Source organism: Rhinoderma darwinii, chromosome 5, assembly GCF_050947455.1.
Source record: "Rhinoderma darwinii isolate aRhiDar2 chromosome 5, aRhiDar2.hap1, whole genome shotgun sequence".
In the NCBI taxonomy this organism is placed as follows: Eukaryota; Metazoa; Chordata; class Amphibia; order Anura; family Rhinodermatidae; genus Rhinoderma; species Rhinoderma darwinii.
This window is the reverse complement of record NC_134691.1, coordinates 25072142-25216320: the sequence shown is the minus strand read 5'-3', so window position 1 is coordinate 25216320 and position 144179 is coordinate 25072142. Positions and strand designations below refer to the sequence as shown.

Sequence of the window (144179 nt, the reverse complement as noted above, 5' to 3'; positions counted from 1 at the left end):
CTCTTTACCTCTGCCTCTTTCCGAAAGGGCGGATTTTAACAGAAGGCCTTTGAGCTTCTATGGACTGTTTTACGATAATTTACACTGGAAACGAGTAAATTATGGCGTAGTAGGTGTAGATTTGGATTTCCGTCGAATGGCAAGCTAAAGAATCGCCAAATTTATTAAGAGGTTATAATATTAATCTTCATAAACTTGGCGTATTTCCCGCCAACGTAGTTTCGTTTGAAACGCCAGTCTTAGGCCTAATTCACACGACTTTAGTGGATTCTTGGGGTGCAAAACCACCGATCCGTTACGATCCATTTGTCTGCAAAATAACGTTTGTTGCGCGTCCGTGTGTCGTCAGGATTTACGGAGCCGCAATCCAAATTAACGTCACCAGTTTAGTCAAGCCGCAAATCAGGACTGTAAAATGACTTTTCGAGTATTTGCAGCCCCAGTATGGATCCGTGAAGACCACGGTCGTGTGCACGGGGCCGTAGAAATGAAAGGGTCCGGAATACTGCGGACACAAAAGCACGGTTGTGCGCATGAGGCCTAAGGCTGGTTTCACGTGGCAGCATTTGAGCATCTATATTAGGCCTCATGCACACTACCATAGCCATGTGCACGCCCGTTATATTCGGATCGTCCGGCAGCGGATTGTCAGCTGCAAATCGCGGGCTGTGCACATTGCCGCAACCATTATTTTCAATGAGCCCAGGCCATGCAAGGACCGTAAAAACTAAGGTCGTGTGCATGGCCCCATAGAAATGAATGGGGCCGCAATTCTCCCGCAGATTTTCGGGTGAATTGCGGCCGCAAAAGCATGTTTGTGTGCATGGGGCCTTACCCGTTTGGTTCTTCTGACCCGAAATGTACATCACTGTAGGGTTCTTTGGGAATCTCATTTGTTTCCGTAGAACCACAAGGGGTCTGGGTTTTGCCACCGTATCCGGCCTTAGTCTTCCAAAATGGCGGTTAGGCGTGATATCAATTTGAGACGTTTTTAAGTTGCATCAAAACTTCTACTCCGTCGTCGTATGACCTAAGCAGGAAGCTTTGAGACATTTTCAGTTTGTATTCCTTGTACATTGTCAAACATTTTATGTCACAGCGCCGACTCATTTGATATCACGACCCCCATCGTCTTTATTGCACCATCCTTCCGCTTTCACGTCATTCTTAATAACCCGCAGCCCCCTCACCCCTATAATAATGTATCCAAACTTGTCAGACAACGCAAGGTGCTTGAGAAAATTTAGAGCAACTTACGAGATGCCGCTGCCTGTAATCGTGCCCCCCCCCCCCTTTAATCTCTTATAAATCGCATTGTTGGCTCTTCCTGGAAGCCCGAGCAGCCCCTCTCTGAGCACCCGGCCCACTTGCGGTTCTATTGTTACCCCTTTCTGACCTGTTTGATCAGCAGTTGGACCCATGCTGGGAGCACTAGGGTTAAATGTATTTTGATTCCCCCCTCAACGATGGATGAATGAGATGTGAGTGGAGTTGTGTTTGTGAAGAGCGGACTTGTGATTTGTTGTAATGCTGCTCCACCTGATTACTTTACTTCAAAGTTGTAAAGGAGGAGGGGGGGGGGGGTTGTAGTGAAGTGTTTCCTGTTGGCTTTTGTTTTGTGCGCTGAGCTGTGGGAATCTTGGACTTGTCACGGTTTAGATTGTTATAAATGTGTGTATATTATAACTGGAGTCCCCCTTTAAACATGCCGTTCTTATGTGATTGGTTCGTAATGAGGTTACGTCTTCTGTGAGGTTATTAGAATTCTATTCGGTCTTTTTGGGGGTTGTTTTTTCTTTATTATGGAGTTGCGATACGTTTAAAGGAGGATGTATCGCTGCGCCGCTAGGCAGATTTACCATTCAGGACTTCTGAAAAGCTGAGGGCCAACCCCTGTTGACGTTGTAATGGCTGCCATTTATGTTGTCGTTTTAGTTTTCTTAGAAATAGACAGACATAATTATGAAATGGCTAAAAAAAATAAAAAATATATAAGGCCCAGTTCTGCAGGCAGAAAAAAATTGCCTCAGAATTTTTCATGGCGTTTTTCGCCTGCGGCCATTGAAGCTAATGCAGGGACCAAGGGCAAAAAAGGTACAGAAACGAGCGCCACAGGCTTTTTCTGCCTTCCAGTCACTTCAATGGAGGTCAGAGGCAGAAACCGTGGCAAGATATTACATGGCACTTTTTTTTTTTTTCCTGTGAGCTGACAAAAGCCACCCGGGAAAAAAAATGTCTCTGCCTCTCATTGAAGTCAATGGGGGGGGGAGATTTCGGCCATGTTTTGGCGCTGATACCAACGCGGTTTCCATGTCAAAATCAGCGCCAAGAGAACTCGGTGTGATCTGACCCTAAGGCCGGATTTACACGAGCGTGTGCGTTTTGCGCACGCAAAAAATGCGGCGTTTTGCGTGGGCAAAAGGCACTTAACAGCTCCGTGTGTTATGATCATATGGTGCGCGGCTGCGTGATTTTCGCACAGCCGCCATCATTATGACACTATGTTTGTAAACAGAAAAGCACGTGGTGCTTTTCTGTTTTCATTCATACTTTTGACTGTTACGCGAATCACACGCGTCCCACGGAAGTGCTTCCGTGTGGTGCGCGTGATTTTCACGCACCCATTGACTTCAATGGGTGCGTAATGCGTGAAAAAACGCACAAATATAGGACATGTCGTGAGTTTTACGCAGCGGACTCACGCTGCGTAAAAATCACGGACTGTCTGCACGGCCCCATAGTGTAATATAGATCCGTGCGCGGACGTTTATCACGTTGGTCTGAATAAGCCCTAAAGCTCATTTCTCCCTTATAATACATGGGGGGGGGGAATATTCACCTTGGCTGTATATTAGGAAAATTACATATAATTCCTTTATGAACTTTATTATTACTATTGCCCCTTTTAACGGCAGCAGCATCTCTGGTAAATCACGATTGCGTGCGACTTAAAGGGGTTGTTCAGTATAGCAAACCTATATTCGTGTTCAACCCATTCGGCCATTGTACGTTAATAGAGGGGGGTCCTCCTGTTTTGTATCTTCATCCATTAGCCGCAGTGTGAAGTGTCGTTTGCGACTTTTCTACGGCAGAAAACTAGTGCACAACTAGTAATAATCTCGCATCCCCTTGTGATCTGCTTATTGATCTTCCTAACAAGTACGTATTGTCCAAAGTGGAGGAACCCTTTAAGTTCTCTACGCGCCAGATGATAGTCGCAGAACCCCTTGCATATATTCATCCCATAGGGAACAATTTGCGTACGATTTTATGCTGCCGTTGAGCCACAGCCTAAGGCCATGTTCACACAGGACAATAAGCTATGTAAAAATACACCGCGCATCCGCCCAGGAACCGGCAGGGAATTCCGTCCGAATAACCGCACCAAAATGTGGTGCTGTTTTCGGGCGGAATGCTCCCTGCGGAAAATCGCGGTTTAAAAAAAAAAAAAAAAAAAAGCTTACTCCCGCTGTCCGTAGTCATGGCGACACGTCCCTCTGTTGTCCATGCAGCCTGACCTCCTGGGGTGATGTTTCATCCCATGTGATCGCTGCAGCAGTCACATGGGATAAAACGTCATCACAGGAGGCCGGCCTGGACAGAGGAGTAAAGAGAACGTGGTAAGTATAACTTTTTTTTTTTTCTGAGTTGCGATTTTCGTGGCAGAATCACAGCTTACCTGCTGCAAAAATTCTTAACGTTTGGGTTTTACCCGCAACCGAATATTAGCGATTCCGAAGCATAAACTGACATTAAAAACCCGCATCACAGATCAATTTATGGACTGTTTTTCATTTGATTTTTTTTTACCCAGTGACTGGATGAGATGAAATTTGTAGCCGAGAATCCTGCAGTATTTACGCTACTTGTGGACATACCCTAACAGGGAAGAGCAGGAGCAGAGAATCCTCTTCCCGCTGCTGCTCCGCCCAGTGCCATTTACTCTATTCTATCAACAGATAAATCAGACATCACAACAAGCGTCTCTTTATTGATGGATGCCGCCTGCAGTCTGATGTCTATTGGGACGTCTTCCATCAGAGGAAACGAGAATCGGACTGGTTGTTTTTTTTTGTTTTTTTTTTGTTTTTTTACCTGCTCAATCCTATTTATTCCGGAGATAAACTGTGCCAGAAATGTCTAGCAGTTGCTTATCTCCTACCTGTTCCGGTGCGGTCGAAGTTGGCCGAGCAATGACCGCCCCATGTCTGTGGCCTACTTCACAGTTACACTTTGTACAAGACCGAGATGTATGGAAAAAATAAAAAGTTTTTATTATTCCTCCTGTTGAAATGTCCCCGCAGCCGGTCTGTCCCCATCTGGCGTGTAAACTTGGCTGGAGTGACGTAACGTCACGTGACCTTGTCGTGCAATACTGCTGTGGGCTGTTACTTCGCTGTGGACTCGTCGTCCTCTCGCTAGATGGAGGGAGACCGGAAGAGGGGATATGGAAGAATTTTTCCAGCAATATATATATATATATAATGACCCCAATATATTCTCAGCTGGGGGAACCTATTTACTCGGTTGTAGTTGTAGGTTTTTGTAGTCCCATCTATATAGGAGGTTTTTTGTGTAAACTGTTACCTCACTAATGTCCGCCATCCCAACCCCCCACCCCGCAATGGAGCCTAAAACAGTCCATACACATAAGATCGCTGTCTCCCAAATACTAGTTCGGCTGACAGCGATCTCCCCTGACCTCCCCATAAGGCTGGGTTCACACATCACGTATTTGTTATTGAATTTCAGTTGCGAAATTCTGCAACAAAGTGCAGTACAACCATCATTCTCATGCTGTGGAAAAGATGTCCATGTCCCATCTGTTGCGGATTTCTGCTGCATGTTTAATCCAAGGCAATGGTTGAAATCCTCGGCAAAATCCATACCCGGACCTCCCGTGGTTCTGCTGAACCCTTCTAAAAAAAATCAGCGTAAACCCTATAAAGATTTGGTCACCAAGCACTGATCATCGGGACTACGACTACATGTGGGTGGTACTACTTTACATACCTGTTTCCATATAGGGGCAATCTATAAATTGATGTTTGTTTTTTTTTGGAGTGTCCCTTCAAAGCTGCCCATACAGATTAGATAGGTTTCTGGCAGCGGCTTATTCCCCCGCTACCTATTTTTTCTTTCGTTACGATAAGGGTATGTTCACACAGTGTTTTCTGGCCGTAAACGTCGAAAAAATCGGAAGCAGAACGCCTCCAAACATCTGCCCATTGAAATCAATGGGAAAAACGGCCTTCTGTTCCGATGGGCCCTTTTTTTACGAGGCCGTTTTGAAAAACAGCCGCGTAAAAAAATGGCCGCGAAAAAGAAGTGCAGGGCACTTGGGACATTTTTGGAGCTGTTTTTCATATACCCTATTGAAAAAAGCTCCAAAAATAGCGAAAAACGCCGCAAAAATCGCGGCTTAAAAAAGTCTGAAAATCAGGAGCCGGTTTCCCTTGAAAACCGCTCCCGTATTTTCAGACGTTTTTAATCTAGGGTGCGAACATACCCTTAGATTACAGATATTTGCTGTGATAAAACGGTTAGTCATTCCCTCATCGCGAAACTATTTTTGTGGTTAGCAAAGTGAGTTTTGGTTCGTAGCAGACAGACCTTACCTCATGTGAAAGTCTTCCTGGCCTGAGTCACCTACTAAAAAAATAAAACTCCTTACAATAGTGGCGGGAATTGGATTGGTCTCCGCTGGTTTTTGGGACCATTCAGATTCCATGTGGGTTTCCCTTCAGTTTTGTCAACCGGCTCAACCAAGTTACAAGAGCCTGGATCTCCTTTGTGGATGGGAGTAAGTGGCCGCAAACGTGGAGCCCCACTTCGAGTTTGGACAAAGTTCTAATGAAGGGTTGTGGAATCATGGGCCGTTGTATTAGAAATTCTGCGATACCTAATGTTAGTCATACCAAAGTAGGTTCTGCTGCGCAATCCGAGAGCTGAGCAAACGGATACGGCCGCAACCATACCACCGTATTTTATTGTCAAAAACTTTTTTAATTTTTTTTACATTGATCTCTGGGTTACGTTGCTAGCAGAATAATAAGGGGAGAGCCAAGGCTACCTCTGAAAGATGCTCCGCTATGAACATTTCACTTTTTTTTAGGTCTATTTTGGTTTCTTCTGAGGTGATCCTGTGCATTTTTAGTTCTATGGGCCTTCAAAGCCTGTTTGGTCATCCTCTTCAAGACCTATAGGCCATGTTTAAAGACTTCAAGGTCAAGTTGGTTCCTATTGAACTGCTGCTCATTTTTGGAAGGTGTCATAGGCAGTGGTTATGTCCCCTTTAAATTTGCCATTGGTTTTAAATGGTTCTTCTGATGTCCCTTGATCTTGTGACTTCCTTTGTCAACTTCGCGTGTGGTGTACATTCACGTATGCCACTAACCTACCAAAAGTGAATAATGAGCCACCTATGTGATTTACGGGGGGTGGGACTTTAACCCTCTCAGTCCTATGTTTAGACCCTATAACACCTGTTCAGTTTCTATTCTCTTCAATTACGGGGCTCCACCACTGCAGTGACTTATTAGATTCTGGGCACATTGCAGAGTTGGAGCCGTGGGAAGTTGATGCTGCAGTGTATTTCGGCGAATAGACAGTACAGGTCGTGGATTTAAAGGGATATTAAAGAGAAGCCTGTTTGTATCGTTGATACTTTCCCATAAGGCTTTGAAGCACGGTATCCTGCGATTAAACCTAGATCACGTTTCGTCTTTAATTACGTTGCGCCAAGCTGTGTTTTAAATTTTGCAGAAGTATTGGCTTTTCTCTTTGGGCATGTCCTTACAGATTGACAAACAGATTACCCGCAGTGCTACGTTCACCGAGGGTTAGGTCTGTCAGCCACCTGCATAAAGCAGCTGTCAATGAGATCACTGATCCGGTCACAATCCGGCACTCTCTGAAATCAATCTATAGACCATGGCATCAGCTCTTTATTGATGATACTATTATGGAGCGCAGCTGTCTACTGTAGGGTTAACTTATCACGTACTGACCCAGCTGCTGAGCACAAGTGACAAGATCAGGTTCACGTTGGTCACGAGGGTGGTCAGTCTGTGGACACCATCTGACTTTTTTTTTATTACTCGAAGCGAGTGGTCGTATTATTAGGGCTAAGTCGCATGTATCAACCCTTTTAGGAACCTACAATCTATGGAGGACTTGTGGGGACAGTCCAGTTACCATTGAGGGCATTCCTCAACTTTTCTAGATCGCAAGTATCCTCGTAGGTCCACCATAGACTATAGCTAAATTGACACAGCTGGCTGTTGGGCGTGGACATATTCGGTAGCCTTGCCAAAACATTGCCCGTGTAGTTTAGGTCTTATGATGGCCATGGACGTGGGTTTTTGTCGGAGATTCGCCCACAATCGTGTTTCATTGGGGTCAGAAAGTCTGCTACTGAAGAGACGCCATCAACTTCCTTTGTGACTGACCATAAATGTTTGGAATTTTGGCTTCAATTTTCTATGATAGACGAGGTTTCCATGGTGTATTATATTGGATATCGACATCATTACTAGCGTGGATCTTGGGAGTTGTTTAGATCTTTTATTGTTAGTGGGCCAGCAATAAGAACCTGTATAGATGTCAAAGGGGATTAAGAGCCCTTCGGCTGTTTCTGTCACTTCCTTTAGAACCCATGCATGACCGTAGTTTTCATCTGTATTTACAGGTCCGTAATCACGGATTAAATTGCGGACCAATTCATTTCTATTGTCCACGGACACCTTTCCGTATATTTACGGATATGTGTCCGTGCCGTAGAAATTAACTGCAAAATATAGAACATGTCCTAATATTATGGGGGGGCATAAGTCTATGGGCACTTTTGCAATTGCGGGCAACTACAGATGTGTATCCGTAGCTGTCGGATCCGTGATTACGGACAGTACAAACCCTTCCGGTCGTGTGCACGTGGCCTTACGCATTGAATGGAGCGGCAAGGCGCCTGCTCAACTGCCGCTCCATTCCACCCCTCCTGGGGGCGACGAGACACTGGGCCTCTGTTATGGTGATTTGGTTGGGGTCTGACTGCCGGGACCCCACCAATCTAAGTTATCACCTGCCCAGTGGATAGGCCAAAAACTTGCTACAACCAGAATACCCCGTTACTACTGGCACTTAACTTTTTGAAGTATTCTATATATTCCCGCACTGCTATACAAAGGTCCACACTCACTGTCCCCTTTTGGGCTCACAATCTAAGTTCCCTATCAGTAGGTTTTTGGGGTGTGGGAGGAAACCAGATTACCCGGAGGAAACCCACTCAAACACAGGGAGAACATACAAACTCCATACAGATGTTGTCCGTGGTTGGATTTGAATCCAAGACCCCAGCGCTGCAAGGCGACCGTGCTAACCACCGAGCCACCATGCAACTTTGTTTCTGGAGTTGGTCTAGTATTGCCATAGCCGTCATCCATAATACCATCTTTTACAGCTGCTCCTTCCCTTGAAATGAATAGAAGACCAAAGAAGAATTTACATTCCTAGTTCAAGGTAGGAATGCCACATGACAGCCCACATTCAGAGAAACGCCTAAAGCTGGCCATACACTAAAGATTTAGGATGACCAAAAATACCACTTTCTGCTGACCGTGGCAGCCCGAATGAGCACGGCTGTCGCCAACCGAAGTCTGATAACTGGAAAACTTTATCTGCTGTGTTGGGTCCTGCCGGGTACAGTCTTGAAAAATTACTCATGCCAAACTATCGATCTGTATACGATCAATGGAAGCCCAGACCAGGTGTCGCGATGGGTGTGTGGACCCACTGGGCTGTATCACTGTAGTGGGATAGCAGCTGGTCAACAGGATACCAAGTCAATGTCTATAGTTCGAATAAGGGTACCTGTGGTAATTTCAGACAGTAGACAGATGGTCGGCTCGGATGGGACCTTGGCATCAGGCACACAGCGTATCCGCCCTGGTCACCGCAGGGCATTCCGGCCGAAAAACCACACCAAATTATGGTACAGTTTTTCGGCTGGAGTGTCCGCTGCGGAAAACTCCACAAAAAAAAAAGTGTCCATGGCCAAGCATCCCTCTGCCATCCTGCAGCCCAGCCTCCTGGGATGACGTTTCATCCCGTGTGACTGTTGGAATCTGTGATTAGCGGCAGCAGTCGCATAGGATGAAACATCCCAGGCGGCCGGTCTGGAAAGAGCGCAGAGTTCTGGGTAAGTATAAGTTGTTTTTTATTTTATTTTAATATTGCGATTTTTGCGGCGGAATCGCAGCTTTTCCACCGCAAAAATTGTAAAACATCTGCTATTTGTTGCAGGTTTTACCTTCCCATTGAATTCAGTAAAATTGACATGTTGTGGGTTAAAAAACCGCACTGAAGGTCAATTTCTGAGCGTTTTTCCGCTTCTCCTTTACGTAGCGTGTGGATGAGATTTGTTCAAATCTCCTCCACTTTGCTGCTACTGTATTAGGGCTTGTCCACACCTTGCGGAATTGGGAATTGCGGACGGAAAACATGCAGCAGAATAAAGTAGCAGCAAAGTGGATGAGATTTAACAAATCTCATCCACACGCGTAAATACTGAGCGGGAAAAACGCTCAGAAATGGACCTGCCGTGCGGAAATTTATTCCGCAGCATGTCAATTGTTTTTGCATAAACGCTGCTTATTTGTTGCGGGTTTTCTCCATTGAATTCAATGGCGCGCGAAAGCCCCCAACAAATATCAGTTGTGTTTTTTTGCGGCAGATTTGCAGTGGTCCCGCCGCCAAAAAATGCAACTCTGGGGGAAAAAAAAAGCTGGATACTTACCCAGAAGTCTGTGTTCCTTCTTCCAGTGTGGCCTCCTTGGATGACGTTTCATCACATGTGACCGCTGCAGCCAATCACAGGCTGCAGCGGTCTAATGGATGAAATTTCATCCCAGGAGGCCAACTGGTCCTGGTGCTGCAGCTTTCCGCAGTGGGCATTCCGGGTGAAAAACTGCACCACAGTTTGGTGCAGTTTTTCGCCTGTAATTCCCTGCGGCGCACAGGGCGGATACGCTGCGTGCTTTTACGCAGCGTATACGTCCCTTGTGAACTCAGCCTCATCCTGTGGATTTTCTGCAACTAAATCCGTTGCGAAAAATCTGCAGTATTTACGCAACGTGTGAACTTACCCTTATTGTTTAGCAGAGAGGCTCTTTAATCCTCTTGGGTTTAAAAATGTTAATTAAATAGTCTTTTTGCATTATAACTCCTTTTATTCTGTTTTAAAATAGTATTAAACGGTGACGCCGCTGAAATAACTCCGTATTATGGCCAAGTTATTCTGTAAATGAGATCTCCGAATTCCACGCTATTGTAGTGAACGCGCCTCGAGTCCCTGACACGACTGAACCCGGTTGTTATCTGCGAGCGCTATTCTGTAAAACGTGTGAATGGAAAGCAGCAGTTGTTATGATTGTTGATACGTTGATTGTATCAGACGTCTTATTTATTCTTATGTAAACCCCGTATTGCCGGAGACGCGATCCTGTAATCTGTTAAACATTTCCCCCCGTCGCTCGCTGTGAGTGGCTTTATGAAAAGCAATTTGCGCCGTAACATTTTAGAGGAGACGCTGCGTACGCTGATTGGCCCTTCGACGGTTTTGTAAGGCGTTTATACCAGAGCGATGATTAGGGGGGTAAAGTAGAGGAGCGGGAACGCTTATTGTAAAATACTAATTATATTAACCCCTTCTCAGCCAGGGGCGGTTTCCACCTGTGATTGTCTGGGAGCTCGCAGGGTAGAATGTGACTCTGTTATGCACGTTTTTGCTCGTTGTAGGCTGACAACAGGGCAGGTTCTGAGGGTGATGGAAGGTCCTGGAAACTGCTGGCAAACAGGTTACCTAGTAAATAACGCATCTCCGCCAACTTAATGGTACCCTGTCACTACGTTAATGGGGTTGCTTTTTTCCCAAAACAGTGCTCAATGTCCATTTGTTGTCTGGTATTGCAGCTAGGCTTAACTGAAGGGAATAGGGTTAAGCTGCAATACCGCCCACAGCCTGTGGACAGGTGTGGCGCTATTTTTGGGAGAAGGCAGCCATGTTTTTCTAATCTTGTACAACCACTTTAAATATGAGGCTGGGACATTGTGTTGATGGGTAGTGTTTCTCATCCCCATTTAGACTAATGTGAGCTGTAATGCCAGGCACAGCCCATGGGCAGGGGTGACGCTTTTTCAGGAAATGGCAGACTTTTTTTTTTCTATTCCTGGACAATCCCTTAACGATGGACTGGGTAATTAATCTAAGAACATAAACGGTTTTCGGTTTGTTTTCCCCCCCAGTTTTATCTGTGTCTGTGTTCTCCGGTTTGGGGGGGGAGGCAGCCATGGGGGCATTATACAGGGCGTGGGGGCATTATACTGGGTGTGGGGGGCAGCTATGGGGGCATTATACTGCGTGGGGGCAGTGTAAGGGGGTATATTATATACAGTAGGCTTGGGATATATAATCAATGGCGTGTCATGCAAATAAGGGTGTGGCCTATATAATTTATTCATCGTAATCAAGTTAACATGTTTGATTTGGGTCATTCTAGCCCCGCCCTATGCGCCACTGACACTACTTCTACTGGAGTATTACTGTAATAGACTATAAACAAGACTGGCATAATCCTACTGATAATCTGCCATGTGATGTGTGTGACCTGTTGGATTAGCAGATATTCCAGACCTCTGGATATTGGATTATCGGATGTTTACTTTCTATAATGTGTGTTTTGTACAGCGAATATACCGTATATTGTCACAATCTACAGAAATGGCTAGACGTGTGGGATTAATCATGCCTATAAAGCGTCTCAGCCTTTCGCCTAGGTGGGAGGACTTCCTGTGGTGGAAGAGACTCGGTTGAGCGCTCCTTCGAGGTTTGCTCAGCCTTGCGTGTCTCTGCAGTGCCTTGGAAGACGTTGCGCTCTCCTGATGTGCAATGCAGCATTGTGTATAATCTTCCACCTCGTGATGGGCCTTCTTATAGGAGATAGATGAGATTTTACTGACTAAATATATTCTAAAAATGACTATAAATCTATATGTAAAATTTGGATTGTAGCCGTTAATTTTTTCTGTGTAAATTGACAGTGACTGCTTAAGGCTCTGTTCACACTGTCATTATGTCTTTCTATTGGGGTTCCGTCGAGGTTTCCATGACTTCGGACAGATCCCATCGTATAAATGGGGTCATCTAGGCACCGTACGAAACAGAAGCCATAGCACAGATATAAAAAATCTTAGGCTAAATTCACAAATTGCGACAAAAACAGATAAACGCAGGTAAATCCGCACATTGCATTTTTTTGGCTTGTTTATGCGGTGTTTACATTTTGATGCAGAAAAATGTGTATTTTATGCTGCAGATTTTGGTGCGGTTTTAAATAAACTTGTCAAATACAAGGTGGAAAAAATGCAAGATAACGCGACACGCTGCAGATCTTCACGTCCGTACCGCAGCTCAATTTATGTGCAAAACAATTTAGGCCTCATGCACACAACCGTAGTGGTGTGCACGGCCATGATTTTCGGGTCGGCCGGTCACAGAGCGGCACCCGCGAGCCACCTGCAAATCGTGGGCCGTGCACATGGCCGCGGCCATTATTTCCTATGAGCCGCAGAACACTGCTGTAATACGACATGTCCGTTCTTTCTGCGGCTCCTGGGCCATGCATTGGCCCATAGGAATGAATGGGGCCGCAATTCTCCCGTAGATTTTCGGGGGAATTGCAGCTGCAAAAGCACGTTCGTGTGCATGAGGCCTTACTGGTAATTTATTACGCTCTGAATTTGCTGTGGCCAATCTGCGCATTGTGTGCGTATGACCTTTAAAGCCGTGTTTGCACGTAAAAACCACGCAGCGTGTCCGTCCTGGAACCCGCAGGACTTTCCGTCCGGTAAAAAAATTTTGGGCGGAATTTTTACTGCGTAATTAAGCGCACGTGCTTATCCCCTCCCTACTCTGACGTCTACTCTGGCCTCCCTGGATGACGTTTCAGGCCATGTGAGGCTGCAGCCTGTGATTGGCTGCAGCAGTCACATGGGATACATCCTCCCAGGAGGCCGGATTGCACGAAGGACAGTCTGGGTAAGTATGTATTTTTTCCGGAATTGCGATTTTTGCGGCTTAGACGCGAATACGGTGCAAAAGTCAAAACACTTGGCTTTCTGCTGCAGGTTTTGCATCCCCATTAAATTCAATGGGGAAAACCCGCACCTGAAAATCAAAGAAAACGTTTAGTTTAGTTTTTTTTTTTTTGCAGGTTGGGCATGAGATTAACTAAATCTCACCCACTTTGCTGCTACTGTAAACGCTGTGGAATTTCCACACAGAATTCCGTTGTGGAAATTCCGCAGCGTTTACGCTACGTGGGAACCCGGACTGAGGTGTAAAACACATTAGATAAGTCGCCTGATTCCGGCAGGACCGGACAACTATCTAAATCTCAAACCACCTGGGAACACCTCCAAATGGCTTAGACGCCTATTTATTTTCAAATGTACATATTTCCCGCCTCTTGAGGCCTGTGAAAAACCTGACCTTTTGGGGGCGCCTCCTCGCCAATGCCCTAAATAAAAGGTTTTGACCACTCTGTAAAAGTTTAATTTGCTTTTATTCTTAGTATCTCGCTGCATAGGAACCCCCTGCTGCTTGGGCCCCTTCAGACAGGGTAGGGCCGCTTTCACACAATAAGGGCACATTTTTCAGTCTGTATTATGGCCGCAACACCTGGACCTCCTTCATATGTACCGGAGTTGGCTCACCATAGGCTTCTGTCGTATGGTTCATGTGAAAAGCGAAAGCTCAGGGTGTTGTTGACATAGTACAGAAAAATGCGACCTCCTTATGGTCAGGTGAAAGTGGCGTAAGGCCTCATTCACACTACCCGCTGCATTTTGGTCTGTAACACGGTGGAATGCGTGGTCCCATTGAAATTCATTAGGGCATTATTCAGTATCGGATTTATATAGATCCCACTTACAGTTGTGTGCATGAGGCCTAACAGGTGGGGTCAGAACGTCGGACCTTTACGGGTTTGTTCACACAGGGCGGATACGCTACGTAAAAACACACAACGTAACCACCCCTGTGGCCGCAGAGCATTCCGGCCAAAAATCCACACCAAATCTTGGGGGAGTTTTTTGGCCGGAATGTCCACTGCGGAAGTCCTGCACTGAAATAAAAAAAAAAAAAGGGATACTTACGATGGCGCTGCGTCCCTCCGTAGTTCTGCAGCTCTGGGATGACTTTTTATCTCGTGACCGCTGCAGCCTGTGATTGGCTGCAGCGGTCACATGGGATAAAACGTCATCCCAGGACTAGACGGAGAAACGCAGAATACTAGGTAAGTATAAGATTTTTTTGAGTTTTTTTTTTTTTTTTTCCGAGTTCCGTTTTTCGCTGCTTTTCAGTGGCAAACCAACCCACGCGACCATCTGCTATTTGTTGTGGGTTTTACCTCCCCATTAAATTCAATGGGGAAAACCTGCAACGAATAAACAGCGATTACGCAAATACAATTGACATGCTGCAGACTTTTTTTTCCGCTCCGCATTTACGCAGCGTGTAGCTGGGATTTGTTGAAATCTCATCCACTCTGCTGCTACTGTATTATGCTGTGGCTTTTCCGCAACTAAATCCGCTGCAAAAAAACTGCAGTTTTTTAACACAACGTGTGAATTTACCCTACCAGCGTCAGTTTGACATATCCGAAATCAAAAATGGAGAGCCCCTTTAAATTCTTTTTCTATTATAAGGACACCGCAGGCACTCGAGCAGCTGGTAGCGGCTCCGGTTGGGCGGTTTGTGACTCAGTATTGCGCGGGCTATGCTGCCGCTGGTTTATATGGTACATTTCTTCCCTGGAATTCTTGGCGTGATCCCGGAGCTGCATCTGTGTTGTGAGGACAGTTTTTTGCTCGATATAGAACAAGCCTGTCTTTGCTCGTCTTTGCGGGATGTGCTGCTTCCCTGCCAGGAGTGACATCACCAAATCTTCATGAGTCGTCCGCTCGGGTTTATTTTAACATATGGACACGGTTCTATATGTTTCTAAGAAAAGCTGGGTGACCACAAATATGGCTGTCTTTACTGCTTCCTCAGGGGTGGTCACCCAGCTTTCCCAGAGTCCTGAATGTCAAGTATATACATATTATAGCTTGCTTGTTAGGGGGTTACAGGTAGCGTGATATGTAGAGATGTCTGGTCTGCTGCTTCTCATTGTGGGAGATGTAGTGACGGCGTTTATAGATACCGACCAATGTTGTCAATTTGTGGAAATGGCGTTTGGTGTGAATTCACCCTTTGGCCATGTTGACGTGGTGGGTTTTCATGCGTTCTGTGGCACGAATTCCACCCTTACACAAAGCGTCCCAATGATTTGAATAGAAAAACGTCTTGTATGAACAATGAGCGCCGCAGAAAAATTGACATGACTCTTCTTGTTGCGCTTTCCGTGGAATAACTGCATCGGGTACCCATACACAGATGGGACAGATCTGCTGCAAATCCGTGGCAGAAATCCAAGGGTGAGGCCTCATGCACACGATCGTGCCCGTAATTTACGACCCGTGATCACAGGCACGGCCGGCCGCGGGCAGCCGGCTATTTTTACGACATGTTCTATATTTTTCAACAGCATGGGCACTTTCCCATAAGCAAACGCGAAGGTACCCGTGGCCAATAGAAGACTATGGGTCCGTAATTACGGGCGTATTTACGTTCGTGTGCATGGGGCGGATTCTCGTCCAAATCCACGCCGAGTGAACACTGCCTTACGTGCAAGTGTTGCATATTTAGGGTATGTTCACACACAAACTCAAAAACGTCTGAAAATACGGAACTGATTTTCAGATGTTTTTTTAAGCCAGTCGCGTTTTTTACAGCCGTTTTTGGAGATCTTTTTCTATAGTGTCAATGAAAAACGGCTCAAGAAGTGACCTGCACTTCTTTTTCGCTGGCGTCTTTTTACGTGCCGTTTCTTGAAAATGAGGCATAATAGAACGCCCCGTCGGAACAGAGCGCCGTATTTCCCATTGAAATAAATGGGCAGATGTTTGTGGACGTTCTGCTTCCGTTTTTTGTAGGCGTAAAGTCCTCGAAATACGCCTGACAACACTACGTGTGCGCATACCCTTAGAATCGGAGGATAGTCTTTCTCAAGGTTTTCCTGATCCTACAGGACGGATTTGGATTCCTGGCACTAAATATATGTACAAAGCTGTAATACATCAGCTTCTGAAACCCCATATATATATGTGTCAATAGTAACGCCACCCTCCCCCCTTCTGCGGAAAAGTTGAGTCGAGACCACTGATGCTGCCGTCACGTGATCGCCATTTCCATGTGTCTATACCGAGACAGCAGGTGGCGGCACCAGCTTGTCTCCTCATGCCGTCACTTAATTGGGCATTTACGTGACCCTAATGACCGAGCACCATCTCCCCTCCCCACCCCCACTAGTAAAATACACCGCTGCTTCCATAATATCGCAATGTCCGGCTAAAATCTCTTTACTTCATTTGCTCTTTATAGTAGAAAGAAAATAAAAAATTCCCCCAAAATGTGGATTATTTCGAACTTTTTTTTTTTTTGGGCCAATAAAGCAAAATAGAGGTGACATTTTTTTAAACGAAGGAACCATTTAGAAACAAAATGGCTGCTGCTTTTGTGAAGTGTCGTAGTCAGAGGAGATGTAGCTGAAATTCTTCTTAACCCTTTCTGGACCAGATGAAAACAGGGCCGCTGTTTAAAACGGTTTATGGTGGGCCTGAGCCAGTGCAGTGATGGACGTGGCTTCAATTGAGGCCCTTTTTTTTTTTTTTTCTTAATCAGTATTTTTCCACAGCCTTTAAATGAAACGGCAGCATATGGCCGTGCAGTCTTCTCTGGCAGCGAACGGAGTTGTCATGTGGGACCTTACTGGTATTCACCGCATGAAAGCGCAGTTCAATGGTCAAGTGATTTCCTGTGCAAAGCTCAGTTTCTCTTTGTCAAGTTTAGTCGGTTGGATCCTGTTCGTTAGACTTTCCGCTTGTCTTGTCTTTTGATTTTTTTTTTTTTTAAGGCCTTTTTTTTTTTTTATATATATATGCTTTTAAGGTATATGTTTAACGTTTGAATTTAATTGGTATCTTGTGGATCATATTTTTTTTTTTTTAAATAAATTCTATCATGTTTAATTATTTTAAGCTTTTTACTTTTTTTGTATCTTAATTTTTTATTATAGCTATTTTATTTTTTGGGGATATTTGAAACCAAAATTCCCTGAATACTGTTTTTTAACCCCTTAAGGACGCAGCCTAGTTTGGGCCTTAAGGCTCAGAGCCCATTTTTCAAATCTGACATATTTCACTTTATGTGGTAATAACGTCGGAATGCTTAAACCTATCCAAGCGATTCTGAGATTGTTTTCTCGTGACACTTTGGGCTTCATGTTCGTGGTAAAATTTGGTCGATATATTCAGTCTTTATTTGTGAAAAATTGCAAAATTTAGAGAAAATTTACAAAAAATAGCATTTTTCAGAATTTAAATGCATCTGCTTGAAAAACAGACGGTTATACCACCCAAAATAGTTACTAGTTCACATTTCCCATATGTCTACTTTTGATTGGCATCGTTTTTTGAACATTCTTTTATTTTTCTTGGACGTTACAAGGCTTAGAACATAAACAGCAATTTCTCATATTCTTAAGAAAATTTCAAAAGCCTTTTTTTGAAGGTGCCAGTTCAGTTCTGAAGTGGATTTGAGGGGACTATGTGTTAGAAACCCCCATAAAACACCCCATTTTAAAAACTAGACCCCTCAAAGTATTCAAAACAGCATATAGAAAGTTTTTTAACCCTTCAGGCATTTCACAGGAATTAAAGCAAAGTGGAAATTAAATTTGCAAATTTCATTTTTTCTGCTGAATTTCAATTTTATTCAATTTTTTTTTAGTAACAGAGAAGGTTTTACCAGAGAAACACTACTAAATATGTATTGTCCAGATTCTGCAGTTTTTAGAAATGTCCCACATGTGGCCCTACTGCGCTCGTGGACTAAAACACAAGCCCTAGAAGCAAAGAAGCACCTAGTGCATTTTGAGGCCTCTTTTTTATTAGAATATATTTTAGGCAGCATGCCAGGTTTGAAGAGGCGTTGAGGTATCAAAACAATGGAAACCCACCAGAAGTGACCCCATTTTGGAAATTACACCCCTCAAGGAATTCATTTATGGTTTTTGTTATCATTTTGACCGCACAGTTTTTTCACAGCACCTATTTGAATTGGGCTGTGAAATGAAAAAAATGATATTTTTTCCAATAAAATGTCATTTTTGATCAAATTTTCTTATTTTCACAGGGAACAACATACCCCATTTTGTTGCCCAATTTGTCCTTAGTGCGGCAATACCCCATTTGTGGTGATAAACTGCCGTTTGGGCCCATGGGAGGGCTCAGAAGGAAAGGAGCGCTATGTGTTTGTTGGAGTCCAGATTTTGCTGGATTGGTTTTCGGGTGCCATGTCGCATTTGCAGAGCCCCAGAGGTATCAAAGCAATGGAAACCCACCAGAAGTGACCCCATTTTGGAAACTACACCCCTCAAGGAATTCATTTATGGTTTTTGTTATCATTTTGACCGCACAGGTTTTTCACAGCACCTATTTGAATTGGGCTGTGAAATGAAAAAAATTATATTTTTTCCAATAAGATGTCATTTTTGATCAAAATTTCTTATTTTCACAGGGAACAACATACCCCATTTTGTTGCCCAATTTGTCCTTAGTGCGGCAATACCCCATTTGTGGTGATAAACTGCCGTTTGGGCCCATGGGAGGGCTCAGACGGAAAGGAGCGCTATGTGTTTGTTGGAGTCCAGATTTTGCTGGATTGGTTTTCGGGTGCCATGTTGCATTTGCAGAGCCCCAGAGGTATCAAAGCAATGGAAACCCACCAGAAGTGACCCCATTTTGGAAACTACACCCCTCAAGGAATTCATTTATGGTTTTTGTTATCATTTTGACCGCACAGTTTTTTCACAGCACCTATTTGAATTGGGCTGTGAAATGAAAAAAATGATATTTTTTCCAATAAGATGTCATTTTTGATCAAAATTTCTTATTTTCACAAGGAACAACATACCCCATTTTGTTGCCCAATTTGTCCTTAGTGCGGCAATACCCCATTTGTGGTGATAAACTGCCCTTTGGGCCCATGGGAGGGCTCAGAAGGAAAGGACCACCATTTGGCCTACTGGAGCTTTTCTGGTGCTAAGTCATGTGTGCAGAAGCCCCTGAGGTACCAGTACAGTTGAAACCCCCGAGAAGTGACCCCATTTTAAAAACTACACCCCTTAAGACATTCATCTAGAGGTGTAGTGAGCATTTTGACCCCACAGGTACTGTGTAAAAGATAATGCGCAGCAGATGGTGCAGTGTGAGATTTGCAATTTTATATATGTATATGCCATTTCAGTGTCCAATATAGTGTGCCCAGCATGCGCCACCGGAGATATACACCCCTTAAATTGTAATGTGGGTTCTCCTGGGTACGACAATACCCTACATGTGGCTGTTATCAGCTGCCTGGGCATACGGCAGGGCTCAGAAGGGAAAGATGAGGGGGGTAAGCTGTGCGGAGTGCATCAGGGTAAATTAAAAATCAAGGGATGTATGATACATTTTAAAACAATCTTTTATACAGAGCCCTGGTTTTTCGGGACACGTGTCACATTGGTATATTGTGTTCTTCCTTATCCCCCTCTTATAGCAGACTCTGCACCTCTTTTGACTCTTTCCCTTTCCACCGGTTTGGGGACCTTCTCCTGGAAAGTGTTGCCCTGGTACGATGCGCCCCCCCTTCCTGGTCCCTAAAGATTAGATCTTGAAATTCCAGGAAAGTTCCCCTCTGGCCTGCACATCGACGTAGCACATACGCATTGTACAAAGCCATCTGTATGATGTGCCCGGCCAGCTTCTTATACCTCACCGCATGGCGCTGTAGGGCTTCAGGACTTGATTTGACAAGTCCATCCCTCCCATGTACCTATTGTAGTCCAGGATGCAGTCTGGTTTGGGGGTGGCCTTTCCTTCATATATCCTAAACCTGTAGGTATACCCTGATGCACTCTCGCAGCTTATACATCTTCACGCCATACCTTGCCCTCTTACCTGGCAGGTACTGGCGGAATTGAACCCTCCCTTTTAAAATGTACCAGGGACTCATCAATAGAAAAACACTTCTCGGGGGTGTATGCTTGGGAAAACCGGGCACTGGAACGGTCTAATAGGGGTCTCCGTTTATACAAACGGTCAAAACTGGGGTCATCTCGGAGTGGGCACGGCTCATTATCAGTATAATGTAAGAAGCGAAGTATTGCCTCATTTATTTATTTTTTTAGGTTCCAGTTCATTTCTGAAGTTGCTTTGAGGGGCCCATATATTAGAAACCCCTATCAAACACCCCATTTTAGAAACTAGACCCCTCAAAGTATTCACAACAGCATTTAGAAAGTTTATGAACCCTTTAGGTGTTTCACAGAAATTTAGAGCAAAGTAGAGGTGACATTTACTCTTTTTATACCATTTTTTTTATAACACAAAAGGATTTATCAGAGAAACGCAACTCAATATTTATTACCCAGATTCTGCAGTTTTGAGAAATATCCCACATGTGGCCCTAGTGCGGTAATGGACTGAAGCACCGGCCTCCGAAGCAAAGGAGCACCTAGCGGATTTTGAGCCCTCGTTTTTATTAGGCACCATGTCCGGTTTGAAGAGGTCTTGTGGTGCCAAAACATTGGAAACCCCCCAAAAGTGACCCCAATTTGGAAACTAGACCCCTTGAGGAATCCATTGTAGTTTTCATGGGGTGCATGCGGCTTTTTGATCAGTTTTTATTCCATTTTTAGGTGGCGTGGTGCCTAAAAAACAGCAATTGTACTATTGTTTTTGTATACTTTTTTTTTTACAGCATTCACCGTGCGCTATAAATGATATATTAACTTTATTCTGCGGGGCGATACGATCACGGCGATACCAGATGTTTATAGTTTTCTTTTATGTCTTATGGCGTTTGCACAATAAAGTACGTTTTGTAAACAATCATTCACTTTTTGTGTTACCTTATTCTAAGAGCCATAACGTTTTTATTTTTCAATCAATAAAGCCGTGCGAGGACTTATTTTTTGCGTAACGAACTGTATTTTCCATCAGTACCATTTTTCGGTACATGCGACTTTTTGATCTCTTTTTATTCCATTTTTTGGGAGGTGAAGTGACCAAACAATTGTGATTGTGGTACGGTTTATTAATATTTTTTTTTACGGCGTTCACCGTGCGGGATAAATAACAAAATATTTTTGTAGTTCAGGCCGTTACGGACGCGGCGATACCAATTATGTATAGTTTATTTGTTTGTTTATATATTTTTATTAATAATAAAGGCCTGATAAGGGAAAAAGTGGGACTTTTACTTTTATTACTTTTAAAACTTTTATTTTCTTATTTTTACACATCTTTTTTTAACTTTTTTTTTACTTTATTACTTTGTCCCACTAGGGGACATGAGGGCAGGAGGCCCTGATCGCTATTCTAATACACTGCACTACATGCGTAGTGCAGTGTATTAGAACTGTCAGCTACTCACTGACAGCAAGCATAGTGGGTCCTGACGTTGTCAGGACCCACTAGGCTTCCGTCTATGGCATAGCCGGACGCCATTGTTTGGTGTCCGGTTGCCATAGTCACCATCGCCGGCCGCTATCGCGTAGCAGGCCGGCGATGGCAGCTTAACCCCTAAAAAGCCGCGATCTCTATAGAACGCGGCTTTTAAGGGGTTAATCAGCGGGGACACAGCGATCGGTCCCCGCTGTAGGAGCTGTGACAGCTGCTGAACAAGACAGCAGCGTCACAGCTCCTGTATGTGTCGGGAGGACGGCCGAAACGGCCGTTACTCCCGAGACGTACTATTACGGCATGGAGCGCGAACGATACAGCTGCCATGACGTAATAGTACGTCAAGGAGCGGGAAGGGGTTAATGCTGGCTGCCAATTTTGGAACTACCCGCCTGCAAGCCCACGCTAAAATCTCGACATTGCCAAGTTTTTCTCATTTGTGTTTTTTTTTTTTTTTCTGTCTGATATTTTTGTATTTTTAAAATTGCTCTTATTTTATTTGAATTACATTTGTCTAAATTTAAAATGGGAGGTCAATCATGTTAGTCCTTTAACTGTTAGGAAGCGTCCTGTTATTTTTATTTTTTTAACAGGTTTGTATGTATATACCATTCAGCCTTAACATTATTAGAGGAGCGGTCACCCCTCCTGACATATCTATTTTTTTTTATTTTTTTTTAGTAAATTCTTATATTCCCCATAATATTACAATTACTTTTCTTGGATGTTCCTCGGTTATTCCTCCTACTAATTTATTAATAAATTGACAACTGGGTGTTACCAGTTGAGGGTGTGTCCCTACGGTCTGACACTGTCCAATCGGTGCTTACGGTCTCTGCCTGTGTAGGGACACGCCCTCTGATAAGGGGAATGGTAACACCTAGTTGTCAATTTATTCATACATTTCTAGGGGGGATACCAGAGGAACGGCAGAACATAAATTTAAGAAAAGATGCTCCAGAATTGTGATATTTAAAGAGAATACAAGATTTTATTAAGACTGACATGTCAGGAGAGCAAGGAGGTCCTCTTTAAAACCACTGATATGTGAAGTGAATAACATTGATGATCTGGTTACAATGGCGCCTGACAAGGGGTGGGATATATTAGGCAGCAAGTGATCAGTCAGTTCTCAAAGTTGATGTTGGAAGCCGAAAAAATGGGCAAGTGTAAGAATCTGAGTGACTGTGACAAGGAATAAATTGTGATGACTAGACGACTGGGTCAGAATATCTCCAAAGTGGCCGGTCTAGTGGCGTGTTCCCGGTATGCAGTCGTGGGCACCTACCAAAAGTGGTCCAAGGAAGGACAACCGGTGAACCGGCAACAGGGTCGTGGGCACTGAAAGCTCATTGAGGAGTGAAGGTTAGGACTGATCCTGTCTGGTCTGATCCTGCAGAAGAGCTAGGGTAGCGCAAATTGCTGAAAAAATTATTGCTGGCTTTGATAGAAAGGTGTCGGAACACGCAGAGTGTCGCAGCTTGCTGTGTATGCGTCAGTGTGCCCATGCTGACCCGTGGCCACCGCCGAAAGAGCCTACAATGGCCATGTGAGCATTAGAACTTGAGCATCGAGCAATGGAAGAAGACGCCTGGTCTGATGAATTACATTTTCTTTTACATCATGTGGACGGCCGGGTGCGTGTGCGTCGCTTACCTGGGGAAGAGATGGCACCGGGATGCATTATGGGAAGAAGACAAGCCGGCGCAGGCAGTTTGATGCTCTGGGCAATGTTGTGCTGGGAAACCTTGGGTCCTGACATTCATGTGGATGTGACCCGTACCACCGACCTAAACATTGTTGGAGTCAAGTACCCCCATTCATGGGTACAGTATTCCCTAATGGCAGTGCCCTCTTTCAGCAGGATAATGCCCCCACCACACTGCAAATGTTGTCCAGGAATGGTTTGAGGAACATGAAGAAGAGTTCAAGGTGTTGACTTGGTCTCCAAATTCCCCAGATCTAAATCCGATCCATTATCTGTGGGATCTGCTGGAAAAACAAGTCTGATCCATGGAGTCTGCACCTCACAACTTAAAGGATCTGCTGCTGACGTCCTGGTGCCAGATACCGCAGGAACCTTCAGAGGTTTTGTGGAGTCCATGCCTCGTTGGGTCCTGGCCGTTTTGGTTGTATGTTCTCAGCGTGACTAAGAGATCGGTCCGATCTGGTAACACGTATAACTTTCTTCCAATAAACATATATAGCACTTTATCTCCTTCCTCCATTGGACTGACTTTGTTGATCCCGACGCGTGCCGGGAGTTCCGGACATGCGCAGTGCGCCCTTGGAGACGGAGAGGGCCGCGCCATTAGGGATGCGCCGCTATTAGTCGCATCTGTGACATCCCATACACTATTTAAGGGCCGATAACTTCAGGACATATACATACATCCCCCTGAGGAAGCACCGTCAGCGAAACGCGCGTTGGGCTTTATGCGAAGGAGGAAGCACGGACTACTACTTTTTCCTTGCTGCTATGGGTAAGGTTGCTGGATACGAATGATATTTTGAGGCACTGTCACTTTACTCCACTTTCCCCCTTTTTTGTCTTCTACCCACTCAATATACTTACAGGGTTCATTTGATGAACAATCGGGTAATTCCCCTTTTGGGTCTATATAGAGTTTATACAATTTTATATACAGCCCTTCTACCCATAGATAATCAGCAAGTGTCAACGATTGCTCCGCTGTTTATACTAGGGTCTTGTCCTTCTACATTTTTAAGCATTGTTTGTCATATGTGTTAAATAAATTCGACTTTTTATATAAATTGGCAATATGGCTCTGCTTTGTTCTTCTGTGTGTGGTCAATAATATGGAGCTGCCTGTGTGGTAAACTATGGGGGGACGTTCCTGCTGTAAACTGTGCCCAGCCCTAATTCTAAATGCTTTTGGAGTTTATATATTGATTATACGAGCTATATAGCCGAGACCGTTGTTTGTACATTCGAGGCAGCTTTTTGCGAAGTGACCAAATGAAGTTAGATTTCTTTAACCCATCATCTAATCCAGAAAGTCTGATAATTAAGCATTTGTTTTGGCACAGAACTGTAATAGAACTTCATTTTTTCGACAAAATTAAAAGAGAACAAATTAGGAAATTTCTATAATTGACATACAAAGTAAGGGGCGAGTACTGCAAAAACGTTATGCTCCTTCTCGGCGCTGCCTGTTCCGCTCGGAGTTGAAGACCTGAGACAGACTGGTTGCTAGGAAATGCCCTGCCTGACAACCATATAGTGTAGTTCAGCATTGTAACCCTAGCAACCAGTCTGTCACTTGTGACTAGACGGTTCAGCTCATTGATGGCTTCTCTCCATGACAACAGATGGGGGGGCACCCTGACAATCCGTCACACCATTCTATTCCCCATCTCAGCCTGCATTATTAATCAGATTTTTTTTAAACCATAAATTAGATGTTTATTTTTTTCATTCAATGTTTAAAATCTAGTCATACGCGCGACCGTTGTCGTCTTCAATGTCCTATCCGTTTGTTTAGGGGTAGGACATGTTCTGTCATTTTTCTATTTTTGTTCGTGTTCCGTCTCACCCCACGGTAACACAAACCCCAACGTAGAAATAGCACAGAATAAATAACGACAACTTTAAAAATTGGAAAATATAGGCCGCGATGTTTATTAAGGGTTACCAAAGAATAAATAATTCAATACAACCATAACCATAAAATTATTGAGACTAAACCCCACTAGTAAACGTTGCGACAGGGAAACCCTTTTTTTTAAAAAAGGGGGTGGGCGGGGCTTGTCTCGAGTCCTCTTCAAACGGCCCAGAACACTGCCGAACACCGGAATTTAAAGAAGAAATCTTCCCGCCATTGCTGCTCAACATCGAATCGGTAAAAAGCGAGTAAAACAAATACCTTTTAAATACAAAATTATGTGGGGCTGTGTTACCATGTGTCCCCCAAGCTATTGCTATGGGGGACCCTGACATTCTAGTGTATGGCTCCAATAAAAAAAATACGGACCGCACACGGAAGCCGCCTGTATCGGTTTTGCAGTCCGCAAACCGGAAACTCTCGTGTGCATGACGCCTAAAACATGTGTTTCAGCTGAAGTCTGTTTAACCCCGACATGTCTCACCAGTATTTTAAATATAGGGAGTTGGGGCGGTTATATAGCCGGTACAGTGGAACCCTAATTCAAGAATTTCTGTATTTTGTATTCCCCATTGGCTTCAATGTAGAAACCCTGAAACAGAATATTAGAAATGTTTGATTTTGGCAGGCCGGAGGCTGCCCCCCTCGTGAATGAAGAGCCGTTGTCCGTCTGTGCAGCTACTTGCAAAAAAAGAGACCTCTCCGGCCGTGTTCCCACGCAGCGGAAAATTACTTAGGTGGAGAAGGCTTGTTATTCCCACGTTACACACAGGGATTTCCACAGAATTCACGCTTTCAAACTTGCGCCATATTTTTCTTCCCCACTGCGTGCGACTGGGGTTTTCAAATAGGATTTTTTTTTTTTATTGTAGAAAAAAAATTTGTTAACTTTAGATGATGTTTAGACGAGGAGTAGGAGATGGTTGAATTTCGGACTTTTTTCGTGATTTTGACTCCTTGAGTTGGGGACTGGAAGACGTGTTCTCGAAGATATTCTGAACAAGCCATAAGGGTGTTATTGAATGGAGTCGTCGTCCATGTCAGTGGGGGTTTTCTTTTACAAAACGAGCCCTTCAGACTTCATCAAACACCCCTTGAGCCCGGCTTTATAGTGCGGAGGAGTCACGCGGCTAATTAGCACATTACGGGCTGGACAAGTGGCTGATTGTGGAGTGTTGGGAGTGGTCGGCGAGGAGGGGGGGGGGCTGTTTTGTAGATCTAACCTTGTAAACAACTAGTGAAACATCCCAGTAACCGATTACTACTTTTGGCAAATAAAAAGAAAATTGTTAGTAACTAGAAGCTGCCGTAATCTGTAAGGCCCTGTTCACACTGAGTTTTTTTTGGTCTGGAATTTTGAGACAGATTTTCCTCTGCCTGCACACAGTTTGCCGCGTTTTTCGCCAGCGGCCATTGAGCGCCGTGGGCAAAAACGCAGCAAAATACCCTTTTTTCTGCCTCCCATTCATGTCAATGGGAGGTCAGAGACGTAAACGCCCGAAGATAGGGCATGTCACTCCTTTTTCCCGCAAGACTGTTTTTCCGCTCGCGGAAAAAAAAAAAAAAAACACCTCCACCTCCCATTGAAATCAATGGGAGGCAATTTCGGCCGTTTTTTGGCACGTTTTCCGATGCGGTTTCCGCATCAAACGAGTCCAAAAAAAAACTCAGTGTGAACAGGGCCTAGGTGAGTTGGCGAATTTAATGCTGGCGTTGGAGGCCATTTATAAACGTAACAATGCCGTACGAAGGTAAACGCTTCTGGTACACCTGTAAGGATTACATACAATCCCCTTTTTCTCCTTGGGGGAGAAAAAAATTTGATGAATGGATAGATAGAATTTTTTTTATCGATCTTAGGCCCTGTTCACACAGAGTTCTTTGGCACATTTTGTGACGCGGAAAAACTCATTGGAAAACGCGCCAAAAAACATCCGAAAACGCCTCCCGTTGATTTTAATAAGAAGCAGAGGTTTTTTTGTTGTTTTTTTCCGCGAGCCGTAAAACTGTCTCGCAGGAAAAAGAAGCAGCATGCCCTGTTTTCTGGCGTTTACGTCTCTGACCTCCCATTGACATCAAGGCAGATCAAAATCGGAATTTTGAGGCAGAATTTTCTGCCTGCAAAAAACTCTGTGCTCACATACCCTTATCTGTCTCGAAATGGTCAACAGCCAAACCTAAAATCCCCCCCCCACACTCCATGTTCATCGTCCTTGTTTTCCTGCCGTGCAGAGTGAAATATCTATATGAACAGGATGGATGGGAATAGACGGCGCGCAGGTAACATCTACATCAGGTGTGTCAGAGTGAAGTCGTGTGGGATTTCCCGTTTTTCTTTTGGAGGGGGAGGGGGGGGTTCCCTAAAGTGCATGCAAAAATACCTGTTGGTAGAAATAAAAAAAAATGTATTCCGTCCGCTGTTTTTTTTTGTTTTTTTTTTTACCGGTTTTACATAAGGGTTTTTTTTTTTCTACAGTATACTTTTCATGTATGTGACTAGTTTAGGTATGTTAATCCACTGGCAAAAAATAAATAAATTCTACATTTGTATTTAATCTAGATATGTATGTGAGCACAAAATATGCAAATATTATATCTATCGATCTTTATTTACATCTATATCATGCGAAACACGCTTTTATATATCGGTCAGTAGATGGTGGTAATGGCGCGCTCACTGCGGATGCAGAAAACCACCCGGTTAAAACAACTTTGTTTGTCTAACCCGCGTCTGTCAGGTGTCTGATACTCCACCCTGGCTCTCCACCCATATTCCTGGGGAAAAAAATTATTATTCACATACTTGGCGTCAACATATTTTTTACACGGCGCAGTACACCGCATGCACTGTATTACTCTTTGCCCCACAGTCCCCAATAATACACCTAATCGATGACGAGCGCATGGAGCGTTTCACAATCCTCATAAGACAATTGTAAGCGCAGAATACGTGCGTGACCATCTCGCTACTTCATCTCCTCTTCTCTAAAGTGAGGAACGGGTTCAGGGGACCCCCATTTTCATGATTATATGGAACCCTCACTACATATCCTGTGAATGCACCTCCGATGTCTCTAGGTAAAACTGATGCACTGCGCTATGCCTTTAAATTAAGTTGAACTCCTTCAGCCCCACAGTTCCCCCATAACCGTGGCAGTCACAGTGTGCAGGAAAGAGCGAATAAAGTTACCGTCATGACAGCCGTGTCTTTTTGAACTCTCAGGACACAGACAAGCATGTCCGTGTACTAATGGTTGAGGGACCGCACAGAACCACATCGCGGGCCACAGGTTGGAAACCCCTGCCATAGACCTTCAGTAACTGGCGGAATCTGCTCGCAATTCTAAAAACTATGGGCAGCTGTGCCACTTCGGTAGATACGTGAATGCCCATTGGGGGACTGTATTGGAAGTTTTCTCGTGTTAATGGAGCATTTATAACCATTCTTTTTTTATTTTGTCTTCAGGTTATGAACGGGCTGTAGAATGTGGCTGGACATGTCTGCGAAAACATCTCCCTCGTAACCAATCGCCCTGTCCATGGTATGTACCCGTCCGTCCGTTCTTTACATATTAGTGAAACTGTACGGAGTGATTGGGATTTCAGGAGATTTTGGCATTCTGGAATATGCCTCGTAGCGAACACCCCCAAAATTAAATTGTCCTCCTCCCGCTCTGTCAACCTTCCTGGTCTGGATGATTATAAACCGCTGTAATAGCAAGACTGGATGGCTGGAACCTTAAAATCATATGGTGACCTCGCTTTATGAGAGAAAACTGCACCAGTCTGAGGTCATTCAAACCGACTTTGATGATGTCATGGAAATTTCCAGGCAGCGTGACTCAGAAGTGGTGACTAGCAGAATGCAGGGGTGGTGTGTCCTCCCTGCACCTCAGTGTGTGAAGCTTCACAGCATATACCATTGTGTTTTATTAAGAGTTGTTTTGTTTTTTTCTTCGTACGTCTGACTAAACCGAGGTGTTTCAAATCGCAGTTAAAAAAAAATTGTTAGAAAATAAAAACAATTGCGGCAGCTCACGAGAATTATTTTAACTCTTTCACTACGTCGTGACTAGAATATTAAGGGCTAAAGCATAGACCTTGGTATCCTCTCTCCCTCGGTGACGCCGTCCAGTGACCCCAGGAACTTTTCTGTTATCACCTCCCTTACCAATTGGAGACGATTGTGTTCTCTTTTGTATGTCAGGTTTAGGGGTATTTTATTTTTTTATTTTTAGATGAGCAGTTGTAGATGTAATCGCCATCAGCACCTAAATCAGGACATTTACCGGCATCTGATCAGATTTCTGGTCTCGTCCGTTCTGGTGACCGTGTGAAGATATGAACATATAGACATAGATATAAGTGACGTGTAAGAACTCTGCACACTAACTTTTTTTGTTTTCCTCTTTTTTTAGGAGGTGTTGTGCGTTTTGGGCTCTGATTGCTTGTGACAAAGCCTGACCCACAAATTTTTCAGCTTTTTTTTTTTTTTACTTTTTGATGCAAAATTGCATGAAGGCGCCCATGAGTATAAAGTGATAGGTGCATTTTTATAATGTGTGAGGTGTCTACTTTCATAAAACAGGAGTGTGGGGGTATAATAGGATCTGTAATTTTATTATTGTGGTTTTATTGGTCTATGTCAAAAGTGTAAAAATTGTCGTAGCCGCTCTACTCACTATTATTCTATCTAGTTTCCGTATGTCCCATACACTGGATTGCCAAATGGATTTTCGCGTTTCAGAAAGGCCCTGTTCACATCTGCGTTGGAGGCTCCGCCAAAAGTACCAGAAACTATAGCACTGCATCCTGCGCCATGGTTTCTGTAAAACCACGGATGCCCCAACGGAAAACTGACAAACCCCTTAAAGTCAATGGGTAGCATCGGGATGGGGGGGTGTTGTCTCCATTGTTCAACAGAACCTGCGATTTACAGCATTTTATTTGTTCTGCTCCTCTGACGGAGCAGAAAAGAATGCCGAACGCAGGTGTGAACAGAGCCTACGGTATACCATTAATGTGTATCGTTGGATTACCTCTTTAAAATAAAGCTGTCCTGGCGAATTTAGGGCCTGTTCCCATCAGCGTTGGTTTCCATTGAGGGGTTCCGTCTGACCTTTCTGTCGGAGGGACCCCTCAACGGAAAGGCAAACGGAAACCATAGCTTCCGTCTGCATTACTTTTGATTTCAATGCTAATGCTTCCGTTGCTTATGGTTTCCGCTTGTCACCGTTGTATAATTTTTCCGTTTTTTTGACGGAATCAAAAGCGCAGTCGACTGCGCTATTGATTGAAATCAATGGTAATGCAAGCGGTACCTATGGTTTTCCATTTGCCTTTCCGTTGAGGGGTTCCGCCGATGGAAAGGTCCAACGGAACCCCTCAACAGAAACCAACGCTGATGTGAACAGGCCCTTACAATCAAATTTGGGAATCTAAAATCGGTGTATATCGTGAGATTCCTTTTGTCTGGAAATTCTGATAATCCAGAAATTGTTTCCAACACACTACTTCCACAGGATCAAAGCCAGAAGACCCTAATTTAAAACGGAGGGAATTTATTCACAGATTTACACCACTTTTCTGGTAAAAAAAAAAAGTTACATTTCGGCGCACACCATATTTACACTAATATTTGCGACTTTTCTCGCACCACTTCTGAAAATGATGCTAGAAATGTGTGGGGAGAACCAGAAGGGGCGAGTCGATCAAGTTTCCGACCGATTTTATGATTTCCAAAGATAGAAATTGGCACAAATTGTAGCGTAAATCTAGCAGGCGTATACGTATTCTGTCTTTAAGAATGCCCGAGATCCGCCCAAGCACCTCTTAATAAATTTGGCGCATTTCGCTCTTGTGTACTTAATCTTAACACCAGAATATGAACCGCCAGACTTAATAAATTCCCACCTAAGAAGTTTTTAGTATTCTATTTTGCGTTGATGCCTTATTTTAGGCTTTATTCTTGAAGTTTCTCTACCATTTGATATACTTTTTCAAAATCGTTTGATAATCCAGAACACCTGCTAATCCAGCGCCTATTGGGTCTCGATGCCAGATTAATGGAATTTTACTGTATATATGTGCATATGAGTTTTATATATCTTATTTTATTAAGCTGCTTACTTCTGTCAGGTTTAGCGCTGTCTCAAAGTGTTTTGCTGGTGTTCCAGCACAAGTGTCTTCCGTGCCTACTTGGCGCTGCGGCGGCGGCGGCACTTCAGGCGGTCTCCTTACACCCGTACGGTCGGATCACTGTTGTGCACATGTGACAGGCGTAGATGGGAACGTCCTCTGGACTGGAGGCAGATTATATCAGTCACTGTTCTCTGGACCTGTCAGGACCTATAAAGACCTCCTCAAGTCACTCGCTTAGGCCGTGGCCTACTTTCTAGGCTTAATTCTGCTTCATTAAGTATTGCTGCTGCGGCAGAAAACCGCGCTGCTCTTCCTTTAATTACCAATTATCCGCTCACCGCCCTGTTATTAATAGGCAGAGGACTCTGTTAGCTCGTTTTCTTTTTTTTATATTTTGCCACCTTTCGTTGGTACCTTTTTAGTATAACATATTCAATGTACTGATGTGGTTTCCTGATACTGACTCAGAGGCCAGTTGAAATGTCGATATACATCCCCTCCCTGCCATGACCATTGGCGTTCTATACGCTTGTCTCAGACCACAGATCACTTTTTGACAATGTGTTGATTTAACTGCAGAACATTTACCGTTGTTTTTCACAGATGGTGACCGACTTCTTGCGGTTTCACCATTCTGCAAATATGTATTATACGGGGATGACTTTTCATGATTCGTCCTTTTTTTTTTTTTTTTTGTCTAGTTGTACTAATCCATTATTTAAAAAATAAATAAAAGTATAAATATATATATATTTTTTTTATCTACTATTTGGACAAAAGTATTGGGACACCTACACATTACATCTACAGGAGCTTTATAACATCCCATTCGAAAGTCTGTAGACATTAATATCCTCTTTGTGGCTAAAACATCTTCCAGTCTTCTGGGGGTTTTCTACAAGATTTTGGGGCGTCTGTGGGAATTTTTGCTCATTCATCCAATAGATCATTTGTGAGGTCAGACGCTGATGTTGGGGGAGGGGGCCTGGCTCGTAATCTCCGTTCTAGTTCATCCCAAAGGTGTTGGATGGGGTTGGGGTCAGGACTCTGTGCGGCCAGTCAAGTTCTTCTACACCAAACTCCCCCAACCAACCACCCAGCCATGTCTTTATGGACATTGTACACTGGGGCCCAGTCATGGGGGAACTGAAAACGGACGAACCCCAGACTTTTCCATCAGACCGCCAGATAGAGAAGCGTCACTCCACAGAACACGTTTCCCCTGCTCCAGAGTCCAGTGGTGGCGGCTTTACACCCCTCCATCTGACGCTTGGCGTTGTGCTTGGTGATATAAGGCTGGCGTGCAGCTGCTCGGCCCCCGGGCACAGTTTTTGTGCGGATGTTAATGCCAGAGGAGGTTTGGAGCTACTCCGTTATTGAGTCGGCAGAGCGTTGGCGACTTTTATGCACTATGATCCTCGGCGCCCCCGCTCTGTAACTGTACGTGGTCTGACACTTCGTGGCTGAGTTGCTGCGGTTCCCTCCACTTTACAATAATATCAGTCACAGTTGATGGTGAAATATCCAGGAGGGAAGACATTTCAGGAGCGACTTGTTACAGCGGTGGCGTCCTATTACAGGACCGCGCTGGAAATCCGTGATCTCTTTACAACGACCCATTCGATCACAAATGTATGTACAGGCGACTGCATGGCGGGTGCTGGATGTTATACACCCGTGGTACTGGGACTGAACGAAACACCGGAATTCAATGATTAAGAGGTGTCCCAATACTTCTGTTCATGAAGCGATAGTAGGATATTTCGTATTACCACTTCGTTATTCGATTTAGGCACCCGCGCAAGTTAGTTTTGTATAATTGACCATGCAATAATCCATAATAACTGATAATCCGACACTTAAATCTGTCACCTCCGACCCCCCCCTCTCAACTACAGAAATCGGTAAATACCTTACAATGCTGATTCCGAATCTGCAATTTTTATCCTCCCTTGCATTCCCCCGCTGTAAACCTGCAAACGAGCCGTGCGCTGCATTCTGATGACGCGTCCTCGGAGTCTTCGCCATGATATCGCCGAGCTCAGGAGTCTCCTCTCTATCAGTAGGCAGCGCACGGGCAGATTGCGGGGGAATGTAAGTAAGCAGACAGATTAAAATTTCAGATTCGGAATTAGCGTCTTTTAATCTATTTACGGATTATTGTAGTTTATGGGAGCTTTCGGAGGTGACCGTCTCTTGTGCAGGTTCCATTGATGGATTAAAGGAATTTTTCTGAATATATTATATTTTTAGCTGTTTGTGGATGAAATCCAAAATGGCCTCCCAGACCTGACTATTCGTTTTGTTGAGGCACGGCAGTGTTTGGGCGCCCCATAACTGGTGGTAAAATTACAATTTAGCGATTCGCACGCAACTTCAATATTTGTCTAATGAGGGAAGAAGTCGCGTAAGAATTCCGATCTTCACGCAGCTTTTTTTTATTTATTTTTATTTTTTTTTTATTATTTTTTTTTAAGTATAGGGAAACATTAAAGTTGTGCGAAATGCGGTAGCCATAAAACTATCCTGCGACTCGTGGATACTCAAATATCGCCATGAGAACTCTTCTTATTTTGTTATTTTCTTAATAAACTACCTTAAAATAACTTATTGTTTTTTCTTTATTTGGAATTTTTTTTGACAGCCTAATGTAAACTGGGATTCTAGAGCAGCTTGCTCAGGTTTTTGCAGCAAGGTAACAATACTGACTTAGCAGTGAAATTCTGCACGAGCCTGTGAACAGTGGGGTGAATCACCACCATGGAAATACGAGCACTTGGTTGGCATTCCAGCCGGTAATGATGGTCAACACTCACACAGGGTATGTATAGACGGCTGCTTCTAGAAGGGCTCATGCACCTGGCTGTATTACGTCTCAATTTTATACATGTAGAGGCTGTACAGCAGGTAGGAGTCTGTACGGCTCTGTATAACCGTGTACAGGCTCTCTGCCGGTGTGCATGCGCCCTAACGCCCATAGACTTGAGTGGAGAGCGCCACGCGCGTGCAAGACTTCTCTGCATGGATGCGGTGGCCTATAGTTGGGAATACCTCTTTAAAAGGGCCTGTCGGAAAATCCTAGAATAGTGTTGCCCATATAAATATAAAATTTTTTTTTTTATTATTACTGACCTTCGGGTGCCAATCAGTGTTTTTAGGCACATACACCATATTTTTGTGGCCTTTTTTTTTTCTGACGTGTTTTTTTGGGCAGAAAACACTGCAGCCAGAAGTCAAAAGGGAAATATTAAACACACTACAAACATTGAGTTTTGTGGGGGTGTTTTTATTTTTTTTGCAGAATAAGGTTAGTTTGATGTTTTCTTGTTGTTTTTTTATTTTTACCCAGTGTTTCTCCTATAGACCTCCCATTTGGGTTTTTAAAAAAGAAAAAAAAAAGCTGCAACCTCACACTGATCTCACCAGCCAATCGCACGACAGTAGTTTTTATGCAAAAAGAGAGGAACGTGACAGAATTTTAAAAGTGAATATATTGCAAGATATATGTATGTCTGACTCTGAAGAACATCTTATACATATTGCATTACTTATCTCGTGTCGATAGGGAGTTACACCCTGAATTATACTCCAGAGCTGCATTCATAATTCTGCTAGATGCTATTGGAAACGGTCAGCAAGCTTTTCCTTCGACAAACCTCAGGCCTGGTTCCCACGGGACCGATACGCTGCGTAAAAACCATGCAGCGTATCCGACCTGGAACTCGCAGGACATTCCGTCCGAAAGATCGCACCATTGTGGTGCGATTTTTCGGACGTAAATTCCACTGCGGTGGAAAACCGTACATACTTACCCACTCCCACCTCTGACATCCGCTCCGACCCCTCTGGATGACGTTTCAGGCCATGTGACGCTGCAGCGGTCACATGGGACGCAACGTCATCCAGAGAGGCCGGACTGCACGAACGAGGGCGTTCTGGGTAAGTATGTTAATTTTTTTTTCTTTCGGCGTTGCAATATTTGCGGCGTAAACGCTGTGATTATGCTACAAAAGCTGCAGCGCTTCACTTTCTGTTGTGGGTTTTGCATCCCCATTGAATTCAATGGGAAAAACCCGCAACGAACAATAAACAAAAACGCAGCATAAATTGACATGATGAGGAATTAAAATCTGCACCGCAGGTCAAGTTATTTAACGTTTACGCTGCGTTTTTGTCCCGCAGCGTGGGCATGAGGTTTTCTAAATCTCATTCGCTTTGCTGCTACTGTAAACGCTGCAGAATTTCCGCACAGCGTTCCGTAGCGTTAACGCTACGTGGGAACCCGGCCTAACCGCTTAGATTCTATAATGCAGTGAAACAGTTAGTTGCTATGACTTATTACTGTATCGTATAGTCCCTGATGTAAAGTCTACAATTCCCTGAGCACTATTTACCAGTACAAGCTCTGTGCAGATATTGAGCCCGCAAGGAGTTCTGGGAGTTTTCCCGCTCTAAAGACTGCAGAATTGTGAATGCAGCTCTGAAGTATAACACGGGCTCTAACTCCGGACCAGTACAGGATAAGTAATGTAATGTATGTACACAGTGACTGCACCAGCAGAATAGTGAATGCAGCTCTGCAGTGTAATACATGATGTAACTCAGGATCAGTACAGGATAAGTAATATAATGTATGTACACAGTGACTGCACCAGCAGAATAGTGACTGCAGCTCTGGAGTATAATACAGGCTGTAACTCAGGATCAGTACAGGATAAGTAATGTTATGTATCTACACAGTGACTGCACCATCAGAATAGTGAGTGCAGCTCTGGAGTATAATACATGATGTAACTCAGGATCAGCACAAGATAAGTAATGTAATGTATGTACACAGTGACTCCACCAGCAGAATAGTGAGTGCAGCTCTGGAGTATAATACAGGATGTAACTCAGGATCAGCACAAGATAATTAATGTAATGTATGTACAAAGTTACTCAACACAATTACAGGATCTATACATATTTCTGGACGTAACCATGGCAACCAGAATGAAAGCCTGCATTGTTTACACTTCTGGCAAACCAAACAATAGATACAAGGTTTGTATTATAAGGTATTTTTTTTGTTCTTATTTTAGGTATAAGATTTTGGTTTGTAGACGGCGCAGTCTTCTCCCTTCTACCCGGCTGTAGCATTTCTATCCTCTGTAAACGACTGCTGGGCCGGGTCTCCATTAAATTGCTGACCTGTTACAGGAATGTGCAGCCGTGTGCGCTCAGGAAAGTTCATTACCGCAGTGACTGATTAGCATTCACTTCACACAGATCACCTCATTAGATCCGATCATCGCATCCTCCCCCTCCATCGCGGTCACAGATTCCACCCGGATCAGAGCGCCGCAGTTACTATTGTTGCAGGGTTTTTTGTTCAATGTTTTCGCTGCAGCAGCTCTGGAGTTTTCAAACACCCCCCCCCCTTTTTCTTTTTTTTTTTAAATAGTCATCTGTTTCTGGGGAAGCTGGATGACCACTAATACAGCCGTCATTACATCTCCCACATTCTAAGATATCAGTGGGAAGTCTGTCACTAATCCATTCATCAGTTTCTTGGAAAAGCTGGGTTGCAATGTGGCTGCCATTACATCATGCTCAGTGGTCGTCACCCAGCTTTCCCAGACTCCTAACCAAAATGGCAATCCATCACTTTATACCGAAGTTAATCTGCGATAGAGGAGCACGAGAAAGCTGGGTGACGACCATGTTAGAATGGCAGCCATAGTGTAACGTTTTATTCAGCAGTTTCTTGGAAAAGTTGGGTTACGATTTGGCTGCCATTCCAACGTGCACAGTGGTAGTCACCCAGCTTTCTCAGAATCCTCTGACATATCAGCTTAGTTTATTCAGTGAGGCATTGACATTATGTTTAGGAAAGTTGGGTGACGACCTCTGTGCATGATCTAACGGCAGCCGCATTGTAACCCAGCTTTTCAAAAAAGAAAAACCTGCTAAATAAAATGTTGCAATATGGCGGCCATTCCGACATGGTCACCCAGCTTTCTTGGACTCCTCCATGGCAGATCAGTTTTGGGTATACAGTGATGCATTGGAATTATCCACAGTAGTCTAGGAAAGCTGGGTGACGACCACTGTGCATGATGTAATGGCAGCCATATTGTAACCCAGATTTCCCTAGAAACTTCTAAATAAAAACTTTACACCGAAATCTTTTACTGTTCAGATCTAATAGGAGTTACCACTACATAGTTTTGTGGATTTACCATTCAGGAGTCTGGGAAAGCTGTGAGAACCCCTGTGGAGAGACTGAACGGCTAGATTTGGTGTCTGTTGGGAAAAGTATTCTGGACGGGAAAGGAATATTTTCGGGTGGGGGAGGGCAGTATGTGGGGGTTGTGGGAACAAGAAGGGGATGAGTTTACAGTGTGAAATAGGAGAACTCCTAGGGGTGGGCACAATCTAACCGTGCTGGAGGGGGGGGGGGGGGATTAGCTTTGACCATGGTTATAAACAGGAGAATGGAGGCCGTCACTAGTTACATTTATTTTTATTACTTTTTTTATTTTAGCGAAATTCCTTTAATCTGCTACTTTGTAATCCAGAATTTCTAATAATCCAGCACTTGTTTCCTGGATTCTCTGAGAAGCAGACACTAAAATATAGTAATCTATAATCTATAGTGATACAATGTAAATCCTATAATCCGGTTATGGAATTTTACTGTTCAACGCATGCGTAAACCTGGTGGTAACTGTCCTGGAACTGAAAACGGGGACAACCCCCATGGGTGCTGTTTTGTGGCTCCTGAAGTGAAGGGTAAGAGAGCGATCAGATTTATATAAGATATATTCAGTCGACCGATCCTGCTAATGTTAATGGGGCCGTCAAAAAGGTTGGTTTTAACTGATAAGCGGCTGTCAGTGGTGTATAGCACACGCTTATCCTCACCTTCTTAAAATCGTATATGCGTGTTATTTGGCAGTAAGGGGGTCTGTGAACAGCTTGGTGGGAGGTATAATTTACATGGGAATTCAAGGGCTTTATGAATAATGTATATAAAGGGGTTTGCCCCCCATAGACATTTATGGTATATCCACAGGACCCTTCTTATCTGGAGAACAGGGGAACCGCGTTCCGTGAGTTTGGCTTTGCGTCACGTCCAGCCCGAGATGGAAGTTAGGAAAATAGCTGAGCTTGCTCGTCTTTTTCCGTAATCTCCTTTTCAGTTAATCTGCACCTCATCTGGCTAGAAAGGGATCATAGGGGGATACAAATTTTATATATATATATATATATATATATATATATATATATATATATATATAAAATTCTACACATGAAATTCAACTGATCCTCCTAAACAAATGTAAGCTATTGCTCTCTGCTATCATCTATTTCATGCTGGGGAGTCGCTTTCTGCAGTAAATTTCCACGAGGTCTACAAAAATCCCTGCCCCGTAATCGCTATATTCTCACATCTGTCCTTACATACATAGGGGTGATCGATGCTAGCAGCTCCCATCTTTAGGGGCAGGGCTCCTTTAAGGATTTGCCGCGGTAATTTGACATCACACTCTGTTGAGCAGCAGCTGAAGATGTCTGGTAGCCCTGCGGCAATTTGTTCTGGACTCCTCTCAATCCTGATCTATATTGAAGCCTTGTGGTTTCATTGACTTTGTGTGCCTTTGCCAGTGGTGCATACACGGTTACCTGCAGTATTCCTGGGATAGCAGAATGCCGAATTCTGGGGTTTGGCATGTACCGACTACTGCATTGTGCTTTCTGTAAGATTTGATTTAAGAAGATAATCCAATGACACTACTGCACTTATACTATATGTCCCGTTATGTAGCTGTATATATAAGCTGCAGTATAGGCGTCTTTCAATGTAAATAATCAGGCATGGCTGCTCCTCTACGCTTAGCAGGTGCTGATTCTCCTTGCGGAGATCCAGCTACTAGAGTTTTAAGGGCAATGCTCTCTGGGTAAAATTTTGCAAATTAGCTTTACTTCAGAAAGAGATCAGCGACCACTCAAAGTCCATGTCTGACCCTATATAGAGCCTTGACACATGACTCTGGTTAATAACCAAACCAGAGACGCCCATCTGTATACGGCTGCGTCACAGGCATCTCATTCAGCCAACCAGAACATACTCTGCACTGATGAGGAGCAACAGCTCTGAAATAGTGCTATCCACAGGGTGTCTCTGGTTTGGCTGTTAACCGGAGTCGTGTTTATGGCTCTTTTAAAGGGTCAAACGTTGACTGGCCCCTAAGTTCACATATATCCGTTGTCTGTTTCAGTTTCCCTTCGCCGTGTTGCGCAACAGCCGGAGGGAAACTGATGCTAGAACGGATCACAGAGCTTTTTATGCGATCTGTTCTGGCACAGGGGACATTAGATGTGGTGCCGTACGGCGCTGGACCCGTGCAGGAGCCAGATCCAAAAACGTTACTTGCAGTGTTTTTGGTTTGGGCTCCGTATCCTATCTTAAGTATGGCCGGATGAACACCGGGTCCTGCTGCAACCACCTTCCGGTAGCACCCGGCTGGAAGGTGGATGCGAGCAGGAGCGGAATTTAGGGACCCCCTCCCCTGTCGATAGTGCCACAGTAGCTGTGGCTCGAGATTCCCTCCAGTAGGAGACTCTGACTACGCTGTCAATATATGGACAGTGCTGTCAGGGGTTACAGCTAGGAGCAGAATCCCTGGGATCTGCTCCAGGTGGAGCCCCTCACGGCACTGTCAATATATGGACAGTGACGTCAGGGGCTACTCTGAGCAGAATCCCCTGCCACAGCGTTGGCAACACTGTTGTCGGAGATTCCGCTTTTAGCGGTAACCCGACGTCACTGGAATCCCCGGCTACGGCGTCAGGCTGGGTTTTCCCGCACAGGGTGTAACCCCTGATGTCACTGTCCACATGTGGACCGTGGCGTCAGGGGCTCCTCCTTGAAGGAATCCCCGGCCACAGCGTCGGCAATGCTGTGGCCGGAGATTTCGCTTCAGGACTTGCCCCTGATGTCACTGTCCATATGTGGATAGTGACGTCCGGGACTTCTCCTGGAGCAGAATCCCCAGCCAGCAGAGCGTTGGCAACACTCTGGCCGGAGATTCCACTTCTAGAGGTAACCGCTGACGTCACTTTCCTTATATGGACTGTGGCATTAGGGGCTCCTCCTGGAGGGAATCCCCAGCCACAGCGTCAGACCATTCTCTGGCCAGGGATTCCACTGCTAGAGTGGCACTATCTACAGGGGAAATGGGGTAGAGCTATGTACAGGGGGCTGTGTGTGGCATAATCTACAGAGGGCATTGCGGCACTATCTACATGGGGGGTGCGGCATTATCTACAGAGGGCACTTTCATTTTATACACATTCATCTGTTTTTAAAAATGTGTCAAAAACGGAAACACAGACCCGAAACTGATACAAAACGGACTGAGACGGACGTTTTTTTTTGTTTGTTTTTTTAAAACATCATTTTTATTAACACTTTTCACATTTTCTTACAAACCTTTCACGCAAAGGTTGCATCATGAGTGCGCAGCACTCAACTGTCATTAAATTAAGCTTGAATTAAATACAACATAACATACCATACAAACATGGCATAAGTGTCGATCTTCATATAAACCGAAAACATGACTTCCCCCCCCATCCCCGACACGACTTAGGTCATCAATGAGTAGCTACTTTTCATTTATCCCCTGACTAGATCAAAGTTGCAGACCCCCTAAAGTGCCTGCCAAGAGCTGTTAGACGGCCGATTTTAACGACCAACACCCGGACTCTGTTGTGTGAATAGATACAACCGCAATCCCAGCGTGGTGTGGGTAGGAGATGCGTGGTGGAATTGGGTAGCTGTAAAGGCACCGAAAACTAGTTACTCCCTGAAGTTATGGCGAGTGTTTGGAGTCTTTGAGGGCTCCCATGGCTGCTTCGAAGATCTGATCTGTGGTGAGGTCAGTGGACAGCATCTGCCCTCTGGGCTCTCCCTCTCGGCGCCGGCCTTGGCGCTGCACTGAATATGACACGTGACATTACAATGTGTGTGTCAGACTTCACTGTAGCGCTGAGGCCAGAGCATAGGAGAGCCCTGACATCATGGTACATAACAAGTATCTAATCTATCATGTATCCAATCTATACCAAACTATGCACCACTCTGATAAAATTGGCACATTTTAAGAGCCTAGACTACCTTTTTGGTGGAGCCTTGTGGTAAAAACTGACAACTGATGGTTTTGTAGTTAAATTTGTGAAAAAGCCTGATGGCAGCTGATACATATTTGCATCAGTTTTTGCATCAGTTGTAATCACATGACAGCCAAAAAAAACTGATGCTGATGCAACTGATATATGTGAACGCACCCTTACAGGGAAGTCACCTGTAGGTGGCACTAGAGAGACTGTTTTCTTGCTTCTGGAGCTTTCAGGGGGTACCAGTTCTCTTTGCGGAGATCCAGCTGGTGTAATGAGTATTACAGGCAAAGCTCCCGGGGAAAGAGTATGCAGATTATATCCCCTAGAAGGAAGAAACTGTTTCTCAAGTGCTACTTATAAAATCTAAGTAATTGTTCAACCCATTAAAGAGCCTTGAAATGTGACACGGAATAGCAGTGAAACGCCAAAAAACGAATCTGTGGACAGCACTGTTTCGGAGTTCTTGCTCCTCATCGGTACACAGCAGCCGGGTTCCAGTTGGCTGGGTGAGATGCCTTTTGATGCAGCTCTCGAGGGTATTAATTCTCACGGAGATCAAGCTGGTGTAGGAAATCTTGCTATTTTGCATCCACTGTTCCCTCACACACTTGCAAAAATCTTGGCGGTCCCCTTTCACCACTAGGGGGGGGGCCTCTGTTCAGGTCAATGCAAGCTACATTCAAGTAAAGATCAGACCCTCTGCTAGTGGTGTAAGCGGGGGCGGGGTGCTTTAGATTTTTTTCATGTATGTGGGACAATGGAGAAACACCAATAGATGATTGAGAATGTGTAAGATCAGATATACTGCAGCTTTATATCCGCCTAGGAGCAATGCATGAAACCGGGCACATGTAACAAAAAAAACGTCTCTTCTTCCGATTCGTTGACCTTGCGCTCATTATTTCCATCATTTTTGTTTTTCAGGTATGTCGCACAAATCCTAACCCTATGCAGATTCAAGAGAGCCACCAAAGTTCACCCTGGATTGTGTGTGGAGTTTAACACTCTACTTCTCGAACGAAACCACGCCTACACCTCTCCCCACCCAACATTTTTGGTTTAATCCACTTGGACTCCTTTGCATACTTTAATTATAACCGACCATCAATATGGCGAGTAAAAGAAAGTCTACAACGCCGTGCATGGTACGGGCAACTGAGCTTGTAGACCAGGAAGACCAAGATGTTGATGTTTTGGATAACGAATCCGCTCCAGAGACTAAAAATGACTGGCCGGTGGAGAAGGAAGCCGAGGACCACGATGTGGTGGAAGAGAAGCCACCCGCTGAGACTCCATCCAAAAAGTTGCAAGGTGGTTATGAGTGCAAATACTGTCCTTACGTAACACAGAATCTCAATGAGTTTACCGAACATGTGGACCTGCAGCACCCGAACGTTATCCTTAATCCCCTCTACGTCTGCGCTGAATGTAACTTCACAACCAAAAAATACGATTCTTTATCTGACCACAATTCCAAACATCACCCGGGAGAGAGTAACTTCAAACTAAAATTGATGAAACGAAATAATCAGACCATTCTAGAGCAGTCCATCGAAGGTGGTGCTGATGTTTCCAGCACTCAAGAAAACATGGAAACCGATGACAGTCTAACCGGCGTATCGATAAGTAAGATGCCCATCAGTAAGCTTGGGAAAAGTCGTGCTGAAATGAGAAAATTGCGAAGGGCTGAAGAGTTGCTGTACGAAAGCCAGTTTGGCCTCTCGGAAAGTAATGGATTTTCTGGCGATGGTTTAACCCATGTAATGCCATCTGTTCAACTTCCACCCAACGTTCACCTTCTTCCGAAAATTGCAGTGCCTTTGAATAGCAACAAATACAATTCTGCTCTTGACACTAATGCAATTTTAATCGGTTCTTTTAATAAATTTCCTTACCCTACACAGGCGGAACTATCTTGGCTAACTGCAGCCTCAAAACATCCAGAGGAGCAAATAAGAATTTGGTTTGCTACCCAGAGGTTGAAGCATGGTATAAGTTGGTCTCCAGAAGAGGTGGAAGAGGCAAGAAAGAAGATGTTCAACGGGACTATCCAGTCTGTTCCGCAGACCTTTACCGTTGTGCCAGCTCCGTTAACGACTACTTCTAAGATTGGCCAACCGATTATCCAGACAGCAGTGCCTTGTCAATTTCTTGGGCAGACAGGTCTAGTCTTCACACAGGTGACAAATACTCCTACCTTGACCGTTTCGTCATATTCTGGCCACTCATCTGGAACACCAAGCCCAAACCAAAAACGTTCCTTACAAAGTCAACAAGAAGCCCCAGAGTCTAAACGTCAGAACACCGTAAAAGCTTCATCTCCATCTCCATCTACCAGATTGAGTATCTTGTCCTCCTCTCGGCATGAGCGTAAAAAGACCAACGAGCAGATTGCTCTTTTGAAGGCCAGTTTTGTAACTAGCCAGTTTCCAGATGATGCCGAAATTTACAGGTTAATGGATATCACTGGGCTTTCTAGGAGTGAAATAAAAAAATGGTTTAGTGATTATCGGTATAGGAGCCAGAGAGGTATTTGTAATATCACCAGTGAATCTTTAATGAGGGACCGAATGTCATCCAGGACTCGGCGCCCCTATCATTACAGAACCATAACCCCCACAAAACTTGCTGAGATCTCAGAAGAACAACTCCAGTATCTCGAAAATAGCTTTCAGAAGAACTCCATTCCAACGCAGTCCGAATTGGACTACCTACGGTCCGAGACAAAGCTGTCAAGGCGGCAGATAGATTACTGGTTTTCGGACAGGAGGAAAGTTAGAGATTGCATGGAACAAGCTGTTTTGGACTCTATGGGTTCAGACAGTAATGATGGATTTATGAATGGGGCAGCTACACAATCTGGTAAATTATCGAGCCCTTGGTCACAGTCTTCGGCACCATACAAATCTAAACAGGAGCAACTTCATCTGTTAAAAAGTACCTTTGCGAGAACTCAATGGCCAACTCCACATGAGTATGATCATCTGGCGGCACAAACCGGACTAGTTAGGACAGAGATAGTAAAATGGTTTAAGGATAACCGATGTGTCCTCCGAAACGGGAGTTTAAGGTGGATGGAGCAGTACCGTAAGATGTACGAGCGCTCTCTGGAAGAGCGTAAAAAGTTTATTAAGATCGTGTCGGCCACAGATACAGGTAAAGACATTCTCGCCAAGTATTTCCAAGAGTACGGCCGGATACATGAGGAGGACGTTGATCTTCTGATGATCAAGGGTAAAGTAGGTGTTGATGAACTGAGAGCGTATTTCGCAGAAATGCAGGAACAAGTGGCGTTAGATCAGCTCCAAAACGAACAAGAAGATGATGATGATAAACTTGATTTGGAGAGTGAGGTGAAATCCCATGAAGATGAGGAAGTCCTTTCAGATGGTGGAGATAGCTGGAGTCAGATTGGACAGGACGCCCAAGATGACATAGGTGATTATGAATATGGAAGTACACCTAAGGAGGACTCGTGTGTCTAACCAGGTAATTTGGCTGTAATCATGTGTTGTTTTTTTTTTTTTTTTTTATTTACCCTATTCATCTAATGTATTCTACTTTTGAAAGAGTGTTCTGAGGATCTGGCCATTAAAGGGGCGCATAGTAGTTTTTCTCACCTTTTAGGCTACCTTCAGGCGAGCGGTTTTCACAACCAAAGTGCGGTACGTGTTATCACGGATCCCTCATCGACTAGTCTATGGAGAGATGCGTGAAAACGCAAGAAAATAGGACGTGCTAACTTTCCACTATCCCTTCACACGTTCCGTTGAAACAGCGGCCCCATTGATATACATCTGTCTGTGTGACGGGCGTTGTTTTAATGGCCGTCACACAAACGAGTTACACGCTTGTCTGAATGAGCCCTTACATAAAACTCAGTAACATGAACAACTTGTCCTGGGCTTGGTATAGTGTTTCATTGCCCTGACCTCCACTAATGTGAGTCCTGCGGTTTTCTATTGTGAAGTAATTAGTAATAATATACAGGTGTGTGTGTATATATTATTAATACTGCCCCCTATGTACAAGAATATAACTACTATAAAACTGCCCCCTATATACAAGAATATAACTACTATAATACTGCCTCCTATATACAGGAATATAACTACTATATTACTGCCCCCTAAGTACAAGAATATAACTACTATATTACTGCCCCTATATACAAGAATATAACTACTATAATACTGCCCCTATATACAAGAATATAACTACTATAATACTGCCCATATGTACAAGAATATAACTACTATAATACTGCCCCTATATACAAGAATATAACTACTATAATACTACCCCCTATATACAAGAATATAACTACTATAATACTGCCCCCTATATACAAGAATATAACTACTATAATACTGCCCCTATATACAAGAATATAACTACCATAATACTGCCCCCTATGTACAAGAATATAACTACTATAATACTGCCCCTATATACAAGAATATAACTACTATAATACTGCCCCCTATATACAAGAATATAACTACTATATTAATGCTCCTATATACAAGAATATAACTACTATATTACTGCCCCCTATATACAAGAATATAACTACTATAATACTGCCCCTATATACAAGAATATAACTACTATAATACTGCCCCCTATATACAAGAATATAACTATTATAATACTGCTCCTATATACAAGAATATAACTACTATAATACTGCTCCTATGTACAAGAATATAACTACTATAATACTGCCCCCTATATACAAGAATATAACTACTATAATACTGCCCCCTATATACAAGAATATAACTACTATAATACTGCCTCCTATATACAGGAATATAACTACTATAATACTGCCCCTATATACAAGAATATAACTACTATAATACTGCACCTATATACAAGAATATAACTACTATAATACTGCCTCTATATACAAGAATATAACTACTATAATACTGCCCCCTATATACAAGAATATAACTACTATAATACTGCCCCATATATACAAGAATATAACTACTATAATACTGCCCCATATATACAAGAATATAAGTACTATAATACTGCCCCTATATACAAGAATATAACTACTATAATACTGCCCCTATATACAAGAATATAACTACTATAATACTGCCCCTATATACAAGAATATAACTACTATAATACTGCCCCCTATATACAAGAATATAACTACTATAATACTGCCCCTATATACAAGAATATAACTACTAAAATACTGCCCCCTATATACAAGAATATAACTACTATAATACTGCCCCTATATACAAGAATATAACTACTATAATACTGCCCCCTATGTACAAGAATATAATAACTTTAATACTGCCCCCTGTGGACTGTGGGCAGACATCTCTCTGCTGCTCGATTTGTTTGAGCTCAGGTTTTTAGTATAGTTTTGATGGGATGTCCCTAGTCAATAGGTTCCTCAGGGGTACAGTCTTAAAGGGTAACTAAACTTTAAAAAAAACTTTTGACATGTCGGTGAAATGTCAGAAGTTTTGATTGGTTAGGGTCCGAGCACTAAAACGAATCGGCAGAAGCGCTGTACCGGTTTCTAATCGGCTTTCCTCGGTAAGTCGAGCAAGCAGTGTACAGGCTCGATAGAAAGTCTTACTCGGCCCCCTCCGATCAAAACCTCTGATATTTCGAAAGCCGGCTAGCCCAATTAATCGCCTATTCCATACTATGCCCTGTGAAATAATACTAAAGAGGATATCCACCCAAATTGTAAAATTGACCGTATATTAGTGCGTTTAGAAATCAGCGGACAAATTTGATTGTTTGTTTATTTTATAAGTATTGGTATTTTTCTGTTGTTGTTGCGGCAGATCTTTCTGCCGCCGTGTTGGTTTTCGCTTTTGGACGGCTCCTCGGAGACGGATGGTAATGCTGTCATTTTTTTCAAGCTGTTCCATCAATAACAAAGTGACAGATTTACCATCGGTCTGAGAAGCGAATTCAATTGTGAGAACCACCATGGCTGCACTTGCTGTTGTCGTTTTGGCAAAAATATACGCTGCAACGAAACGGATCACCATGTATCTGTAAGTGAAAGAAACATAATGGCCGCTGCAGAAAAGTGTTTTAAAAAATATATATATAAAAACAAAATATTCTACTTTCTCCATTGTCACGGCAACGGGTTCCTCTGTTCTCTGGGCAGTCCGGCCTCCGGGGATGACGCTGCAGCACGTGTGACCGCTGTAGCGTGAAACATCATCCCAGGATGGATAACAGAAGAAATTGTCGCTATGACAACACCCTGGTGCTTTGTATAAACCTTTCTATTCATTTTATACCAAAAAATAAAATGTTATTCTTTTTTGGAGTTGCGTTTTTTTTGCGGCGGTATCACAGCTTTTCTACGGCAAAAATCGCAACATTTGTTATTTCTTGCAGGTTTTACCCCCTCGTTAAGCTCCTTATGGGGGGAAAAAAAATTGCGAGAGACCAAAAATTCTGAAAAAAAATTGCGAGAGACCAAAAATTCTGTCGCTCTTAATTTTTGCACTGGCCCCAAGGTTGACTTGCTCCCCCTTCCCTTCCCCATTCGGAGCAATTAAAGTCTAGTCACAACACGTGCTGGTTATACAACATATGAGGTCTGCAGTGAAGCCGAGGGAGTCCGGCCATAATTTTGTCTGTTCTTTCTTCTATTTTTGTTTTTTTTTAATTTTTTTTTTGGTACTGAATCGAGCAGTTTCGGAAATTTACGATCTTCCTTTTTCTTTCTAGATCTGAAGAGATTGAAAGAGCGTTGACTCCTTTCATCTTGAAGATAATATAAAGATATATTTTCCTACTGTTGACGTCCGGTCTCCTCTTGGATTGTAAAACTAAAAAGTTCTTTAATTGCCAAAGAACTAAATTCTATAAGACTTTGTACGTTTCCCGCTCACTTCTTCTGTACTGGAACCGTTTCGAGTGTGAGATATATGTTGGTTACCAAATTTTTTTGTTTTTTTATTTTGCCAAAAGATACAATTCGTATTTTATTTTTTTTTTTATTAAATTTTCATTGCTTAGAATTAGTAACCACTAAGTTGTCTAGTTTTTGTTCCCTTTTTGTTGTGTATATAGAAAATTATATATTTGTAATTTCAAGGGGGGATGTAGATTCTCAGCCCCGGGTTTAGGGCACTGCCTATGCTTTTGGGGTTTGAAGAAAGTTGGGAACTCATGAGGGGTAAGGGGAAAGAAACAGAATCCAGATCAAATTCAACACAAAAGAGAACACGAGGTGTGACTGACGCGTTCCACCAATACGGACTGCCTTGCCAAACGGGGGGTTTCTTGGTATTTCGGGTACAGGCTAAAACAATGGACATGGTGGATATTAAACTTTAAGGGCTTCCTGGTGTGTGTAGGTTTACTCATAAAGAAAGGATCGTTAATGCTATATATATGAGATATATATATATATATATATATATGTGTGTGTGTGTGAGAAATAGGTTTTTGTTTAAAAAAAAATGCAAAAATATTCAGACTTAATTGTTTTTGTACTTTTTTAATATATGTATAAAGTTATCTAAAAGCCGCGAGCACAACTGAAGACTATTTGTCAGTTTTTAGGTGTAGTTGATCCTATCCAGTGAGTGCACTTTTTTGAAAAAAAAATTCCCCTTCCTATTCTATATTATGAAAGAAAAAAAAATAGGTGTGTTTTTGAGACGATAATCTTATTTCACCGCGCCGCACAAATTTGCTAGGAAGTTTTTGATTTGAAGAATTTTTTTTATTTTTTTTTTTACTAAAAAAATTAAATAAAAGCATTTTTATTGCTTGAATCGGAGCTACTTTTTGTTTTCTATTGATTTACTGCCACCGGTGCAACAAAAAGATTTATAAATGGGAATTCAGGCCAAACATCAAGACTGGCCTAAAAAAGGAGGGGGTTTAATTATTATTATTTTTTTTCCATTTAACTTTTTGGCTGGCTTTTCATAAAGACTATTTGACTATGCTAAATGACACAGCCCTCCACTTTTTAATACTTGCCTGAAATTTCCTTTCTTCTATTCTGGGAACCAGTGGCCATTTTAGCTAAAATCCAGGGGGTAGAATTGCTGGTGGTATCTGTAATTTCTGCAAGTTGCTGGGGAACGATACCTCTTGCACAAACGTTGTCCTCATGCAAACGGATCAGCACTTCTTGGGGACAATACCCCCGTACATACAGAGTCCAATGGAACGTGCCACAACTTTTTTTTATTTTTTTTCGAAATCTGTCAATCATTCAAGCAAACCTCCATATGCCGGTGTATGAAATCCGAGGTACTGTAGATGCCTCATCACCCCTATTCCGGCTCCAAAACAGAGGAATAATACCGCCATATGCATAAGCCCTTAAAGGTGATGTACTGGGTTAAAAAAACATACAGTACCACACCTGTCTATGGGTTATGTCTAAGCTGCAGTACCCCACACAACCTGTGTAACAGGTGTGGTGCTGTTTCTGGAAGAAGGCAGCCATACTTTTCTAATCCTGTACAATCCATTTAAGGGATCCAATGTTGTCACCGGCTTCATTCCGACACTAGTTGCTAGGCAACAACCCAAAGAGACTCAGGCGCTGCCAAGCATATTGGGGAAGGAGAAAGGACATATGAGAGACTCCGCAATTGCCTAATAGTAATTTATCCACCATCTATGGAAAAGTGGAGCAGCTACTCATGGCAACCAATCAGATTCCAGCTCTCCTTGTCTTAATGTCCTTTGGAAAATGAAAGTAACAAAATGATTGGTTGCTATGGTAGGATTTTTTTCAACCAAAAATACTGACCAGACTTAGGCCGTGTGAACATTCCCGTATATGCACCCTATTTTCAACAGTAAACGCCCCGAAAAACGGCTGAAAATACGGAGGGCTGAACGACTTCAAATATCTACCCATTGATTTCAATGGGAAAAAACAGCGTTTCATACCCACGGGGCGTTTTTTTAAGTGCCGTTTGTAAAAATGGTGTGTCCAAAAAACGTCCCATAAAAAAAGAAGTGAATGTCACTGCTTGAGCAGTTTTTCATTGTCCCAACAGGCTGCAGCGGTCTCCTGGGACGAGACGTCATCCCAGGAGGCCGGCTTTAGTGCTGCAGTTTTTCGCCCGGAATTCCCTGTAGCAGACAGGGCGGATACGCTGCGCGCTATTACGCAGTGTATCTGCCCCGTGTGAACTCAGCCTTGGGGCTTATTCAGACGAACGGGATATACGTCCGTGCAATGCGTGTGATTTTCACGCGCGTCGTACGGACCTATATTAGTCTATGGGGCAGTGCAGACAGCTGCGTGATTTTTCCGCAGCGTGAGTCCGCTGCGATAAAGTCACGACATGTCCGTTCTTTGGGCGTATTTCGCGCATCACGCACCCATTGAAGTCAATGGGTGCGTGAAAATCACGCGCACCACACGGAAGCACTTCCATGGGACGAGCGTGATTCGCGCAACAGCTGTGAAAAGGATGAATGAAAACAGAAAAGCACCACGTGCTACAAACATCCAAACAGTGTCATAATAATGGCGGCTTCGCAAAAATCACGCAGCCGCGCATCATATGCTGATGACACACGGAGCTGTCAAGTGCCTTTTGCTCGCGCAAAACGCCGTGTTTTTTGCGCGTGCAAAACGCACACGCTAGTGTGAATCCGGCCTTAAGGTGATTCACCACTTGGGTCTGGAAGCTCAAGAGTTCACAATGGTGCTATTAGTTAAGGTCATCAGACACCCTGTCAAGTTGGGATCTGCGGCCATAATACGGACGCTAAGACGACCCGTTATTTGGCCACATTTTAGCGGTATTATCATGGCCACAACTCCCGGCCTAATGATCTTCACAGCCTCATAGGGATCGATGATTCGGTTAGTTGGATTATTAGGGTATGTTCACACGCACTGAGTACGGACGTAATTCGGGCGTTTTTGCCCCGAATTACGTCCGAAAATAGCGCCTCAATAGCGCTGACAAACATCTGCCCATTGAAAGCAATGGGCAGACGTTTGTCTGTTCACACGAGGCGTATATTTACGCGCCGCTGTCGAATGACGGCTCGTAAATAGACGCCCGCGTAGAAGAAGTGACCTGTCACTTCTTTGGCCGTAATTGGAGCCGTTATCCATTGACTCCAATGAATAGCAGCGCTAATTACGTCCGTAATGGACGCGGCGTTCAAGCGCCTGCACATGCCGTTACGGCTGAAATTACGGGGATGTTTTCAGGCTGAAACATCCCTGTAATTTCAGCTGTTACGGATGCCCTTGTGTGAACATACCCTTAGAGTAGCGGCCGGGCCAGGATTTTCAGTCGTAATATGGACGCTAAAATCCTGCTGTATTACAGCCGTCTGAATGCGGCCTTAGGGTATGTGCACACACACACTAATTACGTCCGTAATTGACGGACGTATTTCAGCCACAATTACCGGACCGAACACAGTGCAGGGAGCCGGGCTCCTAGCATCATACTTATGTACGATGCTAGGAGTCCCTGCCTCGCTGCAGGACAACTGTCCCGTACTGTAATCATGTTTTCAGTACGGGACAGTAGTTCCACGGAGAGGCAGGGACTCCTAGCATCGTACATAAGTATGATGCTAGGAGCCCGGCTCCCTGCACTGTGTTCGGTCCGGTACTTGCGGCCGAAATACGTCCGTCAATTACGGACGTAATTAGTGTGTGTGCACATACCCTTAGGCTGGTTTCTGATGGCCGCAGCACCCTGACCGCTCTCCCGCTGATATTCTAAGTTTGGTTCCGTCGGTAAAAATTTTACATGTGTCAAAATTAATTTGGTGCAACTTGCGAGACACTTATTTTCCTTACGACTGTATTCCCATCTTCAACGCTTAGGGCATGTCTATAAAATATTCCCATAAATGTCCGACAGATGCGGGTCCCACCTGTCTAGAACGGGGCCCCTGGCCTTCTGTCACTGGTCTTCATCCACCGAGTGTGTTTTGCTACGCTGTTTCTGGAATTCCCATAGAAGTGGATAGAATTTACCAAAACAGCGAGTGACGCTGTTTCTGGAATTTGGGCGCTATGGAAACCGCATAGTTGCTGTGCTACGCTGTTTTTGGAACTCCCACTTACTGCTGTGTAAGTTACGGAAACATCGTAGCCAAACCCGCTCAGCTGTTTCTGGAAAACCTGGCCAACTATAAACTCAGTCACCAGAGCCCAGCGGCAGAAGGTAGGGCGGGGGTCAGGGGGGCCCTGTTCTAGTGACAGATATGGGTTTCAGAGGTGTGACCAACATCTATCATACATAAATGTTCGAGATGATGATAACTGCACATTTACACCAATATTTTGGCAAAAAAAAAAAGTTGCACGAGGAATCGGTTTTTGTTTTTTCTTTCTATCTCTGTATTTAAAAAAAAAAAAAAGAAAAAGTAAGTTTTCAAAGTGCTCACTTGGCCCTAAACTTATACTGCAATAGTTTTATAGTTTCAAAAGAAAGGAGGGGAGATTTGCTAATTAAAATGCACCAAAATTCTGTCACAAATTGCTGTAAAGTGGTATATATGGCGGCCGAGCACGCGTGCTGTATAAAGGTATATATGGCGGCCGAGCACGCGTGCTGTATAAAGGTATATATGGCGGCCGAGCACGCGCGCTGTATAAAGGTATATATGGCGTCCGAGCACGCGTGCTGTATAAAGGTATATATGGCGGCCGAGCACGCGTGCTGTATAAAGGTATATATGGCGGCCGAGCACGCGCGCTGTATAAAGGTATATATGGCGGCCGAGCACGCGCGCTGTATAAAGGTATATATGGCGGCCGAGCATGCGCGCTGTATAAAGGTATATATGGCGTCCGAGCACGCGCGCTGTATAAAGGTATATATGGCGTCCGAGCACGCGCGCTGTATAAAGGTATATATGGCGTCCGAGCCCGCGCGCTGTATAAAGGAATATATGGCGTCCGAGCACGCGCGCTGTATAAAGGTATATATATGGCGTCCGAGCACGCGCGCTCTATAAAGGAATATATGGCGTCTGAGCACGCGCGCTGTATAAAGGTATATATATGGCGTCCGAGCACGCGCGCTCTATAAAGGAATATATGGCGTCCGAGCACGCGCGCTGTATAAAGGTATATATGGCGGCCGAGCACGCGCGCTGTATAAAGGTATATATGGCGTCCGAGCATGCGCGCTGTATAAAGGTATATATGGCGTCCGAGCACGCGCGCTGTATAAAGGTATATATATGGCGTCCGAGCACGCGTGCTGTATAAAGGAATATATGGCGTCCGAGCACGCGCGCTGTATAAAGGTATATATGGCGTCCGAGCACGCGCGCTGTATAAAGGTATATATGGCGGCCGAGCACGCGCGCTGTATAAAGGAATATATGGCGTCCGAGCACGCGCGCTGTATAAAGGTATATATGGCGGCCGAGCACGCTTGCTGTATAAAAGTATATATGGCGGCCGAGCACGCGTGCGGTATAAAGGTATATATGGCGGCCGAGCACGCGTGCTGTATAAAGGTATATATGGTGGCGGAGCACGCGTTCCGTATAAAGGTATATATGGCGTTCGAGCACACGTGCCGTATAAAGGTATATATGGCGTCCGAGCGCGCGTGCCGTATAAAGGTATATATGGCGTCCGAGCGCGCGTGCCGTATAAAGGTATATATGGCGTCCGAGCGCGCGTGCCGTATAAAGGTATATATGGCGTCCGAGCGCGCGTGCCGTATAAAGGTACATATGGCGTCCGAGCGCGCGTGCCGTATAAAGGTATATATGGCGTCCGAGCGCGCGTGCCGTATAAAGGTACATATGGCGGCCGAGCGCGCGTGCCGTATAAAGGTACATATGGCGGCCGAGCGCGCGTGCCGTATAAAGGTACATATGGCGGCCGAGCGCGCGTGCCGTATAAAGGTACATAAGGCGGCCGAGCACGCGTGCCGTATAAAGGTACATATGGCGGCCGAGCACGCGTGCCGTATAAAGGTACATATGGCGGCCGAGCACGCGTGCCGTATAAAGGTACATATGGCGGCCGAGCACGCGTGCCGTATAAAGGTACATATGGCGGCCGAGCACGCGTGCCGTATAAAGGTACATATGGCGGCCGAGCACGCGTGCCGTATAAAGGTACATATGGCGGCCGAGCACGCGTGCTGCCGCTCCATTCAGATTCTATGGGAATGATGGAGTACGTGGATAGGTGATAATTTATAATTCTGGTAAAAACCCCATTAAACTGCGCCAGATTTGTTATTGGCATGTGGCTTCTTTTGGTGTAAAGCGCTTGCCATAAGGAAGAGGAAAGTGTCTTACCCTATCTAGCAAGATGTGCCAAATTTATCGTGCTACATGCGCCCCCTTGATAAATTTGGCAGACTTAGACGGCATAAAACTAATGCAGACTGGCAATCTTTGAGCTGCAGTAAGTCTCCCCCGCTATGTCATGATATCACTGTGTTGCCAGCAGTTTATCTACTGCCCTAATACCAGTTATCGCCATCAATGCAAGGAAATGTGAACTGTACAGATGTAGCAGAGCTGATTGTCACTTATGTTCCAATAGATAAATCTTCTATTTAACATGATGTAGCAGAGTTGAGCGTCCACTCCTCTTCCTGTAGCTGTATTCAGGAGGCACTTACATTACAGCAGTTCTCAGTCACAGTTCTCCTGTCCCCACGTAAAATCATAGTCCCTGATCTCGCCTCACCGCCTCTTAGCTTTTACACTGAAATCCTTATAGGACGCAATCAATGGTGACCTGGTATTGAAATACTAGAAAAAATATTTTATAAAGGTATTTGTCATGAATTTTTACAACGCAACCAATGTGTTTTAATATCTTGAGAAACCATATCAGCCAGTTCTGCCCCTGATCTCCTCTTGTTCATGGGTTCAGGAAGTAGTTAAGATACAGAAGCTATGGTGCAATCATTTAGTCACAAAGTCACCCAGGCTTCATAGAAATGCAGAGCCCCTGCTCTCTCCTCCCCCTCTCTGAAGCTCATCTGCTAGATTTGACACCAAATTCAATACAGTACTTGATCTATGGCAAGCTGAGAGTAAAAAGCTAGAAAAATCAGGTAAGAAAACAAGTGTATTTTACTTAAGCATCCTGAGCGACCTCCACGTGAAGTCTCACAGCAATGACCGCCATTACGATACCCACACACGTAGCGGATCTACCGCAGGGAAAAAAAAACGCACGTGTCACGTGCAGATTTCAGATCTTCTACATTGAGTATGCTGTAAAGGTAAGTTCACACGTAGCGTTAATACAGCGGAAAGTCCGCAGCGTAATACAATAGTAGCAGAGCGCGTGAGATTTGACTAAATGATAAGTGTGGAAAACGCTCAGAAATTGATGTGCGTTTTTTTAATCCGCAGTACGTCAATTGTATTTGGTAATCGCTGCTTATATGTTGCAGGTTTTCCCTATTGAATTCAATGGGGTGGTAAAACACGTAACAAATAGCAGACTTTGCGTTTTTGCAGTTGAAAGGCCGCCATTCTGCCGCAAAAAAATACAACTCAGAAAAAATTCTTAGGGCTCGTCCACACGTAGCGGAATTTCGTATTTTCTGTCCGTTATCGCAGACGGAAAATACGCAGCAGAATACATAAGCAGCAAATTTCATCCACACGCTGCGTAAACGTTCCGCCCAGAAATTTACGTGCGGTGCGTATTTTTCGTACCGCGTCATGAAAATTCCTGCTGAGGATAGTGGACTGAATTGCTGCGTTTTTCAGAATAGACGTCACCATCTCCCAACATTGAGAAAAACGCAGCAAAATCCGCACCATTTTCTGCAGTAAAAAACGCAGGAAGTGGTGCAGTTTTTCCGCAGCGGAATGTTTCGTAGTTTGTGCGGAATTGCTGCAGAAAATTCCGTTACATGTGGACAAGCTCTTATACTTACCCAGAATTCTGTGTTTCTTCGTCCTGTCTGGCCTACACTATTACTTCCAGCAAAACGACGGATCCGGCGCACAACAGACACAAACGGAAACCACGGGCACCGGCTCTGTCTCTATTGAAATCAATGGTGATGGAAACGGAAACCTCTGGTTTCCATTTGTGTCTGTTCAGGGTCCGGTTGTGACGGACGCCTCCAACAAAACGTCAGAACGGGACCCCAACGCAGATGTGAACGAAGCCTAAGCAAAGGAGGTTCTTCTATTTTATTATTTTTGGTTTACCTAAATATTTTTTTGGAGGGATGGGGGGTCGTGATTATGTGTCGGTGACGTATATACCAATTTGCTTTGCATATAGGTTGTATAGATCAAAAACTGTATGAAAATTATACAAAAAATCACTAGAAAAATTCTTTATAATATAAGAGCAAATTGCGCCACCATACAAGCCGCACGTCTCTTCCTTACGCCACCTCATGGCTGTCGTATATCGTATGTACGTCTATATTTTGACGTCAATTGTTTAGCCACACCCCTTTGATGCATCTTTGTTGAAATCTGGCATCAGTCTTTCATAAATATGGCGCAGTCACTTGCAATATTTTTTCTAACACAAGTTAAGGCAATTTTTGCCGCATTTTGCTTAATAATCGTGCCAAAAAGTGTTCATGTATCAGTATCAAGCGTACGATGCAAAAATCCGGACACCTGTAGACTTCATGTTCTCATTCGCTGCAGCGGATAGGCTGTGTACTTTTATGCAGCGTATCCGCCCTGTGTGAACATGGCCTTACAGACTGTTCAAATCTCATCCACATGGCTGATACCGTAATCCGCTGTGGATTTTCCGTGCGTAAATCCGCACAGGAAATCCGCAGCCGCTACCTCCTGTGTGCAGGGGACCTAACTCTTCTTATCCACATAGTAGTACAACACCAGTCTGTTTTCTTATTGCCAAATCGCAAAATATCCGTAGAAGAGAAAAGTCGGTATAACTTTGTCGCGGTTACATCAGGCAGCCGCTATAATGGACAGGACACACGGCCACCATGTTCCAGCTTTATTCACTGTGTGTTGACTGTAAAAAGCAAACAGAATGGGAGAGGGCACCAATGCCACCCTAACCTGGAGCGCCAGCCCCTAGAAACACACACTGCAAGAATTCCTAAATTTTAGGGGGTGCGGGTTATGCATCACTATTGAACCTATGGTGATTTGGCTCAGTAGAACTGTGGGGGGTGTTGTTGTATTAGGGATGCTTAAATGCCTTGGGATGCATCCTCCATTGAAATAAATGGAAACCAAAGCTGAGGCGGTGCATTGCTAGCTGCCATTGTCTTTGTGGACGGTCATGTGGAAGTTAAGGAGCTGGATAATAACTCCCCAATAAGAAATCCGTGATGATCAGGCGTGAATAGAAATGTATAAATCCATTAAACACTAATGAATTAGTCCTAAGAATTTATTTCAGGTGGCTTTCTGCAGCCACCACCAGGGGGAGCTCAGTATTTACACAGCTACTATTGAAATCAGAGAGAGCTGTAAAATCTCTGTGCAGTGAGCTCCCCCTGGTGGTGGCTGCAGGCTAACGCTATAAAATTTGGGTGAGACTAATAAATGTCAGGTGACTGCGACAGGTCTCTGGTGAAGCGAAGTTACAGGGGGTTTGTGTAGTAAAGCTTCAATTACCCAATAATGTTAAAGTGAATGTGTCGCTAGATATTTTTTTTTTGTAGTTAAAAAGTTAGGGTATACATGATTAGACATTGTTCTAATTTTTTTATTTTTTTTCACAAGTCAGGAAATATTTAAAATTAGATTCTAATTTATAACATTTCCCTGTGCTGGTCACTAGAGGGAGCAATTCCCAAAATTGCAGCATTGGCATGTGGTAAAGCAACCTCATTGCTTTATGCTGCAAAATTGGAGAAGACACACTCGCTCTAGTGTCCTCAAACAATCCCCCTTCCTTTATCCTGGCTCGTGCCAGGAGAAAGGAGGGGATTGAATGTTCAAACCTCCTACATTGTGTGTCGCCATTTTTTGAGCTAACACACAGTGTAGTAGGCTTACATACAGTGGTAATCACACACGAAAACACGAACATACATAGAAATAACTTACCTGCTCCTGCCGCCGCCGCCGCTCCCTCCGCTCCTAGTCCTTGCTTCTGAACACATGTCCAGCCGCGGCTTCCGGTCCACAGGAAAATGGCGCCGGATGTCGCTCGGCCGAAGACCTTCCATTTGGACTGTGTGGGAGCGGCGCATGCACCGTTCCCACACAGACGGCATACGCTATAGTGAATGGAACGGCTCCCGTTTGTATTCTCTATGGGGATGTATGTGCCGTATTCCATCTCTGTATGTGTCATTAATCGACACAGAGATGAAAAAAAAAATGGCAGCGCCCATAGAGAAGTAAAAGTTAGAAAAAAAAAAAAGTAAAACAAATAAAAAATGTAATAAAACACTAAAAGCAAATTTTTTCGCGACACCCTGCCTTTAAGTTCTGCACCTTTCTAATATACTTAAAATATCTGCTTGCTGTTAGTGAATGGGAACATTCTTGTTTATATCCAGAGACTAAAAGCTCATTCTAATCTTAGGGCTTGTCCACACGTAATGTCCCACGCGCCGCTGTCTCTATTGGTCGCGGTGATCGTGTGACTGGTCACATGATCGCCGGGTACCGTTACTTACAGACTGCTGCTGGGTCTTACTAGACCCAGCACAGCCCTATTAGTGACAATCGTCACTATGAGAGGGTTGATTTCCCCTGTAACTGGGGCTGCTGTGCAGCTCCAGTGGAAAAACATGGTGTAAAAGAAAGAAAAAATATATATAAAGTTCCCCAAAGGTCTTTTTTGACCTTTGGGGGACAGACAATAGTAATAAAAAAATAAAAGTAACGTAAAGTGCATTTTTTAAAAAATAATAAATACACAAAATACCCACCCCAAATAAAACATTCCCCCCGCCAATCATTGTTGGAACGCTAGCGCTGACCCAATTACCCTAAAATAGACATGTAATATATTAACATTTACAGTAGACAATGACGATCACAAATAAAAGGTCTATTTTAGGGTAAAACTATGTTATTACCAGAAAATAGCTAAAATAAATGTATTTTTTTACTATTAGGGTATATTCACACGCCGAGTCAAAAACGTCTGAAAATACTGCGCTGTTTTCAAGGGAAAACCGCTCCTGATTTTCAGTCGTTTTTTAAGCCACTCGCGATTTTCGCTGCGTTTTTGGAGCTTTTTTTCAATTTAGTCAATGAAAACGCCTCCAAAAACGTCCCATGAATTGTCCCGCACTCGATTATCTCAGAATTCACTAATAGGATAAATGGAAATGGATTTTCTAAACTGGACAGTCCCCTTAAAGAGGCTCTGTCACCAGATTGTGCAACCCCTATCTGCTATTGCAGCAGATCGGCGCTGCAATGTAGATTACAGTAACGTTTTTATTTTTTAAAAAACTAGCATTTTTGGCCAAGTTATGACCATTTTCGTATTTATGCAAATGAGGCTTGCAAAAGTACAAGTGGGCGTGTATTATGTGCGTACATCGGGGCGTGTTTACTACTTTTACTAGCTGGGCGTTCTGAAGAGAAGTATCATCCACTTCTCTACACAACGCCCAGCTTCTGCCAGATCACGCTGTGACGTCACTCACAGGTCCTGCATCGTGTCGGACGAGCGAGGACACATCAGCACCAGAGGCTTCAGTTGATTCTGCAGCAGCATTGGTGTTTGCAGGTAAGTCCATGTAGCTACTTACCCGCAAACGCTGATGCTGCTGCAGAATCATCTGTAGCCTCTGGTGCCGATGTGTCCTCGCTCGTCCGACACGATGCAGGACCTGGGGCAGGAAGTGAGTGACGTCACAGCGTGATCTGCCAGAAGCTGGGCGTTCTGAAGAGAAGTGGATGATACTTCTCGTCAGAAAGCCCAGCTAGTAAAAGTAGTAAAAACGCCCCGATGTACGCACATAATACACGCCCACTTGGACTTTTACTTTTAAACACACCCACTTGGACTTTTGCAAGCCTCATTTGCATAAATACAAAAATGGTCATAACTTGGCCAAAAATGCTCGTTTTTTAAAAATAAAAACGTTACTGTAATCCACATTGCAGCGCCGATCTGCTGCAATAGCAGATAGGGGCTGCAAAATCTGGTGACAGAGCCTCTTTAAGTAGCAGGGTGACATTTACTAACATACCGCCTGCTTAAAGGGGACGTTCCCAAAAAATAAATAAAGGGGGGGGGGGTCCTTGAGTGTACATTAGTCCATACGTCATCATAGAAGTAGGATTTAAGGGTACATGCAGTTAAAGTTCAGCTCTGCTACATGACCTGCAGCTAACTTTAACCGTCAGAGAACGGGGTGCCAGCGGTGGGGGGTGCAGTACATTTGAAAGGGTGAGTACTTGTTCCTTTACACCCTCCTCTGCACCTCCTGCAAAATTTGAAAACTCCCAGATAACACCTTTACAGTTAGGCCTGATTCACACGAGCGCGGCGCATCTCGGCCATGAAAAACTGCAGTTTTCACATACGAGGTGCAGCCGTGCTCAGCGCTGCGGGACGCGATGCCACGTATCATTCATAGTGGAGAGTCTATGGAGGGATGCGTGAAAAGAACGGACATGTCCTATTTTCACACACTCTTAAGCAAGTTTATAATATATTTTGCCTTTCCGTTCCTCAGTTATCAGTCAGTGAATGGAAACATTTCTACTCCCACACCTTGTTCGGCTTTTTTTTTACCGGCAGTCACACAGCTGCATGTCTATGGGGTTATTCACATGGCCGATGTATTAACGGATCGTGTCAACCGCCGTGAAAGAATAGAACAAGTCCTATTTTGACAGATCTCTCAATAGACTCCAGTCCACGAGGGATGTGAAACCGGGTCCTACAGAGATGCAAATCAGCCGTGAAAAACTGCAATTTTTCAAGGCCAATTTGACACACGTATGTGTGAATAAGCCCCTAGGGTGTATCAGCGCTCTTTCTTCGAACGTGCCATACACCTGCATGAGCAGTACTAAGTCAGCACAGGTTTTAAGCAACATTGTTCCTATTCACTGACAGCCAGCAGAATAACTTGAACATGACGAAGAATTGATTACGGACATCTTCAGCGAGACGCAGATGTTGCAAAAGTCACAGCACAATATGCTGATATCACCCCCATCCTCCCCAGGACTGCCGTATTGTGGACAGCGTCTTCAAAAATGGCGCAGCTGTTAGCCGAAATACACCAAATTGGCGCAAAAACCAGGTCTAGAAAGTGTACTTTATAAATCTGGCGCAATCCTAGTAGCCAATCAGCTTACACTTCTGTAAGGAAGATAAATAAATGGAAACAATGACCCGATTGGTTGCTGTGGGTCACATGTCCACTTTTCTAGTGCAGCCCCCCAAAAAAATGGGATCACCTCTGGGACCTGCAGCTGTTTCTAGAACAAACAAAAAAATTAATTTAAAAAAAAATCATACCTAGAACCAATCACGGGCTGTAGCGTCATCCAGGGAGGCTGGACTGCAATGGAGGGACGCGACGCCATAACGACCTACGTAAGTATGAGCGGTTTTTACCACTGCTTTCCGCAGTGGAAATCCCGTCCGAAAAAAAACACACCAATGTGGTGCTGTTTTTGGACGGAATGTACGGTGGGCTCCAGGTCTGATACGCTGCGTAATTTTTACACAGCGTATCCGTCCCGTGGGAACCCGGCCTAAATACGACCGATTTTCCGCAACATATTGCATTGTGGGAAATCCGCAGCGTAATACAGTAGCAGCGGAGCGGATGATATTTGAACAAATCTCATCCACACGCTGCGGAAAAAATGTTCAGAAATTGACCTGCAGTGCGTTTTTTTTAATCCGCAGCATTTCAATGGCATTTGTGTAATCGCTGCTTTTCTGTTGCAGGTTTTCCCCATTGAATTCAATGAGGTAAAACAAGCAACAAATAGCGGTGCGATTTTTGCAGCGGAAAAGCTACAATTTCACTGAAAAAAATCGCAACTCTGCTTTTGCGTCAAGCCCGTCCTCTAGAGAGGACGTTTCATCCCATGTGACTGCTGCAGCCAATCACATGGAATGATACGTCGACCCAGGAGGCCGGGCTGCAGGACTTCAGAGGGACGCATCGCCATGACTACGAGTAAGTATGAGCTTTTTTTTTTTATATAACGTTTTCCGCAGCAGACAGGCTGCCCAAAAAACGGCACAATTTTTGGGCTGTAATTCCCTGCGGGGTCCAGGGTGGATACACAGTGTACTTTTATGCAGTGTATCCGCCCTGTGTGAACATCCCCCATTGAGTGCCTGCGAGCCGGGATCCTCACGGCAAAGGGATCTCAGCACTTTTCTGAGCATTGCAAGCCTTTTGTCTAGCAGCTCTCTGAGCCATCATTGACAACTTCCCCATAGCCACCAGCATGCTGATGGTTTCCAAACAACAAAACTGACCAGATGTGACCAGAGTAGAATACAAGGCATGGTAAGACAAAATCAGTACGAGAAGCCATTTGCAGATTCCTAAAATATAAAACGACAACTGCTGAATGATAGAGCGATCGAGGAGCGATCGAGGAGCGATCAGCTGCCGAGCCCAGATCAGAAACTACAATCATTCCTCAACTACAGACAGGGCCAAAGAGTCCAATTAAATACATTTTAATAAACAAATTTAATTTTGTTTTCCTCCTTACAATGACGGAAGGAACATTGTTTTTTGATCTGCAGTCCGTTCCATCTGCTGACACAAGAACCTGCAGAGCATTGCGCCGGGGTGAGTGCCCTGTGCAAAAATTAAATACCAGGAGGAAATGTAAATGATCGAAGCCCCTGAACAACACTTTGCTGATCTCATTTTTGTTTCCACAATGATATAAGAAGTTTTCAGCACAGACGAGAGGCGCAGAGTTGCCGTCCAGCCGGAGGGACGACGTGGCGCCGCTGCAGTGTCCGCAGTCTCCTGCCTTCTTGTAGAAGTTCGTAAAGTTACAAAGAAAATATTTAAAAAAGAAAAAAAGTTCCTTATCCCAAGCGGCTCGCGAGTCTTCACTGGTCTCCCAGCCGAAATCCTTGACCCCAGTTGTGCCGTCCTCCGCCGGCTGCTTGATCGTCTGCCGCTCGTCTGGCACTTGCTGGTGGGACGCCAAATCCTGATACTCCGCCTCTTCGGCTTGGGAACCAACGGTACCTGAGGAGAAGAGAACAGAGGATATGGATTCAGATAATACAGAGCATGGTGGCCCTTCTCACCCCGTCTCGGTCCGGTATTTCCAAATCGTACATACTGACTGGACACCCACTGTGATGTCACGTGACCACGGCGGGTAATCATGGCATGCCGCTGCAATTCATTATGGATGCCGGGACGTGCCATGATCGGCTACCACGATTAACTCAAAGTATATTGTAAATTTTTATTTTATTTGGTATAGCCACGGCGTCCCCCGGCCCATAGATGGGGGCTCTGAACGGTTTTAACGCTGAATTCCTTAAAGGGGTTCTCCATATTGGACAATCCCGACTTGTTAGAAAGGTCCCTTAAAAATAATCTGATTACAAAGTATCCGCCTGCTGTGATCCCCAGCGATCAGCTGTAATCTGTGGGGGAACCTGGCAGTAAGTGTTCAAATTCCCTGCAGCGCCACCACAGGGGAAAAGAATCAGGCGCCATTCACATCCCATTTGTGTTATCCGCCAGGCGTATACGTGGACTATAATGGGTCAAACTTAGACCAAAATAGCATCCATTTGGTTTATGTTTGTCCCAGTTTACGTTGGGATACTGTTTTTTGAAAGTACTGAGCTATTCTGTACTAAAAAAAGAAAAAAAAAAAGAAAAAGGGGTATACGCGAGGTAACGTTGTTTTTTTTAGCATTGATCTTCGTGGACGACGTAATGCTATACATTTGTATCAGTTTACATGCAGTAAATCCATCCGTTTTTTTTTTTTTCTTCTTTTTTTCTATCAGTGTTTACTTTAAAAAAAAAAAAAAAAAGTATACGTTTTTAGGTAAAAAAAAAAACGGAGAAACATAACGTATGAGTATACGCTAAAGGTACGCTATATAAAAAAAAAACAGACGCAAACAGAAAATGGTCCACTTTTTTTGTTTTTTTAAACCGTGAACAGTACAAACGCCATGTGAACGGGGCCTTATGTTTGAATGTTTTTTTTTCTCTAGACACCCCGTTACATCATTTATAAAAAGTTCTACAAATTTTGTACAGACCTAATGCTTCTCACAATTGAGGGTTTGCTACAATTGTATGCGGTCTAGACACACTGGACTCCAGATGGACATATTTTACCTGCACTGATACATTGTAGCAAACTATCAGAAGAGGATATATGCCGCGGATGTATTAAGCTCAGAGTATTGTCTAGACTCCATACAATTGTAACAAACCTTCAGTTTACATTTTCAGTTTCTGGATGAGAACACTAATGCCCATTCACTGACAGCTAGCCGAGATCTCAAAAATGATGAAGAATTAACCCCTTGCCGCCACACCACTTTTCGTTTTTTTCATCTTTGGTCTTTCCTTCCCAATTTACAAAAAGCATAACTTTTTTTAATACATAGCCGTTTGAGGACTTGTTTTTCATGGGACCAAATTTAGATATTTTCTATTTTATTAAGAAAAAAAAAAATAGTTTAAGAAACCATTTGTTGTGTCGCTATTTTCTGATACCCAGAACTTTTATTTTTCTGTCTATCGAGCGCTGTGACAAGGTTTTTCGCGGGGCGAGCTGTAAGATTTTATTGGTACCATTTGTGGTAAATGGGTCTTTTTGATCACTTATTACATTTTTTGTGGGACACAAGGTGACCAAAACAAGAGCGGTTCTAGCGTGTATATAGATTTATTTTTTTATACGGCGTTCACTGTCCAGGTAAAATATTGTTATATTGTAATAGTTTTATATATTTACAGACGCAGCGACACCAATTATGTTTGTTTTGTTTTTTTCTACAACACTTTTGGGGATAAGTGGGAAAGGTTTTTTTTTTTTTATTATTATTATTTTTTACCTCTGGCCTTCATTAGACCTCCAGGCTGCTATGACAACCATCGGCACCCCGCAATCGCGTTGCGGAGGGGCAATGGGCTGTCGGAGTGGGCCGTCCCCCTCTTTCTAACGTTTCGATGCCGCGTTTTATAGCGTGGTTATACAGATGAGTGATTTCCCTTCCCGACCGACACCCACCGAGCACGCGGCAGGCTCAGCCCCTGAACCCGCTCAATAATTCCCTCTTGCCGGCTATGACGTAACTCTAGGTCAAATGTTGACAAGGGGTTGAAAGTATTTGTGGTGAAAGCAAGCAGTGTAATATGTTATGTGAAGGGAAGGAAAGTTACTCACAGAATCTGAGGTGTGGAAAGAAAGCTCCTGCCACCGAGGTCCATTGGATATTTGAACATTAGGAAGAAGTAAAGATGTCCGACCAAATTCCCGATCAGCTCATTGATGATCCTGTAACAAAGAAGCACTGGTCTCACACTTGTCCTCTATACACCAGACACTGCAGCGTCAACGAATGGATCGAGTCACTTCCCAGAATGCAAATCACCAGTTTAAGCGCTGTGCAGACATTACGCTAGCAAGGACGGCAGATTTCAGATCCGGAACCTGCAGAATTGCGAATGCAGCTCTGGAGTATAATACCGGCTGTAACGCAGGATAAGTAATAGATACAGAATGCCGTCTATTTACAAAGTTACTCAACTTTTTATGCAGATTGATCAGATGCCTTTAATCCCGCATCAACAGGGGGATCAAATATTCTAGATTATTGGACAGTCAAATTACCGTGGATGCCGGATTAAAGGAATATCTTTGTACGAACTGTGAAATGGTGTTAGTTGCTGCTCTGTGGTCAAGTCACAATGCAAGTTTGTAAATGTGGGGGTACTAGAATTTACCAGGGGACAATAAGAGGTTGTTCTGGGTGGAGAAGCACGGAAAACAGACGTCTTAAAGGAAACGGTCCACAATTCACACAGAGCGGTCTCATTTCATACTTACGATCCTCCAATGATGTAGTTGAATCCAAGTATGACCCAGGGTAGATAGCACGCCTATAGTAAGGGAGACACGAGACCGCCATTTACAGGATTGACCATATAGTAATGGGCGCAATAGAAAATAGAGGCTGACCAATCAAAAGCCTCCTTTAATGGTCTAACCTTAACCCATAACATGGTAGATAATATTGGTCTGTATACCACTTCTCATGCCATCTCTGTTTTGTGAATTTACAGGCTGCATTTTGAGATATGTGACACGTTAGGAGGGGGAAATGATCAGCCCGTGCTCCAGCCAATGGATGCAGAGATACCGGCATAGCTCCCAAAATTTAACTCACCGTTCGCGGGGCAGTTTTAGGCTCTGCCCCTGATCCACCGGGAACCCAGACTAAAGATTTTTTTTAGAAACGCCCACTTTTGGGTATTTTGCATAAGCACCGCCCCTTTGAGGTTCAGCAAAAAGACGGGCCAGTTGAAAAGGTATGATAAGGACAGTGTGGGAACAAGCAGGAATTTGGACGGCAAGGTCTTTAGAATTGTTTTTCTATTTTTTACAAGTTCCTCCGCATTACTATATATTGCTGCTCAGGTATTATCTGGTCCAATAGTTTTTCAAGGAGAACCTCTGACTATGACAGACATTACAAGAAGGACAACAATGTGGTCCCTAAATAATATTATACCAGAGGGTGCAATCACTCCCATTAAATACCCCCTCTCTATGGTGCCAAATAGACAGGCTGAAAATAAAGCACTTCCTGCTTGTATGGGGGTCACATGGTGCCTCTCAGCCAGTCAGCAGCTCTGAAGAGGATCATGTGATGCGACGTCTGTTTTGTGTCACACGTTCCTTTTCAGGGCTACGGATTGATTGAGAAGCATCATGTGACACACCATGTGACTCCACACAACCAGGAAGTTCTTTCTATAATCAGTAGAACATTATTCGGGGAATCACACTGATCGGACATTATATAATACGTCTGTCATAGTGACAGATTCTCTTTAACCCCTTAATGACCAGCTACATTTTTCTGTTTTTACCTCTCTGCCTTTCAGCAGCCATAACTTTTTTTTATCTTATCACTGACGTGGCCGTATGAGGCCCTTGTTTTATGCCGGAGAAATAGGATTTGTATTTTTTTTTTTCACAGTTTGGCGGTAGAATTTTTTTTTCTATTTTTACCGCGTGAATACAGGAAAAAGCGATTCTCGGCATTGTTTTTCATGTTTGTTTTTATACTGTTCACATTTCACAATAAATAACCTGTTAGAATTATTCTTCAGGTTATTACAGTCGTTTAGATACCAAATACATGTAGTTTTTGGGTTTTTATGTAATATATGCTAATACATTACACTGTGTTACTATGACCCAGGCTTCTGTTAGGGCAGCAGATAGTGTACCCGAACAGCAGGCAAACGGAACAGAAAGCCCTGGGGTCCTTTCTAGGTCCCCAGGGCTGACTGCAGAGGGATTTCCCAGTTTTTGATCACGTCACCGGGTTTCAGATGACACGATCAAAAAGGGGAGTTCTCGCGATCAAAGGGTTAAACAGCTGGGGTCCAAATGTTTTCCGCCCCCAGCTGTGTTCAGCAGGCTGCTCTAAGATCAGGAGCGCTCATCAGCCTCTTCTACGGCTGCGCCAAAAGACGTCGCTGTAGACTGGGGACCAGCACCGCCTGCCGTCAAAAGATGGCGAGCAGTCATTCAGGAGTTAAATAAATTAGACCATTGTATTGTTTATCTTAAATCAGAACCATCTTCTCTGTAACAACCCTCAGTCAGAGCCGACAGTCCCATAGATAGGACTATTTTTAGTCAGATTATTACGTCTATAGCCGCCTTAAACGGAACCTGTCAGCAGTTTTGAGGTCTCAGATATTAATCATACCTTTTGTCTCTGTCATGTAAGTTGCATGACCGAGAAAACAATGTTTAATTCCCCCGGCACGCCGATCCCAAGTGCCACTTGAAGCGCAAGTGCTCCTGCACGGCACCCTTTAGCTTTCTCTTGATTTCCTGCTAGAGCCGTCACCCGGAGCAGAGATCGGCACTTGTGATCGCCGTGCTGGGGGAATCAAACTTCAGTTTACAATGCCCTCCCCTGTGTTGCTCGGTCAGCAGTTTTGAGACCTCAATACTGCAGCCAGGTTTCATTTAACGCAGTTGATCTATAACCCTCGTACCTTGAATCTTGTTCCGAACCAAAACGACACGATCATATCCCTGTTCAGCTGGGACCAGACGTACAGGACGGACATGATCAGCGGGATCATCAACAACTGAAAGAAGTAACAGGACACCATCAGTCTGCCGGAACCGACAATGAGGCATCCAATAGGAGCGCAACGTCCTGTCATCATGGGGCATTTAGAACATTAGAGATGTAGTCCCAAAATTGACAATTATCACCTATCCACAGGATCGGTGATAATTGTCTAATCGCTAGGGACCCTACCAATCACAGCTGTGATCTTTACAGATTGCTAAAATTAAAGAGGCTCTGTCACCAGATTCTGAAACCCCTATCTCCTATTGCATGTGATCGGCGCTGCAATGTAGAGAACAGCAAAGTTTTGTTATTTTTAAAAACGTTCATTTTTGGGCAAGTTATGAGCAATTTTATATATATGCAAATGAGCTTTGAAATGGACAACTGGGCGTGTTTTTATTCGTATGTCCAACTGGGCGTGTATTGTGTTTTTAACTGGGCGTGTTTACATGTATGACGCTGACCAATCAGTGACCAGTCAGCATCATACACTTATCTCCATTCATTTACACAGCACAGTGTTCTTACTAGAACGATGTGCAGCCACATACACAAGTGCCCTGATAATGAATACACATGAGCTCCAGCCTAGACGTCATGTGTATTCACAATCCTGACACTTCTGAAGCTTTTCTGTGAGATTTCCAGCAAGGGGAGCGAAATCTCGTTTACCTCGTAATCTCGCGAGATTACGCGTGGCTTGCTGGAATCTCACAGCACTATGTGCTGTGTAAATGAATGGAGAGGAGTGCATGATGCTGATTGGTCACTGATTCGTCAGCATCATACACTTCTATTCACAACGCCCACAAGTAAACACGCCCAGTTAACCCCTTAGTGACCAGCCCATTTTAGGCCCTAATGACCAAGCTATTTTATTTGTTTTTCTATAGTCGCATTCAAAGAGCTATAACGTTTTTATTTTTTCGTCTACATAGCTGTATCAGGACTTATTTTTTGCGGGATTAGTTGTGCTTTTTAATGGCACCATTTTTGGGTACATATAATTTTTATATTAACTTTTATTAACCTTTTTGGGGGGGGGGATTATAAAAAAAAACTGAAATTCCGCCATTGTTCTATGCGTTTTTAAATTGACGCCGTTCACTGTGCGACGTAATTAACATGTTACCTTTATTCTATGGGTCGGTACGATTACGGCGATACCACATATGTAGAGGTTTTTTTATGTTTTACGACTTTTGCACAATAAAAACACTTGAACTAAAATTATTTGCTTTTGCATCGTCGCATTCCAAGAGCCGTAATTTTTTTATTTTTCCATCAATGTAGTGATTTTTTGGGCTTGTTTTCTGCGGGACAAGACGTAGTTTCGATTGGTACTGTTTTGGGGTACATGGGACTTATTGATTCATTTTTATTATGACTTTTTTGGGGGGCAATGGAAAAAAATTGCAATTTCGCCATAGTTTTTGGCGTTTTTTTTTACGGTGTTCACTTTGCGGTTTAAATTACATATTAACTTTATTAATGGAGTCATTACGGTCGCGGCGATACCACATATGTGTACTTTTTTTTTTTTTTACACTTTTACTAAATAAAACCACTTTTTGTGGAAAAAAATGGATTTTTTTACTGTACTTTTTATTAATAATCTTTATTTCACTTTGATGACTGATTTTATTAGTCCCACTAGGGGACTTTACTGTGCGACGTTCCGATCGCTGCTATAATGCTCTGGTATACTTCGTATACCAGAGCATTATTGCCTGTCAGTGTAAATCTGACAGGCAATCTGTTAGGACGTGCCTCCGGCGCGTCCTAACAGGCATATGTCCAGGGCAGACCTGGGGGCTTTTATCAGTCCCCCGGCTGCCATGACACCCCATCGGAGACCCGCGATTTCATTCGCGGGCCGCCGATGGGTGACAGAGGGAGCGCCCTCCCTCTGTAAACAAAGTTAAATGCCGCGGTCGCTATTGACGGCGGCATTTAACGGGTTAAACGGCCGCGATCGAAGTAAACTTCGATCGCGGGCGTTAGAGCAGGAGCTCAGCTGTCATCAGACAGCAGAGCCCCGGCACCAGCCTGCACGGGAGACCCGATGGGGTGTCATGGCAGCCGGGGGACTGATAAAAGCCCCCAGGTCTGCCCTGGACATATGCCTGTTAGGACGCGCCGGAGGCTGGGCACTTTCTAAGTGTCACGATCTTGTTCTAGCAATCGACAAAGGTATCAACTAGAATATAGGCTTTGTATCAGTGAATGGAAACCTCTCCTGAAAATATTCTCCTACCCCCAAAAGGTATCAGAGTTCTAATAACAATCCCTGCAACTGTGCAAGCAGCGCATTTTTCAGGATTTTAATATTCAGCCTTCAATTCACTGATAGCAAGCAGAGGTCTTAAACAGTAAGGTAACAAACACCAAGTAAATTAGAAAGTTATAGACAAGTTTTATTTACAAAAAAAAACAAAAAACTAGAGAAGCCTTAAAAAGTTAAAATTGCTTACATGCTGTATATAGCAAGTGCATACAAAAACAAAAAGGCCGATCGGAACGTTCAAAGACACAACCGTGGCACTAATCTTACCTGCATGTCCATTATAACGCCAGTTATCTACCATTGCAACATTAAGGAAATCCTGCCATGAGAGTTACATCGGTTAGTTTCCCCTTTAAATCAAATCGGCCTTCACTGCCAAGGGTGTAATGTAATACGTCACAACGAATATTCAAGTTATAACAAGCGTTTAAAACGACAGCTTGGTATCATATTAAAGCCCAGAATCTTAGCTTTTAAATGATACCAGGCCCAATATTCTAGGTGCAATATTTGGGGTGCAGCGCTCCTTTGAAGTCGGGGAGCAGCATGAAAAGTTTCACTTCCTGGTTCTGTGTCTGTGGAGGGAGGAGGAGCTGCAAGTGAGAGCAGGAAGGAAGATCACAGCCAGTCACTGTTCTCTCCCCCTGTACAGACTCCAGTGACCCCAGGGGGGAAACAGTAACTTTTCTTCATGTTAACACCCCCCCTACCAACCAGAGAGGATATCTGCCTGGCAATCGCGTTGCCCGGGCTGACAGGGACAGGACAAAGAGAGCTTCCCACCCTTCCTCCGCAGCACAATCAGCAATGATCGCAGTGCTTTAGGGGTTAAATGTCCGGGATCAGAGTTTTCTCCCATTAGTGCAGGACTGTGGCTGTCAATTACAGTCGCACTACCGCTTCTGATCTCATGGGCACGATCACCAATGATCTACACGTATGTCATTCTGCGTTAAGGGGTTAAACGGATGCCCAACAGTGGCACGTCGCCCGTAGGCTATAATGGCATCCATTTAACAGATAGATGATGAAAAGGGTCCTAAGAGTTCATGATCCATTATAGCTTATGATTGACGGACGCCACTCTTAGGCATCCGTCACATTCACCATTTAACGCATAGGTCGAGAGCTTTTCTTGGCGTACATGTCAAACGTAGGCCAAAATTGTGATGTGAACATAGCCTTACGGGCATCTAGAAGCAGAACCCTATAGACAACCCAGCATGGGTCCTAAGGGAACACAAATGATGTACTGTGCCTTTAAAGGATACAACAATACAGATCCAGTTGAAGAGGAGCATGAACATATAATCTGCGGGTCGTCCATCAAATGCACCTGGAAAACACAAGTGAAAACTGAGATAAGACACAAATACCAGAACAGCAGCCCATCACTTGTGCGATTATAGCGGGAAGCTGCATAAATAACAATTCCCTTACGTATCTGTACCTGTCCCTTTAAATATGAGATAATGATAAGGCAGACCGGGGAATCACTCCGCAGATCCAGCAGCAGCTGGAGGATTACAGCAGTCTGTATTCTGTGAATGGAGCTGCAGTGATCTGCTAATAGATCTTGCCCACCAGAGCAATGCCAGTAATAGGCACCAGTTATGGGGGTGTTGGGTTTGCAGTTCTCCAGTACTTGTCATCCTATCGCTCCTCTGTGCAGTCCAAAAAAAGACCTCACAAAGTGTCAGAATGTCCAGCAGAACATTAAGGGGAGACACCGCTCAATCAGCGAACATGGTGCTAAACCCGGACACCAGTGTGAACAGAGCCCGACTTCTATGCTGTAATACAGAGGTCTCCAGCTGTTGGGATCTGCTGGGAGATGTAGAAATACGACGGCTTAACCCGGACCCGCTATGGAGATCTACACTTGGTGCAGCAGAACCACTGCGGGTTGGGGTGTTGCGGCCATAATGCAGACCCTAGACCACCTTTTTGGTGAGATGTGCGAACGTGGCCCAACAGGGGATTCTGGTTGAGTTGCGGTTATTTACCCGTTTCCAGTCGTGTTGAATATTGATACAGGAAATACAGATTCACCATGTAAAGAAATCCTGAGCCGGGTCCAACCGGGAAATAAAACGTCGAAGTGATCGGTCTCCATATCTGTTCAAATAAAGAGCAGAATCACACATTACATGACCGGAGCGATGCCACACAGCTTTCCCACAGTCCTGAGTGACAGTATCTACAGAAGGGAAATACACAATGATCATGGGGATTGTCCTTACCGGGGGGGGGGGGCAGTTTTCAGTTGGGAGGTTCAGTCGCACCGAGATTTGTCATATGGCACGTAAAACAGACACGTTGCAAAGGATACACACGCTGTAGCGTCGGCACACAAAACCTGGTTGAAGAGGTTTTGCCCCCCCAGTGATCAGAATACAGCTTCCATTGGGGAGGCCCCCTCAATCGTAGTAAAAATTGTGACAAACACACACCGGCCTCCACCTCCCTAGTAGCCAGCAGAAGCTCCCACCCTTATTTCCCCAGTAGTCACAGCAGGACTCCCTTACTAGTAATCATAACCGATCTCTCCTCACTTCCCCAGTCGTCACAGCAACCTCCTCCCACCTCCCAGGAGTAAGAGCAGGACTACTACCCAACCACCCCACCCAGTAGTCACAGCAGGACTGTACCCCAGCACACCCTCCCTTCCAGTAGCCAAAGCAGGACACCCCAAGCCAACCAGACCTCCAGTAGTCATAGCAGGACTGCTCCAGCCCACCCTCCTTTTCAGCAGCCACAGCAGGACACCCCCAAGCCAACTTACCCTCCAGTAGTCAAAGCAGGATTGACACCTCGAAGCTAACCCCCTCCGGTAATCACAACAGGCCCAGGAGTAAGGGTATGTGCACACACACTAATTACGTCCGTAATTGACGGACGTATTTCGGCCGCAAGTAGTGGACCGAACACAGTGCAGGGAGCCGGGCTCCTAGCATCATAGTTATGTACGATGCTAGGAGTCGTACATAACTATGATGCTAGGAGCCCGGCTCCCTGCACTGTGTTCGGTCCGGGACTTGCGGCCGAAATACGTCCGTAAATTACGGACGTAATTAGTGTGTGTGCACATACCCTAAGAGCATGACTCCCCCCTACCGACAGTAGTAACAGCAAGACAGTCCGCAGCCCATCCTTCTTCCAGTAGCCACAGCAGGACACCCCAAGTCAACCCACCCCCTCCCAGTAGTCACAACATGGTATCCCACTTCTGTTGGATGCTACATACAAGCTTACGAGCTCTGTATTGGGTGGCAAACGGCTGCTGAAAGCATGAAAAACAGGGAGCAAAACCTTGTCGCCAGTGCCGTTTTTCTAGTGGTCATGAAAACAGGTTTTGTCCATCCCTTGAAATTTTTTTTATAATGAAACGTTCTGCAACTTCCCTATATATAATTTGTGTTTTAGTTCCCCATCATTTTCAAGATCACTGCTTGCTTTTAGTTAGTAAGAAGATTCTTGTTTGGATCCAGAGGCTCAAAACATGTCCTGACCTAATACTGCTCAAAACTGGCGGTTTGCTACAATTTTATCCAATCTATGCGATCCTCTACGATCATTAATAGCGGTACAAACCTCATAGTTTGCTACAATGTATCAGTGCAGGTAAAATGTATCAGCCTGGAGTCCGGACTCTTTAGTGAAGGGCAATATGAAAACTGCTGTCACAACTGTGCCCTATAACAACTCTCAGGAGTGGTGAGTAAATGCTGGAGGATATGCCAAAGCACTGGTACATGTCACTCCTGCAGCTCTTCTCATTCAGTCACTATGGTCAGCGATACTTACCTGCGCTCCAGACAGCAGACCGGTCACTCCACCTACTGGTCAACATTACAAGACTGGATTCACAGCAAGTTGTAAAGCAAGCCTTACTGAATCAGTAAAAGCTTATGTCACACTGACATCTAGTGGCACATATGAAAACTGCACTGCATCACGTCACAAAAAACAGTGAAAATAGCCCCTGAAAAAACCCTAAAGTGAGTGAGTGAGTGTGAGTGTGTGTGTGTGTATACATACACACACACACAAACTTTAACTGGTTGTCACAAAGCGGCTAAATAACCTTTCCTTCACCGTTGTTGGTAATTGTTCAGTATATAACAGACACGTCATTGCTGCTCTGTAAACCCTGAGGAATTGTATGGAGAGAAGTGACTCAGGTGCTGCAGTGGCGTCACCGTGTAGAAGTTTCATGTTATCCATCTGCTTCCTGACATGTAAATTACCAGGCAGACAGTTTCAGATGTTCACATATACAGAACCATAGAAGAGCGAGGGACCAGTCATGGTGGATGATTCTTCTACTTGTATGGAAACACCTGCTCAGCCCCTGAGGGTGCAGTATAAGGAGATCAGCTTATATAGGGTTACCATAAAAAGCGACCAGACGGTAATGATGTAAAGCGGGTCACAAACGGCCCCATTTCTCTGCCTGGTATCAGGCCGCAGCCCAGCTACACCGCCGAAACTCCATGTTGGTGAGACGTGTCCTATGTTCATAGTAAAGTAACACACTTGGCAAAACGGATACTCGGTTATAAGTAATGCAGGGCCTGAGGGGGAGGAGCATGACACAGGGATTAAACTACAACCAAAGAAAGGCTCACTGAGTCATGCTCCGCCCCCTCAGGCCTTGTTAGATTTAAAACAATGTATTCATTTTCTCTGGAGTATTCCTTTCATTGAGGGGATTTATAAGACACACGATGGTCCGTACAGCTGCAGCTGTGTCTATAGGTTCACAAGAAGGGGGTGCAAATGGAAGCAGCCAATCACAGTCCAGCTTTCAAGCGGAGCTCTGATTGGCTGCCAGCACAACAGTCAGTTCTATAAGGGTCGTTTTTCCAGTGCGCTCGCGGTATACGTTGGAAGAACTTTCTGATTTATGCTACTGTATAGGTTTACGTTGCCTATAGGCTCCTGTTATAAAAAAGTAGATCACGCAGGATACGTTTTTTTTAAATAAATGAGTATGTAATTGCACAGTCGACTACACTATTATATACAGTTAAAAAAAAAAAAAAAAAAGCTATATCAATATATTGGCCCGATGGAGGCCAAAACGATTCTCTGGGGTCCTACGGATAATTTGGCATATTCGACGTGAGCTTCCTGGTGAGCAGTGTGAATAGAGCCGAACAGTTACAATACATCTGACCTAAAGTGTTTCCATGGGAACTACAACTGACACAATGTATCCCAATGATATTATTAGAATGAAGGCTCTTTGTCTGTTGTCACTACATGGCTGGTCAGTACGGAGCGACACACAGCGGGGGCAGAGCACCCCTATATAGTATGGGGCAATGGTTGCGACCTGTGACAGCCGGGGCACGCTGGGAGATGTAGTTTACATGGGTACACACAGACAGAAGTGAGCGGCAGAGGCTGCCGGGACATTACCTGGAACTTGTGCAGGAAGTACTCAGGCCACAGGATCAGGTACATAGGATTGATAAGGCCCAACTTCCCAAATAAGGGGACAGCAATGGAGCTGGCGAACCAGTACCGGGTAATGAGCGGGATGCTCCGGAACCAGTCCCCGAGGTCCGACATGGTGACAACGGAGGCAGCAGAGACACCGGGCCCGGCACCTGCGCCCAGTACTGACGTGTCCACTCAGAATTCGACTGTCGTGATACGTCACCGCCGCTTCCGGTCAGCTGTCACCGTATACCCCGCCCATACAGGAGGCGCGTGTCACGTGGGGTAGCGGGAACAGGCAAATCACGTGTCATAAAATTGAGCTTCTACGGGGTAGTCACGTGGAGTTCTATAGCCGTCTTAGTGCGCGTGCATGCCGGGAGCTGGAGGGAATATAACATTGCCTGCATCTGAGCTCCCATGATAGTACCAGCCACAGAACCCGAATAATAGTGCCAGCCACCATGCCCCTATAATAGTGCCAACGAATGTGCCTTCGTAATAGTGCCAGCCACGGAACCCCCATAATATGCCTTTACTATAGGATTTATCTCCTATGAGAAAAAGAAATCCATTATCCACGTGCATACAATCTATTGCTCCATGTTATCAGCCATTTCAGCCCGGGGAGGGGCTGACTGTAATGTCACAGGAGACTGCCAGGAAGTCCAGACAAATCCCTGACCCAGGGGCGTAACTAGGAAAGACTGGGCCCCATAGCAAACTTTTGACTGGGGCCCCCCCTCCCCTGGGTGTCACACAACCCCCCCCCTTGTAGATAGTGCCTTTTTTACAGCCCCCCCTGTAGATAACGCCATACAGCCCCCCCTCTGTAGATAGCGCCATACAGCCCCCCTGTAGAGAACGCCATACAGCCCCCTCTGTAGATAACGCCACACAGCCCCCCTCTGTAGATAGCGCCATACTTCCCCCTGTAGAGTACACCATACAGCCCCCCTGTAGAGAACACCATACAGCCCCCCTGTAGAGAACGCCATACAGCCCCCCTGTAGATAACGCCATAGAGCCGCCCCTGTAGATAACGCCATACAGCCCCCCCTGTAGATAACGCCATACAGACCCCCCCTGTAGATAACGCCATACAGCCCCCCTGTAGAGAACACCATACAGCCCCCCTGTAGAGAACGCCATACAGCCCCCTCTGTAGATAACGCCATACAGCCCCCTGTAGAGAACGCCATACAGCCCCCCTGTAGAGAACGCCATACAGCCCCCTCTGTAGATAACGCCATACAGCCCCCCCTGTAGATAACGCCATACAGCCGCCTCTGTAGATAACGCCATACAGCCCCCTCTGTAGATAACGCCATACAGCCCCCCCTGTAGATAACGCCATACAGCCCCCTCTGTAGATAACGCCATACAGCCCCCCCTGTAGATAACGCCATACCGCCCCCTCTGTAGAGAACGCCATACAGCCCCCCTGTAGATAACACCATACAGCCCCCCCTGTAGATAACGCCATACCGCCCCCTCTGTAGAGAACGCCATACAGCCCCCCTGTAGATAACACCATACAGCCCCCCCTGTAGATAACGCCATACAGCCCCCCTGTAGATAACGCCATACAGCCCCCCTGCAGAGAACGCAATACAGCCCCCCTGTAGATAACGCCATACAGCCCCCTGTAGATAACGCCATACAGCCCCCCTGTAGATAACGCCATACAGCCCCCTGTAGATAACGCCATACAGCCCCCCCTGTAGATAACGCCATACAGCCCCCCTGCAGAGAACGCAATACAGCCCCCCCTGTAGAGAACGCCATACAGCCCCCCCCTGTAGAGAACGCCATACAGCCCCCCCCCCTGTAGAGAACGCCATACAGCCCCCCCCCCCTGTAGAGAACGCCATACAGCCCCCCCCTGTAGAGAACGCCATACAGCCACCCCCCCTGTAGGGAACGCCATACAGCCACCCCCCCTGTAGGGAACGCCATACAGCTCCCCCCCTGTAGGGAACGCCATACAGCCACCCCCCCTGTAGGGAACGCCATACAGCCACCCCCCCTGTAGGGAACGCCATACAGCCACCCCCCCTGTAGGGAACGCCATACAGCCACCCCCCCTGTAGGGAACGCCATACAGCCACCCCCCCTGTAGGGAACGCCATACAGCCACCCCCCCTGTAGGGAACGCCATACAGCCACCCCCCCTGTAGGGAACGCCATACAGCCACCCCCCCTGTAGGGAACGCCATACAGCGTCCCCCCTCCCAAAAAAATGCGACCTACAGTGTGTCCTACAAAATACATGTATCCCCTCTCCAAATACATGTATCCCCTCTCCTCAGGATCTCCACAGGATAGGGGATACATGAGTGATCGCTGGCAGCAATAGGGAGAACGGGGGACTGAAAGTCCCCCAAGTTCTCCATGACTAACCTCGGACTTCCGGCGTCTGCGCAGCTCAATAAAAATGAAAGGAGCGCTGGTCACGCATGCACACAAGCACGACCGGCGCTCCATTCATTTCTACGGAGCTGCCGACACAAACCCCGGAAGTCTGAGGTTAGTCATGGAGAACTTCAGGGGACTTTCAGTCCCCCGTTCTCCCTATCGCTGCCAGCGATCACACATGTATCCCCTGTCCTGTGGAGATCCTGTGGAGAGGGGATACATGTCCTGTGGAGAGGGGATACATGTCCTGTGGAGAGGGGGGGGGGATACATGTCCTGTGGAGAGGGGATACATGTCCTGTGGAGAGGGGATACATGTCCTGTGGAGAGGGGGATACATGTCCTGTGGAGAGGGGATACATGTCCTGTGGAGAGGGGGATACATGTCCTGTGGAGAGGGGGATACATGTCCTGTGGAGAGGGGGATACATGTCCTGTGGAGAGGGGGATACATGTCCTGTGGAGAGGGGGATACATGTCCTGTGGAGAGGGGGGGGATACATGTCCTGTGGAGAGGGGGGGGGATACATGTCCTGTGGAGAGGGGGGGGGATACATGTCCTGTGGAGAGGGGGGGGGATACATGTCCTGTGGAGAGGGGGGGGATACATGTCCTGTGGAGAGGGGGGGGATACATGTCCTGTGGAGAGGGGATACGTGTCCTGTGGAGAGGGGATACATGTCCTGTGGAGAGGGGATACATGTCCTGTGGAGAGGGGATACATGTCCTGTGGAGAGGGGATACATGTCCTGTGGAGAGGGGATACATGTCCTGTGGAGAGGGGATACATGTCCTGTGGAGATCCTGTGGAGAGGGGATACATGTCCTGTGGAGAGGGGGATACATGTCCTGTGGAGAGGGGATACATGTCCTGTGGAGAGGGGGGGGATACATGTCCTGTGGAGAGGGGGGGGATACATGTCCTGTGGAGAGGGGGGGGGATACATGTCCTGTGGAGAGGGGGGGGGGATACGTGTCCTGTGGAGAGGGGATACATGTCCTGTGGAAAGGGGATACATGTCCTGTGGAGATCCTGTGGAGAGGGGATACGTGTCCTGTGGAGAGGGGGGGGGGACACATGTCCTGTGGAGAGGGCGGGGGGATACATGTCCTGTGGAGAGGGGATACATGTCCTGTGGAGAGGGGATACATGTCCTGTGGAGAGGGGGATACATGTCCTGTGGAGAGGGGATACATGTCCTGTGGAGAGGGGGGGGGATACATGTCCTGTGGAGAGGGGGGGGGATACATGTCCTGTGGAGAGGGGGGGGGATACGTGTCCTGTGGAGAGGGGATACATGTCCTGTGGAAAGGGGATACATGTCCTGTGGAGATCCTGTGGAGAGGGGATACGTGTCCTGTGGAGAGGGGGGGGGGACACATGTCCTGTGGAGAGGGCGGGGGGATACATGTCCTGTGGAGAGGGGATACATGTCCTGTGGAGAGGGGGATACATGTCCTGTGGAGAGGGGATACATGTCCTGTGGAGAGGAGGGGATACATGTCCTGTGGAGGGGGGGGGGGATACATGTCCTGTGGAGAGGGGGGGGGGGATACATGTCCTGTGGAGAGGGGGGGGATACGTGTATTTTGCTCTATTTTGCGCCTTCAGGACCAGACACCGTTTAGCCATTTTTAGCACGTGTTAGTTAAATGGCTATAACTTTTTTATTTGTTGGGCTAACGACGTGATTTTTGAGACGTTTTTTCCGTAGACAATGCAGGTTTCATTTTTTATCGTTTTTATACACACCAATTTTGCTATTTTAGAATTTTTATTCATAAAGTTTGAAAATAATAGTAAAAAAATAAGCTTTTTTACATTTCAGCTATTTTTTTTTTGGTAATAACCTAGTTTTACCCTAAAATAGACCTTTTATTTGTGATCGCCATTGTCTACCGTAAATTTTAATGTATTACATGTCCATATTAGGGTAATTTGGTCAGCGCTAGTGTTACAACAATGATTGGCGGGGGGGAACGTTTTTTTTTGGGGTGGGTATTTTATATGTATTTATTATTTAAATTTTTTTTGCACTTTACTTTATTATTTTTTTATTACTATGGTCTGTCCCCCAAAGGTCAAAGAAGACCTTTGGGGAACTTTATATATATTTTTTCTTTCTTTTACACCATGTTTTTCCACTGTAACTGGGGCTGCACAGCAGGGAAATCAGCCCTCTCATAGTGACGATTGTCACTAATAGGGCTGTGCTGGGTCTAGTAAGACCCAGCAGCAGTCTGCCACTAACGGTACCCGGTGATCATGTGACCAGTCACATGATCACCGGGAGGAATAGAGACAGCGCCGCTGCTGCGGTCTCTATTCCTGTACACAGCGCGCATTCAGCGCTGTGTACAAGTGATCGGAGAAGACAGAAGCAGCGAAAGCTGCTCCTATCCTCTCCTCAGGGTCCCCGGCAGTCACTGACAGCCGGAGACCCGACATTCAGCTGCCCGATCGCGCGGGCAGCAAGTTAAAACCCGAGCCGTAGAAAGTCTATGGCTCGGGTTTTAAGGACCCTGACCGCTGGCCGTAAAAATACAGCCAGCGGCCGGGAACCAGTTAATGGCAGAGCGGGGAGATACCTCCCTGCTCTGCCGTAGTGTTCAGTGGCGTCCCGCTGTAGCAGCCATAGCGGCTGCTAGCGGAGCCTCCGGCCATGGTGGGGGCCCGTGCCGGCGGGCGACCCTCATGCCGCGGGCCCCGTAGCAGCCGCTACTGCTGCTACGGCGGTAGTTACGCCACTGCCCTGACCCTTTAATCACATTTGCATACATGTGATCAGAGGCGGGACTTAAATCCCCTGGGCCCCCCACCTGCCATGTGTCATTTACATTATATGTCTAAAACTACGTTAACAGCCCCTCATCATTGTTTCAGTCGCATCCATTGAAAACAGAAGCATAAAATCAAGCACACAGCCATGTAATTTCCATAGACAACCATTGCTAGTAGTGTGGGACGTACTGAAGAGCTCAGTGACCTTACATGTGGCAGCATCATAGGAGGAAACCTTTACCACAAGTCCGTTTGTGAAATTTCTGATCTGCTCTGGTCACCTGTAAGTGTAATTATGGTCTGCTAGATCTGCCCCGGTCACCTGTAAGTATTAGGGTATGTTCACACGAGCACATTACGTCCGTAATTGACGTATTTCGGCCGCAAGTACCGGACCGAACACACTACAGGGAGCCGGGCTCCTAGCATCATAGTTATGTACGATGCTAGGAGTCCCTGCCTCTCCGTGGAACTACTGTCCCGTACTGAAAACATGATTACAGTACGGGACAGTTGTCCTGCAGCGAGGCAGGGACTCCTAGCATTGTACATCACTATGATGCTAGGAGCCCGGCTCCCTGCACTGTGTTCGGTCCGGGACTTGCGGCCGAAATACGTACCGTCCATTACAGACGTAATTAGTGTGTGTGAACATACCCTTATTATCTGCTAGATCTGCCCGTCACCTGTAAGTGCTATTACCTGCAAGATCTGTTCCTATCACCTGTGTTAATATCTGCCCCAGTCACCTGTAAGTGTAATTATTGTGAGGTTAAAGCATCTCGGAATAACAACAACTCAACCGTGAAGCCGTAGACCACACAAACTTACAGCGTGGAGCTGTCAGGGGCTGAAGCTTGTTGGTGTATAATAATAATCTATCCTGTGCTGTATCACTCTGGTATTAACATCAGCACCAGTTCTGTGCCCAGGAGCTTCATGGCATGTGGGCCAAGCAGCTGCACGCCAGCCTCACCTCACCAAGCACAATGCCAAGCGTCGTATGGATTGGTGTAAAGCCTCCGCCACTGGACTCTGGAGCAGCGGAAACGTGTTCTGTGGAGTGACGCTTCTCTATCTGTCAGTCTGATGGATGAGCCTGGGTTTGGTGAATACCAGGAGAGCATTACCTGCCGGACTGCATTGTGCCAGCTGTAAAGTCTGGTGGGGGGGGGGCAGGGGGTGGTAACGCTATGGGGTTGTATTTCAGGGGTCGGCTCCTTAATTCCAGTGAAGGGGAATCTGAATTCTTCAGCATACCGAGACATTGTCGACAATTGTAGCTTCCAACTTTGAGGGAACAGTTTGGGGTTCGTCCCTTTTGTGTTCCAGCATGACTGCGCCCCAGTACATAAAGCAAGGTCCATAAAGACATGGCTGGGTGGTTGGTTGGGGGAGTTTGGTGTAGAAGAGCTTGACTGGCCGCACAGAGTCCTGACCTCAACCCCATCCAACACCTTTGGGATGAACTAGAACGGAGATTGTGAGCCAGGCCCCCTCCCCCAACATCAGCGTCTGACCTCACAAATGTTCTTCTGGATGAATGGGCAAAAATTCCCACAGACGCTCCAAAATCTTGTAGAAAGTTTTCCTAGAAGATCGTAAGATGTTTTAACTGCAAAATGGGGAGCAACATATTAATGTCTATGGATTTAGAATGGGACGTCATAAAAGCTGCTGTAGGTGTAACGTGGAGGTGTCCCAATACCTTTCTCCATATAATTTATACCGCTATAGAGACCTATAGAATACATTTACCCCATTTCACATGCCCCCCCAGTGGTCTACTAGCCCTTTAATTATGAGTTTACAAACCACAGAAGTCGTTCCTCCTTTATACAGGGTCAATTTAATAAACTATTACACTTTAGATTTACAGCGTTCTTCAATAAAAAGACTGTGCGTTGTGTGTGATTCCAGGCCGCTCATCCACGTATGGAAGGGGTCGTATTATACAGCGAGCCGTATGATGGGGGAGGGGAAATCGCTCACGAATACTGGTAATAAAATTACAAAATCAGACAAATCGTCACAGATTTAATATACACTGCAGGTTCTGCTGTCAAATGTGTAAAAATATTAATTAGAATAATGCAGAGTTTTTCATATTTTTTTTGTGCCGAGATGATTTTTCTTCCGAACTTTTCACACCTTCAATAAATAACAGCGAGTTCAGAATTTTACTAAATCTTTCCTTAGAATAAACGGAAAAAAAACGATTATTTTTTTTGGTCCTTGATAAAGTGACATTTGCTGAACTCAGTGGTTTTTACATTAACGGTTTTTTTTCCCCAAGAAGTCTGAAAACCTGCGAGAAATCGTCCGCAGTGAGATGGCGTCCATAGCGATGTCACGTGACCAGGTTGCCCAGTGGCGGGACAAAAGGTTGCTAACCTATAGCTTCTTTTTACCACCATATTTCTTGCAGGATCACAAACTTCTTGGGAAAAATCAGGACAAGTCCCGATAAATCATGCAGGTTTTTTGCTCATTTCTTGCTATGCTCGCCCCTAAATCTACAGCGGGCGTCCTAGGAATGTAGAAGAAATGCAGGATATTTGTCACAGGACACAAGAGTGACCGGCCACAGACTATGCTGCTAAAACATAACCCACACAGCAGCAGCAATAAACACGAACACCGACAGGGCAGGAGATTCACGGGTACATGGGCGACATGCTCATCGTCAGGCCTGCTCGCTTGGTATGTGCACGTGGTGAGCGGAGACCCGCGCCCGACCGTTCCACTCTGAGAGGATGCCGTCTTGAAATATCAGATTCTTTGAAGGCAGGGGCACCCCAACGTCCGTAGGGCCCGGCTGTGCCAACATGCTCAATGTGCCAGTTTCCAATGTGTGTTCACCGGCAGAGTTGCTTTCCTAGGAGATAAGTCAGAGGGTCAGTGTAGAAAAAATATGGTCTTACCCCTTAAAACTGCCCAATGGATGAGACTCTCCCTACATCCCCTCTACTGCAGGCCCTGGCATCATTGCAGGGAGGCAGAACCGGGGATGAACGAATATTAGAAAGTCGTACCCGTCCCCCCACCTTATAAAGTGCTGCTTCAGTTCTAAAATTAGCTTTGAGTTTCTTCGTATCATGTTCTCTTTGCTTATCAGGTTTGGATTTTGAGCTTTAATCAGGTCTTAATACTCCATTCACCTCCAGAGCTGCATTTAAAATTCTGCTAGTGCCCTGTCCGCTTTCTATCATTATGTCCTGACTTCTTCCTGTAGCAAGCCCTCCATCCCTGCTCATTCAGTGTCTATACAAAGCATGCTCTGCAATGAAGAACTGTGGGAGATGTAGTTTCTCATTTAAGTGCATTGCATTATGGGAACTAAAAGTCGACCATTGGCACCGGATCTGTCAACATTGAAATCAACCTTTGGTTTCCGTCTGTGTCAGTCAGGGTCCCGTTCTGACGGAAAGGGACCCTAACGCAGATGCAAACAATGCCTTATTTAGACAGAAAGGGATACCAAGTGTGCCCCAGGAGCTTGGACCCCAACCTTTGTCCTGAATTACCAACCCGTGAAGTAGGTTGGAGGTAGAGCTGGGCAATTATAAACTAAATCAAAATCACGATTAAATGAACAGGTCACCTCAATTACGATTAATGAACGATCATTTAGGTCTTACCCCTTTCTTAACATGCCACACCCCCTATTTACATGCCACACCCCCTATTTACATGCCACACCCCCTATTTGTATGCCATACCATTGAATTATATATCCAGAGCCTACTGTATATAATCTACCCCGACAGCCCCCATACAGTATTATGCCCCATAGAACACCCAACAGTATAATGCCCCATAGCTGCCCCCATACAGTATAATGTCCCCCTACAGTATAACGCCCCCTAGCTGCCCCATACAGTATAATGCCCCCTAGCTGCCCTCCACACAGTATAATGCCCCCCTATCTGCCCCATACAGTAGAATGCCCCCTAGCTGCCCTCCACACAGTATAATGCCCCCCTATCTGCCCCATACAGTAGAATGCCCCCTAGATGCCCTCCACACAGTATAATGCCCCCCTATCTGCCCCATACAGTATAATGCCCCCTAGATGCCCTCCACACAGTATAATGCCCCCCTATCTGCCCCATACAGTAGAATGCCCCCACAGCTGCCCTCCACACAGTATAATGCCCCCATAACCGACACACAGTCTAATGCCCCTATAGTGCCTAGTAAAAAAACCTCACCTAATCCAGCAAGTGGTGGCGATCCCTCTGCTCCTCCGCAGTGTTGCTGGGGACAGACAGATGCGATGACATCACGCCTGTCTATGCCAAGCTGCTCAGTCGGCGTTACATAGTGATTGATGGAGCAGGGAGCGGACTGCTCCACCACTGGATTCAACTGCATCTGTCATGAGGACGCAGATACAGTTGAAATGGGGGGGGGACGAAATGTACGAGAGGACATCGGTTATCTGCTCTGATTTTCGTGTTGTTTTTTTTACTACTTGCCCAGTCCTAGTTGGAGGTTTGTATTTACACAAAAATTACCTGGAATGATTGAACAAAGCTGAGAACCTGGAGGGAAAGCTTCCGGCTGGAGTGAAGGAGATGTTGAAGGCTGTGAAGACAAGGTGGAGAGTGAGAAGAGGTAGAATAACTGGTTAATAGGGACTGAGGCCTTATCCATACATGTGTATTGGGGATCCACATCCATTACATATAGACTAGGAAGGGACTATGGAGGCAATGTAATTCTATGGAGCTATAGGGTCAGATATCTACATACATTTCATATAGATCAGTACGCAGAATGCTCCATCTGATGCCGTATTCTGACGTAGACAAATGGATCAGTGATCCGGATCTGTATTTTGGCGAGACGTCAGAGACCCCCTTTAGGAGATACTCTCTAAGGCTCTGGCCACATTAGCAATATTGCTGTCGATTATAAGAGCCATGGTGCGCGTGCGCGTACACAGATGGTGGCACGACCAGAGTAGAGGAACGTTACAGGACGGAGGAGACGTCTCTCGGTGATCACCTCTCTTTTCCGCACAGTCCATGGGCAGCAATCTTTTTGCACACGGTCTGGTTGAGTTCGGAGCTGAACAGCGGGATGCCATAACAAAGCTCCAGGGGGACCCAGTCTCTCTCCACTGCTGGTGCTGTAACAAACATTCAGAACAAGTATTGTTAATGGTCTCCCGATACCCTGGCTGCCCCCACTATGCGATGAGGAAGCGCTCATTCAAATATACTCCAGGTCAGGGTATGATTTCTCATTACATGCGGTTACCTAAACTAAAGAACACTCCATCTGCAGGACACTGGAGGCAGTAAACATGTGGAAGATAACACAGATACTTTAAGGATGACCCGTCACCTCTCCTGATATTTCTGTTTTAGTAAATACTTGTATTCTCCATGAAATAACAATTCTGGAATATATTTACGTAGAACTCGGTTGTGCTGTTCCTCTGTTATTCCTCCTAGAAATGTGTGAATAAATTGACAACTGGGTGTTATTTCCCTGGTCAGAGGCGTGTCCCTACAGTGTCTTATTCAGACTGATACTATCCAATTAGTGCTGACAGTGTAGGGACACCCCCCCCCCCCAACTGGTTTCACCCAGTTATCAATTTATTCATACATTTCTAGGAGGAATAACAGAGGAACACCACTACAAAGAGTTCTAGGAAGAGATGCTTTAGAATTCTTATTTCTTGGGGAATACAAGTATTTACTAAAACAGACATATCAGGAGAGGTGGCGGGTCCTCTTTAAGGGGTATTCCACATGTCATGAAGAAGGGGGAAGAAGCACTTCAGAATTAAAAGGGAACGGTCAGCAGTTCTAACCCCCTCAAAACTGCCGATAGTGCTCTCACCATCCTCTATATAGCACTATCGCAAGCGCCACGGAGGCGGCTCCTTCATGTTCAGTGCTCCACGCTCTCTCAGCCCCTCCCCTGACTGACAGCTCTTGCATCCAATCAGGAGACCGCAGATGGGGCGGCTGCGGCACCAGCGACATTAGATTTCTAAATCTTCCTAAAAGGTTTAAATCATTAGATTTAGCGACGTACATTTCTCGGTCATGCAACTTACACGACCGACATCACAAGTGTAGTTCCGCCTCTGTCCCCCATCCTCTATATAGCGCTCGCGGCGGTTTTTAGGGGTCAAACTGCTGACAAATTCCCTTTAAAAGGGCTTCTCCAGTGTTCTAGAGTAAAGTTTACTCAATGAATAATGAAAAGTTCTGCAACTATCTAATATTCGTTGCAATTCAGATCCCTGCTTGCGGTCGGTGAACGTAAACATTCTTATTTACATTCAGAGACCAAAAGTCGGTACAGACCTAATGTTTCTCACGGCTGAGAGTTTGCTACAATTGTCTCGTGTTTATGAAATCCTCTGAGATAAATACAAATATCCCTCATGTCCTGACTTGTTTGCTACAATGTATCAGTGCTGACCAAATGTATCTGCCTGGAGTCCAGACTTTAGCTCACAAAGGAGTGCCTAGACTGGATGCAACTGTAACAAAAACTCAGCTGTGAGAAGTATCAGGCCTGTACGTTTTCAGTCCATGGATATAAAGAACGCTCCCGTTTATTGACAGCAAGCAGAGAAGTAAATGATAAATGGAAACACAAAGTATATTAGAGAGTTACAGAACTTTTAATTACACAAGGATTAAGATTTATTTTGATAAAGCCAGAAAACCCCTATATTTGATTTCTAATTGTACTAAGGGGTCCTAGTATTACTATAGACTCAAACAAATAACGAATCCAAGTCAATTACAGTGAACCTCCCCCTTCTGACACCGTATAAAGTGTTTAGGTCCAATATTCTGTAAAAAGGTCTTAAATATATTTTTCCTAATACTGATCTCCAAATCGCCTGCATAGTTCTAGCGTTAAACGATAAAATTCTGCTTGCCTGTATCCACCTCTAGAGGGCGGTCACTGAATACAGAGTTTTTATTGAATTCTACGTACTAACAGTAACTGTGCAACAAGCTTCATGGCTCCCCCTAGTGGTGGCTGTAGGCAGCCTGAATAACGGTCTATGCAGGAGATTTGAAGCTCCGTATCAGGAAAACGGAACTTGGATCACTATAAAGATCTTAAAAAAAAATGAATCAGCATGGACTATTGGACTTATTTATATTTTTAAAAAATGGCGGTCAAGCGGCAACATTCAAGGAGGAAGCCAGTCAGAAATTTTGTAGCCACTAAACCACCAGAACGCCGTTCTGCAGCAGTTTAGGGTTCCAAATTTGCCCACATCAAAAACGGATGTTAAGGGAATAATCAGTAAAGTAAAATTACAGGTTACCGAAAGAGTCTGGCGGCGTGTGGGGCATACGCACATGAAGCAGAGGACCGCTCACCTCATTCACTGCACATGCGCAGTAGACTGTCCTCTGCTTCATTATATGCTGGTGGTTTAGTGGCTCCAAACCTACTGACCGGTTCCTTTTAAAAAACATTCTACCATTTAGTTGACCCCCAACCCGCAGTATCAGGTGAACACGACGATATGGAGGACTGCACCTTCACTGGCTTTTTGTCCCGATTCCACTGCAGGTTCTTCAACAACGAGCTCAAAGGACTCCGTGCTGCCATTGACTTCAGAGCCCACCGCTAGACAAGACTCATCTGTATAAACCAATGAAAAAGGCACAGGAACCTGTATCATTAATATTTCAATCTCTCAATGATCAAAGCTGTAAATGCTTAAAGACTACGTCTAGAACGGAGCAGAGCTGCAATACCACACACGACCTGTAGGCAGGAGTGGCGCTGTTTTGTTTTTTTAAGAAAGCAGCACTTCTAATCCCATACAACTCTGATCTACCATTGCGGTTTACCCCGTATAATAAAAAAATTAATCCCCTCTTTATGTTCTACAGCGATGAGCCGCTATCAAAGAGCAGCTCCCATCTTGTCCGTCTATTACATTCATCTGATTGTAGCGGTGAATAATCCACAATTCAAGGCAGCCAAAGTTACATCCGAATACTCAAATATACTTTGAGGCGTTTTTCATAGTGTTCAACGGAAAATCAGCTCCAAAAAACGACTCAAGAAGTGACATGCACTTTTTACGGAGCGTCTTTTTTCGCTCCGTTTTTAAAACAGCGGCGTAAAAAGACGCCCCGTATGAACTAAATGCTGTTTTTCCCATGGATTTCCATGGGCAGATGTTTGTAGGCGTTCAGCTTCCGTTTTTTTCAGGCGTTTTTCCAGGTGTAAATGCCCCGAAATACGCCTGAAAGCACTGCGTGTGAACGTACCCTTAAGGTGTTGTACAGGATTACTAGGAATAGCACCACACCTGACCATGGGTGGTGTATGGTATTGCAGCTCTGCTCCATTGAAGTAAATGAGGCTGAGCTGCAATACCATACACAACCTGTGTACGGGTGTGGTGCTGTTTTTGGAAGAAAGCAGCCATGTTTTTCTAATACTTTAAGCTTTATTTACATAAAACGCTCACAACTTACACAGCGAGATACCAGCACAACATGAAGTCGTCTACAGGATAGGGGCACTTTACCTTTTCCATCAGAGGCGTCGCTCAGTCTTCTGTGGCTGACGTGGTGACTGGTGGGGTTCAGCATCGTGATGTACCCACAGAAGTGCTCCAAATCTATCCTGTCCCTTAAAACTTCCAAAGCTTTGTGGACGCCCATACTGTGGCTGGAGAACTCTAGAGAAGTAACAGACAGCAGTCCCCTCATTAGTACTATCCCCACCAGTCCCCCAGATTAGTAGGACCACCCAGGGGGGGGGGTTTCTTCTCCTCGCCTCTGGATCAAGCCACTACAAAAGAGGTTGAACCTGATGCATATGTGTGAGTATGTAAGTAGAATTATTACCACTTATGAAAACTTCTAAAAATGATAAACGACATGTAAATCTGTAAGAGCAAATCCGTCACCACAACACAACCTTTCAGATTAAGGTATTCTATAGATGACCCAATAATGCAATGCCTACCGCTAAGAGTCGCCCGCAATACATCTGGGAGGACCAGGGGTGGCGTCCTGCCTGCCACGACCCCTTTCCCCTGTTACGTATGCCAAGAGGTTTCACAAGACATAGAATTTAAACAAAAGTAACATGAAAGTCACAGGCGGTGAGATGAACTTTCCCGGCTCCTGACTGACATTGAGGATGTAGAGTGAGTGTAATTGTGCCCACTGATAAATGCTGCAATCTAAAGGGGGCTTTACACTGGGCGATTATCGTGCATACGAGCGTTCATACGATAATCGCCCTGATAAATATCGTTGTCGGCAGCACCTGTGTAAACAGGGAGACGCGCTGCCGACATGATGATAATGGATGGGGACGAGTGATCGGAGTAACAACCGCCCCCATCCACAGCTCCGTGTGATAGGAGCAAGCGAGTGCCGATCATCGATGTCTCGTTGATCGGCGTTCGCTGCACCGGCAGATTGTCAGCCGGTGTAAAAGGCCCTTAAGGCTCTGTTCACATCAGGATTGTGAACAACATTCAGCCTATGCACCAGGAAAGTGGCAGGGCCCTATTCACTCACCTGGCGTATGCCACACGGATGCAGTTTTGGCATTGGAGCCAGTTTGAAAGTATACCACACGTAAACATGGTTGTTTTTTTTTTTAATGAGCGCCGATTGGCGACATATGGATGTACGGCGGCATACGTTGAAGCCTTCCATATAAAGGAGTACACAGGGAATTCCTCCTTACTTAAACCTCCAAAGCCTTAAAACGTAATGTGAACAGAGCCTAAAGACAATGTTTGCTGGTGAAGGGTCTTTATTTTACACTGTTAATGACACAAACATGCCCCCCCCCCCCCCCCCCCCATCATTCATGAGGGGAATGGCTGCTTAGTATTACAATTGCACATAGATAAGAGGCCTGTAGATGGTGCTGTCGAGCCACGGTAATTGCCATGCGCAATGGTTTTGCGGCAAGTACAGGAGACGCATGATTTTTGTTCTTCGCCTGTACTCGCCGTTAAGCTGCAACAATTTGCTGTAAAATCGCATGCGTTTTTTTCACCCGAGGAAGCGGAGCAATTCCAGCCGGATGGTGTAAAGGCGTTCTTAGGCTTCAATTTGGTGCCAGTCATGGGTTACGTGTAGTGCCCCACGCTGGCTTACAGACTATTACTTATGGCCAGACTATTAGAGGGCGATCTAAGCATACCACACAAAGTACTGACACCCCATTCTCCCCAAACATCACAAGGCCTGTCTGCATCCTGCAAAAAGAAGAAAAAACATAAGCAACCCGCGTCATGGATCCTCATCGTCTTGATGTGGTACCAACTAATACCTCATGTTTATTATGTTTGACGTTTGGAGTGTCAGTACTTTGTGTGGTGCACTTAGGAGGTGCTGGGCAGACGGGCTGACCTAATAGCATGGGCGTAACTAATAACTGTGACCGGCAGCTTATAGTATCAGTGTGCAATGATAACACTGAGCAGCCACCCCCTCACGGATGATAGGTGTGGTAGTGGCTGTTAATCAGTATATTGCACCGGTGTAATCTCCCTCTATGTAGCATGGTGGTTTGCCTGCATCCTGCTGGTGACTGTTTTACCTGCCCTTGTATCAGTACGGCCTGTTTCGGAGACGGGTTGTAAATTTGATCCCTGTTCCAGGGATTGGTTTTCTTACAGAAATCATTTGATTGGTCAATACTCGGTTGCACTGAGCGCACATTATGGTATTGCCAGAACAAATAAAGCAGATTTACAAAAAATGTATTACCTCCCTGTAGCTCCGATTCATCGAAGGGGAACGGCACATGTGAAGTCTCTCCCATTCCACGCGTCCCATGGCCCTGAGCAGACGGGAATATATGCATACAATTAGCGCCCTCTGCTGTCAGGGTAAGTGCTGACTAATACTACATTCAGACGTCTCCGAAGATCAGCAACAAAGTGCAGTACACCCCATCCACGTGCGCCGGGAAACAATCAGCATGGACTTTAGAGCAGAATGTGGATTTTTAAATCCAAGCACGCCTTACATGTCGCAGGGGCTCCATAAATTTAAAATATAGGCGACTTACAATCTCATGTCATTCTGAATTATAAACTAATAACTGCTACAGATCCAGTGTCTGAGCCGAGATCTTCGCCCCGGCGCTGTATGGGCAGTGTGTACTTGGTCTTACACATGCTGGCCTGTACATGGTCGACCTACACACAATAATTCCTACATTTGTGGCTCAGACGCAGCTCTTCCAAAGAATTTATTTTTGGGATAAAGAAAAAAAAAAAAAGAAGTGATTTACTCCTCACAGCTCACACTAAATAACGAGAAACTAATTCTTCAGGTTATTACAGTCATGGGGAGACCTAATACGTGTAACGTAAGCGCAACAAACTTTATCACACGCAATTTCTTTTTTTTTTATTACTTTTTTTATTTAATCCTATTAAGGGATTACTATTTTTCTTCTTGATTTGAAATGTGTAATGTATTCGCACACTTCTGTAGGATTACACATTATCCTTTGTGTCCTTCTGACAGTCTGGTGAGAGAAAAACTCTACATGTGCCATAGTAGCAGGCTTGGCTTTACACAACAGGTCCCCAATCCTGACTGTACGGGGTTTCCCAGTCCTAGTCATTGGGAAGACTGGTGATCTGCTCAAAGCAGTGAGACCCGTTTGATCACTTCTGTCAAGAGTGACTGCAGGATGATCAAAGGGTTAAATGGCTGGGATCAGAGGTTCCTCTGATCCCGTTGGTAAGTGATCATCGGAGCGCTGCACACTCGCTCCAGGGCGGCACAGAATGGAAAGCGCTGACTGGAGGACTAATAAGATGCTACGGACTCTCCTCCTGAGCCAATAGTCATCAGAATAGTCTCAAATGTTGTATATTTTAGAATACATTTTATTTTTTAGAGCAGTCTTCACACGTAGGCATTGTGCCCGCATTCCTACACCTAATATCACAAAGCAATACATAATATTCTAATATTTATGTGAAGCAGCAAACATGTATAAACAGTTTAATGTAAATGTTCGCCTTTTATCACCACATTGTTGTTAGGAGCAAAATATCGCACAGATTTATTTCTTAATATATATTTACAGGGGTCAAAATGGATTTTGTTCGGACACAGATCCAAATCCCCTGCATAGACTGAGTTAAATGATAAATGTCTATCTACTTGCAGTCACCACTAGAGGGAGCTTACTGCATACTGTTTAGAAATGGAATTCAATAGTAACAGTGCGCAGTGAGCTCCCTCTAGTGGTGACTGCAGGTAGAGTTAAATGATAAATGCCTAGGTCTATGCAGGGGATTTGGAGCTCTGTTTCAGAAAAAACAATTCTCTGACCACTACAAAGATATATTATGAAAATCAGCACAGAATTTTGAACCTATTAGAATATATAACAAATTTTAAAATCAAAAAGTTCAAGGGAAAATATTCACCTTAAAAGTAACAAAATAAAATAAAAAGAAATCCCCATAGCAGACATACCTGAATGAGAACAGCAGAGTGAGTTAGAGCATCATTCAGCATCACCAGGACGTTCGATGTAGGGACCACGCCTGGATCATGTCCCCAAGATGTAATCAGTAACCGGTCATAGGCCTATAAAATACATCTGTTCAGATTGATCACATGACAGGGATTAGAAAGGACAAAGCGCCATAGGGGACGGTCATTTGTGGGAGTCCGTGACCCTCTCCAGAACAATGTGGGGCAAGAAGTAAAAGCCTTTAAACTACTCTGGAGCAGCACAGAGGACGGAGGATGCAGATTCACATTCATGATTCTTACCAGGAAAACGTCTGGTAACTTGCGGAGTCTGGTCCCCTTAGACAGTAAGAGGGATGGCGGCCCAGAGCCAGAAACATGGTATATGTAGAGCTTAAACCATATGGAGCTGACTTCTGGGATTGCCGGTCCAATGTGCTGTAAAAAAAACCACAAATGCATTATGGCTTCCTGCGACCACATGCGGCTTCCATGCCTTATTTTATTACTACCGCAACTCCAGCAAGGAAACCTCCCAACCAACCCCCCCATGTCCAGCACGGTCCTGGATCACCCTACATCTCCATTCTCCGAGTGTAGCGATTGGCAAAAAATAAATAAAAAATCACTACAATCAAATGGCTGCTGATTGGCTGCTCACACACAAGATCCGGTCATAGGAGTAGAGAGCAGTACAGGATCGTGGCGGAGATAAGAGTGTTGTAGTATGTTGCATTAGACTGAGCGCTGCTGTAGGAGTAACCTCCCTGAGGGCACAACGGTGTGATTATTTTATGGTCACTCCTATGTAGCGGGCACAGTGGTATAAGGTGGGCACCACTGCGTCAGTATGATGTGGAGACAGTCTGCCGGGATCACTACTATTTGGAAAAGTACAGGAACACCATTGGGATCACTAGGTCTGGGCACTGTATTGTCTTTAGATGGGTTGTTTTGGAGGTGTGGCCAGGTGGGGTTGGGGCGGGGCTTAAATTAGCTGGGACGTGATTCTATACTTCCATGATGGAGGCTGCGGATCATCTAGCGATCATTAAGGAATTATCCCCCCTATAATATAATGCTGGATAACTGTGCAGATATATTTTACTTGTTTACCTTAAAGTAAAACTCCACCTTTTATCATCATGTTGTTGCCTAAATTTGTACGAATGAATTTCTTAATATAATCTTTATTGGTTTTTCTGATATAGCCAGCAGCCGCCACAAGGGGGAGCCTACTACATGCTGTGTTATTATGGAGTTCAATATACGTATGCAGTAAGCTCCCTCTAGTGGTGGCTGCAGGCGGACAGAATTTTATTAGTTCACTAACACTATGCAGGGGATTTGGGGCTCTGTATCAGAAAAATAAAGCTCTGACCGCTATACAAATATTAGATTAACACAATGGTTTAAAGGGTGGACAAAACCTTTAAAGAGCACCGGTCACCTCTCTTGACATGTCTGTTTTAGTGTAGAGTTGTGTTCCCTGTAAAATAACGATTCTGGAACAGCTTCTCTTAGAATGTGTGGTACCGTTCCTCTGTTATTCCTCCTACAAATGCATAAATCAACAACGGTGTGCTACCGGTTGGGGGCGTGTCCCTACAGTCGGACACTGTCCAATCAGTGGTTAGTCTCAGACGGTATAGGGACACGCCCCTTTCGCAAGGAAAATGGTAACATCCAGTTGTCAATGTATTCATACATTTCTAGGAGGAATAACAGAGTAACAGCACAACACATAGTACTAAGAAAAAAATGATTGTGATTTTATGGGGAATATAAGTATTTACTAACACAGACATGTCAGGAGAGGTCACAGGTCCTCAAAGTAACTTCACATATTTTTGATTATTAAAACAGACATGCATTCATGATAATGTTGGCTTCATTTTAACGCAATTATCATATATTCCTGCAACACAGAATATGCTCTGTTGTACCGCATTGCAGAAGATGTAGTGTTTACAGCAGACACAGTAAAACAGTCTGATGTACTGATAACGTTTTCCACAATGCAAAGCAGCAGCGACATAGCTCCGAAGGACAGTTCAAGCTCAGTACAATTAAAGTCACCAGATATGGCAGACGGACAAAACCTACCTGGGGGGTGCAGCTGCTGATTGGCCGGATCTCATTGGTGAGGGGCGCCATAGACACTAAGAGGGAGTAGTTTTTGTTTAAGACCCGACTGCAGGTCGCTGGGTCCAGGCCTAGGAGACTCTCACATCGCAACAGATCCAGCGGTAAACCTGCACTTACAAAACAGTGATTTGCTGTAGGTCTTAATGAGAATTTTCTAACAAAATTTCTTCTGAAGACTCAAAAATAAAAAGAAAACGTCACTTTAAAGATAGTCTATGCTTTAGACCAGGGGTCTCAAACTCGGCAGGGTAAGTGGGCCGCATATAGAAAAAATGGGAAGTTGACGGGCCGCATTACTTTCAAATTTGATACAATACAAAATTATTGTTAATAAATTACTTATTTGAACTACTATAACACTATACGAATACTACATTACTATAATAATAGCGCTAGGTTTAAAATTTGAGATATTTCTCCACGTGCTTATTTCAACAAGTGTCGCTAAATGCAGTCCGGCGCCCTCCGCAGATGCTGCCACAGCGATGTCAGGGGCTTGCCCAGAGCTGGAATCTCAGAGCAGAGCCGCTTCTAAGACTCTGCCTGGGATTCCAGCTTTGCTCCTGACATCACTGTCCATATATGGACAGAGATGTCAGGGGCAACCCCAGAGCTGGAGTCCGGGGAAGACCGCTAGTAGGCTCTTTCTGCGACTCCCGCTGTGGTCCTGACATCACTGGGACTCCTGCTCTGGGGAATTCCACAGAGTCCCGGAGCAGAACCTGTACTAGCGCTCTGCTCGGGACTCCGCTCTGGGGAAGACCCTGACACTGTCCATATATTGACAGCGATGTCAGGGAATTCCACAGAGTGCCGGGGCAGAGCCTGTACTAGAGCTCTGCACTGGACTCCGGCTCTGTCGAATTCCCCGACATCAGTGTCCATGTTTGGACACGCGATGTCTGGGGCTTCCCCAGAGTCCCGGAGCAGAGCCGATACTAGCGCTCTGCTCGGGTCTCCGCTCTGGGGAAGACCCTGACACTGTCCATATATTGACAGCGATGTCAGGGAATTCCACAGAGTGCCGGGGCAGAGCCTGTACTAGAGCTCTGCACTGGACTCCGGCTCTGTCGAATTCCCTGACATCAGTGTCCATGTTTGGACACGCGATGTCTGGGGCTTCCCCAGAGTCCCGGAGCAGAGCCGATACTAGCGCTCTGCTCGGGTCTCCGCTCTGGGGAAGACCCTGACACACTGTCCATATATGGACAGCGATGTCAGGGAATTCCACAGAGTCCCGGAGCAGAGCCGATACTAGCGCTCTACACGGGACTCCGACTCTGGGGAAGCTCCAGACATCGCTGTTCATATGTGGACAGCGATGTCAGGGAATTCCAGAGTCTAGCGGCTCCGTGTCCCGCGGGCCGCAGATGACAGCCCCAGGGGCGGCATGCTTGAGACCCCTGCTTTAGACAATCCTGTTTGGTCAAATGGTTTCCAAGGCCACAGGCACATCACCGGTTGTCCGATCACCTATAATCTGTGGGGGAACCTGGAACATGTGTTGACGCCTTGACCCGAAAGAGGGTTTCCTCGCGCGATTATCGGGCAGACAAATGTTCATAGAACGCTCGCTGACGATAATTGCCCTGTGTAAACAGGGCAGCGATCAGCATATGAATGATCATCAGCTGATCGGATCGTTTTAAAAAACTGAATTATCGTTGTTGGCAGCACATCTTCTTGTGTAAACAGGGAGCCGCGCTGCTGACATGATTATAATATATGGGGATGGGGGATCGGAGTAACGAGTGCTTGTCCCCATACATAGCTCCTCGTGACTGGAGCAAACGAGCGTCGATCAATGATGTCTCGCTGATTGGCGCTCGCTGCACCAAAATCGTCCGGTTTAATAAGGGCCTTAAGGCGACGGAGCGAATGCCAGAGGAGGAAAGCGAGACGACGCCAAGTAAAAGATAACAAACCAGACACGTTTCATACCTGCATTTGATTGTTCAGGAGTGATAAGTTCCTTGTTGTATCGCAGGAAGAGGATGGTATTCCGTAAAGTCAACGCGTGATCAAAGTACCTCTGAGCCTCCCCTTCCCCTGTGCTTTGCACCTGTGGGACCAAGGTATGCAGATTAAGGAGGTGTGAACAGTCGCAACCATTTTTTTTTCATTGTTCCAAAGCAACTAAAACAAAAAATAAAGCAACTTTGTCAATAGTCTCGATTAAAAATATCTTACCGTCTTGTGTACACAGCTCATGTTAATACTTATTTGCCTCCATGGTTAAAGATAAACAAACCCAGAGTAGTATGATCCTGCCGTCATGTGTCAACGTGGCCACACACAGATTAAATGTCGGCTGAACCAAATGATTTCATCAGGATCGGTCGACTATTAAATGTGTAAATGGGGCCTCCCGACTCTCCTCCGGCTGAAGATGTCGGGGGAAGATAAAGATCAGGCAGTTGGATTTAAAGGGAAGGTGTCGCAAAATGTTCTTTTTTTTAAGATAATATTGCTTTTAGTATGTTATTAAAATACATTTTATTTGTGTTCTACATTTTACTTTTTTCTCACTTTTACTTCTCTATGGGGGCTGCCATTTTTTTTTTTTTCATCTCTGTATGTGTCGATTAACGACAGATACAGACATGGAATACGGCACATACATCCCCATAGAGAATGCGTACGGGAGCCGTTCCATTCACTGCAGCGTACGCCGTCTGTGTGGGAACGGTGCATGCGCCGCTCCCACACAGACCAAAAGGAAGGTCTTCGGCAGAGCGACATCCGGCGCCATTTTCATGTGGACCGGAAGCCGTGGCTGGACAGTAAGATGACGACTTCCGGTCATATGTTCAAGGCAGTGAAGACGCAAGGCAGAGGAGCGGAGGCGGCAGGAGCAGGTAAGTTATGTATGTGTATGTTCGTGTTATACTGTGTGATTACCACTGTATGTAAACCTACTACACTGTGCATTCGCTCAGAAAATGGCGGCACACAGTGTAGGAGGTTTGTAGATTCAACCCCCGCACTAGCCAGGATAAGGGAGGGGGGATTGTGTGAGGACACTAGAGGAGAGAGTGTGTCTACCCCAAATTTGCAGCATAAAGCAATGAGGTTGCTTTACCCACATTGCCAATGCTGCAATTTTTGGAATTGCTCCCTCTAGTGCCCAGCCCATGGAAATGTTATAAATTAGAATCTAATTTATAATATTTCCTGACTTGTGAAAAAATTAAAACAATGTGTAATCACTTATATACTAACTGTTTAACTGAAAAAAAATATATACATTTTCTAGCGACACATTCCCTTTAAACACCCGATCCTTTTGTTCTGAGGGGAGATAAGCCGCCGCCAGAGGTTTCTGGCAGTGGCTTATTGACCTCTCCTCTTATTCAGAATAGCGGTCAGCCAAACAAGATTGGAAGGAGTAGCCGACCGCTATCAAACGCATATAGTGGTGTCTGGAATCTCCTTTGATGTCTGAGAAGAGAAGGGTCGGGCACGTTGAATGCCCAATCTTTTTTGTTCATAGCAGATAAGCTGCTGCCAGAAGAGTCTTGCAGTGGCTCTCCCCCTTCTCCCTATTATAAACTCACGCACGTTCGGCCGAGTCAAGCGTGCATGTGTATAGGGGAGTCAGGAGGATTAGCTATTGGCCGAACGATTGTTCTGCTGACCGCTATCTAAAGCGTATGGCCAGCATTACGCTCTTCTTGCTAATTTATAGACAGAAGAAAAGGAGGCAGAGGGAGTGGATTAACACAGGACTACAGGATCAGACTACAGAGGGTTTGTTTGTAGTCTGTAACCATGGAGACACAATCTATATAGGAGCTGTATGCACAAAATGGCAGGTTTTTAACCAAGACTATTGGTAAAGTTGCTTAACTTGTTGCTTAATAAATAGTTTACACACTTTCATTTCTTACTTTACTACTTATTTCGTAGTTATAAAATAGGTTTGAATTTTGAGCCATCCATGCAGTGTGTTAGAATGGATTGCACCAGGGCGATCATTTTGCTTCGAATTCACACAATCAGACCAAGAATACACAAAACCGCATCCAGAATCAGTGGGATTAGAGGCGCACCTTCTCTAGTTCCACAAGAAAACTGTCCAGTGTCTCGTCTGACAATTTGCCCACTTCAAACATGGTGACTGCGTGGCTCTTCAGGTTCTGGAACACATAACGGAAAGCCAATAATCAAATATGAGCAATTTGCAAGTCCCTCCAGAGTCAATAACCAACGTGACAACATCATTTCCCGTCAAAGTACAGACACTGATACAGTTAAGGATGTTCCAGGTTTCCGCCTTCAAGCGCGGTGAACCAAGGATGATGCAGTCATGTGATTATATCACGAGCACACGGCGGGTACTTCACTAACCAGTGGACAGGATTTACATCAGACGAGGCATTTCGATATCCGCGAGTGGGGACAGAACTGGGATGTGGGATATATGGGTAAGTAACACACGAAGATGGTTTATGAGGGAGGAAAAAAATGTAAAAGTTCTGAAAAAAGTATATAAATGGCTGCTCTCCCCTCCGAAATGGTTATGGATGGAAATAAAGTGGGCAGCAATGGGGTATTTGAAGAGTTTGCACATGCAGAGCCACATTTCACTCATATAAGACAATAGAGGCTGAAATAGGGATCTGTATTAAAACATTTCAGCCTCCATTATCTTCTCTGAAAAAAAAAAAACACGGCTCTGTAATAGGAAATTAACCAAATCAGCAAAACAAAGGCAAAGCAAATTTCCAAATTTTCGCAATTTAATAATAGATAAGAGCACCAATGAGATACCAGCAGGCAGAGGGGTTGGGTGGCACATTAACAGGACGACATACGCCTTAGTATATGTTCATATCTCCATCACAGATTCTGACAAAATTGATGAGAAAAACAGCGCCGCATACAGCGCTACTATTCCGTTTAAAACGCCGAACACCTTAGCAGTAAGTCCGTGGGGGTCATTGGAAGTCCGTGGGGGTCATTGGAAGTCCGTGGGGGTCATTGGAAGTCCGTGGGGGTCATTGGAAGTCCGTGGGGGTCATTGGAAGTCCGTGGGGGTCATTGGAAGTCCGTGGGGGTCATTGGAAGTCCGTGGGGGTCATTGGAAGTCCGTGGGGGTCATTGGAAGTCCGTGGGGGTCATTGGAAGTCCGTGGGGGTCATTGGAAGTCCGTGGGGGTCATTGGAAGTCCGTGGGGGTCATTGGAAGTCCGTGGGGGTCATTGGAAGTCCGTGGGGGTCATTGGAAGTCCGTGGGGGTCATTGGAAGTCCGTGGGGGTCATTGGAAGTCCGTGGGGGTCATTGGAAGTCCGTGGGGGTCATTGGAAGTCCGTGGGGGTCATTGGAAGTCCGTGGGGGTCATTGGAAGTCCGTGGGGGTCATTGGAAGTCCGTGGGGGTCATTGGAAGTCCGTGGGGGTCATTGGAAGTCCGTGGGGGTCATTGGAAGTCCGTGGGGGTCATTGGAAGTCCGTGGGGGTCATTGGAAGTCCGTGGGGGTCATTGGAAGTCCGTGGGGTCCCACCAGGTCTGTCGTAAAAAGCCTTAGGCTTAACGCACATCCTTCACCGTTTCCTCGTCCGTTTAAAACGGATCCGTGTGTCCGTTGTAACATCCGTGTGGTTTCCGTTGTCACGCTGCATCAATTCCATTGTTCCGTTTTAAACAGTCCGTTAAAATCCATTTTGTGTGTTTAATGCAGGGAACTTTGGCACACCCTGCCAATGCTTCCGTGAAAAACGGACGGCACTCGGATGCCTTCCCACGTGCGGATCGTTGTTTTGACGGACCCATGGGCTTCAATGGGCGAGACAGACACTGAACAACGGACAGACGTAGGACACGTTTTAAAGGTTCCGTGCGTCCATTCCCTCAAAAGTAGAACGGAAGTGTGCCCGGCCCTATAGATATGAATGTGCCAGTGTGCCGTCCGTTAAAAAAAAAACAAACAGCACCCTGAAGAAAGGAACTGAAGTGGACATGAGGTCTTAGACAGGAGAACTTTGTAACATCGAAGTCAATGGGACGAAGGATAGAAATAAAGATGTGGATGTCAATTAGCCGCTTTTGTGTTCTCAATCCATAATACCGGACATCAAATAAAAAAACAAACACACCACATATACATATATCTCAATTATAACGGTAATAATACATCTTTTCTTTTGTCCAATCAGTTACATCAAACTCCGTGAGAAAACAAAGGGGGAGGGGACACAACTTTTGAAAAACAAATGTTTTTTTTTCATCGTAGGTCACAATGTGAACGTGGCCTTACCGGTGATAAATTCCCCATCATGAGGAAGGCAGTGAGAGTGGAATCAAACAAGAAGGCGATACGTTTGGTGTGCCCACTGGTCAGGTTCAGGCTGCTCACACTGGAGGTCTCCGCTATTAAAATGGGGCAAAAAAAAAACACAAATAAAAAAAAAAAAGACGTCAGACACGTATGCATGAATTTTGATTGGCAGAACATGGTCCATCCCACTGTTACGGAGGGGGGGCATCTGCCTGAAACGTTACTACTTGACGTGTCATGGTGGTGTTGTGTGATATAAATGTATGCTTTATTATTATTCTATCTTTACCTTTATTGGAGGTGAACCACCCGGGTACTGCCACCCAAAAGGACCCTCTTAATAGGAGAATGCTGCCCAAATTACTTTGTTAACGTCTACTCCATTTTGGACACCACCCTCAGTACTGAATATTGTACAGTTTAAAGCCTCGCTCACAGCGCAGTTTTGGTGCAGTCTTTTCATTGCACTAAACTGCATTGTGTGAACACGGCCGAAGGCTATGAACACATTCTGTAAAGGTGAGGAATTACTACCACTGCAATCTCAATGTTTCCCTATAGATTGCGGTCATGCAGCAACTTTACCATGTGAAGATGTGTCACCTGGGCATTCTGCCATATCACAATCACCCTGGATAAGGACCTGACACAAAGCCACAATATGGTCACCTGACTACCGAAAAGTTAAACTTTTAAAAATACTTTAGGTTTCTAATCCTTATTTTCAAGATCTCTGTTGGCCCTTAGTGAATGGAAATATTCTTGTGCTATACTGATCACGTTTAACTGACACTTCTGAAAAGACTATGATAGACTGAATAGCACCTCCATCATTTTGACATGATCAGGTCAGGTGTTCAGCCTCTGGTGGTTTCTAATCTTGGACAGCAAGCAGAGATCTTGAAAATGGTGAGGAATTTAAATACGGAGCATATTAGAAAGTAGCAGACGTAGACGTCCGGGGGTCTTAGCTCAAGGAGCCCCACACGTTTTTTTTAACCCTTACTACAATAGGTTGCCCATGAATATACTCTTACTATACGGCAGAGTTACCTGCATCGTCCTGGCTGTTTGTGTCGGTGTCGGTAGCTGAAGACACCAGATCTTGTACCGGACTCTTGGATTCTGTGCTCTCCCAGGACAGCAGCATTTTCTGTGGATCCAGTGTACTCCTGCACATCAGGAGGCCACATATTAGTACAGGGGTCACATGTCCTATATAAACACATGTAGTAACTGCTGTGACGACGGGAACCCACTGGACTGAGCCACTTCTGTGGCCAACTGCCTAGTCTGGACCAGCTGGCATGATTCAAGCTTCTACCCAAGAGTTTTGTCACTTGGGTGTGATTTGGGCGACACAAAAAAGGCAGCTAGAAAACAAGCCGCTCTGTTCTGCAGCGTATTGATTACATAGAATACCCGACCACTGTGGTAAAATACAGCAGAATGTGGAGAAAACACGACGACAGGAGTGCCAAGGCGGCACAGGAGTGCCAAGGCGGCACAGGAGTGCCAAGGCGGCACAGGACCTCCAGGACGCCGGAACTGCAGGGCTCAATTAAAGTGGTATTTTTGTTGATTCCCCCTAGAGTGCAAACGCATTCATTGTGTAACAAGTAGCCATGTACATTTAAGCTTTAGACATGATTAATTTTATAAAGATCCCCTAGGTGCCTTTCTTCAAAAACCTCCTAATTGTTAGAACTCCATTTTTCTGTTACAGAGCTGCAAATCCTCTGCTACCCGTGTCACAGGCCAGGAGCTAAATAATACAATTCAGGCTGCCTGCAGCCACCACTAGGGGGAGCTCACTGCATGCTAATTTATACAGTTCCTATTGAACTCAATAATAAAACTGTTTGCAGTAAGCTCCCCCTAGTGGCGGTTGCTAGCAGCCCGAATTGTATCATTTAAAGGGTAACTAAATGTAAAAAAAAATGTGGACATGGTTCAGAGCACTGAGCCCCCCACCGATCAAAACTTCTGACATGTCACTATGACATGTCGAAAGTTTTTTTTAAACTTCTAGTTACACTTTAACGCTATGGCTCTGTAAAAAGGAAGCAGTGGGATTGGAGCGCTAAACAGAAAACGGAGCTCAGGCAGATATAATATATAATGAAATGAAGCAGCACAGAATATTGGCTCTAAATATGAAATGGCGTTCACGCTGCAAATGTCAGCAGTTCAGCCCCATAAATGAATGAGGCTGAGCTGCAATACCAGACACAACCCATGGACAGGAGTGGCGCTGTTTCAAGTAGACCCTTTTTTCGAATCCAGGACAACCCCGAACATAAAGCCATGTCAGATGTCACCAAGTCAACCAAAAAAATGTAAATCATAAACATACAGAATCAATGTAATAAGGAAAGATTAGACTGGGAATAATTACTTCAGCCGGTTTACAGATGGGACATTCCTCCATGACGGGTGCAGCTGATCATGATTGATCACTTGTCCCTTTTTAACGGCAAACCCCAAGCGGCAATACATAGAAACTGCATTCTGGGGACAGAAAATACGTAAGTATCACATATCTGCAAACTATGAGAGGAAGCGTTTGCACGGTCATGTAGATGTTCCGACATCAGCGTAGAAGTGCCGTCCCTCTGTGCACTAATCCAAGTATGTAGAGGGGTACAGGTATATACACAATATTGGGAGAGTGAGAGTGACAGGGTAACCAGAAAACTCAGCTCCATAGAAATAAAATGCAACTTCCTCAGCCCAGTAACCTCAGGAAGAGCAGCTGTGGAGCACAAAGTGCAGCAGTAACCAGTGCCACACTGTGCAGACTACATCTCGCCCCCAATTCTCGCTCTCTCGCCCCCATTTTTAATCCCTCCATCTGGACTTAATGTGAAGTTGGCGGTTCCCATACCTTTACTAAAGACAAGTCGATCTCCAAGACGTTTGCAAGCTGTAAAATAAAAAAAGAAGGGTGAGAAGGATACAAGTCGGGACGGGAATCGTATTATTACGGAACAGTTACATATAACAGAAGTCTATGGCGATCAAAATTCAGGACCAGACAACCGCGCTGTGTCCGGGTGTTACTGCCGTATTACGGATCATATTATGCGGGCGTATTACACAAAACTGCAAATCCCATTTAAGGCGCTGCTCACACCGGCAAAAAAAACGCTGAAATTTACTTCAATGTAGGCGTTTTATTCCCGCGAGCAAAAAAAAAAAACACGTGGGAAAAAGAAGCGACATGCCATATCTTGAGGCGTTTTCCGCCTCAAAAACCACATTGAAATTAATGGGAGACAGAAATAAAAAAAAATTTGCCGCGTTTTTCGTCATAGAACACCCGTGTTTTTTCCCTTTGTTGAATACATAGGTAAAGAAAACCGCCGGAAAAAAAACGCGTGTGGTGCAATACCACTTAAAAAAAATAAAAAATAAAACTGGCGCTGATTTTTCCAGGCAGAATTTTCAGCCTTCCAAAAACACACCCTAAGGCCCTATTTACACAGAGTTTTTTGCAGGCTGAAAACTCTGCCTGGAAAAATCAGCTCCATTTTTTTGACACTGTTTTTACCTATTTCTTCAACAGGTAAAGGGAAAAACCGCGAGCGGTTAATGACAAAACGCGTCAGCGTTTTTTTCCATCTCCCATTGATTTCAATGGGGTTTTTGAGGTGGAAAAAACGCCTCAAGATAGGGCACGTCGCTTTTTCACGAGCGTTTTTTTTCTTCTCGCGGGAAAAAACGCCTCCATCTCGTATTGAAAATAATGGGAGGCAATTTCGCGGTTTCCGCTGAAAAAAAACGGGTCAAAAAACTCTGTGTGAACAGGGCCTAAAAGGGAACCTGTCAGTAGGTTTGGGGCCAATAAACATTCCAAAAATGCCCAGGTTGAAACTGTTTTGGCAATAGGTAATTTGGTAAAGAGTACACGAGCGTCAGCACTTCTCCTTGATAAAGCTTTGGATGGGTTTGAATTAACCCTATGGGACGGACTGGTGAATATTCCCTTTAGTGTCGGCATACACCTTGGAGTTACCCTTTAAATAAATATTACGGCATTGCCATTATAGATTTTTGTTTTTAATATACATTTTCCTCCGTCAGAGGAGCAGGAACACAAAAAAAGTGTAGATTCTGGTGCATGATGGACACCATCGGCGCCTGGCGTAACCCATTGACTTTCAGGTTTCAGACATTATGTCCATGGTTGTACCAGAAATAGCGCAGCATGTTGCACTATTGTTTCAGGTGTTCTGGGCCGGATCCGTAACAGAGACCCCTAACTAAGTCCCCAACACAGATGTGAACAGGCCCTTACAAAGCTACCCGACACTAAAATATTACTACAACTTCTCATAAAACCTCATCAAAACCACAAGAAAGTGAAGTGAAAGCGCCCTGGGGACGTACACGGGTCCGGAGACCTCCAAACAGCTTATTTTACTGGAGGAAGTTGCGGTCTGATGCTAGTTCCCGCTGCAGCGGCCACTACAGGGAAAACGTAGTATTACATGAGAACATTCCAATTAATGGCTGCCATGTAATACATAAACGGACAGGGTCGGACAGAGCAAGAGTTGGTTTCTTAGGGCCGCTCTGCTCTGGCTTATAGGAGGAGGTCCTGAGTGCGGGCCCCCCCTCCTATGGGGTAAATCTGCACCTATAGGGCATATGGAAGTAGGGATGTCACGATACCAGTATTTGGACTTCGATACCGATACTTCGTTTAGTATTGCGATTTCGATACTTTGCCAACAGTAATAAAAATAAAAAATAAAAAGTTCTTCCATTTTCTGATGTGAGGCACGAGGTGTGATGATGAATTTTGAATGTGGTTCATATTAATAGTAATTAACCCCATAATGGGTTAATGTGCGAGGTACATGATGGGGTTAATTACTATTAATGTGAGGCACATGGGGGTTAAATTCATCATTGCACCTCGTGCCCCACAATAAGTGAAAAAGCAGTTTTTATTTTATTTTTTACAGCATACAAATCATAAATTATGCAAAAAAATTGTTGTGCAGGTTATTACGGCCGCGCCAATACCGAATGTGTGTATATTTTATGTATTGAGACTTATTTTAATGTTTATTGCAAAAAAGGCGTATGTGTATTTTTTTAATTTAACATTACTTTATGTTTTTACTTTAATGTACTGACATATCTATATACGGATAGTACACAAGCATATATCTATTTTACAGTACATTAGCCTGTGTATGTATAGTACACAGGCAGTTGTTAGGACATACCTCAGTATGCCCTAACAGGAAATCTGGTAAGACAGCCTCGGGGTCCTTCAAAAGACCGTGGGCTGTCTGCCCATATATGGTATGTCCCTCAATCGCGTCACAGGGATTCCTGTGACGTGATCCAGGGGCATCCCCCCTTCTCACTTCCTCTTGAATGCTGCAGTCCGCTTTGATCGCAGCATTCACGGGAATAACGGCGGAGATGAGAGGTTTCTCTGATCTCCACCGTTATAGAGCGGGGAAGCGTCTGTGTAATACAGCCATGGCCCCGCTCCTGACAGGAAGTGCTCGCGCGGTCAGCATGAGGAGATGCGGCCGGTGCTGCACTCATGAGCGCAGGCACCGAGAACAGAACAGGGGGGTGTTTTGCAGTGCGCCCGCCATGTTGTGTCTTCAGTGCCGCCGCTCATTAGTGCAGCGCTGGCCGCATCACCTCATGCTGACCCCGCGCACACTTGTGAGGACTCCGGAGCGGGGCAATGACTGTATTACACAGCCGCAGCCCCGCTCTCATACATTCATGTGTCACAATGCTAAGCTGTGCGGCGGCACAGCTTAGTATCAAAATACATGGAATAGCGGTATCGAACCGTTTGCGGATGCAGAGTATCGAAACAGTATCGAAGTTTCGATGCATCCCTATATGGAAGTTGGCCAGATGATTCTATAATTCTGGATAATCTTGTAACTTACCTCGGCCACATTGGTGTGTTCATCTATAGAAACAAATATCTTGTAGAGCAGAGTTTCAAAATAGTCGCCCTGTAGCCGGTTCATCACAAAACCTTCAAGGGGAGGCACTAAAATTTCCAAATGATTTATATTATTGTAATTCCAAGTTGTTGTAAGATCATATTCTATCCACGAAAAGAAAATGTTCAATGAAAGCGATTCTAAATATATACAGATGCAAGAAAAAGTAAGTGAACCCTTTGGAGTCACCTTGATTTCTGCATTGATTACTAATAAAATGTGGCCTGATTGTGTTGGTCTATAATTGTGCCTTGTATAACAATCTAACTAAACTAATAACATGCCAGAATTAAGAAAAATCGATTCGCTCGAAATGCGTAAGCTCATTGCAATTTTAAGTGAATTTACAATAAAGTATAAATCATTCATTTTAAAGAAAAAGCGCTGGCTCAAAAGTTCTCTTTGTCCGGTCATCTAATAACACACATAGCTGCACTGTTCAGGTCTATTATTGAGCACATTGTGTAAATCTCTGCAGTGCAGGGAGAAAAAGTAAGTGAACCCTAAAATTTAATAACCTGTAGATCCACCTTTAGCAGCAATCACCACCAAACGTCTCCCGGAGCTGTAAATAAGATTAGTACAACGTTGAGAGGAGGAATTTTGGACCATTCCTTCCTGCAAATGTCTTTCAGCTCATCAATATTGAACGGCCGTCTTCAGGTCACGCCACAGCATATCCATAGGGTTAGGGTCAGGACTCCGACTTGGCCATTCCACAACACAAATCTTATTTTTCCACCATATTTTTAGATGATTTACTGGTGTTCTTGGGGTCAGTGTCTTATTACATCACCCGACGTCTCTTCAGCCTGAGCTCATGGACTGCTGCCCTTATATTCTCCTGTAAAGTGTTATGATACACCTCAATGTTCCCTCAATTATCGCAAGTTGTCCAGGGCCTGAGGGAGCAAAGCAGCACCAAACCGTGACCTATCCTCCACCAGGACGTCCCCTCCACGATGCTGCACATTTGGGATGAGGTTTTGGTGTTAAGTCTTCTTTTTTCTCCACACTTGTGTTATAAAGTTCTACTTTTGTCTGATTTGCCCAAAGAAAATTCCCAGAAGATTTGTGGAACATCCAGTTGGTCCGGGGCAATGTTTTCTTTCGACAGCAGTGGCTTCCTTTGTGGTGTCCTTCCATGAACACCGTTCTCGTTCAGTGTTTTTCCAATAGTGGACACATAAACAGAGGTTTCTGCAGTTTGTTGAGTCTTCAGTAGGTCTTTTCGCTTTTCCTCTTACCCTTGGGTTCTTTCTCACCTCTTTCTGGATTGTTCGTAGTGCTCTTAGGCCTCATGCACACGACCGTAGCCGTGTGCACGGCCGTGATTTTCGGGTCGGCCGGCTACGGACTGTCAGCCGTAGGCCACCCGCAAATCGCGGGACATGCACATGGCCGCCGCCATTGTTTTTAATGAGCCCGGACCGCAGAACAGGGCCGTAATAAGACATGCCTGATATTTCTGCAGTCCGGGCTCCCGGGCCGTGCAAGGACCGCAAAAACTACGGTCGTGTGCATGGCCCCATAGAAAAGAATGGGGCCGCAATTCTCCCGTGGATTTTCGGGGGAATTGCGGCCGCAAAAACACGTTCGTGTGCATGGGGCCTTAGACTGATCTTAGCAGGACTCCCATTCCTAGGAAGAGGAGCAACAGTCCAGCAGACAATTTGTTTAACTGTGGATTGCTCTACACCAGGTCTGTAGCAATGCTTCTGTAGCCTTTTCCTGCCTTATGTATCTCTAACACAACTTCTCAGGTCTTCTGAAAGTTGTTTTCCTCAGGACATGGGTCACACTAACCAATCTTTCTTGAGAAGAACAGATTTGTCAGTAACCAGGCTTTGTGTGCCTTTATTTAATAGGCAAAGCACCTGTGAAACTCTTCTAATCTTAACACCTTTTTCCAATTAGCTCTTTTAAGTCCTTAATACAGAGGTTCACTTACTGTTTCTCCCTGCACTGTGGATGCTCAATAAAAAGGCATGAACTATTTGTGGGTTATTAGATTAGTTAGTTTGGTCTATAAACTGACTTCGATGACAATCAGACCACATTTCATTAGGGATCAATAAAAAAAAAACTCCAAAAGGGTTCACTTACTTGTTCTTGAAACTGTAATCTCCATAAATATTCCAAAAGTAACACCATTGAGACATTCATATAAAAAAAAAATGAAAAATTCAATATCCAAAACGATAAAATTTCTCATTGGTCTTTTAACCCCTTCCCGCCGCAGCCATTTTTCGGATTTTCACTTTAGTTTTTTCCTCCCCACCTTCCAAAAGCCATAACTCTTATTTTTCCATCAATATTGCCGTATAAGGGCATGTTATCATTATTCTGCGGGTCAATACGATTACAGTGATACTAAATTTGTATCGTTTTCTTTATGTTTTACTACTTTTACAAGGAAAAAACTGATTGTTAAAAATAAAATTTGAGTTTTGTCACCACATTCTGAGAGCCAGAACGGTTTTATTTTTCTGTCGATTTAGCCGTGTGAGGGCTTATTTTTTGCGGGGAGAGCTGCAGTTTATATTGGTACCATTTTGGGGTACGTGAGACTTTGATCACTTTTTATTTAATTTTTTGTGGGAGAAGGGACCAAAAAACAGCAATTCTGATGTTTTTAATTTTTTATGGCGTTCACTGTGCGGACAAAATAATGATATATTGTAATAGTTCAGACTTTTACGGACGTGTCGATACCAGTTATGTTAGCTTTTTAATTTTTTTACATTGTGCTTGAGGGAAAATGGGGAAAGGGGTTTTTTTTGAGCTTTTAATTTTATTTTTTTTATTTGTTAAAAAAACAAAAAACTTTATTTTACTGTTTTTTTACTTGTCCCCCTAGGGGACTTTAACCAGCGATCGTTAGATCGCTTCCACGATATACTGCAATACTAATGTATTGCAGTATATCGCGTTTCTGACAGTCTCCTATGAAGCCTTGCCGGAGGCAGAGCTTCATAGGAGTACAAAGATGGCAGACCTTGGGGACTTAGTCAGGCCCCCAGGCAGCCGTGTCAACCAACGGCTCCCCCCGATCTCGCCGCGGGGGGGGGGGGCATTGGAACGTTACAGGGGGGGCGCCCCCCTGTTTTTAGTAACTTAAATAGCGCGATCTCTATTGAAAGCGGCATTTAAACAAGTGGGATCGCGCTCGTTATCCGCAAGTGTCGGCTGTAACACACAGCCGTCACACTCGCTCTATGGAGCGGTCTCAGCCCGTGAGCCCGCTCCATATTCCCCCACCCGGCGTGCGCCGTATATATAAATGGCGGATGTCGGGAAGGGGTTACGGAAGATCCCTCCTCGCATTAACTTCAATGGGAGGTCCGGCCGGAATCCGCCCGAATATAGGGCAGGACGCTTCTTTTTCCCGCTAGATGAAAAATATCAGCTAGCGGGAAAAAGAAGCGTCCGACTCCCATTGAAATTAACGGGAGGCGTAATTTTGCGGTGGAATCCACCGCAAAAATTCCGCCGTGTGAACAGGGCCTAACAGATGTTGGATATCCTAACCATTTTATCACCTCTAGGGGTTGTCACTCAGCTTTCTGTAGACCCTGAAAATCTAAAATAATGACATTTTTATATTTGACACTTACCCGCTATGCAGCTGTCATCTGAGATTGGGACATCCAGATATATGAATCCTTTATTATAAAGGCCTAAAATAGAGTAAATCAATAAGGCTTCATTCACATCTGCGCTAGGGATCCGTTCCGACTGAGCTTTCCGTGGGATTGGATCCCTGACCTGCACAAACGGAAACCATATGTTTCCATTTCCTTCACCATTGATTTCAATGGTGATGGATCCGGTGCCAATGGTTTCCATTTGTCTCCATTGGGGGAGGGTTCCGTCGTTTTGATGGAAGCAATAGAGTAGTCGACTACGGAACGTCGAAACTGAGCCCTAGCGCAGATGTGAACGAAGCCTAAGTAATTTCAAATTAAAGTGATAGACACACTTTCACATGAACGAATCCCTAAGTGCAGGCTGATTAAAAGGATTTGGCCACTTTGTAGATATAAATGAAAAGTTGAATTACTTACCCATAAAGGATATCTTCAGAAATGTGCACCCCCCATCTGATATGCTAAGTGCGCTGTGGGACCATGTAAGAAATAGCAGCGCATTAATGACTCGGTCATGTGACCACTGATGTCATCGCGTCCCTACCTCTGCATGCTAAGACATACACAAGCACCTTACAAGTAAGCCTGTATATGGCTGCAGTGTCGCAGGCCAGGGATGAAACGGATGCGGAAGTCACGCAAATCATCAGGTGACCGCCGTCTCCATCATTGCACCGCTATGGTTTACATGGTCCCCCGTCACTATAGGGAGCTTAAGGAATATGGTTTTGTAAAGTTCCTCAGTTGGACCCATTCAGTTCATGTGTACAGTATTAAGCAGGCAGGGGATTCAGAGTCTCTAAGCCCTAGAAGGGTCCACAATTAGCCTGCACTTAGATACGTTTGAACACCATGTGTAAGACTTGTGGTGACCAGACGTGTGCAAAAGTGTTGTATTATTTGCATAATTGAGAATTTAATTTCTCAAACACCATTTTGACTTCTCTTTTTTTTCAAATGTGTCCACAATTCTGTACCAATCAATTTCTTAATATATCTTCACAGGGGTTGTAGTTTTTTTAGTGTTCAAATCACCAGCATAGATAAATATGCATTCTCGATGCCTGCAGCCGCCACTAGAGGGAGCTGATGAGCTTACTGGATACGGTTTTACATTTGACTCAATAATACCACAGTATGCAGTGATCTCCCTCTAGTGGTGGCTGCAGGCAACCAACATTTTACCATGCGATTTTTATAGCCATTTTCCAGTCCTTAAAAATGTACGGCCTATCCTCAGGATAGTGTCTGAGGTTTCTGACCTTTAGTGAACTAACCTATGGGAGCCAGAAGTGGGGCATGCCTCAATTCTGGTCGTGTCAGTGGGCATGCGCCAATTCTTTCATTGTAACAACGGTGTACACTAGATACACTTATCTCCACACTATATAAGGGCCGGATATTATCAGGACACAACACACACCCCCTGAGGAAGCACTCACAGCGAAATGCACGTTGGGGTCTTTGTGGCAAAGCGAACATCGTTTTAAACCATTTTTTTGCCGTTATGGGTAAGGCCGCCTATTGATTGCCATTTCCATGCACTGACACTTTCTCTAGTTTCCCCTTTCACCAGTCCAAAATGTTTACAGGGTATTAGAGGTGATCAGTATAGAACCCCTTTGGGTCTGAAATAGAGTTTGCGGTTACTCATTACAGCCTTTCTATCTTTACATGTTATCCAGCAAGTTTCATGTTTCGCCGATAGCAGAGACAACACGCAACCCCTAAGGCTGGGACTGAGCTCGCGCGCGCGCACATCCTAGTGAGCCCTGCAGGCCAGAACGGCCGCATGTGTGGACATCTCCGGGAAGGAAGGCGTTGGCAGGATGGGAGGAGTCTGCAGCAGCGGACGTTACAACTCTCATAACAAAATCTTATACTATGAGAGAATTTTTTCTTTCAAATAAATCAATTTCCTGAATTTTCATTGCAAAATTCAATGCTTGTTTTTAATTACATATATTTTTAAGTATTCACTCTTTAGTAAAAAGTTGTTCAGTGCTCATTTAAATTGTGATCGACTGACAGGTACGCTTGAGAACGGGGGCGGTCCCCCAAAACGTCGCACAGGTGTTGTCATACACCGATCCTCCACACGTGTTGTCTCTGCTATCGGCGAAAGCCCTGTGAAGACTAAGACGGAATTATAACTGGGACACTCCCAAGACTCTAACCTTCTAATGGGTGAAAAAACCTTTTGTACACATTTGGCGTTTGTCATGCTTTTGTTTTCTGTCAATTTACATGGAAAAATATAATAGTTTTCTACATTTTGACACTTGTCTGATTTAGTGCTTATTTTCTATACGCCATCCTCAGGATAGGCCATTAATAACAGATGGGTCGGGGTCTGACTCCCGGGACCCTCGCCAATCAGCAAGTAGATCTGAAGAGGAAGCAGTGCTTGTATGATTTCATCACCCCCTTCTGACTGTGAATAGTCGAGACAGCAGTAGCGGCGGTTTACAGTATAACAACCTTCTCCCATTCACTTCAATAGGAGAAAGCGGATGCAATACTGCGAATCGCCACTACATCCGTGTCGACGATTCAGTGAGCAAGTAGAAATGAAGGGGAAGCGGCGCTTGTACGAGCGCTGCACTCCTTCAAGCCAGCTGATCGGCGGGGGTCCCGGGACTCTGACACTGACCAATCAGCTGTTGAGGACCTATCCTGGAGGATAGGATATTAATTTTTAGGGACTGGACAACCTCCTTAATTAGGAGCTCTGCATAAAAAACGAACCACTTTAAAAAAAATAGATTAAAAAATGTAATCTGCACAGAATGTTGGACTAGACACAGTGAAATTAAAATTCTATACATTTATAAAAATGTATTTAAATAAGTTGAGTAAATGTTTAAGAAAACTTATTTTTTCAGTTTTGTATAAATTTCTCCAGTCATATACATAGCGGCTTTCCAAAAATCCTACAGAACCATACTGTGCTAGTTTGGACAAAGCATCAGACATAAGAGCTGACCACTAACTATGTAACCTATGTATGTGAGCTCCCACAATGCACTGCTCTCTGATAACAGGAAATTAGTAGAATTCTGAATCACTTTTAGTCTATACAGCCAATAAAACAAATGTAATGAATGAGAAGTCCATGGAAAGTAAAGCAATGTATTGACAAAGGGACTCAATATTTCATGCAGACTTAAACTGCGGAGTGTCTTAAAAAGGTCATTTAGTAGTGGAGTTTCCCTTTAAGAGGCAAGTAACTTTTTCTTGTTCTGTAAAATGAGACTTTCCGAATATAGATGATCAAACTGCATACTGGTGTGTACGAACCCTAAGAGAGAAGATGTACGACTCTGCACATGGCGACACTCGATATCATTCAGCATCTCCGCTACTTACTATGGACTACGTTATGCTCCAGAGAACCCGCTAGCTGAGGCCCAGAGTCAATGATTTTATCGATCGTTCTCTTTTCTCCATTGCTGCAAAGCTAGAGAGAATAAAGAAAGTTGGAAATCTTAGAATCATCGCACAAGCAGAAAATTGGATTTTTGTTACCAGTCGTAAAATCATTTTCTCATCACGTTCATTTGGGAACACAGATGATGACCTTGGGTAAAGCTGCTGCCATTAGGAGGTGGACACGAAGTTATAAAAAAAATAAAGTGTTAGTGTCTGAAGGAGTGGTAGAGCTGGAAGAAGATGCGGAGTAGAACCAGTTTGGAATATAAGCAGTAGGAGAAACACCGCGAAATTAGCTATGCCACATATAGCCAGTGATGAACAAAACAGAACCATTTGAGAACGGAGGAAAAAATACCCATTTTGAAAAACCGGTGAACACTCGAAAGGAACTAAAAGCGAGAGGCGTCAGAGGATACAAAAGGATGCACCCTATAGAAAAATTGTGTAGAGAGGATCATGTAGCGGCCTTACACACCTGTATAGCAGAAGGTCTGTAGTGAACCGCCCATGAAGCACCTACCGCTCGAGTAGAGATGGCAGCCACCCGATCGGGGGACTTTTACCTTTGAGTGGTAGGCTTCACCAAAGGCTGACCGAAATCAAACGCCACCAAACCCCGTCTGGGACCACAAAGAGAGAGTCTGGCTAATGGAATGAAGGTGTTTGCAAGAGGTAAATCCACAATGCGGGAACTACATCCAACTTGTGGAGAGACCGCTCCCTAGGATGGGAAGAAAAGGGCAAAATAAGGCATGGACGATATCCTCGTTAATATTTAGAGGATACTACCCTTGGTAGAAAAGAAAGGACCAGGCAGAGCACTTCTCTCCTTATGGTAATCAATCAAGTGATTTGCAGGACAGACCAGCCAACTCAGAAGAGCCCGATAGAGGTGATAGCCACCAGAAAGGCCTCCTTCCAAGAAAGAAAGACAAGGGAGATGCCGTCTAGAGACTCAAAAAGTAAAAAGACTGCATGGCCTCCAGGACCAGTTTAAGACAACATGGAACCATGGGCTGATGGTAAGGGGGCACAGCATGGGTCACTCCTTGCAGAAAAGCCAGTTTGACTTAGTTACGAAGGGGCTCTGGAAGACAATGGGTAAGGCTGAAACCTGGTCCTTGAGTGACATAAGGCCTATCCCCATATCCAAACCATCCTGAAGGAAGGGGAGCAAGTGAGTGAGGAAAAAACACATTTGCTGAAACATTCTTGCTTTATACCAACCGGAAAAATGGCTGAAGAGGACTTTCTAGCCTTAAGCATGGTCTGGATGACCATGAGGAAAAACATGGTCCTCTCAATACGGCAGCTTCAACAGCCACGCACTTAACCAAAGAGTAGGTAAACTCGTGTGGAAGAAAGGAGTACTTCCGATAGAGTAAGAATCCAGGGGTCATCAGTCATGAGCAAAACCAGGTAGGAGTATTAGGCTAGACAAGGCCAATCTGGAGTGATAAGGATCACTGGGACGGCTTGTGGGCAAGCAGCCGCCACTGGAGCCAACAACAGACAGGCAGACCAGGGTAGGAAAATAATGTGATCCAAGGAATCCATGGACTTGTTCCAATCAGTCAGCACAGCTCGCTGAAGGGCACGGGTGTGGAACTGGGACTTCTCAATGGAGAAGAGTCTCCACTGAGGAGTCCATCAGACCAAACACCATCATGCACTCGCAAATTAAGACTGGACGGTGTTCTTGGAAAGGCTGGACGTTCTGTGGGGGGGCAAAGTTTCTCTGAAAATAAATTCTGCCAAGAGCTGTGTCGATACACATGCCCCGAAAAGTTATGCATCGAGAGGATGAGAGGGAAGACTTAAGATTGACTATCCAGCCAAAGCAGAGTTAGGTGTCCAGTGTGATCTGAAGGCTTTCTAAGTTTGCCGACCTGGATAGAGCTTTTTTTCATAATGTCATCCATGTAGGAACTGGCTACGACACACCGAGAGAGAAGTGGGGCCATCACGGAGGACAGGATTTTCGTGTAGACTAGTTGGGCCGTTGCCAATCCGAACGGGAGAGCCACAAATTGGTAGTGGTTCGATTGGACTGCAAAGTGAAGGAACCATTAGTGGGACACGCATCTGATGACCACCAACAATTGGAACTTCCCTTGTTCTATCAACATAATTACGGACCTCAGGGCCTCCATCCAGAAGGCTATTTCACCATGGATTCGGCTGGGAATAGATACATAACATCCATTGGTTTTGGCTTTATAAAGCTCCTTCAAACTGAATGAGAGGGAAAGCATTTTGGGGTAAGTCTAAAAGGAAAACCCCTCTCGGGAGGAGGAGGATTCCTGATCCTGAATATGTAGAGTATCTTTTACGGTTAAAATAAGGCTTTTAACCATGGAGGAGAATTTAGAGAACTACTAATTATCCTGAACGAAGTCTGTGTCAACGACCTCATCCTCAGAATGATCCTCATCTTTGGAGGAAATGTCTGAGTGCATCTCTAAGGCTATGTTCACACGGAGTATTTTGGGGGAGGAATATCTGCCTCAAAATTCCGTTTGGAACTTTGAGGCAGATATTCCTCTCCCTGCACGCCGATTTTCGCGGCAATTATCGCACCGTTTTTCGCCCGCGGCCATTGAACGCCGCGGGCATAAAACAGCGAGATATACGCTTTCTCCTGCCTCCCATTGAAGTCAATGGGAGGTCGGAGGCGGAAGCGCCCGAAGATAGGGCATGTCGCTTCTTTTTCCCGGGAGGCAGTTTTACTGCTCGCGGGAAAAAGACGCCGACGCCTCCCATTGAAATCAATGGGAGGTGTTCTCGGGCCGTTTCTGCCGAGTTTTGTGACGCGGTTTCCGCGTCAAAAAACTCGTCAAAAGACCCCGTGTGAACATAGCCTAAGAGTGGAGCAGAAGTGGACGCAGATGGAAAAACAGGTGGTTGCTGTGAGCAGCTAGATCTGGTCCGTTTACAGGGTCTATTGTGTACCAGGTCTGAAGAGGAAAATTCTCTGCAGGTAAAGGACGAGGCTGAGTAGGTAGGGACAACCGGCCTAGCATGTTTATATGTCCTGGAGAGGGCAGATACCACCAATGTCAGAGAGCGCGCCCACTCCTGTTCATGGGATCCAGTAGGGACTGACCAGCAGGCACTGAGACTGATTGTTCACGGAGGCCCCAGCAGTTTGTGCGGTGAGGTTTAGGTTGGCAAGGTGAGTAATTATGACCGCTCCCTGCCTAGGGGCTCCACCTCTGGGTTCGGACATGGTGTTCACATGCCAATATGCCTCTGTATGTGGAGGGTAGTGGGGCCTCGTTAGAGGAGGCTTATGAGCCAATATGGTGACTAAAATTGCAAGGGGAGAAAAGATTGGAGGAGAAAACCCCCTAAGGCAGAGCCTACCAGTATCACATGATCCTCAGGATGAGGTGTATGAAGAGGAGCTGGAGAAGTGGAGGCGATCGAGCACTTTCCCCTGCGTGCGGAATATCTAATGTGCGCCCTGGAAAAAGGCGTGCTCCGCAGTGGTGAGAGTGCAAGTCCCTCCCAAACATGCAGCCTAGTAGTCAAGCGCCAGGAGCTAAATTAATGTAGGTGGCAGGGAGAGTGCCGCAGCACTTGAAGTGAAAATGCAGGGTGGCAAACGCCTTGTAAGACGGACTGGCACATGGGAGGTTGAGAGAATGTGACAGCTACGCCATGGTGGCTGCGTCTCCTCAGATTCCATCAGGCTCGCTCCTTCTTCCATGTTCCTACGCTTGGTGAGGTAGGGGTGCCAGGAGGGAGCAGGCTGACAAGTTGTGTGACCTGATGGCTGGCGGGCCACAGGGAATAAGGTGGTCCACTGTGTCCCTTTTTTCTCTCCTGGTGGTAGGACAGGCAACAGTGGGGTTACGCTTGACTGTTGTCCCTCCTCAAATGGGGAAACAGGGAGATCTAGTCAAGCCTATATTCCCAGGGTTAAGGGGAAAAAGAAAATATAAGAAAGATGGTCGGTAGGTCTGCCTGCTACGAACACGAAGCTAAAACGGTTTTAGCTCAGTGCATGTAGGAGGGATATAGCTGGTAGGAGAAGCTCATACTTTTTTACTTAAGTGTCCGCCTCCTAGCGGCAGCAGCTATACCCAAGGTGTCCCCCAACGACACAGACGAGAAATACTGGTTACACTAGAGGTCATTATATGGAAGAGTAAATGTTCAAAATTAAAACACCAATTAGGAACAATAAAACACCTAGAAATAAAAAAAAAGTAAAAATGGCCAACACCTGTTATGCAAAGCTTTTACACCATGTTTTGGCTGGTGTATTGGAATGGGTGGACCGTAGAGGTTTATTCCCAACTTAGACATTCATGGCATATCCACGGGATCTGCACCCATCTCCAGAATGCTTGTCACCCACCCCCGTTCCCCTTGGTGTGCTGGCCGCTGCAAACAGGCAAAGAACAAATAGGGAGGTGGCCACGTATGTGCCCCACATCTATCACAGACTTCTGGCATATTCCATGAATTCAGACAAGCGTATATATCTCGTCCATGTGAAGGCCGTTAAAAAAAAAAGTTAGAAAAAAAAAAAAAATCAAAAAACGTCCGTCATACGGACGCATGTATTTCAATGGGGCCGTTCACACAACCATTGTTTTAACGGACCGTGTGAAGGGCTTGTGGAAAAATAAGACATGTCCTACTTTCGTCCGTTTTCACCGATCCCTCAATAGACTCAAGTCTATGGGGGGGGGGGGATCTGTGAAAACTGGTCCCCCACGGGTGCAACTCGAACAACAGCCGTTTTTCATGTCCGAGTTTGCAATCGTTCGTGTGAATCCGGCCTTAGCCAAAACAATCTTTCCAAACTCTCCCATAAATACTGTTCAGGACTAATACTTCTCACAGCTCAGATTTGCTGCAATTGTATCTGTCCAGAAAATCCTCTAAGCTAAATACATCAGGAGCACAGATCTCTCTCCTGTCCTAATACAGTGTATCAGCCTGGAATCCTGACTGTTTATCTCAGAGTATTGTCTAGACTGGATACATTGTAACGCAAGCCTCTGCTGTGAGAAGTATTTGTTCTGGACCCGGCTTTCAGACTTTAGATTCAAACAATACTTCTATTCACTGACTGTACCTTGATGTCATCTTCAGTGATGTACCCGGCCTGCACCACCCACCAGGCCTCTATCGTTATGTCCACTGGTTTCACTGGCAGCAAGTCACGGGCGCTTTTCCTTCTGAAAAATTTCTGTGGAGGAACAGAAGGTCAGATCATTATCACCATCCAGAAAGGAAAACAACAACCATTACCGACACTTCTGTAACATTATGCAATGAAAGCAAAAAACACTCTGCTGGGAATCCCTCCCTACCAGAGCCATGATAGTTAGGGCGGATTTACATGAACGTGCAATACGTCCGTGCCACCCGCGTGGTTTTCACATGTGTGGCACGGACCTATGCAAGTCTATGGGGCAGTGCAGACTGTCAGTGTGTTTTGCCCAACGTGTGTCCGCTGCGTAAAACTCACGACAGGTCCTATATTTTGGCGTTTTTCGCACATCACGCACCCATTCAAGTCAATGGGTGCGTGAAAATCACGCGCGCCACACGGAAGCCCTTCCGTGGGACGCGCGTTATTCGCGCAACAGCAGTAAAATAATGAATGTAAACAGAAAAGCACCACATCCAAACGGAGTGTCATAAAGATGGCGGCTGCGCGAAAATCACGCAGCCGCGCATCCATATGAACATGACACACGGAGATGTTAAGTGCCTTTTGCGCACGCAAAACGCCGCGTTTTTTGCGTGCGCAAAACGCACACGCTGGTGTAAATCCGCCCTTCAAGGGATACTCCAGACTAAAACATTTATCACCTATGCACTGGATAAAGGCCGAGACTTAAGGCTTAAAGTGTAACTAAGCTTTTAACATATAGAAGATCCAAACATAGGAGCAGCACTGTGTCAATAGCCAGAAACGGTTGGTGCTAGCTTCAAAATATCAAGGAGTGACGAGCTCCTCATGCATATATCCAAGAAAAAGAGACTGGAAGCAGCACTCAGCAAAAAAATGTGAATTTATTCACCCAACACAGCAACGTTTCACTTCCTCCATGGAAGCATTTTCAAGCAATGAATGAAAACCACACATTGACATATATAGACAGAGCCACAGCCCAATTAACAGGTGTAATGAATCGTAGTAGTTATACAATGTATCAGAAAATACGATATATTATAAAAGTGTAGCAAAAAGTATAGTGCAGAAACATACGAGTCAATCACTGACATTTAGATGTAGATAATCACAACTGTATTAAGTGACATGTATGTGCATATAATAGTGAAAACATATTAATTACAGATTAATCAACAATCACAGTATGATACACAGAAGCTGGCACTCACCAATCTAGGTAAACAAGGACCATCTGTCCACGAGAAGTCAGTGAAAAAAGAAAAAAGAAAAAGAATTCCGGCGCCATAATCGCCATATTGCGCATGCCCCAACTCACACCGTCTATTGGCTGCTGCCAACACGTGCAAAACAAAGCACTATGACCCTGTACATCGCAGTCTGATTACAACATCATAGAGGGGCCGCAGTCCCGCGCAGGCGCAATGCGATAAAACGCTTTAGCCACGCCATAGTGAAAACTGGAAAACTTGCCAGTAATGCGATACCATTCTCGGGATGTATGCGCAGCAATGGCTGAAAAAGAACCCTGCACGGAGAGATATATATCACATCAGTATTCACAAAATATGTGGTAAGAATGTAGGTAGATAAAGATAGTAAATAACATCACAATGAAGTTTTATTAAAACCCAAAAGACAAGGTATCCCCCATATGAATCAATCAAGGGAATACCGTCATACGAAGACTCTCGACATGCAAATATGTCAGATCCTCATCCCGGATACATTTTAGGTTACTTCGTGTTTCAAGTTATGAGAAAAAAAAGAGCTTATTCCCCTCTCAACTACCCCCCTATTATTTCTGGTACACAATATATATCATCCGTGCAGGTCAGCGCTGTAGCATCTTCTACACAGTAGAGACCTTTCTTGAAACTCTTGAACATTCTCGTAGGCAGAATAAAGTACAAAACATATAAAAGTAGCCTTCCTAATACCAGTTGGTAAGTGTCCTTCAGTGTTAATCTCAACATCTCAAAGTCTTCAATCTACAAGACAAAAGAGAATCAAATTAGTAAACACATTAAAATCAATTTATAATATAATTACTCCTATTCCATACATCAAAAATATAAAAATTTTCAGAGTAACAACTAAATAATGAATGGTACCATCAGGCAAGAGAACCCCAGGGTCCACAAAAGTACATCAAACAAATGCCCTAAAAAGAGAAGGACAGACATCCAAAAATTTAACCACATCCAAAAATTCTAACTGTACACATACAATCAGCGTTTGAATACATTCAAAGGATAATCCATGTTAAGACCATTGGGATGAAGGGAGTTAAGTTTATGAATCCATTGAACCTCCCGTTGTTTGAGGACCAGTTCCCTATTGCCCCCACGTTTAAGGGGGGGAACCCTATCAACAATACAGAATCTAAGCTGTTGCACGCTATGTCCCAACTCTACGAAGTGTCTAGGTACAGGAAGTTCAACTTTCTTCGTCCGAATGCTAGATTTATGGTTATTCAGTCGCAACCTGCATTCAGTTGTAGTTTCACCCACATAAATCAGATTACACGGGCATTGTAAAATGTAAATGACAAAATCACTTCGACATGTGTAATGTGAAGTGATTCTGTACGCTCTACCAGTGGTGGGATGTATGAAAGAACTACCCTTTAACATGATAGCGCAACTGTCACACGACAGACAAGGGAAACACCCATGGCGTGTCACATCATGTAGTCCACCTCTAGCCCGACTGTTAACTGCACAGACATCTGTCTTCACAAGTTTATCCCTCAAGTTCCGAGGTCTTCTATATGAGAAGAGGGGGGGTGACTGAAATTCTACCACTCCATCATAGTAATTGGACAAAATCCTCCAATGTCTCCTAATGATGCCTGCAACATTAGAACTATAGATACTGAATGTAGAGGTCATAGGGAATCTGACAGCAGTCTGTCGATCCCTCCTACTATCCTGTCTCAATTGGATCCTATCAGTTTGTTGTACTCTCTGGATATGTTTTTTTAAAAGTCTATCCGGGTAACCTCTGTCCAGAAATTTACCCACCATCATGTCCAGTTTGTGGTCCAGGCATGTAGGGTCATCAACTATCCGTTTAACCCTCAATAGTTGGCTATATGGTAGAGACCTGATCATCCCCCTCGGGTGGTGACTGTTAAAACTCAATAGGTTATTACAATCTGTTTCCTTGACATACAGATCCGTCATAAGTTTGGAGTCCTGAATATAAACCCTAGTGTCTAAAAATTGGATACTAGTGTCAGACATTACCATGGTAAATTTAATATCAGAATCAATATCATTGAGATATTCAAAAAACCCATTGAGACCAAGCAGGTCACCCGTCCAAATAAGGAAGACGTCATCTATGTAACGCCACCACCCAAGTACCGAGGTAAAGTGGTGGGATACATAGATCGACGTCTCCTCTAGGTCCGCCATCACAATGTTGGCGTACGTAGGGGCCACATTTGACCCCATAGCCGTACCACGGAGTTGCATAAAAAACTCGTTGTTGAAGAGAAAATAGTTACAGGTTAGAACTATATCAAGGAGACCCATCAGGAATTCCCTGCATTCACCGGAGAACTCAGTGTTTCTCAGTGCTTTGTCCACACTGTTCATACCCCTCACATGAGTGATAGAGGTGTATAAACTAGTCACATCAAATGAGACCAACCGGGCCCCATTAGGAACATTGATGTCACTGATTTTATTCAGGAAGTCCGACGTGTCCCTAATGTAAGATCTAGCAGACACGGCGAACTTCCTCAAAATCTTGTCAAGAAAGACTGCAAGAGGGCAGAGCAACGAATCCCTGCCCGAAACAATGGGTCTCCCAGGGGGATTAGTAATACTCTTGTGTATTTTAGGTAGACAGTATAGTATGGGTGTTATTGGATAAAGTGGTGTTAAGTAAGTATACAGATCTCTGTCAATCATATCATTAGCAAAAGCATTGTCAACCAGTACTCTAATACGTTTCTGAATGTCCCTCACAGGGTCAATCGAGATTCTCCTATAGACCTCTATATCATTGAGTTGTCTATAGACTTCATTTAGGTACAGGGTTCGGTCCATAATGACAACCGCACCCCCTTTATCCGCGGGTTTAATAATGAGGTCATCATTACGGACCAATTTATCCAAAGCTACTTTCTCTTTAATGGACAAATTGTGTCGGGTATGCATAGATATACCAGAGCAACATTCCTGTTTAAATTCTGAAACATCTTTAAGCACTGATGCAATAAACGTTTCAACCACCTGCAAACATGCAGGGGGCTGGAAGTTGCTCCTATTGGACAAACCCCAATGTTTGAGGCATAGTTCTATATCTGGCCCTGGATTACTATTCATCACCGGAATAGGCTGTTGGGAAAACCAAGTCTTCATCCTGACTGACCTGAAAAAATTATTCAGGTCAATATCAAGTTGCAGCCAATCCATGTTTTGAATAGGGCAGAACGATAACCCCTTATGCAAAACCGACAATTCATCAACAGATAAAGTATAATCAGAAACATTTACCACTAATTGGTGGTCACAGGAGACCTCTTTTTCACTTGTGCCGTCGATCTTAGCTGTTTGATATTCTTGCTTCTTACATCCCCGCCTGTATTTTCTGCCACCTCTCCTTGTACAAGCTGACTTTGCTCTGGTACGCTGGTTGCTTCCCCTAAAAAATCAACCGTAGGGGAGTCCCTATTTCTTTGAAATCTTCCTTTTGTGTCCTTCCAAATGGGCCTCTTCTGTTGTATTGGTTGTTCCTTCTTCCAGTTGTAGATCTTGCCTGAAGCATAGTCGTCTCTGTCACGAAACCACTTATGTCGTTTTATCTCCTCCTGTTCACGTTGAAACTTTAGTAGAATACCTTGGAATTTCTCCTGATAACCAGAAAGTTCATCACCTTCCATGACCGTCCGTAATTTTTCCTCTAATTCAGCCTTCTTGAATCCACACTTCTCAATCTCCTTCTGAAGAAATTCAATGTTGAGTAGAATTACATCCAAGGCATATTTGTTGGATAAGCCCTCCAGGCTCATGCAGAAATCCACGTTATTTGGGAACAGGTTGGGCTTCAAATGAGATCTTAATCCACGTGGGATGATTTGGTGCCTGTAGTATTCGCCCAAAATAGACAGATGTAGCCGCAGGTTAATATATCTCCTTGACTCAAATTCAAAGCATCGTTTGATGTCAACCTTAGCTGGAATCCCCAGGAAGGTCCCATCTCCCAATGAACCATTCAAAATCCTGTTCACATCCTCTGTGGTGTAGGAAAAAACACCACAGAGTTTTTTATGCAACTCCGTGGTATGGCTATGGGGTCAAATGTGGCCCCTACGTACGCCAACATTGTGATGGCGGACCTAGAGGAGACGTCGATCTATGTATCCCACCACTTTACCTCGGTACTTGGGTGGTGGCGTTACATAGATGACGTCTTCCTTATTTGGACGGGTGACCTGCTTGGTCTCAATGGGTTTTTTGAATATCTCAATGATATTGATTCTGATATTAAATTTACCATGGTAATGTCTGACACTAGTATCCAATTTTTAGACACTAGGGTTTATATTCAGGACTCCAAACTTATGACGGATCTGTATGTCAAGGAAACAGATTGTAATAACCTATTGAGTTTTAACAGTCACCACCCGAGGGGGATGATCAGGTCTCTACCATATAGCCAACTATTGAGGGTTAAACGGATAGTTGATGACCCTACATGCCTGGACCACAAACTGGACATGATGGTGGGTAAATTTCTGGACAGAGGTTACCCGGATAGACTTTTAAAAAAACATATCCAGAGAGTACAACAAACTGATAGGATCCAATTGAGACAGGATAGTAGGAGGGATCGACAGACTGCTGTCAGATTCCCTATGACCTCTACATTCAGTATCTATAGTTCTAATGTTGCAGGCATCATTAGGAGACATTGGAGGATTTTGTCCAATTACTATGATGGAGTGGTAGAATTTCAGTCACCCCCCCTCTTCTCATATAGAAGACCTCGGAACTTGAGGGATAAACTTGTGAAGACAGATGTCTGTGCAGTTAACAGTCGGGCTAGAGGTGGACTACATGATGTGACACGCCATGGGTGTTTCCCTTGTCTGTCGTGTGACAGTTGCGCTATCATGTTAAAGGGTAGTTCTTTCATACATCCCACCACTGGTAGAGCGTACAGAATCACTTCACATTACACATGTCGAAGTGATTTTGTCATTTACATTTTACAATGCCCGTGTAATCTGATTTATGTGGGTGAAACTACAACTGAATGCAGGTTGCGACTGAATAACCATAAATCTAGCATTCGGACGAAGAAAGTTGAACTTCCTGTACCTAGACACTTCGTAGAGTTGGGACATAGCGTGCAACAGCTTAGATTCTGTATTGTTGATAGGGTTCCCCCCCTTAAACGTGGGGGCAATAGGGAACTGGTCCTCAAACAACGGGAGGTTCAATGGATTCATAAACTTAACTCCCTTCATCCCAATGGTCTTAACATGGATTATCCTTTGAATGTATTCAAACGCTGATTGTATGTGTACAGTTAGAATTTTTGGATGTGGTTAAATTTTTGGATGTCTGTCCTTCTCTTTTTAGGGCATTTGTTTGATGTACTTTTGTGGACCCTGGGGTTCTCTTGCCTGATGGTACCATTCATTATTTAGTTGTTACTCTGAAAATTTTTATATTTTTGATGTATGGAATAGGAGTAATTATATTATAAATTGATTTTAATGTGTTTACTAATTTGATTCTCTTTTGTCTTGTAGATTGAAGACTTTGAGATGTTGAGATTAACACTGAAGGACACTTACCAACTGGTATTAGGAAGGCTACTTTTATATGTTTTGTACTTTATTCTGCCTACGAGAATGTTCAAGAGTTTCAAGAAAGGTCTCTACTGTGTAGAAGATGCTACAGCGCTGACCTGCACGGATGATATATATTGTGTACCAGAATTAATAGGGGGGTAGTTGAGAGGGGAATAAGCCTTTTTTTTCTCATAACTTGAAACACGAAGTAACCTAAAATGTATCCGGGATGAGGATCTGACATATTTGCATGTCGAGAGTCTTCGTATGACGGTATTCCCTTGATTGATTCATATGGGGGATACCTTGTCTTTTGGGTTTTAATAAAACTTCATTGTGATGTTATTTACTATCTTTATCTACCTACATTCTTACCACATATTTTGTGAATACTGATGTGATATATATCTCTCCGTGCAGGGTTCTTTTTCAGCCATTGCTGCGCATACATCCCGAGAATGGTATCGCATTACTGGCAAGTTTTCCAGTTTTCACTATGGCGTGGTTAAAGCGTTTTATCGCATTGCGCCTGCGCGGGACTGCGGCCCCTCTATGATGTTGTAATCAGACTGCGATGTACAGGGTCATAGTGCTTTGTTTTGCACGTGTTGGCAGCAGCCAATAGACGGTGTGAGTTGGGGCATGCGCAATATGGCGATTATGGCGCCGGAATTCTTTTTCTTTTTTCTCTTTTCACTGACTTCTCGTGGACAGATGGTCCTTGTTTACCTAGATTGGTGAGTGCCAGCTTCTGTGTATCATACTGTGATTGTTGATTAATCTGTAATTAATATGTTTTCACTATTATATGCACATACATGTCACTTAATACAGTTGTGATTATCTACATCTAAATGTCAGTGATTGACTCATATGTTTCTGCACTATACTTTTTGCTACACTTTTATAATATATCGTATTTTTTGATACATTGTATAACTACTACGATTCATTACACCTGTTAATTGGGCTGTGGCTCTGTCTATATATGTCAATGTGTGGTTTTCATTCATTGCTTGAAAATGCTTCCATGGAGGAAGTGAAACGTTGCTATGTTGGGTGAATAAATTCACATTTTTTTGCTGAGTGCTGCTTCCAGTCTCTTTTTCTTGGATATAAGCTTTTAACATGTCATAGTGACATGTCAGAAGCTTTGATTGGTGGGGTTCCGAGCGCGGAGACCCCCACCGATCGCTAATAGGAAGTGGAAGAAGCACTCCAGTGAGCGCTGTGCCGATAAGTTTTTGATCGGCTTTCCTTGGAGCGGTGTACTCGCTCGGCTTTCAGAGTAAAGCGTTAAAAAACTAAGCGGTACAGCTACAGCTTTAGCGTCCAATCAGGACACTGCTAGAGGAGTCACCCAAACCTGCCGACAGGGCCCAAACCTGCCGACAGGGCCCAAACCTGCCGACACGTTCCCTTTAAGTGGAGTAAATTCACTAAGTCTATACAGTCTAACACCCGGGTTTGAGAATTTAATTCATAAATGTAATGTGTAAATCAGTAAAAAAATTCCACATGGGATTACAGAGAAGCGGAATGTCTATTCTCTCCTAGCCAAGGAATAGGAACTGGGTTCTATGGGTTGTAAACAAATTGCCCGGGAGTGCTCATACTAAAATATTTTGGATGGACTATTACAGAAAGCGGCTATGAAGGGCGGGGGTGAGGAAGGAGGCAGAGGGGGAATCAAAATAGGTGTCCTAATAGAGGCGTACCCAAGATAGACGCAGAGAGTCGGAGCTCCCTCTCTGCCGCCATCAGTAACTCCGCTTGTCCGCAGCTGTGACAGAAGTGTGATCGCTATGTGCCAATAAAAACGTAAAGTACAGTGAAACCGTATGCACATTTCTAATATCCCTTGCGTCTTAATTTCGCACAATTTGAAGAGCTCTGTTTGCTGTCAGTGAAATGAAACATTCCTGTAGATCCGTACAGACTATTCTTTTCACAGCTGAGAGCTTGCTGCAATTGTATCCTGTCTACGCAATCCTGAGCGTCAAATACATCAGATGTACAAATCTCTGATACATTTTCACCTGGGTCGGTGAAATATATCAGTCTGGAGCACAGACTGCTTAGTCCACAGAGGGTTACCGAGACTAGAAACACGGGAAGAAAAACTTAGCCGTAAGAAGAACTAGGTCAGCAGAATATTTTAGTCCCTGAATGTAAACACTAATGCGCCCATTCACTGGCTGGAAGCAGAGATCTTGAGAAGAGTGAGGAACTAGAGAACAAGGTATGTTAGAAAGTCCCAGAAATTTTAATTATATGATGATTAAGCTTTATTTACATAAAATTTGGACATCCCTTTATACTTAACAGGCTTGGAGCCCCATAGAGAACTGTAGTTCCTCACACCGCTAAAGGAGCCCCACATGTTTTTATAACCCCTGATACAATAGGTTTTACTTAAAGATTTAATAGAATTGTTATTTACATGGGACTGCATAACCTCTGATTAATTTCCCCTACAATGTAGTTTTGTAGGATGAAGCCCTTCTTATAGCTTGTACTTCCACCAGCCAAGCCCCACACTGAGGACCCCACAAAGACGACACTGAGGACCTGGACAATATAGACAACTCTTACCTTAGATGATCGACACTGGTTCATCAGATCAATGTACTGGTTCCTTCCTATACCGAGGAGTCTTAGGCCTTCAAAAGAAGAACAGATGTAAATATGAAGTGTTTTTTTTATATATTATTATTGTATCCTCTTCGAAGGCTTCAAAGGGGCATTTAAATGCATCACCTATCCACGAGCTTGGTGATAAGTGTTAGATCGGTGGGGGGGCCTGGCGGCAGGGACCCCAACATTTGTTTTAATGGGGGGGGGGGCAGTCCGTAGTTGGGAAGAATTATATGGATCGGCAGTCAAGAACGAGCATCTGTAAATTAGACCATTAGCGTGATGCCCTTATACTGGTCAGTGTAAGGGCACGTTTACATGGTCACGTGGATTTTGAAGATAATCCGTGGCTGAAACTCTGATTTCTGATGCAGATTGACCCCGGTGTAGTTTAATGAAGCAATTCTGCGGCTTTTCAGAGTGGAATCCGTGACCATAATAAACATCTGCGTCGCGTTATTTTGGGTGAATGTCACAGACTTTCAGAGCTGCTGACTGGCTGGGTGGGATCATGTGATATACCATGTGACCGGACACTGCATTTTATTTCAGCCCCTGGCACTTTGGGGTGGGGGGGCAGTTTGGCGAGTGTAACGGTACCAACCACTAACACGCTATAAGGATATCACAGCGATAGGGGAGTCATTGGGCCCCTGTTCTTTTAGGTCCCCATTAGAATAAATGGTTATACTCACAGTCGGCGGCGGTAAAGTTCGGCAGGGAATCATAACTCTTCTCACTGTTCATAATATCCTATGAAAGAAAATTATAAAATATTCAGAAATATGGGCTACAGGGAACCAGTATACAGAAGACATTTCACGAGTATTCTGGATGCAGAAAATAAAAGGTTATTCAGAATATAATGAAAAGTTAAAACATTTTCCCTTATACTTTCTATATCAATAGCTCACGGCTTTCAAGAACTCCGTTTGCTGTCATTCAACAGGAACCTTCATGGTTTATGTCCAGTGGATATAAATCTGTCCTGGTCATGTGATGGGCACACAGGTGCCTGACTCGTTACAGTACAGTTATCAGAGCGGTGTCTTATAACCATCACATGACCAGGACAGGTTTGTATTCACTGGAAGAGAACAAAGAAGGTTCCTGTTGAATGACAGCAAGCAGTGATTTTGAATGTCATGAAGAATTGATAAAGTAGGATGTCAACATAAGATGAATCATTGTTAACTTGCTGAAACTGCAATACCTTTTTCAGTAAAATAAAATAATTTCTTCCAAGAAAAGCGCCACTGGTGTGGGGAGAGAGAGGAGAGAGGAGAGAGGAGAGAGGAGAGAGGAGAGAGGAGAGAGGAGAGAGGAGAGAGGAGAGAGGAGAGAGGAGAGAGGAGAGAGGAGAGAGGAGAGAGGAGAGAGGAGAGAGGAGAGAGGAGAGAGGAGAGAGGAGAGAGGAGAGAGGAGAGAGGAGAGAGGAGAGAGGAGAGAGGAGAGAGGAGAGAGGAGAGAGGAGAGAGGAGAGAGGAGAGAGGAGAGAGGAGAGAGGAGAGAGGAGAGAGGAGAGAGGAGAGAGGAGAGAGGAGAGAGGAGAGAGGAGAGAGGAGAGAGGAGAGAGGAGAGAGGAGAGAGGAGAGAGGAGAGAGGAGAGAGGAGAGAGGAGGGAGGAGAGAGGGGGAGGGAGGAGAGGGGGAGGGAGGAGAGAGGGGGAGGGAGGAGAGAGGGGGAGGGAGGAGAGAGGGGGAGGGAGGAGAGAGGGGGAGGGAGGAGAGGGGGGAGGGAGGAGAGAGAGGGAGGGAGGAGAGAGAGGGAGGGAGGAGAGAGGGGAGGGAGGAGGAGAGAGGGGAGGGAGGAGAGAGAGAGGGGGAGGGAGGAGAGAGGGGGGAGGGAGGAGAGAGAGGGGGGAGGGAGGAGAGAGAGGGAGGGAGGAGAGAGAGGGAGGGAGGAGAGAGAGGGGAGGGAGGAGAGAGAGGGGAGGGAGGAGAGAGAGAGGGGGAGGGAGGAGAGAGAGAGGGGGAGGGAGGAGAGAGAGGAGGAGGGAGGAGAGAGAGGAGGAGGGAGGAGAGAGAGGGGGAGGGAGGAGAGAGAGGGGGAGGGAGGAGAGAGAGAGGGGGAGGGAGGAGAGAGAGAGGGGGAGGGAGGAGAGAGAGAGGGGGAGGGAGGAGAGAGAGAGGGGGAGGGAGGAGAGAGAGAGGGGGAGGGAGGAGAGAGAGAGGGGGAGGGAGGAGAGAGGGGGAGGGAGGAGAGAGAGAGGGGGAGGGAGGAGAGAGAGAGGGGGAGGGAGGAGAGAGAGGGGGAGGGAGAGAGAGGGGGAGGGGGTAGGGAGACAGAGGGGGAGGGAGAGAGAGGGAGGGAGGAGAGAGGGCTGAAAATGTGGATGGCTGCCCGCTGCCACCAGCCGTGCCCGTAATCATGGAACCGTGATTACGGGCACTGTCGTGTGCACGAGGCCTAAGACTGTAAGCTTCATGTGTAGACTGACAGCAATCCGTCTACCTCATGTTAATCATTGCGAGACAGGTAGCCACTACAAGACATGACAAATCCCCCTCCTCCATGCTTCTCACCTCCATTATTCCGACATAGTAGGAGAAGGGGGTTATCCGGAGTCCTTTCACCATGATATCGGACAGGTGGTACGGGTACAGCATCAGATGCTCCCTGCTGTATTTCAGGAGTTCCTCATAGTATTTGCGCTCATCTTTTTTCACATGTTTCACTGCAAACATAATAAATATATCATTAGCTAATGGGCAGGTGTACAGAGGGGTGCAAAAATATTACCACCACATTTCCTTGCTTCCAGGACTACTGATTTTTACATTTTGACATTCACAAATAAAACCTAAATTATAAGATTTAAAAAAATGTTTTTTTTCATATTACACACCCATACAATTCTCACGTTGTGAAAAAGTCGCTCAGCACTATACATTTATAGGCACCGTCATGCAATTTTCAATCAAAATGTTGTGTTGTGTAGAAAATGCATACATTTTTTCTAAATGTGACAGGGCGCAGATATCTGCCTAGTAAAAAGGGTGATTACAAAAAAAAAATAGTTCCTATATTCTCCCCCCTGGGTTCACTGGAGGCTGTACTGGGGATGATCTTCCTTCCTGCTCTCACTTGTAGCTCCCTCCTCCCTCCACAGACACAGAACCAAGTATTAAAAGTTTTCATCTTGCTTCCAAACAAATTGAATGCTGCATCCTGAATATTGCACCTAGAGCTTTCAGCCTGGTATCATCAGGGCTTTAATATAAAACCAATCGGATCTAAGCTCTACCCCTTATATATAGGACAGATGGCCGTGAATGTACAGAACCCTTATATTCTGAACTGGGGTGGAGGGATACTGGAACTTCTTGTGAACAGTCCTCTTACCAATGAGAGGATGTGTGCTCTCTGATGGTCACATTTAGATGGAGGGGGTTGGAGTTTCTACTACAGGGGTGAGAAGATGAGCAGTTGAACATGTAATCTGCCTGATCAGGACATGTTGACTGACTTGGACGTTTTCAGCCATCTGGATCATGGAGATTTGTGTGACTATTTGTGGTGTAGACTTGTATGATAAGGTTTATTTTTTGGATGTATCCTGCGCCTTCGGCTCTGCTTGGATCAGATTTTTCAGCCACACATGATTTTTATGTACTTTTTTACACAATGTTACGCTTTGATGCAGAATTCCACGAAGGCGCCCATGTATTTAATGTTCTGGATGGTCAATTTACAACGTGTAAGGCGTCTAATTTCGTGTAATATATGGTTATGGTGCCAGAACGTGAATTTTTAACATTTTACAGGTTTTATGCGTGCGTGTCAAAAGTGTAAAAACTGTTGTGGCAGCTAAAAGGGCTGAACCTCGCAGGGATGAGGGGACGCAAGACCACGAGGAGAGAAGACTCTTGTATGTAAAAAAAAAAAAATAATAATAATTACTTTATCAAAGCCAATGTAAATGCTGCTTTTCTGCCATCAAGCGTTGGAGCCGGTTTAACCCATTCCCAACCGCCCACTGTTTTTTTGACCCCGTGCAGTGCAGGTCCAGAGCAAGGTCTTTTGGCGTCGCTATAGAAAAGCCTTATGAGAACGCATTCTGTTACGAACAGCTCCTGTACTTACAGCAGCCTCCTGAATACACTGGGATCGGAGGATCTTCCGATCCGAGCTGTTTGATCGCCATGGAACCGTGGCCTGATCAAAGGGGACTCCCAGTTTTGATCACACCATCAGAAACCCAGTGATGCCATCGAGACTAGGGGAACCCTCAACAGTCAGAACTAAGGACCTACGGTAGAAAGGACCCCAGGACTGTCTGTTCTGTATGCCTGCTGTTAGGGCACAATATGTGTCACAGTGACAAGGTACTACGCATTAGCAAATAGGAGTATGCTAATATAAGAAATAAAGTTGTAAATAAAAAAAAGTTATCCCATTAGGGGGGATGATTTTTTTTTGTAAAAAAGAATAAGTAAAAGTTCATTATTTAGCATAAAATATATTTTATGCCCATACATTTCATAAAAACAAAAACATCTACACAAGCGTAATAACCCCAAGGATAAATTTAACAGGTAAAACATGCACGGTATAAAAAAAACAAAAAACACTTTTTTCTATATTCACACCGCAAAAATAAAAGGACAACATACAGAGTCATTTATTTCTACCCTCCAAACTGCGCAAAAAAACAAAACTTCTCCCACATAAAACAATGCCCCATAAAGCCACATCAATGTAAGAAAAAAAAAAAAAAAAAAAAAACTTTAGTTATTGATGCTGAAACAAATAAAAATGTAGCCGGCCGTTCGGGCCTGGTCAATAAGGGGTTGACATTTCAGTTCTATCTTCATAATCTGACTTTATGCCTGGAGGATATTGGGTGTAGGACTTCTGAGCACATGACGGAGGTCGACAGCTTCCTCCAAAACAGCTGCAATGTCTGCAAGTGTCAACTTGTTTATGGTGAACTCAACTTGCCATAAATATCTAAGATGGGAAAACCCCTTTAAGATCTAAAAATGTGAAAACTGTTAAATATGGGTAGTAAAGTAGAGTGGTCCTTTAATTAATTCCCAAATATATTGTGAAAAGGGCCAGCAAATTGGGGCTTCACTTACAAGAGACCAGGATCTTCCAGGCTATGAGTTGGCCAGTGTAGCGCGCCCGCAGTCCTACAGGGTTTGCCATTGAATGTGTTGACTGTTAAGATCTAATGCAGAACGGTGTACCCTTCATAAATCTGGTGTGGACAACCCCTCTTTATAGAGCAGACCCCTGAGAAATAGCTGATCAGAACCTCCATTACCAGAAATTGCCAAATCCAGCAAAATTCCAATAAACCAGACAGGTGCTGGATTATCAAACACTCCTAATATGTAAGTAGAGGTCAGCTTCCTATGGTTTATATAGCGCCGATATATTCCACGGCGCTGTGCAGACATTGTCACCGTACACCAAAGTCCCCAATAGGTTTTTTTTGGTCTTCCATGTCGTCATTCTCTGGAGTTGCACGAGTTCTCGTATAAAAAAATAAATATGTAATATTTTGATTCAAAAATGTGTTTGGTGACATTCTTTTCGTTATTATTTTTCTTTCCCTGGCATATTTTATTAGGCCCTAATAAGAAATCAGAGCAGACAGGACCCAGGCGGTCTCCAAGGGGATGCCAGACGTAGGGGGACCTCCTCTCCTGGCAATTGCAGCAATGACAGGGTTAACTGCCGCGATCTGAGATCTCTTCTCTCCTGCCAGTTATGGCGGAATCAGGGATGTGTGTCAGTCACACTCCTGCCAGCGATCTCCTGGATACACTAGCAGCGCGAGGTCACCATTATGGATAAATCCATCGGTGTGGCATCTGTTTCCCTGTTCATAGAGACATTATTGCAAAAACTACAGAATTTTTTTTCCCAAGCTCAATCGATTTCAATTAGAAAAGTTCAGCTCCAGCGAAGAATAGAACATATTACGAATAAGGCCAGGAGACCGACCGCTGCACCGACCACGGCAGACCGCTGCGCCGACCGCCCCCCGAGTAGGGCACACCGCTGCGCCGACCGCCCCCCGAGTAGGGCACACCGCTGCGCCGACCGCCCCCCGAGTAGGGCACACCGCTGCGCCGACCGCCCCCCGAGTAGGGCACACCGCTGCGCCGACCGCCCCCCGAGTAGGGCACACCGCTGCGCCGACCGCCCCCCGAGTAGGGCACACCGCTGCGCCGACCGCCCCCGAGTAGGGCACACCGCTGCGCCGACCGCCCCCCGAGTAGGGCACACCGCTGCGCCGACCGCCCCCCCCCCGAGTAGGGCACACCGCTGCGCCGACCGCCCCCGAGTAGGGCACACCGCTGCGCCGACCGCCCCCCGAGTAGGGCACACCGCTGCGCCGACCGCCCCCCGAGTAGGGCACACCGCTGCGCTGGGAAGGAGGCTGAGGCATAACCAACAGGAAATACCACAACCTTCTACAGGAAAGTGTTCACTTCCCCATCAATATAAAGTAGAAGAAGAGATACGAGTATGGGGTTTAATTTAAAATAAAAAAAATTGTATGTAATTCTTGAATATTAAAAAAATAAAAACATCATATGTCCCCCATCACCCATATAATAGGTCAGCGGAGGCCACACAAGGCTCGTGGGCATCTTTCCTTCCGCTCCTGACTCTTCATCCCCATGACAAACAATTGTCCAGAATGCCATACCTCTGCCCTGCTAGAGATCAGATCACTTGTGTCCGATGGGCTCCTCCAGCTCACACTGGCACAGGAAGGGAGTGACATCCGAGTGGCTGCTGTTATAAGTTCCTTCTAGAGTAGAGAGCAGGGCAGGTCCACATTGCAGATCTGTGCTGTATTATAGGGGCACTGCTCTTGGCACATTCGTATGGGCATTGCTGTAGGAGTCAGTACTCTGTGGGCACATTTATGGTGGTCATGCCTATGTTTGGACATGGTGTTATGGATAATTTGGTGCGGTGGGTACAATATGAGATCTTCTGTGTTGATGGTATCACTATTCTGCATTCACATCTGTATGAACTTTGTACAGTTGAATATCTACAGGGTGGCACCACTGTGTGGTTGGCACAAATCTCTAGTGTGGGCATAGTAATACAATCAGGAACAATTCGGGGGTCATCGGCATCTCACGACTAGGGGGCACTTCGAGAAAATGAACAATCGTTGTGGAGGGTTAAACCTATAAGACCATTGTAAGGCTGGATTCTCATACAGCATTTTTCACTGTATTTTTTTTTTTGTTTTAAGTAAAAAATGCTGTGGCCAGATGTTACTTTGAAGTCCATAGTAACACATAGAAAAGCCTGTTTTAATTTGTGGTGTTTTTGGAGTTTGCTGGGTTTTTCTTTCAAAATGCCGGGTATGGTGTTATTATTCTGGCGTTTTTCTCCCTAAGACTAAAAAAAATGGCAGGAAAAAATGCGTGTTCAAAATGTTACAAAACAAAAATCCTCACCAAAATAGTTTGTGAAAAACTATTGAAACGCGTGGAGTTTAAAAATCGCCACACATGGAGTTATTACGATTGATGTGTATGAAGTTCTTATATACTCCAAGACTACAGCTGGGATGGTGGTGGTCAGGGCATGCTGAGAGTTGTAGTGGCATAGGTTGCCGGCCGCTGCTCTACAGTAATGTACAGTGTACGGTGCTGGTTCCTTACCCAGGTTATTGCGGTATCTCAGCTGGTTGCGGATGCTGTACAGTACGACGTGCTTCTCATAGTCTTTTTGTGAGTTTCCGAGGCTCTAAGGAGAAGAAGATTTACCGGAATTACGGGAGACGACAGAGGATAATATTTATACCAAACCGGGCAGGAATGTGGAAAAAGTTTACGTGTTGTTTATCCTGCTGGAGGAGGGGGTGGAACCGTTATTTTGGAGAGCTACAACATTGGGGCCCCCAGGGCATGCTGGGACATGTAGTGCTTGCTGCCAGTCAGTCAGTATTTTTGGGTGTACTAGAGCTCCAGCAGTGGTTTGTCACCGGATAGGAGCCACTTCCAGTATAACCCTGTGTAGTAGTTGTGAATAGCAGCGGTTATTACTGCCCCGTACACCCGAGGACGAGCCGATACATCACCAGGGAGACACCTGGATGGGGGAGGTGATGACCCACAACGTAAAAGAGCAATACAATAGATAGATGGCAGCATTGTGAGGGGTGCAGGGAGGACACGCGCAAGGAGTTGAGAGAACATGCCGCAGGGAGGCAGATGAGAGGACACGGCGCAGGGTGGACACGGCGCAGGGTGGCAGGGAGGACGGGGCGCAGGGTGGCAGGGAGGACGGGGCGCAGGGAGGACGGGGCGCAGGCTGGCAGGGAGGACGTAGCGCAGGGTGGACGTGGCACAGGATGGCGGGGAGGACGTGGCGCAGGGTGGACGTGGCGCAAGGAGGACGTGGCGCAGGGTGGACGTGGCGCACGGTGGCAGGGAGGACGTGGCGCAGGGTAGCAGGGAGGACGTGGTGCAGGGAGGACGTGGCGCAAGGAGGACGTGGCGCAGGGTGGCAGGGTGGACGTGGCGCACGGTGGCAGGGAGGACGTGGCGCAGGGTGGCAGGGAGGACGTGGCGCAGGGTGGACGTGGCGCAGGGAGGACGTGGCGCAGGGTGGCAGGGTGGACGTGGCACAGGGAGGACGTGGCGCAGGGTGGACGTGGCGCAGGGTGGCAGGGAGGACGTGGTGCAGGGTGGACATGGCGCAGGGAGGACGTGGCGCAGGGTGGACATGGCACAGGGTGGACGTGGTGCAGGGTGGCAGCGGCGCAGGGTGGACATGGCACAGGGTGGACGTGGTGCAGGGTGGCAGCGGCGCAGGGTGGACGTGGCGCAGGGTGGACGTGGCTCAAGGAGAACATGGTGGCATGTGCTGGGTGCCACTGACTTCTCTGTGACCAGGTGACCCGGGCATTACCTGCTTTACATTGGCCGGTAGTTTGGCCCATGGATAGTTCTGTCGGATATGGAACTCCACGTCAATATTCATGGCGCCAGCTATAACCGCACCTCTCAGCGGACCCCCGGCCAGTACATAGCGCGTTACCGCCTCATGTCTCGCAGCTGTCAGCAGTGATCGCTCTCTAGTCCCCGCTATCACCTAGAACTTCTCCGTAGGAAGTTACTTCCTCATTGGTGAGCGGCCGGGGAGACAAGCGTGACGTCACTTCCTACAGAGGCGGCGATTTCACCGTTTACGACAGTCATCATGTCTTCCACTAGAGGCCAAATTCTCACTTTTTATACCGTCTCTAAATGCAGAGGCGGCCATGTTTCTGCAGCTGTTCTGTAGCTATTTATATCATGATCAGGGCGGCATGTTTCTGTATATGTTATGTGTTTTTATTATCATCATGATCATCAAATTGCCAAACCAGAGAGACCCCTGCTGGAGACAATGTTATTATCACAAACGTGCACATTTTTGAGAAGGGACATTAAAAGGGAGATTCTGGAAAGTGTCTACGGTCTTCTCTTATTTCTTGCCCATTTATAGAGGACATGTCCCTAAAATACAGCATTTGAATTACAAATAGTGTAAACATACCTCCCAACTTTCAAGTATTGTAATGAGGCACAACTAATGCGGCGACGTAGCGCATTGCTACAATTTGTTTTTCTCGTTAAACCACACCTCTAACCCCGCCCATCCCTACCCATACTCAGTTCAACCCACACAGTACAATACCCCCAAACTGCCCCCACAGTATAATACCCCCGAAAGGCCTCACCACAGTGTAATGCCCCATAGTGCCCCCCACAGTGTAATGCCACCATAAATCCTCTCCACCATATAACGCCCCCATATTGCCCCCCACACAGTATAATGCCCCATAGTGCCCCTCGCACAGTATAATACCCCCATAAATCCTCCCCACAATATAATGCCCCCATAGTTCCCCCACACAGTATAATGCTCCATAATGCCACCACACCGTATAATGACCCGTAGTGCCCCCCACAAAGTATAATACCCCATAGAGCCCCCCACATAGTATAATTCCCCATATTGCCCCCCACACAGTATAATGCCCACATAGTATAATGCCCTATAAGTACTCACACAGTATAATGCCCCATAGTGCTACCCATACACTATAATGCCCACATAGTATAATGCCCTTTAGTAGTATTCACACAGTATAATGCTCCATAGTGCCCCTTAAACAGTATAATGCCCCCATACTGGCCCCCACACAGTATAATGCCCCATAATGGCCCACACAGCATAATGCCCCATAGCCCACCCCCCCCCCCCCACAGTATAATGCCCACATAGTATAATGCCCTATAGTTGTAATCACACAGTATAATGTCCCATAGTGCCCCCAACACAGTATAATGCCCCATACTGCCCCCCACACAGTATAATGCCCACATAGTATAATTCCCTATAGTGTCAGGGCAAACTTCCTTTTCCCTGTTATTTCACACCGAATAACCACCTCTGTAAATTGAAAACTGAGGGCATGCGTGGAAGAAGTATACCAGGCAGACAAATGGTGGTACAGATCCTCCCTCAGTGAAGTAGGAAGTGAAGACTAAACCTTTATTGAACAAAGAATCAGAAAAAACTCCTCCCTAGTGGGACGTGCTTAAGCCCCATTGGCTCTATTCAGCTGTAAGCTCTTCTGTACACTCCTCTTGCATTCCAGGGGCGGTGTCTCCATAGACGTGATCCTCGTACAGCCTCCATTGTTCCATGGATTAAATATCTTTGTGTAATATACTGAATATATATATATATATATATATATATATATATATGGATAGTATTTTTGCAAACAATATACATGGTAATGATCCCTGACAGTCCCCCCTAAAAATAATATTACTCTATCCCTGAGTCTTACCTAGCAACCTTCTACTGACCACTCGAACCAGGCGGGTAGGGGTTTTGGATTATTTCACCAGCTTGAGACTAGCTACTCCTTATGAGTAACCCCCCTTTGTACCTGGACTTCCAAGGTTTTGGAGTGGTCCTAACTTTTACCTATTCTCCTCAGGATACAGGATGGTTGTCTTGGTATAATCTACAAACCGCTGCTGGTTGTAATATATATAATTAATCCAGTCTACATTTTTAATAACGGTAATAATTGTCGCACTGTCACTTACTGTCCTAATGGGACTTTTACCCCTGCAGATATAACAGGTCATGGGCAGCATCTTCCCCAAACCTAAAGACCCCGGGGTAACATAACCTCCGGGCTCTCATTGCTGCCATGTACTTCTTACATATGAGTGACAACAACCAGTGACCTTCACCTCACACCTCCACATAAAAATCCTCAGATTGTAATTTGCAGCGCCGTGGCATATTTACACACATAATAATTATAAACCTCAGACAATATAAACAATAGGGCCTCAACTAATAATATAATGCTATCACCAATCCCATGCTATCACCCTCAGGTTTTGGGTCCCATCAGTTCATTGCAAGTCCTGTACATCATGGTCCTCTTCTTCTCCTGTCTTCTGTCTTCTTTCGAGTCAGACTGCACAGTGGTGTCCAGTGGGGGATTTATTACTATCCTCCACCTGGTCACTTACTAATTAAAACACTTGATACTGCTGACGGATTCACTCAGGTCTTTGGTCTTTTACTTTACTTCGCTGATGTCATCAGGACTTAGTTTGGTCCTTCTCATCTGTCAGACACACCGTCTCTTTTAGTATACGTCACCGGGCTGTACATAGCACCTCATGCTGTGAGCCTGGGGTGAGTTCCCACGTAGACGGAGTGGTGGAGTTTTATTGTGACTACCACAAACCCTCCGTATCTGTCCTCTTCCTCTGGCAAGTTACTTGTCTGCACGGCTGCTTAGAATTGTAACACTGCCGTCAGTTCATGATAAACGCGTTGTACTGGCTCAGGCTGCGCCTGCCGCATCTCAGTGATGGAGTTCATCATAGTAAAAGTCTTCTAGTTCATGTTTACTGGCACTTGCTGGGGGACCCAAACCTTGTCAATTGTTAAAATAAATGCTAATCTGGTGATAACATCATCCGCATACACTATAAAAGTTGCTCTAAGTACATACAATAATAATGACAGGCCCTTGAACTACATAAAACAAACACCTTTATATAAGAAAAACTTCTCTGTTCCACTGGACAGGGCACCTAGAATATGTGAAGTTACTGGGTACATTGTATTTAAACTTGGTGTTACACTTTTCAGCAGGATTTGTACCTTGATCTCAGCTGATTACCTGGAACATCTCCAGCTCACCAAAATATACACAGATTCCACATGTTTATCTGACATGTGTCTCAAACCAATTTTTCTCCCCCTACTCTGGTTTGTTTTACCTGGGAAGGCCTCTCAAGTTCGGTTCTCTTTGTGGGAGGCGGGTGTGATAAGGTTGGCACCGGTCTGCCAGGACTGTTCTGTAGGCAAATCAAACAGCTGTAACAGAATTTAGCAGCAACAGCTGTAAAGCCTGGGACATACCAATTAGATCTTAATCAGATAATTAATTTGAAGAAAAACATTAACAATGACAGATTTATGTTAAATGTTCACACTGGGCAGTAACTAAAACTGATACATACAAACTGATTCTTCTTCTCTTTATATATCTATACATACACATATATACTGCACAGAATTCTCTGCTCTAAAATTTTCCTTTCACAACAAAAATATTTTCAAATGGGAATCTACTTGCACTGTGAAGTTTTCATTTACACAAACATAACACTGACGCCTCCAATAGTCCAATGCTAAGGCTGGTCCTGAACTTTACATAAAACTTAACCTCAGTATTTAATATTCCCACAACACCTTTTGAATATCGTTATTAAACGAACTAACTTTGGAATAACATCTGGAGAACTGCTGACATCTTATCATTGTACAAACACCAGTTCAATACTTGGGATAACACTGTTCCCCTGTCCCTAGGCACAACGTCTGCAGTGGGGAAGATACCGGCCGGGCTTCAGGCCTCCCTGAGAACAGGTCTACACACACGAGCACATTGTCATACACTTCTACCTCGGGTAGTTGTATGTTCTGCAGTCGCTGGGACGGGTAATCTGGCCGTGCTGCACTTTTCATAGGTACCTTTGCTGTTTTACCTATATCATTCCGTGTGCACATCATGCCGGCTACTGCAAACCTAGTGGTGGCGTTATTGTATCCAGGAACAAGTCAATTTACTGACACCTGGCTGCATATACCCTTGTTGTTAGTTCTGTCTTCTCTTGCTCTCTCAATTGGCTTACCCGATGATCCAATAAAGTTCCTACTACCAATGGGACGATAATTGTGAGCGATGCCAAAAGCGTACCTAGAGTCAGTGTAAATGTCGGCCGTCTTACCATCTGCCAGGTTACAGCCTCAGCGAGCACCTCCAGCTCCGCTCCTTGAGATGAATGAGAAGGTGAGAGTGGTTTCTGGATGATTTACCTGGTGCCTCGTATCCTGTCTTGTACATACTGTATATGATCAAGTATTTCTACATTACAAATTTACATTAAGAACCCATGTCACATATAGATAGAACATTTCAAAGGGGTGGCGTCTTCATTCTCATAAATAAAAACAAATATTATACACTTCTCCACACTCATCTGATAATCCAGAACACTTTGAGAATCTCACTTTTATCAGGTTCTGTAAATACTTGATTAATACAAAAACAAATAATAATTACTAAAATCTTTACATAAAATTATCAATGTTCAGATAATTTTCATCTCCTTCCCCCCTAAATCTGTAACGACTCATCTGTGAGTGACCTCAGCCTCTTGTGTAAATTTGCTGGAGGGGGATGGTCTGTTACACAT

At 44.9% G+C, this 144179-nt stretch overlaps 3 protein-coding genes across 5 annotated transcripts in view; 1 reads left to right on the top strand and 2 right to left on the bottom strand.

Moving 5' to 3' along the window:
• Positions 1-49396, top strand: part of ZHX2 (zinc fingers and homeoboxes 2) — a 50872-nt gene extending 1476 nt beyond the window's left edge. For all 3 annotated transcript variants that reach the window (XM_075825774.1, XM_075825776.1, XM_075825775.1), the window contains exons 2-4: positions 28759-28834; positions 42525-45089; positions 48342-49396. In XM_075825774.1, the coding sequence (XP_075681889.1) occupies positions 42710-45085 (2376 nt within the window). In that variant the 5' untranslated portion in view covers positions 28759-28834; positions 42525-42709 and the 3' untranslated portion in view covers positions 45086-45089; positions 48342-49396. The remainder of the gene's footprint in view (positions 1-28758; positions 28835-42524; positions 45090-48341) is intronic.
• Positions 49397-63191: 13795 nt separating this feature from the next.
• On the bottom strand, positions 63192-76833 carry DERL1 (derlin 1). The gene is made up of 8 exons (XM_075825773.1): positions 76571-76833; positions 73150-73261; positions 72415-72479; positions 71411-71437; positions 68771-68866; positions 66579-66631; positions 65916-66026; positions 63192-63736 (listed from the first exon to the last, which is right to left on the bottom strand). The coding sequence occupies exons 1-8, from the start codon at positions 76721-76723 to the stop codon at positions 63595-63597; spliced, it is 759 nt and encodes a 252-aa protein (XP_075681888.1). The 5' UTR covers positions 76724-76833; the 3' UTR covers positions 63192-63594.
• A 6787-nt stretch (positions 76834-83620) lies between these two features.
• FAM91A1 (family with sequence similarity 91 member A1) lies at positions 83621-139554 on the bottom strand. Its single transcript, XM_075825772.1, has 24 exons — positions 139297-139554; positions 138045-138129; positions 132921-133072; positions 131091-131148; positions 130354-130421; positions 120876-120989; positions 115718-115808; positions 112316-112378; positions 108639-108745; positions 105593-105631; positions 105104-105216; positions 103759-103877; positions 102685-102797; positions 100479-100565; positions 98368-98488; positions 96385-96533; positions 94582-94716; positions 94279-94392; positions 92545-92617; positions 90333-90485; positions 89327-89431; positions 86804-86927; positions 86311-86380; positions 83621-84668 (listed from the first exon to the last, which is right to left on the bottom strand). Exons 1-24 carry the CDS (start codon positions 139366-139368, stop codon positions 84477-84479), a joined length of 2517 nt encoding a protein of 838 aa, XP_075681887.1. The 5' UTR covers positions 139369-139554; the 3' UTR covers positions 83621-84476.
• Positions 139555-144179: the final 4625 nt, after the last annotated feature.

Bases quoted from the DNA above. Each gene is read 5' to 3' on its own strand.
- DERL1 (XM_075825773.1), bottom strand. From the start codon at position 76,723: ATGTCGGACCTCGGGGACTGGTTCCGGAGCATCCCGCTCATTACCCGG. The intron at 66,632-68,770 runs GTACGAGGGTTA...CCCTTACTATAG, and splicing joins GGTTCGGAACAAGATTCAAG to GCGTGCTATCTACCCTGGGT. The intron at 66,027-66,578 runs GTAAGTATGAAA...TCTTTGTTACAG, and splicing joins AACTACATCATTGGAGGATC to GATCATCAATGAGCTGATCG.
- FAM91A1 (XM_075825772.1), bottom strand. From the start codon at position 139,368: ATGAATATTGACGTGGAGTTCCATATCCGACAGAACTATCCATGGGCC. The intron at 120,990-130,353 runs GTAAGAGTTGTC...GTTCCTCCACAG, and splicing joins ACCAGTGTCGATCATCTAAG to AAATTTTTCAGAAGGAAAAG. The intron at 98,489-100,478 runs GTGCGCCTCTAA...TTGGTCCCACAG, and splicing joins TTCTTGTGGAACTAGAGAAG to GTGCAAAGCACAGGGGAAGG.